Genomic DNA, 132,763 nt, shown 5'->3' with positions numbered 1-132,763 from the left:
ACACAAAAATAGGAGTACTGACATTAGTCATCGGGTCCAACAACCTGAGGAAAGTTCGCACTGTGAGTATTTGAAAGCGGGAAATTAAATCGGGCATACTGGCTTCGAGATAAAGCAGAGCGTTTGAAACTGATTTTGGGAGACCAAGGCAGAGACGTAGAGCACGCCTTTCCAGTAAGATTAAGGGTTGGACCTTGTAGTTTGCGCTACCAGAGAACAAAATGCAACCAAATTCAAGTATAGGTCTTACATAAGCTTTATATAGCAACAATAATGTGTCGCGGCGCATCCCAAACCTTTTATTGGCGATTCGTGTCAGCCGGCCTAGAGCGCGTTCTCCTTTACGCACGTTGTTCTTGATATGAAGCCTCCAATCTAAGGTTGGATGGTAAGTAACACCTAGATATGTAACAGATTCCACTTGTGGAATCAGATTAGAGTGATGGGCTAATGAAATGTACAAAGGCGTGTCTGGAGGAAATACCAGAGTGCCACATTTGTTAACATTCAGGGATAAATTAATACGGTGCAACCAAACTCCAAGAGCATCCAAATATCCCTGCAGAATCTGGTAAAAGGAATGGATATCCCTGGCCGAGGCGAAAAAAGCTGTCATCTGCATACACAAAAACTGTTACATCAGGACGGATGGGGATGTCACTTACCAAAATATTAAAAAGCAGCGGTGATAGTACCGAACCTTGCGGCACTCCTCTTGATTGATGGTAAGTATTAGAACATAGGGTACCCTCTGCGCAGTAAAAGTATCTGTCCTTTAGAAATTCAGATATCCATGCATAAATGTAGGTTGGAGGACGTAACTGCGCAAGTCTGTCAAGTAAAATAGTATGTTCTACACTATCATAGACCTTTGCTGCATCAAGAGTCACCAAAGCTGAAACTTCTCTTCTGCGTATCGAGAGCCGGATTCTACTCTCTAGATCCACATGCGCGGTCCATATAGAGCATACGCGACGAAAGCCAATCAGTGCTGGGCTAAGGCCATTAACATCCTGAACATGTTTTGTGAGACGACGGTGCACTACCCTTTCAATTAATTTGACTAAATTTGAAGTTAGCGCAATTGGCCGAATATTATCTAAAACGTACCCTTTACCTGCATCTTTCCTTAATAAAAAAATTTTCGCTATCTTCCAAATGCTTGGAATCCATGCATTGTTCAATTAAGTATTGACAATATCTAAGAGGTTGCTTGTGAAATCCTGCGCTAAAATTTTAATCATACCAACAGTGACACCATCTTGTCCGGGAGCTGCAGGGTGCATCATTGCCAGGACTGAGAGGAGCTCTGATGCATCAACCTCGGTATAATCCGAAGAGGGTGTGATTGCGCGCAGAGGGACGTTTCTTTGAGTCTGGAAACGTACCGCAAAGAAAAATGATGACGTGGACCAGTGGCGTAGAAATAAATATTTTTCAGGTGGTCCTATAACATTTTCGGTTAAAAATAAAAAAGGGATCCTACGCTCATATATTATTTCAGCCATTTTTCTACATTAATAAAGCAGAAGGGTGAGTTGTTTCGTTGACTAAACATTTAAATAAAAATACGAGTTCTCCAAGGCCTTGATTGGTAAAGAACATTTCTTTTAAAAAAAACACTCGTACAAAATTTCGTGCCTATTTACAATATTTTGCTGGGCATGCAAACGGAAACGCAGCGACACCTTCAGCTTATTGGCGCGATCTTGTTTTTAGAACAGGAACCATATTTCAACAAACTGAGGCTCTTATTTTCGTATTTACATTTTAATTATTCATGAGGTGTGTAAATAGCTTGCGCAAAAAAAAAAGGCGGCAAGGAAAGGGGGATGCAACGCTCAAAAAATTTCGGGGGGTGTTCTCAACCCCCCCGCCCCCCGCCCTGGCTACGCCCTGACGGTGACGTTGAAACAAAGGCGATGGATGTAACACAAGTAGCGGAAGTCAAAATTATTGTTTACTGCAACCTGCATCCGAACTTCATCATCATCATCATCATCATTTGGCAGACTACGCCCACTGCAGGGCAAAGGCCTCTCCCATGTCTCTCCAATTAACCCTGCCCTTCACCAGTTGCGGCCGCCGTATTCCCGCAAATTTCTTAATCTCACCCGCCCACCTAACTTTCTGCCGCCCCCTGTTACGCTTGCCTTCTCTCGGAATCCACTCCGTTACCCTTAAGGACCAGCGGTTATCTTGCCTTCGCATTACATGCCCTGCCCAAACCCACTTCTTCCTCTTTATTTCAACTAGGACATCATTAAGACGCGTTTGTTTTCTGACCCACTCCGCCCGCTTCCGATTTCTTAACGTTACAATTATCATTTGTTACACCTATCAGGTGTTGTTTAGTTTGACGAACTGGGGCCTACTACTAGGAGAAATATTTGGAGAACGGCTCCTAACTATGTGAATAGGTTATTGTCCTGTAACATGTTACCACAGAAACGTTTAATATCATTTAGAGTTAGTTAGTACCCTACTTTATAATTATTGCTTTCGCTTTAAAGGGTCTATTACGAATAGGTCTGGCGTTTAGCAAGTTGCGTCATCATCATGCCCCGAACAGCACAAATGAGGCGGCGTGGTAACCCGTTTAACTTCACGGTGGCGCTCCACACGTTACATGATTTCGTGACGCAAATAAACTTGCATTCTCCAGTAACCGGCGTCCGGGTCTGTGTGCTTTTCTATCTGCGATTCTTCTCTTCGAACAACCTCACTTTCTGCATATTGTCACCTAGCATTGCCAGGTGGCGCATAGTAGCTGACGACGACGAAGCAGGGCTCGCGCAGTGTGGAATCTGTCGCCTTTGCTGCCAATCTGTCCTTTGCCTTGGCCGATCCCCCAGAGTGGGTATGTGCCATTCTGTCGTAGGCTACAACAACTTTGCTGCCCCAGCTTGCGTGGCCTTGTCTTTCTGGTATTAAAGCCCCCTTAGTCAAAACGTACGTTACAATATCGAGTAAGTATGCTTTCTCCAGGGGGAATGGGACTGCCGGACTACAGTGCAGTAAAATATGGGCAGTGGGCGAAGGCAGCACAACGCAAGCGGAGCGGAGCATTGAGTTTTTAGATATTAGCCAGTGGAAAAGCTGGTGGCGCCGCACTTAATCCACAAAGAACACTTTCGGCATGTCGCGTAAACTTCACTTCGAAATGGCTTGTGGACGTTCTACGCGTCGGATTTTACGGTCATTCGATTTAGTTTTCTTTGAAGTTTTTTTGTGGTTTGTGGTTGTGTAGTTATCCAGCTATGCCGACAATTCATAACACTCGCGACTGACGATGATGTTTTCAGCAGAAGTGCCTACTCCAGGCACTTGACTCAAATTGAGCTGAGCGCAGTGTCTGTGGCCTGCTCGGCAGGATGTCCGCTTGCCCCGTAGTTTGCAGCCATTTACGCAGCAAGCTAGGTTTGTCTAGAAGGAACATGCCCATTAGAAGGAGAGTTTTGTTTCTATACAGCCACCTACTGCCACCACTTTGCACTTTTCCTGAACGAGGTATGGAGACACTTGCCGTTTAGAAGCACAAAGCGCTTCAACAAGCGCCATTTATGTTAAGCGTACTCGTCGAATATAGCATTTACTTCATTTCTAAGTCAGTAGGTGGCCAAGTACTGCATGCAGGAGCTCCTTACACTTCAAGAATTAATGCAGCGAAATACCGACACGTGGCGCCTGTCCGCATGAACACGGCCGTCACTTACATGTAGCAGGGCAGGTTACGGCTAACTTATTCATGTTTCTCTTCGCAAAATCTGTAAAGGCAGTGCTAGTACATTATGAGAGCCGGCACATTGCACGTGCATACGAGTTTCTGATAGAAGGACGTGGGTTCTGGATAGTTTCGCATGGCGTGAACATAATGCGCGAGACCGCAGTACCAGAGGGCACCACTGAAACATTTCTATTTTTTGGCGCCTGATTAACCTCCCTGCCTTTCCGTCTATTTCTCTCTCTCTCTTTCTATTTTGTGGAATGCCAAAACTAAATCTCTTAAAATGTGCTATTTTAGGCGTTAACATTTTTGTGCCAGAACATTTGCTCTAAAAATGTGTCTGTTAAACCCAGTAAATTCTATCCGATGGTAGCTATGTTTGGCGACATGATGAGAAAGCCCTAGTTAACCCCGCGCAAATTCGCTACACGTTTGCACATATCTGCTCGTCTGATCATTTATTTCACTGTACAGTCAATAGATGCTAAAGGACGTTTTCATTGAAACTACGTTTCCTTTCACAATTTTTCTTTAGATTTATATTTCTGTTACGTTTTAGAGCAGTTACGTTTTAGAGCTAACGCTAGCCAAGGCAAGTAAGAAAAGTCGTCTTCCTGGCATACCTGCAAGTGATTAATTGTTTGCGCATACCTGCTCTTCTGATCACTTATTTCACTGTACAGTCAATAGATATTCAGGCACGTTTTGATTGAAACTACGTTTCCTTTCGAAACGTTCTTTAGATATACATTTCTGAAGTGATAGTTACGTTTTAAAGCTAACGCTAGCCAAGGCAAGCAAGCAAACTGGCCTTTCTGGCATTCCTGCAGATGATAAAGTGCTTTTTAAGAAACTAGCGTAGAGGGTATTGCCAGATTTCCTTCGAGGCACTATTTAGAAACACCATAATATATGTGCCCAGTGGGGACCTTATAGAGGGACACTAAATGAACAGACCGGCAGTGCCTTATGTCAGCGTCGCCGCAAAAGGCCTCAGTGCGCCGCCTTCAGCACAGGTCCTCCACATTTTTGTAGCGAGAGCTACACTACACCAGCTCTTTGAGCCTTCAGCGTGGCACTCCTTGAGCTCCGGGGCGGCGCCGTGGCCTTGAGTCGGTTGGTCACGTGGTGCGGACTAGGTGTTGCTGCCGGCGGCGCGGCACGCCGGCGAAACCGAGCTCCAGCTGTTGTGCGCATGCGCCGTGTCGAGCGGAGGGGGGGAGTGGAGAGGCGGAGAGATATCGGAGTTGTATAAGTAGCGAGCTCAGCGGAGCTATCGCGTCACTCCAGGTTTAACCAGAGCTAAACCACATCCAATTTTCGCTAGCCAAATGGGAGCGATTTTAGTAGGATAGCACTTTTATTGGCCATGCGTTATTTTGGCCATTTTTTATAATTATTAATTTTTTATTTTTTTTTATTCATTTTAAACCTTTTTTTTACTGATTGCAGTTCGACCATGTATTTGTTTGCTTCACTGACTTGTACATTTGTTGCTGATGCTCTGCTCTTGTATAGTGGATGGGAGCCTAGTCAAGCTGCATTATAGCGGCTTTTTCTCCTAGCTCCTCATGTATGTGTATTACATGAAATAAATCAATTCAATTTAATTCGTGCCTTTAGGTGTTGTGTTCGTTTGTATGGCTGTCTGTCTGCTAGTTTGTCTGAAGCCGGCTTTGAATCAGGCTGCCCACCTACCCACTGAGTTGTGGGCAACCTGCCAGGCATTTACATATCTATATTGCCCACCATGCAAACTGTCCGCTGTGGCGGGTGGAAATTCAATTAATGGTAGTTTAGTTTATTGCGGTTTAACGTCCCAAAGCAACGCCAGCTATGAAGGACGCCATAGTGAAAGGCTCCGGAAATTTCGACCACCTGGGGTGCTTTAACGTGCGTTGACATCGCACAGCACACGGGCCTCCAGAATTTCGCCTCCATCGAAAATAGACCACCGCGGCCGTGATCGAACCCACGCCTTTCGAGTGAGCAGTCGAGCTCCATAACCACTGGGCCACCGCGGCGGGCCTCAATTAATGATAAATGATGATGACAGTGGCGCATTGCTTAACTTCTGCAGCACTGCGCCAGGAGCGGTAAGAGGACTCCAAGGAGTCTATGAACTTTAGCAGAGATTGACCGATCCTGCATACATGGGCCCTAATCCATTATCGCCATCTGAGCGACTTGCAACCGTGAACAATGGATCCGAATACCGCCTCCGACGGGAAATGTGAAGTTCTAGCGCACCGATTTGCATTTAGGGAAACTACGCAAATCAAACTTCTATTATTTTGTAAAGTGTCTTGATAGCCAGCCGATCATCGTTGGTCAGAATACATGATGCGCTGATATGGTAACGATCTTGTCAAGTAACGGAATACAAACAGTCACGGACATCATTTGTGCATCGTTTTCATTTCCAGCTGGCAGCGTACAGTGGTTGACTAATTCCTGGCTTTTCCATCTTTCTTCCCCTCTACACCCAAAACTAGAGTCATTCTGCTCTTTCCGGTGGCCTTCTTTAGCTGTAAACTGTCTGGACGTTGCCAAGGAAACTGCGCGACACCCTGTGCTTGGACAAGTATTGGGATATGTGAAGAGGGTTTGTCCGTCCTACAAGTTTCAACCCGCGAAAAAGCAGTTCTTTCAAGAAGTTTTCAGTGCATCAAGGAGGCCTAGCGTTGGGCTCTAGAGTTGCGATACACGAGAGCATATTATGACTGTTGTTGGAAGAAACCCCTGAATGGCACCCCGACATTGCGCGTGCTTAGGAGTTAGCCAGAAGTTACTTCTGGTAGATCGCAGTTGACTCTCATGTGAAAAAGTATATCATGGCCGGCGAAGTTTGCAAACAGCGTAGTTTGCCAGCCAGAGACCTTTGCATCCATGGCGTTGGCCTACGAAGTCGTGGAAGGATGTACACATCGACATTACTAGGCCATTTAACGAAAAAGTGTCCCTAGTGGTTCTTAATGCTCATCATGAATTGCCTGAAGGTTTTTTTAATGCAGTCGAAAATATCATTTTGTACTATCGAGAGGCTGCAAGAGCGCTTTTCTCGGCTAGAAATGGCGGCCATTTCACTTAGGTAGAATTCAGAAATTTCATATGGGTATTCGACATGTGCTAGAAGCACCTTACCACCCTAGTTGCAATGGGCTAGCATAAAGGTGTGTTTATGGTCTTAAGGCTGCAATGCGCAAAGGTGTTCGAGAATTTATGCAGCAAATATTGAACAAATATCTGTTTATTTATCGCAACACTCCACACGCAACGACAGGAGAATATCTTGAAACGCTACATTGTGGAAGGTGTCTGCCTACAGCACTGTATATTAGAAAACAATCGTGAAAGCTAAAATGGGCCAGCATCAGTTTAAACTACCTATAAAGACAATGTCAAGCTAGGGAATTCAGAATCAACGAGTTCAGGGTTTGAATAATTGCTGAAGAAACAAATGTCTCAGAGCCACTATTGTATCCAAAAGTGGTCAATTTGTAAGAAAGAGGACCACTTTTGGGGAAAATAGTGGCCCAGAGCCACTATTCTATTCAAAGTGGTCACATTCGTCATCTTGCTGACTTGAACAGTGGCCCAGCAAGCATCTCACAGGATGTAATTGTGATGGGGAATATCGCCATTGAGAGCTTCGACAAAAAGCTTAAGACCAAGTTTCCGCACTACAAGCGACACCGGGCAGCTAACTACAATGCGTCGCTACCGAGCAAAGAAACGTATGTCTCCGGGACGCTTTTCCCTTGGAGTGAGACTCAGTCCGTGTAGTGCGCCTGGCATGGAGTTAATAGCACAGTGTTGGGGCGTGTGGTGCTTCGCACAACGAACAGCGTCTTGGAAACTATGACTGCAGTGTGGTGCTGTCAACTGGGACTTAGGGACACATCGTCATAAGCCAAGAGGCTAACCATGCAGCAGACAGTCACGATTGAACTCTTAGTCATGTAACCGGCAGTGTTCATTACATAGTGTTTGCAGTGCCATCTGATGACCGTCTTATCATGCGTACGTAACACAGCAGAATCAAAAGTCGCACGCCGCTATATGCACTTATTGTTCCAATGGCCTGCAATGCGCGTGCTGCAGCTGTTTAGTCGGAAAAATGAATATAGAGGCACCCCATACTTCGGAGCATGCAAGGATGTTCAACTTCTTGCAATATAAGTTCTTCGAAATACAGGCAATGCAAAAAAGCGTGAGGCGGCAGCTCTAAAACCTGCGTAGTTGGCTATCAACCTTGTCAGAAAACCTTATATCGGGAAGTTATCGCATCGCGCTCGCATTTTTCACCTCATTGCCAACAAGACTACAAGACCAGACCCAGATGCATTCGCAGCCCTCATTGATTCCTGTGAAACATCGTCAGTGTAGTTTTCCAGTTCTCTGTATACTTTCGTTAGCATGCACTGTAAGCAGTTTGCTTTATCGGCGTCGGGTGATGGCCGCGCCGGCTAGGTGCTGGGCGCAGTACGTAAGTCCAATTTTTCAGAATTCCATGTAGGTAAAGACAACTTCCGCAGCGCAAAAGCCCCTTGTCACCTTCTAAGTTCACTCACACGACCACCTAACAAGGCCAAACATTAAACAAAAAAAAGCTGAAGCAAGACAACACCGATACAACCGTCGCAACGCTGCACAAAAAGACTCCGTTCTAATTTAATAAAAGTACGCACACAAAGCATAAAGCGCACACATAAAAACAGTGCTCTTAAAATGGAAACTCTAAAAATGTGATACGGAAAATTCGTGGATGGATAATGTAATTGCTACGTGTGCTCATAGTCGCACTTTCTTTTCTGCTATTACTGTATCTTCGCATCCTACCCTTAATTCCCTTACGTGCGAGACTGTTCTCTACCGTCTCTAACTTATCGAAAAGATTTTATTCCTTTTTTCTGTCTTAAATCTCTATTTTTTCTAGCAATATCTAAATGTAGTACTTTTTTTAAAGGAAACAAAAAAAAGTGCTCACAGCCTTTGTTCATAATTTAGGATCAAATCCGCAAGTGTTCTGATTTGTTTGATAAAAAAAACTGCGTCCATTTCTTTAGAAAAATATTTATGAGCTGCCTGCAACTCGCACTATTCGAACTTAAGTGTTACAAAAAATGTTTAAAAAATGAAGCATTCTATAACCAAAGCTATTTGCCCTGGCCAGTTTGAAAATTTTTTCGATGTGAATTTTATTTTACGTTGTATGAAATGTTTTGAAATCAAGCTCCCAAATCGCCGCCAATTTTCTCTCTGTACGGCCACTTCAGCGGACCTCACTGCATTCTGTGCTTTACTCGAGCCTCAAGGTGTTGATGCTCCCTCTCTGAGAGCGTAGCCGGCAGCAGCGATTCTCACGAGTTCTATGTGAGCGTGTGCTTATACGACATGCGGTGCGTCCGACCGGCGTCAAGGGAATTGGTATTCTTGTGCTGCTGACACCGCCGTCTCCGGTGTCCAGTCTACCGCCATCGCTGAATCTTGCCTTCGGCGCTCGATGCCAGACATCGTTCGTGCTCACATTTCTGTCCCGGCTTCTTGAGATCTCCAACCTGAGTTAGTTGTCCATTAAAAAGGTGTAATACAGTCCTCACCTGAAATTTGTTCTGAGCAGGATGTCGAACCGGCATTTTTTCAGGTTCGGTTCGGGTTCGGGTTCACGCCTTTCGGGTTCAGTTCCGGGTTCGGCTCCAGAGGGCCATTTCGTTCCGGTTCGAACCGGTTCGGGACGGTCCGAACCGGTTCGAACCGATTCAAACGGGTTCAAACGTGTTCAGGACAAAACAAAATTTAACGCAGATGAGTTTGTCAACCCTGCTATGCGTTTTCATTTTTTCGGCACATCGGTATACATAATAAAAAATGCAAAGATTTGTTTACAAGAACATAAAACTGGGCTAGCTGGTAAGAGTTCATGCTTAAAGGGGCTGCGAAACACTGCCTGCGGGAATACCGGCTATACTTCAGGTGGGTTCTTTATGTCACACAGATGCTGACTTAAAAAGAATTACAGGAATCGATGCACAGGAACGGGAGTTATTCAGTGAAGAAATTTCAAAATACAAGCAAACAAAACGCTGCCCTCAACTCGATTTTGGCGGGGCTTCCCACTCCTATTTCGCTATCCCAATGACGGCACCTGGCGCAACCAATCAAAACAGCCAGCCAGAGCACGTCGCGGAAGTTTGTACTCCATGGTTGCCTGCTCTCTGTAACTCGTTCTTGCTGAGACTGGTAGCGTTGTTTCCATGCCAGAGCGCCCCTGGTGGTGTATTTTTATTTTACTTGCTTTGCAGGGCTTTTATCTAAGTCAAACAAATTGTTTTTCTTGATCTACTATAAAACGCAGACAGGTGACAAAATGTGTCTCTATTTATTCACACAATTTGCAGTATATTTACTCTTTGTCCGGTCATCAAGCTCGCGCCAGGTGATGTCATATCCGCTGCTAAAAACCCGCCACTGTATGGCGACACCATCAGAGCCATGAAGTTGTTTTTGGGAGGACATTAAAATATTAAAAAACGGAATGTACACGGTATTACCGACGCTAATAGCACCATTATAACTCACTGTATGCAATCAGCAGGCAAAACAGTTAATTAAGATTGTGTTTCTGGGCCCCTTTAAGCAGCGCAATAAACAGGACAAAGGAAGACTGGAGACGACACAGACGCTGACTAACAGCTGGTTGTTACATTCTAGGAAAAGTGTATGAAGGCGCAGGACACAGTGAACAATGCAAAAAAAGAACAAAGATTAAAGCTAAAAAAAACATACTGCGCATGCCCAGCATAGTCGAGTCATGACACCTTTTTCAACGAAATACGAAGACTATATTCCATAGTAGACAGCAATTCCCCTATCTTCTGGACCTCATACAGTTGCCAAGAAAGCCTGACTCCTCTACAAATTGACGGATGGTGAAGCAACACGCCCATCAGCTTCCTTCCTGATCATAAAGGCCTCCCCCATGTCCCTACAAATTCGATCTGGGTGAATAAGCAGGAGACTTGTCTTTCTAAATGGGCAAGCAATGAGCATTTGTTCGAACATCACAGATGGGTGAAAAAATAGCGGTGTCGTACAACTTGGCTTTGCATTGCAGCGAGTGCAACGATTGCTTACCCCGTAGATAAGACAAGTGTCGTGTTAATAACCCTGTTTGCATAAGTAGGGAGTTGGTCGAGGCCTATATGACCAGGAAGGAAGCTGATGAGTGTGTTGCCTCACCATCTATCAATTTGGTAGATAAGGAATAAGGCTTTCTTGGCAACCGTGTGAGGTCCAGGAGATTGCGGATTGCTGTCTATTATGGAAGATAGTCTTAGAATTTCGTTGAAAAAAACGTCATGCCTCAACTTTGCTCTGCATGCGCAGTATGGTTTTTAAGTTTTAACCTTTGTTCTTCTGTTTATATGGTTGTTCCTTCAGTCTTGCGCCTTTATATACTTTTCCCAGAATAAAATAACCAGCTGTTAGTCAGCGCTCGTGTCGTCTCCGTCTTTCTTTTGTCGTGTTTACTGCGTTAATTAAGCATGAAAAAGTCTTTAATGCGAGATGTTCTCACTTTACCCATTTTACTTATTGTCCGCAGCAAAGACGAATTTACGGCAAGAGCCGCAAAATGAAATGAACTCGAAATTGATGAAAATCGGCTATGTATACGCTATAATCCACCTTATGAGGTGTAAGGCGAAAAGCCGGTGGATTTTCAATCTACAAGACCCTCCTGCTTGAGCAATTTGGGAGACCCCGTTGCGCGAGTAATAGGTCTCTTTTGAAGCTTGAGTTAGTTGGGACTTTCTCGTACGCAGTGTAATTACGGGGCCCCAAGATAGCCGACGCACGCGCCCTCTACGTTCCCGCGCACTACTGAGAAAAGAAACTGCCATGTATCGGTACCTACATACAGACGGACACCTTTCCGTCGCCCCGAAACCGACTTGCCAGTCACCCCTCCTTTACTAAATGGTAAGAAAATGAGCGAGAATCCCTCCACCGCCCATCTGCCGCCCAACGAGAGCCTCGTGGGAGCACAGGCTCTCCCTAACTTGCAGAACTTACCAAACATATTTTATTTAAATCACCTATTCGACATCACCTTTGTGACTCACGTTATATATCCCGAACCCATATAGCTCAGTATCTTCAAAAACACAGCTAATCGTGGCTTCTCACTATAGTAGAGTAAGAAATTACGACATTGACTTATTATGATGTCGTCAACCTCCTCTCTTCTGATAAAAATAGTATCATAAAATACGCACGCTTGGATGGGTTGAGAACGCTTCGTTTTTGCACGGACACAAAATGTCAACAGCCCCGGTGCGGTAGCTCAGTGGTTACGGCACTCGGCTCCTGACCCGAAAGACGTGGGTTCGATCCCGGCCGCGGCGGACGAATTTCGATGAAGGCGAAATTCTAGAGGCTTGTGTACTGTGCGATGTTAGTGCACGTTAAAGGACCCCAGGTGGTCGAAATTCCCGCAGCCCTTCACTACGGCGTCTCTCATAGTCTGAGTCGCTTTTGGACGTTAAAATCCAATAAACCAAACCAAACCAAAGAAATTGGCAACATGTTTGTTGCGACGTTGAGCTGCAGCATTCTTGCAAGTGCAGCATTGTGCGAGAAAGGAGATATACTTGTACTACATTGAATGTTTGAGACTTTTCCTGGGGCGCTATCAAAGGGAACCTTTGCGTCAACAGAATTTTTTGCGCCCTTGATAGAGTGATAAAGAGTAGTTAATCTGGCGTGCACCATTTGTCCACCAATTTGCTTCACGCATTTATTTTCAAAACTACAAACAACCCCTTTCTGGCAGCTATGCTTTGTGGGCGTGATCGCTAACGCATGCCAGCGAGCGCATATATTTCCGCACTGCCCTTTTGATTATCCGGTATTTATTTTTTTTTCTGATTAGTGCATCCCCACCGTTGCCAAGAACCCGCCTTTCCTTGCTTATTTCCGTCGCTGCGAACAAGAATATGCGGATTCCCCCCCCAAAAAAAGAAGCTGCACCAATTTATACATCCTCCTTTTGGTAATACTAGTAGTAATATCGCAGGTTTAACGTGTCGAGTAGACATTGAGGCTATAGGATAGACGGTGTAGTGGAGGGCTCCAAATTAACGGAGATCAGCTGGGGATTTTCGGCCACGCTGGTTTTTGTATTTTTAGTATCAGCAGCCGGGCTCCACAGTCATTGAGCCATTTTTTTTCTTTGTTGCCCTGCATCGTGAGGGGTTTTATTTAGAACCTGCTGTCTGAGACAATGAGCGCCTACAAAAGTATATGTTGCACTACCCACTGCGGTGGCTCAGTGGTTACGGCGCTCGGTTACTTATTCGGTGTATCTGGGTTCGAACCCGGCCCCCGGGGACACGTTTCGACGGAGGCGATTCGCAAAAGGCACCGTGTGCTGCGCGATGTCAGTGCACGTTAAAGGGCAACTGCGCCACTTTTTGAGAATATCGAGATACTCAAGGATTCAAATCTATATAGGCTGTAGGTAAAACATGCTGTTTTTTTGCACTACCATTTAAAATAGTGACGTAATCGACGATTAAATTTTGCACTTTTCAAAACAATGGAGGAGAGCGGGGAAGTTTAGTGTGACGTCATGGAAGGTATGAATTCGAATTACCGCTGCCGTCAGCCACGCCCTGCCGTGCCTCGTTGGACGCGGCCAAACAACGTTCGGCGGGCTTTGCCTTCGGTGACATTGGTTTTTTTCCTTCAAAGCAGGCGTTTATGCGGTGGAAATGTACAGATACCTTCGATGACGTCATCATGTGCCCCCCACTTAACGTTGTACGCTGCGGAGAAGCTCGAAGGCCGTCCCAATTTTAATTGGTGATTACGTCAGCGTTTGAAATGCTAGGCCAAAAGGACTTCGCATACTTTACCTGGAAATTTCACACATTCGGCCCTTTTTAGATCGTCGATTTCTAAAACCTATGCAGTTGCTCTTTATTCAGGATCCCCAGCTGGTAGAAATTATTCCGGAGGCCTCCCCTACTGCACCTGTTTCTCTTTTTTCTTTCACTCCCACCTTCCTCCCTCTCTTACGGTATGGTAGAGGTGTCCATCAAGAAGTGAGATAGGTACTGCGCCATTTCCTTTCCTCAAAAACCATCACAACGTTGTTGGATCCTCGCGTTAATATTTCATCTATTTGTGAGAAATGACGCAAATAAAAGGAAGGCATTCTCAATCAGTGCTTAAATGACTATGATGATGATGAAAACGTTTATTAAAGCCACAATGCCTTAGTTGAAGGGAAGGCTGATCGGGTCCCTAGTCCGGGACGCCGTTGGTAAAAGCCGCTGCCCGTGCTCTGGCGACGAGGGCTCGTTGTTCCTCGAGGTCCGAGCTGGACAGCGCCGCCTCCCAGGCCTACCGCGTTGGCTGATTTATGATGTCAATGCTGTCATTTTTCTGACAAGCCCATACCATGTGGTACAAGTTTGCCTTCTGGCCACAAAATTTGCACTGTGCCGAAAAGGACTCGGGCTCAATGGCCTGAAGCGTAGCTGTATTATTGAAAGACAAAATTTGCAGCCTGCGAAGGTGACATTCCTCTGATTTCCTGAGATCCTTAGCGGGCCTCGGAAGACACCCAGTTTTATTGCGTGTTTCTCCTTTGAAATGACGCCATAGATATTAGAACACATGGATCACCGTGTGCCACTAAATAATTTAGAAACTAATTTTTTCTTCTATGCTGTCCCGGTTTCATCAACCGAATGATGGCTGTGATGTGAATAAAGCTAAGAAAGGCTGTGTTACGAAGAAAGCTAAAAACTGCCCCAGCACACATGAAAAAATTGGCTTACGAAACTTGTGTGCGGTCTTTACTTGAATATGCTTCAGTCGTGTGTGACCCGTACACGAAAAAGGACATAATGGTGCTTGAAAAAGTCAATAGGAAAGCGGTTAGGTTTATATACGGAAAATACAAAATGGAAGACTCTCCCTCGCAGTTAATGATGTCAAATAACATTCCTCCACTAGAAATCCGCCGAAATATCAATAGATTGGTATTCTTGTTTAATAGTTTAACAGATCAAAATAAACTCAAGCTTCCCGAGTGCATTAAGCTTCCTCTAGTGAGAAGGACTCGGAACGTTCATGAACATTCACTTACTCCCCTTTTCGCCAAAACTAACAGTTTTAAATACAGTTTTTTCCCTAGAACAGTGCAAGATTGGAATTCCATACCGAAATCTGTTTTTTCCTCGGAAAATTTTTCTGATGCGTTAAATCGTCTACTTACCTGCTAATATTGCTTATATGTATGTTTTGTATCCGTGTGCTGCTAATATTGTATAAGTTTATTCTTTTGGTTTTATTCTTTTGGTATCCGTGCGCTGCTAACATTGTATCAGTTTATTCTTTTGGTTTTATTCTTTTGCTATCCGTGTGCTGCTAATATTGAATAACTTTATTCTTTTGGTTATGTAACAATGTAAGTTCACTCCTGCTTGGGCCAAGCAGTGGCCTGCAGTATTCTGAAATAAATAAGTAAATAAATAAATAAATAAATAACTAAATAAATAAATAAATCAACATTAGGTCAGGTGAGGCACGGGAAAACTAATACAAACACTGATGCGTTGTTTTGACTCACTCTAGCACTTTAATCAGCTGGCCTCAAGACCTATAATCACAACGAACGAAGTATCAGCAGTTTCATTGCCATTTTATTGCACCTCACGCGACCTAATTTCCTCTACACGTCACAGCCATCGTTATGTTGGTGAAGCCGAAACAGGGTCATGAAGAAATTCAAATATAGATTATTTATTAAGTGTTCGTGAAATACCACGCGGTGCTCCGTGTACACCAATGTCTAACGCATCGTTTGAAAGAAGAAAGCACGCAAGCAAAAATTTGGTGTCTATAGTCCTTCATTGAGTTAGAGCAGTGCTAAAAATTTGATTAAAGATTTACGCAAATATGTAAAAGGGGAGGAATAATAGCTCAAGATTTCACATAAACCTGAAGTACAAAGAATTTACGGTAGTACATTACAAAAGCGTCAATTAGGCATCTTCCCAGGCCCCAGACTTCCTGTAAGTTCGCTGTCGCATATAATAGGTACCATTATCGCACTTCCCAGCGCAGACAGCTACGGGTGGTTAAATCTATGCGCCAGATCATCTCATTTTGTCCGGAAACAAGAAGTATGCCGAGATGCAAAAAAAAATGGGGCAGAACCGGGTATCGAACCGGTTCGGAACGGTTCCTTTGAATCGTTCCGGTTCGGGTTCAGTTCCAAGATGGCGAAAAAATTATGGGTTCGGTTCGGTTCCGGTTCCGGGTGAAAATTCGGGTTCGGTTCCTGTTTAGGGTTCGGATTCTGTTCCGGTTCGACACCCTGGTTCTGAGTCATCGAATTATGTGAATTTAGAACACTGATCATCGCGTGTTCCCTCACCACTACTGCGGACACTGTTTGAATTGAAGGAGATGCTACTAGAAGTGCTGAAGAGGCACTGCGCCGGTGATTTAGATGTGGTCAAAGCGGGGTTGCTCACATCTTAGACAATTGGACCAGAGGTCGAACCTTTCTTTTTCATACCAAAGCTCCCAAGGTGCTGAGTGCGATGTCGTGGAGCGTGAGCAATACGGAATAATGTGGGCTTAAAGTCCTTTAATAGCCGTGGGCCTACCTAAGGCACAGCTCTTGCTACCGAAACTTAGTCCAAGGGACCACTGGTATTTGATTTGTTTGCTGCACTTCTCATTACATGTGGCCTCAGAGAGTGAACTACTCCCAGCTGTAGGTTATAAGAAACCACCAACCATGCTGGGTTGTATTAACCAGTCCTGCTGTATTTTTGGCCTTCGTTTCTGATGTACATTCATTGTGATGTAGAAGCAGCGACTTTGGCAGCAGCGGCAGCGTAAGCCCTTCCGCTCACTCACGCTCTATACTCTGCAAAGGTTGCATGACCCTCATCAGCATCGCCTTGGTTCAGAGCTGATTAATATCTCGTCGCTGAATGACTTTCGTCTTCTGCGATCAAGTTGTGACTCCCTCAGGTGACGTCACTACCCGGGCCATGTTACACGTTTCCAGAGAGGTGGAGCGACTACATATGCTGTCGGGGTTTCCGCCTGGCCTTCACTTTGGCAATAGCCGCGGACGCCCTTGCACGCACTCACGCAGTATACTCTATGCACTTTAGTGCACTAGCATTTTTTTTATTTCTCTTTTATTTTATTGAGGATGCTGCTGTCGTACCGAAAGTGTACATGTATTTTGCAATAATCCAAGCGAAATTTCAAATATTGTAAAAAGAGTTCAAACAAGAAATACGTGACTTGCGCGGTGCAATGGACAAGTACTAAGAAAAGATTTCAAAGAATTAACATCATCGATGGATCTGTTTAAAACCCATAGTTCCAGGCGACGGTCACACACTGCTTTGAAATTGACAAAGACAAATCTGCACTAAAAAAAAGAAAATGCGGCACTGCATGTCGAATGCATGTCGTTGAAAGAGCGCATGTGCGAATTTGAAAAAATACTAACATCGAACAGAACTCCCGGAAAACAAATTTTGAAGTGAAAGGTGTAGCAGCCATAGAAAACGAGAACCTTAAAGGCATGCTGACCAAAATCGGTGACATGATTGAGGAGTCGATGACAGCGTCTGATCTAGATGTCGGCCAGCGTATCCCTTAAAAGACGAGGAATGCCCAAATGTTGTTGTTCAGTTCAGGAATCGCGCAAAGTCAGACGCAGTGCTCAACAAAGCATTCAGGTATCGACTAGACACATCTGAGATTCAGCTACCGGGCAGTAGCATGCTATTTCTAAATGAGCCCCTACACCCGACGCTCAAGAAGCTTCAGGGCCATAGTGTTGCACGCAAAAATGAGGCAAAATGGAAGTACGCCTGGATTAAAGACGGAAACATCTTTGCGAGTAAAACTGACACATCGCGTATACTGCGTATCACTTGTGTCATTGACTTAGACAAGATACAATAAACACCTTCCTTCAGCTTTTTCGCGCGTTCACGTTGAAATCAGCAGAGAAGCTGATTTCAATTTCATGCTGATGATGCAGGATATAAGCGCTCTATACGGACCAATAAAGAGACGCTTAACTTTCTTTCATATGAATCTGCGTTCTGCGCGCAACATGGACTATGATCTGCATGCTTTATTTTCACGCTTTAGCTTTACATATTATATAGTAATGATTTCTGAAACCTGGTACCATAATCATTAAGAAGTACTAAATGTTGCCTAGGGCCGCAGTGGTGGCTGAGTGGTTATGGCGCTCGGCTGCCGACACGAAAGACGCACTTTCAATCCCGGCCGCGGCGGTCGAATTTCGATGCAAGCGAAATTCTAGAAGCCCGTGTACTCTGCGATGGCAGTGCATGTTAAAGAACCCCAGGTGGTCGAAATTTCTGGAGCTTTTCACTATGGCGCCTCTCATAGCCTGAGTCGCTTTGGGACGTAAAACCCCCATAAGCCATAATGTTGCTGGGTGCCCCACGCATTACTTACTGCGCAGTGAAAAAGAAGGCGGCGTGTTACTCATGGCGAAAAGTTCGTTGAAAGTTAATATGATTGCTGACTACACCAAAATGGCTGATGATTTTGAAATCCTAACGGGGTCACATGGTAATGTTGCGGCCTTCCTTATATTTCTGGATGATCTTATTAGCTGCCGAAACGAAACTATGTTCAAACTGAATCTAGGAGGAGATATGAATATTAACTTACGATATGCATCACCGACACAGCGTGATTTACTCATGTTGTTATAGTCTATGATTGCATTACCAACATGAGTGAGCCCACTCGTATCCACAAGAACACTCAGGCGGTACTCGACGTCTTTATCACAAACCAGACCGGCTCTGTGACGCTTTAGGGCGTAATTGGCACCACACAACGGTGAACTGATTCCAATCTATCACTGAACTACATAAACCACGCTACTCGTTGAATATCAAGAGCAGCACGTCTCATTTCAAGACAACAATCCAGATTCTTAGACAGATTTCGCGGCGATGTACTGACTGTAAACTGGTCTGAAATATATAGTAATGCCGCTGCTGATTTGCGTAGAATTAATTTTTATATCTATAGGAATCCATTTAATTCACACATTTTTCGTATAAGACTAAAGTGCGCAGCAGAAAAGGCCAGAAACGTTGAATCAGAACGTGGTTACCTCAGATTAAAGAAAAAATAGAATGTACTGGAACTTTTTTCAAATAACGTAGCCAAACGACTACCAGGAATCCAAAGCTTTTCGAATCAAGTTAATTCGTACCCTATGAAGGGCTAAGAAGAATTATACGCAAAACCTATACAATGCGCAGATAATGAAACGTTATACACGTTGCCTGGCACAGACTAAATGTCCTAGTACGGAGAATAATTCGGGGTGCTCAGCAGCTTCCACAAATATATTTAAATTGCTCATCAATTTCAGGGTATTCAATAGAATTCCTTTAATGATTATGTAAGGTATCGGTAGCGTGCGCGGGGGTAATCGGAACGCGGCTGGGGGCACTCAAAGCGGAGCGTCTCCTTTCTTGGAACGCGGCCGCTCGCGAACGCGCTGGGAAGTACGGGTGTCCACCCCACCCGCGGTACCGATTCGCACACGTGCTGGCACGGATGTGTATTTGTGTTTGTTCTATTTTTATTTTGTGGTGGAGGGAATGTTCTCTGCACGTACTGGCACGACCGTGCGTTTGTATTTGTGGAAAGGGCGTTTTGCCCTACGGAAGCTGGAGGGCTGGCCAGGCTCCTGATAAACCAATCATGTGAACATTGTGACATGATTGGAAGCTACGAAATGTGGGCCGGGCCTTTAGGGCTTTAAAACCGGGCCCCGGAGCGGGAAGCGGGGTTCTGCGCTAAGGTGAGATGCAACGCATCTTCGGCAACGCCGAGTAGGGGCCTCCCCTAGTATTAGCCAGATCCACCTTTTTGTTGTTGTTTGTCCTTTTTGCCGTTTAATTTGTCTCGAGTGCTTTAACTTGTATCTATTGTAAATACTGTACATAAAATTTGAAGTGTTTGCCTTACCCCTGCGTCTCAACTGAACACAAGACCGTCTCTGACGGGCACCCCTGGTGCGAAGAGCTTCAGTCTTCCAGTTGGAACAAACCGTCTCTGGCGGGGCACCGCTGGTGCAATAAGGAAGACAAAGAACCTGTGTGAAACTTTACTGATTACTTTAATTATTTTGTAAACAGCCTTCATCTTCCTGCAAGTCTTCACCATCTAAAATCTAAAAATCCTGCGAGTGCATTATAAGACCTACCTAATGCCCTGTAAATATAGAATGCATTCATAACTTTTCGAAACAATAGAATCACTGGTGTCGACCACTTAAATTCGCCCCGTTAATTATTGCATAGATACAAGTGTTCCGGTGCTAGAGCAGATATGTAATCTCGCATTTTAGTACCCCACTTTCGAAAAGCATGCAACAAGCGAAAGTAGCAATAATTCAAAGGGGCGACAAGAAGCTGTTATCAAATTACACGCCTATATCAATAATGTGGTCTTTAGAAAAGGTATTAAGAAATTAACGATACAATGAATTCGTTCTGGGAAAGTATCACATCATTACCCACAACCATCAATGGGGGCGACAAGAACCTGTTATCAAATCACACGCCTATATCAATAATGCGGTCTTTAGAAAAGGCATTGAGACATTAACGATACAATGAATTCGTTCTGGGAAAGTATCACATCATTACCCACGACCAGTTTAGGATTACATAACGTCCGTCAACAAAAATAGCACTTTCACCACAAAAAAACAAATTGATCCTAAAAGCATTTCAATAGAAATTATTATCATTAAGGGTATTCATAGAAAATTTCAAAGCCTTCGATTGTATTAACTATAAAACACTGATTGGACAGCTGGAAACTTTCGGTTTTAGAGCATGATTCTGAAGACTTGTAAATAGCAATCCCGAGCATCAGTACCAAACGGTGGTAATAAGAAACCATATTTTGCTTTTTAAATCAATTACAAGTGAGTTATCTCAGGGAAGCATTCTTGGGCCGCTATTTTAAATTGACATCAATATCTACTGCGATACCATATCGACGCCACATGCCTATTCCGATGCCACACCCCTAATATTTACGTCTAGTAGCTGTAGTGAGCTTTTAAATCGCGCAAATTTAGCGTTAAATAACTTAATTACATAGTGTCGTGCAAAATGGTAACATTAAAGCGAACGAAATGAAAGAGGTTCTATTTCAAACTAAAAAATCTAGAGCCATTATTGCCGACCGTATAATTATTAGAAACTCAGTTGCGAATGTCAGGTTCTCGGTTAATGCCTCGGTGTCAATACTGACACCGGTTAAACCTAGGTTAAACATTTCGACATGCTTTGAGGTAAACTTGCAGGCATCTTAGGCGCCCTTGCAAAAGTTCGCTTCTTCCTGCCCCGTTCTGGCAAGTGACTAGAGCACAGCCCCTCTTTTATTTTCCAACAAAAACTGCTACCTAGTCTAGGTAACGCTACAGGATCAAACATTTCTAAACTTTATCTACTACAAAAAAAGGCTGCAGGAGCCGTTAGCAACTAAGCCCGTGATGCACATACTGAACCTCTTTTTAAGTTTTCCCTGTAAATGTATTTTTTAATGAATTGCACTTGCAAGGCTGTTTAGAGAACAGAAGTGAGGAAGCCACTTTTGCGCAACTATGCAGTTGTCCAAACACATAAAAAAATACAACACTCGTCATGATAAGACCTGGTTCGTACCTCGTGCGCACACAAATTATGGAAAGTAACTATGGTCCTGTTCATTACCATACTTCTTAAACTTACTTGGCTTTTGATTCTGACTTCGTTGTCGTGCTTTTTTAACAATAATGATTGTCCTTGTATCACACTGCTAGCGTTACATTTCAGTTAGTATACCTACAGCTCCCTCTTAAAATTGTTTAACGATGCCTAACCATGTGTGTTGTTGTCTGTCTGGTCTTTTCATTACTCCATATGCAAATTTTAAAGGGGCAAAGACCGTCGCAAAGCCAAAAAATTTCGACTTTTTGTCTGTGCTGCCTGCATCATGTGCTGATCTATATATTTGTATTTTTATATGCATCAAGTTGGTTGGTTAGTTTATGGGGTTTAACGTCCCAAAGTTACTAAGGCTATGAGAGACGCCGTAGTGAAGGGCTCCGGAAATTTCGACCACCTGGGGTTCTTTAACGTGCACTGACATCGCACAGTACACGGGCCTCTAAAATTTCTCCTCCAAAGAAATTCAACCTCCGCGGCCGGGATCGAACCCGCGTCTTGTGTTTGATTTATATGCTGCCCAGCCAAAGAACAAAAGGAAGTAAAAATTGCTCTGCCTAAAAGTTTTCATGCCCACGAACAAAGCAACTTTTCACGAAAAAGCAAAGTTATCAAAGCGGTAAGCTTGCATACGCGACATATTTCCTCGGAGTATGAAGTGGCCCGGCCGGTGGTGTTGGTAAAAAACTTAAGGTAAAACCCTTTAATGGCTCAGGCTATCGGGAAAAATGCTGTCACACTATAGCTGTCAATCAATGTGATGACGTCATCGGTGATGTAGTATGCCGTAGTCATGAATACTAGTCTTGGTCATTGAGTACATTGCATTGTCGTTAGTAAACAATTAGTAATTAGCCATTGATAATTAATTCATAGTACACAGTCGGTGATTCCAATTAGTCAAAATTAGCAATTGGTCATTAAATAGTAACTAGTGATTTTTCGGTGTGACGTCATCCAGTGGTGACGTCACAAGTGCCATTGGTAAAGTAACTGAGTTATTGTCGCTTCTCTCTACTACGCATGCGCCTGACGCTAGATGGCGCCACAGTACCGGTGCCACAAGCGATGTCTTTCATTCACAAACGGCATGAAATCAGCAACAGAGGCAGTCAAAGCGGTGAGGAAAAGGCTTTTGCTTCTACGCACTTTAGAGAGTCAAGTGCCCCATGGATTTTTATTACGAATGAAGACTGCGGAATCAATCCACGTGACCGTGGATTCAGTCCAGGAATCCAATAGCTTCTGGTATTCTGCAGGCTCGAGCGATGAGCCATTTTTGACCGGACCAGGAAGAGAGTGGTCCCGGGGTTTGGGCACTCCCACGTGGATTGGTATAGAGTATGCTGGGCGTTTTCTGTGGCGGGCAGTGAGCGGGATATTTTGAGGGGAAGGTGTGCTTGTGGTCGAGGTTTGGGAAAGAGTTTATCGAGAGCAGAAGCTATATATTTGCGTCTTTTGATCAGACGAAAGAGTTTGATTCAATGAATTAGAAGTACGTCCGAGCGGTGCTAAACCAAAAATTTTTTGTAGCGTTCAATAATCCCCCGAAACCCCAGAGCACGACGCCAGTAACACTAGACAGTTGTAGCGCCGTCGTAAAGTAAATGGTAACCAGGACTGAATGGCAAAATATGGCCAAGCAAGCATTTGAACACTAGCATTTGGCGCCAAAGTGTCGCCGTATTGGCCGAGCGATTGTCCGACTCTGCTGAAACCCTCTACAAGCTCTGAAATGCTAAATATTTTTTATTCTTTATTCAGACCAGCTCAGTACAGAGTTTTTGAACGAATGCGATGAAGAAACACTTGTTCGCATCTAATGAACCTCCACTGAAATGAATTTGCTGCAACAAACTCATTATTCTGCTTGTGTAATACTATATCACTCGTATTCTTTGTTTTACATAGAAAGTTTTTTATTTTCTTGAAGTGCCTGAGAACTATAGATGAGTATTCCAGGAACTCCCTCTAATTGTACGAAAATTATTTTGGTCATTTGGTTGAAAGCAAATATAATTTGTGTGAGAACAACTAAGGCGTTTGACATAAACCGCGCAGAAAAATAGCGACGGGTGAAAACGACAGACAACGCGTCTGTCTTTACCCGTCCGTGTCTTTGTGATCGAGCATGCAAACAAGCTCAGACCCATATCTTACTGGGGCTAACACTGTTCAACGCGGCAAAAAGAATGGGCACAAAACGCAGCTATGTAACGGGGGATTAGAGCAAAGTAGTTGCCTGCGCACTGTTTGCGCGACTGTAGGTCATTCGTATGCAGATGTCGCGTCTAGAGCAGGAACTTCAGAAATTGTAAATGGCCGACGAAAATGTTTAAGAAAGGATTCCAGACGATGCGTAGTTGGCCGGAAAGAATATTAAATACAGTATACTACACTACATGCTACTATACACACTGAACAGATTTTGAGTCCTGATATAACGCTTCATACAACTATTTGAACAGGCATGAGAAGACGATGAGCGCACGTTGGGGAGCCAAAACACATAAAGAAAACATGAATTCTCCAGTAGTGGTGCTCTGACTGAAAGTTACCCTTACATTCGCGCTACACAAACAGAAACGTGTAGAGAGTGATATACTATAGGCAGTGTTAATAGAGAAAGAGTCCCTGGTATAAAATCGTTGCGCACGCACAAAAAGATGTTTAAAATAGACACCAGTCAAGGACCATATGCAGCGCCAACCCAAACGTATCTTGACCTCCCGCTGACGCGATGATCAGGCAGCAGCGGGCGCTAGTCAAACAAAGTTCATTGCTCCCTTTGGGTCATTCAGGTGACGGCGAAAATTAGCAGGGGGTTGGATGAACAGAAGAAAGCCGTTCACATGAATAACGCTGCCATGGAAAAAATAACTAAGGAAGGACAGTGTCGAGGTCCGATGATACCCTCCAGGCTGGCGTAGCAACTCTTATTTTTGGTCCAGGAAGTCTCGGGCAGCTTTCAGGCGATTCATTTCGCCGCCGCATTCGGATGGGGTGACGTTCTCAGAAATGCTGTCCACAGACCAGCCGACAATGTAACCGGGTTGATTTTGCATGTAATCTTTCACCTTTTGCATCTGAAACGCGTCGCAAAGCGAAGGAAAGCTTTAGTTAGCAAGCGCCGAAAGCAGGCGCAGAGCCCCTGACTAAAAACAAATTAATCCCGAAAACTATGTCGTTTATCGGGTTCCACAACACGTTTCGCTAGTTCAGGAGTGATGTGGACCTCAGCCCACCATAAGTGTTTAGTGCCAGGATTTTGAAAGAATCCAAGAAACAAATCATGACAGCTACAACATACGAGGTGATGAGCGAAGAGTTAAAGCTGTTCTGCCAAAGATTTCTTAGCTCCGGGGAAACTTGACAAGTGTTAAGCTGGGAATTCGTAACTCTGGACGTTTGGCTGATTTCGCTCAAGGAGTCTGAAACCCGGCCGGCAGCCTGATTTTTTGCTATGAATTTCTGTCGGGGGAAAACGTGCCATTCAGCGCCAGCCAAAACAAGCCCTTGTAGGAGGTTACACTAGATCCTCACCCTTAAGCGTTCTATGCAACTTTACAGTCGCCCTATACAAGCCAGGGACGGCCCTCGTCTACAGGTCTGGAGCTTGCAGTCCATTGCTGCACATGCGGCCATGCATAAAATTCGCACACATTTTACGAGTTCCAAATCTTAAGTATGAAGGCCGCCCGTCTTGTCGGGATGGCATGACCTTTGTCAAAAGTAACTAGCCCAGCAGTTAGTTTATATTGCAAACATTCGAATCTGCTAGGGATGCGAGATACAGTCGTCCTCGCCCCTCCGAGATTTAACACTTGCACTGTTTCTACAAAGCCCAACCACATGGTTTAGAAGTGAACCCTCTGGACGTTTTACTTTTGACAAAAGCGGTGCATGAATTGAAATGGATTGACGGAGTCCAAAATGGTAATAATATTTCTTTTAGGCTCGCACTTGGCTGTCTTCATCAGAAAAAGCTCTCACAAGGCTTTCATACAGCGGGAAAGGCTAAGTAAACATATTTTACGCGGAAACCTATTTTCACCTTCGCTAAAATGACGCATTTTATTGTCTTTTGAACACCTGGTAGACTTCTGTTTACGTCACAAATGGCTCTACGTGTGCACCATTGTTCGGTGCGTGAGCTCTTGGTCTGCAAGGCTAAGTGACTTGATTTTTACGAACTGACACGCCTACAGAGGTGCGTGGGTGCGATTATGGATTAGTCTTTATAATTTCATAATGAAAAATTGCAGAGAACTGCAGTCTGTTGCATTAGAGAATGCGAAAGCATGTGTTTGAAGATCAGCAACTTTTTTTGCAAGCCACTGTTATCACATGACACTTATCACCTGACCCTTGGTTGACGTCGGCAACTTTTTTGCGAGTCAATGTTGTCACGTCACTCTTATAACCTGACCCTTGGATGAGGTTTTTGCAAGTCATCGTTGTCTACCATCAGTGCACACCCCCCACGAACTTCGCGGCGTGCTGAACAGTGGAGGTTGATTTGTTTGCATGCACCTGGTACCGAGAAAGAGGGGTTTTCTCTATGCTGTTAGGCAACGTTCTGTGCACGTATTGCCAAATCATATTCCTTGGTGATTTGAATTGTGTTAGCAATAATGAGGTCCAATCAGTGCTACCTGTGCGTAAGGGCCCTAGTTAAGCTATTTTAAATAACTTGTTCTGTGAACATATCCTTGCTGACACAGGGTGACAAAAATAGGATAGTAGGCACTGCACACATTTCCAATCTTCCTCAAACGCTCGGTTACACAGTATCTCTGTTTCTGCTAGACTGCTAAATTATGTGCATAGCTACTCGGTACAGAAGGTTTTTTTTGGTGATCATTGCAAGGTGTCTGCGAAGGTTCGAATGTGTTGCTGTCGTGTTCTATAGCCTCGGTGGGTGTTCTGGAAGCTCGATAACTCTGCTGAAAGGTGAAATTTATGATACATGGGCCTGTGGTTATATTTCGGTCTTTCATAAGTGGGATCTATTCAAACAGGAGGATAAGATTTTGCAATCTAAGCCTCACCACGAATCGCATTTCTGAAGCGTCATAACCATCGTGAGCTTGGCCGTACATTAAACGACCTGCATGAGCTAGAAAGAAAAATCCGGAGGCTTACGTTGATGACAAACAGTATTAAAGCACAGTTGCAACAGTTTAAGGCAGAAAAATGTTAGGGGGCCTTAATTAGATCTCGGAAGCGTATGTTCCTTGAAGCACAGCCGTCTGGATGCACATTAAGTGATGAAAGGCAGGCTGCTCTTGTAAAAGAGGTATTAGCAATTCAATACAATGGAAATACTTAGTCACACCCCGGGGAATGTCACCAATTTTATGAATATTAAGGGCATTTGTTTGAAGTGCTTGAAGTCAGACTTGTGGGTCAGACTTGAGTAGCTTATATTGACACATGCCTTCCTTAGAAGATGAGGAAGAACGCAACGGGCCATTGGAGAAAGACGAAGTGACTCTGCTCCGTCTAGTGCTGACCTGACTGGCTGCCGGTGTTCCTCGGCGCAGGAGACTTCTTTGTAACGTTACGTTACAAATCTGGTGGAGGCAGTGCCGGGTACGCTTCCAGCGCATAATCTACCTCTCACTACGGAGCTTACTCCGGTACATCAGCGCCTCGGCCGCCGCCTACGTGGAGAGCCCCCGTAATTTGGACCCCTTCCGGCCGCTACCAGGCCGACGCAGCCTCGGGCCCCTGTAACACCTGCGGCAATGATATCTGAGAGTGGGCTTCCCGCAAACATCCTCTGTCATCAGCCGCGAACACCACCGTCTTTTCATGGAGACGTGTTCGAGGACGCCGAGGACTGGCTTGAGGCCTTCGAGCGTGTGGCACGTTATAACGGGTGGACCGATGAGCGTAAGCTCCACAACGTATACTTTGCTCTTGAAGAGTCGGCGCGGACATGTTTTGAAAACCATGAGGCTTCCTTTCCATCCTGGGAAGCCTTCTGTCGTGACTTGAAGGCCACTTTTCCAAGCGCCGACCGCCGGGAGCGAGCAGAAGCTGCGCTGCACTCGCGCAACCAGCGCCAAAACGAGAGCGTGCGCATGTTTTATGAGGACATGACGCGTATTTTCAAGCGCGCAGACCCACAGATGCCAGAAGACAAGAAGCTGCGCCACCTGATGCGGGGCGTGAAGCAAAAACTTTTCGCAGGACTAGTGCGCAGCCCACCGCGCACTGTTGCGGAGTTCCTCAGTGAGGCTACCACCATGGAGACGACGCTGCAACACCGGGCTCGTCAATACAATCGCGACGTGAACATCATTGGGTCCGACGCACTACCTATGCAGGGCGTTAGCGATATGGATGCACTACGCAACCTCGTCCGTTCTGTCGTGCGAGAAGAACTGCAAGCACTCCGGATGCCTTGCAACACGCCGTCCTTTCCATCACTAGCTGAAGTCGTCCGGGACGAGGTGCGTATGGCAGCTGAGCGAGTTCCTGACGTTTCCTACCAGCTCGACGCGAGACCCACCTACGCGTCCGTCCTACCTAGGGCTCCCACGCAGGACCACAGTATCAACACCGCAGCTCCAGCAATGGAGCCGCAGGGTCCTCCTCGCTACACCCCTCCGCCAACCTATCAGCGACCCCGTAAGAGTCAAGCATGGCGGGCCCGCGACCGTCGGCCCCTCTGCTTCCATTGCGGTGAAGCAGGTCACCTCTACCGGGTGTGCCCGTACCGCCGCGTCGGCCTGCGGGGTTTCGCACCGGACGACCCCTGCCCTCAAAATGGCGAGCGGTCTACTGAAATCGCAAGTCACCTTGCTGCGCAACAGCATCCTGTTACGTCCGGCTACCAAGAGCATCGGTCTACGTCCCCGACAAGCTACCGTTCCTCAAGTCCGAGCTATCCCCGACGCCGACGCTCTCCCAGCCCTCGCCGGGAAAACTAATGTCAGCGGCCTTCGGAGGCAGGGTCGCTGATGTCGCGAAATGTGAAGATCATCCGTCCTCGTCACGCCGACTCGACGAGATTTCGTTGGGGTCAGGTAGCAACAGCATCCAACGGGCTACCTTCGACCGATACGACGACATTCCGCTTGGGACAGGTGGTGACAGCATCCGACACACTACCTCCGATCTGCGCGCAAAGATTGATGGAGCCGATGTAACGGCGTTACTAGACACCGGTGCTGATTACTCGGTAATGAGCCACGGCCTCGCCCGCGAATTGAAGAAAGTTTTGACGCACTGGTCCGGCCCGAAAATTCGCACGGCGGGGAGTCACTTGATTACCCCTGTAGGCAAGTGCACAGCGCGTGTCGGCATCCGGGGTTTTGTGTATGTCGGAGAATTCGTCGTACTTCGCGAGTGACTTGATTCTTGGCCTAGACTTCCTGCAGACTAACGGCGCTGTCATTGACCTGAAAGAAGCGCGTGTGACGTTCTCGACGAAACGGGCCGTGGAGCGCATTGAAATCGAGGATCCGGAACTCAACGTCCTGCGTATTGTCGGCGATGACGTGAGGGTGCCAGCACGGTCTAGTGTGCTTGTTCTTGTGCGTCATGACTTGTTTCACGACTACGAGGGCATCGTGGATGGGCACCTCCCGCTATTTCTCGAGAAGGAGATAGCCGTTGCTCGAGAACTCGTTCAACTCCATAACGGTTGTGCTACTGTCCTCCTGACGAATTTTGCTAAGGAGATGCGGCACCTCGCCAAGGAAACGGCTGTTGCCTTCCTTCACGACGTTACTGCCTCGCCTCGTTTATGCACCGCCGGGGCAAACCTTCAGGAGGAGGCTACATCTTGCCGTCTCCTTCAAACCGTTAAAATTAGCCCGGACTTGACGCCCGATCAAAGGAATCTTCTTTCGGCTCTTCTGACTGATTTCGCAGACTGCTTCGCCACTGGCTCCAAGGTCGGTCGTACTCCTGTCGCCAAGCACCGCATCATAACCGATGAGGCCACGTTACCGGTATGCCAACGCCCGTACCGGGTTTCTCCTAAGGAACGTGAAGCCATTCAAACGCAAGTGGATGAGATGCTTGCGGACGACGTAATCCAGCCTTCGACGAGCCCATGGGCGTCGCCAGTAGTCCTCGTCAAGAAGAAAGATGGCACCCTGAGATTCTGTGTGGATTACCGGAAATTAAACAACGTGACCAAAAAGGACGTCTATCCGCTCCCCAGGATTGATGATGCCCTCGACCGTCTACGCGATGCCAGGTACTTTTCCTCATTACACCTCAAAAGCGGATACTGGCAAATCGAGGTGGATCAGAGAGTCCGAGAGAAGACTGCATTTGTGACGCCCGACGGCCTATACGAGTTTAAGGTGCTTCCGTTTGGTCTTTGCTCTGCGCCGGCCACGTTCCAGCGTATGATGGACACGGTTTTATCAGGTCTGAAGTGGCAGTCGTGCTTAGTGTACTTAGATGATGTCGTCGTTTTCTCGCCTACTTTCGAGCAACACCTGGACCGGTTGCGCATTGTGCTTCAAGCACTCAAAGGCGCACAATTAACGATCAAGCCGGAGAAATGCCATTTCGCTTTCAAAGAACTTCGCTTTCTCGGCCATGTTGTCAGTGCACAGGGCGTTCTCCCTGATCCCGACAAGACTACCGCAGTGGCAAGTTTTCCGCGTCCCAGCGATAAAAAGGCACTTCGGCGATTTCTGGGCCTTTGCTCTTACTACCGACGCTTCGTCCAAGATTTCTCCAAGATAGCTGAACCATTGACAGCACTAACCAGAGAAGACATACCCTTCCTGTGGGGAGGCGATCAAGAACAAGCTTTCCAGGAGCTCCGAAGCCGCCTCCACAGGCCCCCCATACTCGCCCATTTCGATGAAAACGCAGCAACTGACGTCCACACTGATGCCAGCAACGTTGGCCTTGGGGCTGTACTTATCCAGTGGCAAGATGGCGTAGAACGAGTTATAGCTTACGCGAGTCGAACACTATCCCGATCGGAGGCGAACTATTCAACGACCGAGAAGGAGTGTCTTGCGGTAATCTGGGCCATAAGCAAGTTTCGACCATACTTGTATGGACGACCCTTCCGTATTGTCAGCGACCATCATTCGCTGTGCTGGCTGGCCAGCCTCAAAGACCCGTCTGGACGCTTGGCTCGATGGAGCCTTCGTCTTCAAGAGTATGATGTTACCGTTGTTTATAAGTCGGGACTTAAACACCAAGACGCAGATTGCTTATCACGCGCGCCCTTAGACTCCGCTGCAGTGGAAAACGCCGACGATTTTCCCTTCATTGGGGCCATTACTCAATCCCATATGGCTGACCTTCAACGCAAGGACCAGGAGCTGGCGCCGCTCATCGAGTATCTAGAAGGCCGCGGTGGTCGGGTACCGCCTGTTTTTCGTCGTGGCTTGCAGTCATACACTTTACGAAGTGGGGTTCTCTACAAGCGCAATTTTGAAAGATCACAAGAGACATTCCTGCTCGTAGTACCTATGGACCTACGGCCTGACATCTTGAGCGCTTGTCACGACGAACCATCCGCCGGCCACTTGGGAGTTAGTCGCACGTTTGCCAGAATTCGGGCGAAGTATTATTGGCCGAAATTATTACCTTCAGTACGATCCCATGTTAAAACCTGCCGTGACTGTCAACGTCGCAAATCTCCCCCCATGAAACCAGCCGGATTTCTTCAACCTATTGCTCCACCGAAAACTCCTTTCCAACAAGTGGGAATGGATCTTCTTGGCCCTTTTCCAAAGTCAACTAATGGAAAGCGTTGGATTGTTGTCGCGACGGATTACCTGACCCGGTATTCTGAGACCGCGTCGCTCACAAATGGAACTGCCACCGAAGTCGCCGCATTCTTTGTTCACGACGTCGTATTGCGCCATGGCGCCCCGGCTATTATTATTACCGACCGTGGGGCAGCTTTTACGGCCCGCCTGACTAAGGCAGTGCTGAATCTTACACACACTAGCCATAGACAGGCCACGGCGTACCACCCGCAGACTAACGGCCTGGTGGAACGGCTAAACAGAACTCTGGCCGACATGCTGTCCATGTACGTGGATATAGAGCATAAGACCTGGGATCAAATTCTCCCATACGCCACGTTCGCATACAATACGGCACTTCAAGAGACGACGCGGATTACTCCCTTCGAGCTTGTCTTCGGCCGCCGAGTGACCACTCCCCTGGATACGATGTTGCCCGTATACCCCGACAAGCTGGTAGCGGCCAACGACGTCGGCTCCGTCTGAAATACACCTTGCACTTTCCTTGCACCTTGCTGCGCGCTGACTACAATGAAAGGAGAAGAGGCATGACCGAACAAAGCCAAGAAAACAAGATCCACACGCTTGGTGTGGATGTTCTGCCACAACCGGTCCGCGAGGTGCTTAGCCTTGGGCCTAAGTTTGCCATCCAACCGAAGAAGACAACACCGGAGCTTCTTGCCATTGTGCGGCGCGTTGCCAAGGCAAGCCCTGAGTCGGAAAGTGGCCGCTACCAGCTCTGCGAGAGGAATCTCCCAGTGGGACGTACTGTAAGGTACTTGAAAGACAATTCCCTTGCGTTGCTGACCTCTGACAAAGAGGGGGGCTTTGCTGTGATTTCCAAGGACTTGTACAAAACTAAGGCGTTAGAAACCATCAGCTCTGTTTTTGACGAGCACAAGACATCAGCTGTTAGGAAAGCAAAGGTAACTGCTATGAAGCTATGCAAAGAACTTAAACTTGACTACCTCCTTCGAGGCATAAAAACTTGCAAGAAGTCTAACTTGGACGCGTTTTTCACTGTAAAAACTCACAAACCAGACTGGCCCTTGAGGGTAATAATTTCTGAGGGAGGGACGTGGCAAAAGATTCTTGGTGTCTTCTTGCAAGCAAAATTAAAACTACTAACAATTGACGACCCATTTCAGGTGAAATCTTCGGACGATATAGCTAGATTTTTAACTGACAATTCTAGCAGTGTCTTTGCCGCATGCTCAGTTGATGTAAAAGATTTGTATTATTCCATACCGCATGACGAGCTGATGGTGTCTGTAGAAGAATGCATAGATACGCATGGTGCTGTTGCATTTCAAAACGCCTGCGGAATGTCTATTAGAGGGTTCCTGGAGCTATTAGCAGTGTACCTCAGGTCAACTTACGTCTGTTGGGAGGAAAAAGTGTATCTCCAGAAATGCGGTGTTTGCATTGGTTCATGTATCGCGCCTCTACTCAGTGATTTGTACTTGGCGCGAAAAGACAGGTTCCTGAACGTAACGCTTGCAGGTACTAGTGTTAAAAAGGTATTTAGGTACGTTGATGACTACCTAGTTCTTTGTGATGGCCAAAGGGCGAATACGCTAGAAGCAGTAATGGAGGAGGTGGGTCGCTTTGCGCAGGCTTTGCAGCCACTTATTATCACGCACGAGCTTCCTGCTCAAGGGTCACTCAGGTTTTTAGACCTGAGACTTGAGTTCACTAGAGGGCACGCCTGCTGGGCCTATGAGCCCAGAGCGGAGAAAGCGCCAATGCCCTTCCAATCAGCTCACTCTAAGCTGACCAAGAGGGCTATTGTGAACTTGTGCTTCACGAATGCCTTGAGGAAATCCTGTGTTCACAAAATGAAGGTGAGCTTTCTTCGCCAGGCGGAACGGCTTGGCAACTCGGGTTACCCCTCGCACCTGTTGGTATCTGTTGCCAAGCAGATGAAAAAGCACCTGATGCAGGCTAGGCCCGAGCAGCAAGATGATGCACAGAAACAGAAAGAAAGGAGGCCGGTAGTAGCAATTCCGTATCTTCACAATATTTCCCATCGCCTGAAAGGCATAGGTCGAAAAGCTGGCGTGAATGTAGTGATGACTGCTCCTAATAAACTCAAAAGTCTGTGCAGACGAGTCAACTCCGATCCGACCAAAAAGAAGCAGGGATGCACGATAAAGCATCGAACCCCCTTTGTGGAGTGCACCGAAGGCCTTGTTTATTCGTTGCCAGTGACTTGCGGTAAACAGTACATTGGGCAGACTGGCAGGTGCATGAATGAAAGGCTGCTAGAACACAAAAATAATTTCGAGCAAGCTTGCAGGAACCTGGGAATCCATTGCAGAGATTGCCCTTCAACTAGTTTATTTATTTATTTATTTATTTTACAGGTACTGCAAACCTTATGCAAGGTCTTGGGCAGGAGTGGGTGGTCGTGACCGTACAGAATATATGCACATGACAAGAAAACGCACTTCAAGATAACAGATGGTCAACAGCGACAAATTCGCACGGTTCTTTGTACAGAGTTTGATTGTGGCCGGGAAAAAAAAAGAGAAAAAAAAAGAGAAAAAGAAAGAAAAAAAAGAAGAGAGAAAAAACAAAGAAAATGTGTCGAGAGCGTAAGAGGTGAACACGGGGCACAAGAACAGGTTCAGAGCAGGTTATTATACATTTCGTTGTTTACTCAGGAGCGCGTCTGTGAACGCATCAAGAGTGGGGCATTCAACAGTTTGGGCATCCAGCACATTCCAGATACGGGTCGTCCTTGGGAAAAAAGAGTTCTTGAACACATTGGTTTTGCACGTGAAATCCTTTACCTTTCTGTTGTGGAATGATCGGGTCGCACGCGCATTTGCGGGTTGAATATATCGGTTTTTGTCTATTCGAGTTTTTTCGTTGTACAGTAAATAATAAAACTTTAATCTTTCACGATACCGGCGTGATTCCAGTGCTTCTAAGTTAGCAGTCCGTAAGAGACAGGTGGGGGACATGCGCCGACTATAGCAGTTGTAAATGAACCTCGCTGATTTGCGCTGAACGTTTTCTAGTTTCGTTATGTTTGTTGTTGTGAAAGGGTCCCATACGATGGCTGCGTATTCCAAAATCGGTCTAATGTATGTCTTGTAGGCTAGTAGTTTTATTTCAGGTGGGGATTTTCCGAGGGTTCTTCTTAGATATCCCAGTCGCTGCATTGCTTTATTTTTAATGTAGTCTATGTGCTGGTTCCAACTAAGGTCAGGCGTGATTATGATTCCCAGGTACTTAAAACTTGACACTCTTGTTAGATAATGATCTCCGATTTGGTATTTAAAAGTTAGCGGTTCTTTCTTTCGCGTTACAGTCATTGCAACTGTTTTTTTGGTGTTGATAGCCATTTGCCACGTGGAACACCAGGTTTGTAATTTAGCGAGGGATGAGTTTAAGGTTACCTGGTCATGTGAAGTAGATATTGCGTGGTAGATTATGCAGTCATCTGCAAAAAGCTTTATTTTTACTGGTATATCAGCAGTGATATCATTAATGAAAACCAAGAACAGGAGCGGTTTTCCAAAAATGCAAAGCTTTGGCTAATCACAAAGACCAGTTAGTCCGGGAAATAATCGAGGCAGCTTCGATAGCGAGTCTGCGCGACGATTGTGTCAGCACGCTGTCTGTTGCTTTGACTAAGAAAGAATTTGACATGTTAAAAATGTGATTATAAATATCTGTGATTATTTGTCTTATGCTTTTTTGTGGACGCTTGAACGATATGGTTGCGACGCATGTGTTTTTTGAGAGGGTGAAGAAGGTATAAGAAGCAATGTTTCTTCGAAATAAAAACCAGTTGTAAGTCAGCGCTTGTCTCTTGTCCCGATGTTTTGCGCTGTTCCATCAAGAATTACAACCAGATTTCTTTTCTTCCCTGTTTCAATAGCATAGCAATTGCTATGACATCAATGTTCAGTATAGGTTATGGAAGGCACAAAAAAGCTACTATATCGCTACTTCATCGTTTTAATTAGTTACAATGCTAAAGCCAGCCTGCCTTAAGAGTCGGAATCACAATGAATGACGAAGCCGCAATTATATTGCAGTTTTCCTCATGCCTCCCCTGGCTTATACTGACCTTTGATGCCATTGCCATTGCTCAGTTTTTAAAAGTGAAGCAGGAGAGAGAAGATATTTAATTACAAATTATTTAGCAGTCATAGGCGAATACTGTGTGGTTATCCGTGCATAGTAGTGCCTTATGCATCATTAAAACAAAAAAAAAATGTGCAACTGAAATTTGCTCGGCTGCTGACCCAAAAGACGTGGGTTCGATCCCAGCCGCGGCGGCTGGAATTTCTTTGGAGGAGAAATTCTAGAGGCCCGTGTACTGTGCGATGTCAGTGCACGTTTAATTAAAGAACCCCAGGTGGTCGAAATTTCCGGAGCCCTTCACTACGGCGTCTCTCATACCCTGGGTCGCTTTGGGACGTTAAACCCCATAAACCAACCCAAACCAAACTGAAATTTGTTGTCTGCCTCTTTGAGATAAAAAATTTTGAATTTTTCCTTCACTATTTTAGAGCATGAAATTCAGTTAATGGTATCTGAGAAACAGGAATTGTAACAGCCATTTCTCTTCAGCAAGAAAACTGTCATTGGTTTAAGTGTTTTCCCGATTCAAGGTTACCCTATATTTTAAACTGCACAATGTATTATGTGACAAGAACCGTCAAGCACAATAGGTGTGGTTTTAGAAATGACTGGAAGTGATAAGGGAATACATTTACTTAGAGCAGGTAGTGACCGCTGATCCGGATCATGAAGAGTAATAACTAGAGGAATATGAATGGGGTGGAGTGCATATGGCAGGTTCTCTCAGATCATGAATGGCAGTTTTTCAATACCCCTCAAGAGAAAAGTATACAACAGCTGTATCCTACCGGTATTCACCTATGGGGCAGAAACGTGGAGGCTAACGAAGAGGGTTCAGCTTAAGTTAAGGACAACGCAACGAGCTATGGAAATAGAAATGATAGGCGTAACGTTAAGAGATCGGAAGCGGGCGGAGTGGGTGAGGGAACAAACGCGGGTTGAAGACATCCTAGTCGAAATCAGGAGAAAGAAGGGTGCTTGGGCAGGGCATGTAAGACGAAGGCAAGATAATCGCTGGTAAGGGTAACGGAGTGGATTCCAAGAGAAGGCAGGCGTAGCAGGAAGCAGCAAAATGTTCCATGGGCGAAGGTTTGCAGGAACACGGTGGACATAGCTGGCGAAGGACAGGGTTAATTGGAGAACATGGGAGAGGCCTTTGCCTTGCAGTGGGCGTAGTCAGGCTGATCATGATACTTGCAGAAGAGCTTGCTCATGTTAAAATTTTCATTTGGTAAATATGTGCTTGTTTTACATGCACACAGCTTTTGAAAGGACTAGCATAGTGATAATTGTATTGGGCTTCATAAAATTGTAGCTCTGAATGAAGGTTTGCAATGAAAGGTGTCTGCACTTGGTCACAATATAGGTACACACTAGTGGCGACATGACACACACGATCAGTACATTCTAGTTGTATTCTTTCTTTTTTTTTCATGGGGTTATATGCAGGATAGTATGAAAAGGGCATTGGAATTGACTCTTACTTGCATTATTTTCATTCATATTTGCAGGCACCCGGTGAAATGCACTCCTAGCCAAAGCTCCTTCACTCAGCCGAGCAAGCTACGGCATCATCCAGCATCTTAGTTTCTTTTGAGCGCTTACAGCTCACTGCGGTGGATTTGGTAGATGGGTTTACTTTGCTTTTGGCAGTGTTCTTGGCATTTAATGTCAAGTACACCCCAAAAACAAAGCGGGCTTGTCTGCTGCTTGAGACACTAATGGGGCTTGATCCTAGCGAGCGCCTCCCGAGCGTTTTTTGGGCAGCCACAGCAATCACAGCAATGACTTGAGAAATAAAAGTTATCAGTGTTGTACATTTGTGTCATTATTTCTTGAACCATTGTTATTCCCAACGCAGACAGAGCACCATACTAATGTGCAAACTGTAGTGTAGCCATAAAGTAGTTGTATGAGCAAAAATTATTCTACTCAAAGATTATAATCCCTTTTGCTCATTACTCTTTTGTAGATGTAGCGCAGGTGGATCCTGCAAAACATATGACCAACTTGCTCTGAAGAATATGTGAAATAAGAAAATTAGTACGATACATTGAAAACACGTGAAACTCCTTTGGAAGGAGTAATATAAGATCTGGGCTGATACTCCTTGAAGGAGTATAGTCACTCTAACAAACGGAGTCCTGGAACTCTACCTGAAAGAGTAGTAGGATGCTGTTTCAATGTGGTAGCTTTACTCCCTCGGAGGAGTGCCTGTACTCTATTGCAGGAGTAGTACAGTACTCCTTGAGTAGGCGTTGGATCACTCTTTGTCCAGAGGGAGTAATTTTATTCTGGAAAAAGGAGTGGAATATGGGACAAGCGAATACTCCTTCAAAGTGTGTTCTGGGCACTCCTCTGCACTCCTTTAGTTCTAAGAGTCTGTGCTTGAGAAAATTTTGATGCGTGCATGGGAATAAAGTCAGTCAATTATTTTGTGCATGAAGGTTTTCTCTATTTTTCAGAGTATTGAAATTCCAGCAATTCCCAATTGCTGGACGCTTGACCGCCACGCAGTAGTAATATATTGATGGCATGAAAACGTGACATGAGACCATAGTTTACAACTTTGTAACACATTCATCAGCACGTGATAATTTGTTCAGGTATAGTTTGAGAAGCAGTGCCACTAAAATGCGATTTCCAAGAACAATTTTCGGCCATTTTGAGGAAAAGTTAGCTGTAAAACAATTCACATTTTGACATAAAAATAAAGCACAACTAGCTATAAGAAGTAAAAGGTTTCACGACACAAAAACACCTAAAAGACGAACAAAAGCAACCTTCTTGCAGTTGGAAGCTCTAATGAAGGTTTGAAGAAACTTACCTTGCCTTGAATTGATAGGTCTGTTTCAAAACTATACACAACATTAAGCGTAGCGTCGTAGAAAAAATTTGCCGCACACTGGTGATCGTAGAATAGTTGCAGACTTGGATTTCCGCCCGGATAAAAAACTGTACAGTTCTGGAAGGAGGCACATTTCTTTGTTAAGCAAAAATTGACCGGCTCAGTGCGCGGCGCCTGCCTCAGTGACGAATTATAAGTATCAATAGTTTACGATATGTTGAGGTAGGGAATATGATAGAAACTTATCTGTATTGTCCTAGAGCGCTCTTTTCTATTTTCTACAAGTAGTTGCTTTTCGAATAGCCTCATTTCCCGTGCGCCGGTCTGTGCGCGTCACGTCAGCGGTAACCCTCTTCTCATGTGGCGCGTTTTGCAGCTGGGGGGACGCATATACAGGGTGCCCCAGCTAACTTGGACCAAGATTTATAAAAAAACTACTCGTTCTTCAGAACTTGAATCGCGTGGATGTTGTTAGGATTTATCTAAAGTTACTGCACCATTTTTGCCCTTGTCCTATTTGAATAATTAGTCGAGATAAATAAAATAACTTTTTAAATACAGCTTGAAATGTTCAGGCATCAAGAAAAAGGTTTTGGCGCTCCACAAATATTGTGCGACCCACGCACTTCCATTGAGATAGACTTAGCGTGGCCGTTTTTATGCGGCAAAAACGAAAGCCTGCGGAGTTTAAAAAATACCACGTGACAGCGCGCACAGTGTGCCCGGATGCGCCGCGATTACAGCGCTCTCATCCCTGCTTTGTAAAAAACATCACTCGTTTCGCACCTTTCGTGCTGCCCAAGGAAGGGCTTCGCGTTGTGCTTCGGTGCAAGATAAGCCCTAGTGGGTAAGGGCGGCAGTTGAAAGAAAGCGCGGCTCTCTAGGCTTTTGGAATGCTTTACGAATCAAACTGATGAAACTGACGCAAGACGTGGTGCTAAACAACTACTTAACACCGATAAAGTAACGTTGGCGAGCATCTCTGCAACAATGATATTTTGAGCAATTCATCCGTTTTCCTGCTGTTGATCTCCCAGTCAAGGGTGGCCGCCAGCAATGTCAACATGAACAACACATACGGGATCACACTCTAAATAAATTTCGGTTTCGTGGCTAAGAGCTTGACCACCACAAACCACGTGATATGCCATAGGCGCTTCAAGATAAATGTATTTTTTATTGCTCTGGAAACCAAGAGCCCAATTTCACTTCAAGATAAGCTTCATACTGCCAAGCATTTGTCTAATATCGGCTTAACACCGCTGTACTAAGCAAATGACAAAGGTTTTCAGATTTCTTCTTTTTATTAGTTTTTCATCACGACTGGTTTTCCATAACTTCCTCTGGGCAGTTTTTTAGGCAGCCAAAGGGGCACGATTGTACGTGAACCTCTCGCTTTGAGAAGCCTAATCTTCTTCCATACCTCTTTCTTTGGTATCCCATCAAGTGAAATGCTCATGAAAAAGAGACACATGCGTTACTACATATCAGCGATTTCTACACTGTGACACAGTCGAAATTTAATTTCGGCAATGACTATTGTTCATAGAAAGAGTTCCTCATTGGGCGATTACACGTTACATCATAAACTGAGATCTACTCCTTTGGCTCAGCTCATCATCGCGAACAGGAACTTGTGTTTAGTCACCTTGTTTAATCACCGAGGTCCGCATAGCCGGCAGGAAAAAAAAATGACGCTCTCGATCTGGCAGCAGCACTACACACGAGTGTCTTCACCCAAGGTACAAGGGCCGCCAGTACAATGTCGTAACCCGAGAACCAATCACAAAATGCACTATATGGAGCACCAACGCACAGAAGAGTCGCGACGGTGTGGTTGGTGCGGCAGAGAATAGCCAGACGACCGTGCGGCCTAGATCGTGTTGCACGCAAGACAGTTTTCAAGCACAGTACACATACCAGCCCCGAACGAAATTTATAATGGATGCGTAGCCGAAACTACTTCGTGTGGCTATCACTGCAACATTCGTAAAGAGTGCCACCAGCCGCACAACACCAAGTTCATTTTAACATTAGGAAACCACGGCGTGTGTAGTGACCTTTTGGCATATACATTTCACTGGCTTGACAAGATAATGCTCCCTCCTATCTTTATCACTTTTTCTACGCGGAAGCTTGTTGTGCGATGCTTATTCACGAGAAGTAAATTCACCGTCTGCAGCTGTTACTGCCACTGTCCATGACGATTGTCGCAGGAATTAGGAACGCTTGCGACAAACGAAAAACGGCTTGAAATGCGCTCTTCTTGATGCCGCCACCGTATAGGTCTTGCGTCGGATTGATGACCTCTCTCTCAAGCCGAGCAGCGCAGATGATCACAGAATTCAACTTGGGAGGAAGCGTTGCCCACCCGCTGCTGCCCGCGGGAAATTTCGCATTCACTCTCAACATTTGTAATAGCAACTCGTGGCTAAAACAATAGGTTTTCCCGGCGTAGATCAAATATCCCCAGTTCGATCTATCCACGCACGGCAATCTCCTCCCTAGCGAAACCGAGGAGCGGGCTGAGACATCACACAAAAGAGAAGCCAACATCTCCGGTCGTCGTCCGGACCCACCACGCCCGCACAGAATTTCAAGTTTGTTGATCGTTTCGCCGAACGTCTACTGTCTGGTCTGTGCGGTCCTTCGGTCTCATGCCGTGCGGAACAGCGGAAAAACGATCACATAACGGCCTTTAGAGCGCAGCATTTTCGTGCAAGTATTTCTGGCTTTTAAATGTTCTAAATGCGCGGGTGTCGGCTTTGACACAAATCGGTTGATGATTTTTGTGGCCCAGAGCTGGAGAGCGACACGAGCAAGAAGTAGTGCGTTTGCCAGTGTGTGTAGGGAGCATTCCCGCCAGCGCTGAGCGGAGGTATGCTACCAATTGTGTGTAATCACTGTAGCGCCTATTCTGCTAATGTATTTTTAAGCTTTCTTTTGTTAGCTGCAGTTTACACTCTCTGGCCTGATTACACACTCTGGCTCGCTCGTTTACCACACAAACCCAGTGGCAGCAAAAGCATGACCGCGACACTTACGAGGGTTCTACCTTCTACCCTGTCGACTCCCTTGTGTGGCTCTGGGTGCCTCCCACAGCTCCCGGCCTTTCGCGGAAACTCCTGGCTCGGTATCATGGTCCCTAGCGGGTTCTCAAGCAAACCTCTCCGGTCAATTACATCTTGAGCCCGTTGCACCCTCTGAGCACTTGCGTCACCGTGGCCGCGAAACCGTCCACGACAACCGACTGAAGCCGTACACGACCCCTTTGTCCTTCCTTCCCCTTAAGAAGCCAGGTTAGCTCCTTTTTACCCGGGGGAAACTGTTGTGTGTAAGCTGTGACGGGTTCCGCTACCGCCATGTGCCGACACTACGCTGCGCCTGACGACGATGATGTTGCGCCGCTCCCTTGGTGCTGGCTACGCCTGTCTACGCTGCCAGATCCTACACAGCGGTTCGGTCTCTTGAGGACGCCAAATAAACGCACCGCTACACTCATTATGTTATCGCTTAAAGACGACTGATTAGAAAAGCAGAAGAAAAACAACCACATGCCGCCGGTGGGATCCGAACCCACGACCTCCGAATTACGCGTCCGGTGCTCTACCTCTGAGCTACGGCGACGGCTGTCCAATCTCCTGCTTTCGGGGGTATTTATGTTTACAAGTAACCTAACCTTGAGACTGTTCATCAGCGCCACCCACGTTCATAAGCGGCGGATGTAGAACGTCCTGAGTTAACGCAGGTGTGACGTAGAACGTCATCGAACGGAGAGGGTGGAAGCTGCGTGAGAACCCTCTTATGCTTCCTATGGCGTCAAGGCTGCCAGAACAGAGGCCATCGCTAAGCAATTAAGTAAACAAGGGAAGGGGATGAGGGGCTCGTTATAAATATGTAAGAAGCCAACAGCCACAGAAACCAAGGGGCACAGGAGATTTTTAATTAATTTATTTATTTTGTGGTGTTGATAAATTTAGAATATTACTCAATATGTTATCGCTTAAAGCTAATTGATTAGAAAAGCAGAAGAAAAAACAACCACATGCCGCCGGTGGGATCCGAAAATGTCGCCAGAAAATGAAATACTTGACTGCTGACAGGATTATATAGCGCAGTATAAGCTTCGTTAATGGAAACATATGTATTCGACTCGACGTTTCGATCGGATGACCGATCTTCTTCAGGAGTGCTTTTACTTTGTTACTGCATCCCTTTTTATAGGGGTGGGCATAGAACAGGTAAGTGACAAACACAAAGCACATAGAAGAGAAATACACATAAAAAATATAGAGGGAGTGCGACCCACACGAAAAAAAAAATAAAAGTGCGATGAACAGGTACTCGGTAAGAAAATACAACGTCCAGATGCCGCCTCTGCTTTGTTAAGCACCACATGCTATCTTATTAACAGCCTTGTCCAGCTCCGAGAGGCTCGACAGGGTGCATGGCCGTGCAGCAACTTTCGTTGAAAAATGCGGGAACTTGTCCCTTCACCTGGCCGCGAGGGCAGGAAAAAAAGAAGAAAAAAAGAAAAAAGAAAGGAAATATATCTGACTCCCAACTGAGAGAGCACGGAAGAGAAAAAAAGAAAACGAGAAAGCGAAAAGCGCCGGGAAAGGACCTCGGGGGAAAAAAAAAACCTTTCAAGCAGTGCTTTTTCTTCGCACTCCGAAATAATGCAGCCACCCCTGGCTGAGCGAAAGTATCGGAAGGAATGTCAAGAATGTAAGCTTACATAGTAAAATTAAAAAGGAAAAAACAAAAATTATGTGGCATTCGCGGGACCACAAGGTGAGCACACCTGGGGGGGGGGGGGGGGAAGGAACCGCACAGATGTGGCACGCAGAAAGGGGTATGACCTCAGACGACATAGTCAATGGCGCTTTGTTTAATTTCGTAGGCCTCTGACTTCGGAAGAGAGGTGAGGGTGCCGTAGGTTTCATTAATGCCATTTTGCGCAGTGTTAAATTTCAAAATAAAATATGATTCTCGTTGCTCGCGCTCACGAGTGTTTTTGAAGCCACTCTGTAGTATTGTTACTTTAAGTTTTTCGAACTTGTGGCCTTGCTCGCGGAGGTGTTTCGAATGAGGGAGGTTGGGGAGGGATTGAGTATGTGAACGGTGGTTATTGAATCTGAATCGGAAGGTATTGTCTGTTTGGCCTATGTACTGCATTCGACAGTCGCCACACTCGAGCATGTAAAACACGTTGCTGGAAACGCAATTTAGGTCTTCCCGGCTGGAATGCTTGAAATTTTAATGGGTGCTTTTAGCCAGTGCCGCGGTTTCCATGTGTTTGCAGACTTGGCATCGGCTTTTTCCGCATGGTGTGCAACCTACAGCTCTCGGATTATTGACTGTCGAATGGGCAACATGGTTTTGTAGATTTTTTGGTCTTCTATATGTTACTTGGGGGACTGTTGTGAAAATTTTTGAAAGCCGGTCACCCTGTTCTATGATATTAAAGTGTTTTTTTAGGATTTTGATAATGTTCGGGAGGTTACTAGTGAAGGTTAGTATGAGATTACAGCTCTGTGATGTTGGCAGAGATTGCTTAATGGCGTGATTAATATTAGTTGCCTCCGCCTTTTTAATGGCATCGTTGAATATAGAGGACGAGTAATGTTGTTTGTTTAGAGTGTCCCGCATGCGATTAGCATTTTCGTGAAAATCTTCCGATCGTGAACAAATTCGTTAGAATCTGATGGCCTGTGAGTATGGAATTGAAGTTTTTCAGTGGCGTGGGTGGCAGCTGTTGAAATGAAGATACTAATGTCTGCCCGTGGGTTTCTTATAGACACTAGTGATTAATGTACTTCCTTCTACTGGAACCAGAACATCCAGGGGGCTAACTTCATTGGTTGAGTAGGTGTGTGTGAAAGAGATATTCGAATGGATTTTGTTGAATGAGGGGATAAACTGGATGAGTTCGTCCTCGGTTTCTGTCCAAACTATTAATATGTCATCCAGAAAGCGTTTGTAAATGCTGGTGTTCTTGGATATGAGGAGATAAAGTCTGATTCAATTTTGTTCATAAATATGTTGGAGTAATTTGGAGCCTTTTTTGTGCCCATAGCTTAACCGCTAGTTTGAAGATAATATGAGTTGTTGAATTAAAAGGTGTTAATTAATGACCAAATTTGCAAGTGTCTCGACGGCACTTGGACTACGAGTGTCTAGAATTTTGTATTCTTTATATGATCCGACTATTGCCTCAATTCCGTCGTCATGTGGGATGTTAGTGTAAAGTGATACCACGTCCAGGGTAACTAGGAAAGCGCCTTGAGGGAAGGTGACATTGGATATTTCTTTCAGGAAGTGATTAGTGTCGCGTATGTAAGATGGATGTTTCGGAGGTATATATTTGATGAGAGAATCGATATACTCTGAGATCGGTTCTGTTATTGCGCGAATACCAGAAACAAACGGTCTCCCTGGATGATTCTGTTTGTGTATTTTCGAGAGCATGTAGAAGCGCCCCGCGAAGGCATTTCTTGGCGTAAGCGCCTTACCTACTCGCGGTGGTAACTAATGTTCATCTGTTAGTTTTTTGATAGTTTTAGTTACGATGTTCTTTTGCTCAAGCCGTTCTGCAAATTCTGCCCAAGCCATGGCAAGTATAACGAGTACAAGTTACTCTAGAATCTAGATAATTTTTCCCGAACTCTCAGATTACGGGAATATTTCTTCGACAAACCAAACACAAATAATAGTCGGTACCCCTAACCTCAAGAACAGTGGACACCCAAAACTGGTAGGGATAGACATCTAGACCTATATATAAAAGCGGTACAAAAGGAGATTCTTCAAGCTCTTGGGACACGAAAATCCGGGCCACCTAACCTCAGAAAAAAAGAGCGTAACACTTTAGGCTCACTTAGCAAAGGAACTGACACCGCCATTAAGCCCGCCTACAAAAGTGGAGGCATAGTTATTTTAGACACAGATAACAACATTCAGGAGGGCAACCGCGAGATCAACAACCCAAAATTCAATACTAAACTCCCATCAGACCCTACCACTGAGCAAAAGAACATCGTAACGAAAACTATCAAAAAACTAACAGATGGAGGTGAATTACCACCGCGAATAGGTAAGGCCCTTACGCCAAGAAATTCCTCCGCGGGGCGCTTCTACGTGCTCCCGAAAATACGCAAACAGAATCATCCAGGGAGACCGATTTTTTCTGGTATTGGCACAATAACAGAACTGATCTCAGAGTGTATCGATTCTCTGATCAAACATATACCTCCCAAACATCCATCTTACACACGCGACACTAATCACTTCCTGAAAGAATTATCCAATGTCACCTTCCCTCAGGGCGCTTTCCTAGTTACCCTGGACGTGGTATCGCTTTACACTAACATCCCACATGACGACGGAATTCAGGAAATGGTCGGATCATATTAAGAATACAAAATTCTAGACACCCCTAGTCCAAGTGCCGTCGAGACACTTGCAAATTTGGTCCTTAAACCTAACACCTTTCAATTCAACAACTCATATTATCTTCAAACTAGCGGTACAGCTATGGGCACAAAAATGGCTCCAAATTACGCCAACATATTTATGAACAAAATTGAATCAGACTTTCTCTCTTCATATCCAACAAAACCAGCTTTTTACAAACGCTTTCTGGATGACATATTCATAGTTTGGACAGAAGCCGAGGACGAACTCATCCAGTTTATCTCCTCATTCAACAAAATCCATCCCAATATCTCTTTCACACACACCTACTCAACCAATGAAATTAACTTCCTGGATGTTCTGGTTCGAGTAGAAGGAAGTACATTAATCACAAGGGTCTATAAGAAACCCACGGACAGACATTAGGATCTTCATTTCAACAGCTGCCACCTACGCCACAGCAAAACTTTAATTCCACTCTCACAGGCCATCAGATTCAAACGAATTTGCTCAGGATCGGAAGATTTTCACGAAAACGCTAATCGCATGCGGGACACTCTAAACAAACAACATTCCCCGTCCTCTATAATCAACGATGCCAGCAAAAAGGCGGAAGGAATTAATAATTATCACTTCATTAAGGAATCTCACCCACCATCACAGCGCTGTAATCTCATACTAACCTTCACTAGTAACCTCCCGAACATTAACAAAAAACTAAAGAAACACTTTAATATCACAAAACAGAGTGACCGGCATTCAAAAATTTTCACAACGGTCCCCTAGACAACATATAGAAGACCAAAAAATCTGCAGAACCATGTTGTCCATTCGACAGTCAATAAACCGATAGCTGTAGGTTGCACACCATGCCGGAAAAGCCGATGCTAAGTCTGCAAACACACGGAAACCACGGCACTGGCTAAAGACACCCATTTCAAATTTCAAGCTTTCTATCCGGGAAGACTTAAATTGCGATTCCAGCAACGTGGTTTACATGCTCGAGTGTGGCGACTGTAGAATGCAATACATAGGTCAAAATTACAATTCCTTCCGATACAGATTCAATAACCACCGTTTACATACTCAATCCCTCCCCAACCTCCCTCTTTCGAACCACCTCCGCGAGAAAGGCCACGAGTTTGAAAAACTTAAAGTAACAATACTACAGAGTGGCTTCAAAAACACGCGTGAGCGCGAGCAACGAGAATCATATTTTATTTTTAAATTTAACACAGTGCAAAATGGCATTAATGAAACCTACGGCACCCTCACCTTTCTTCCGTGGTCAGAGGCCTACGAGATTAAACAAAGCGCCACTGACTATGTCGTCTGAGGTCATACCCCTTTCTGCATGCCACATCTGTGCCGTTCCTTCCCCCCCCCCCCCCCCCCAGGTGTGCTCACCTTGCGGTCCCGCGAATGCCACATAATTTTCCTTTTTCTTTTTTCCCTTTTAATTTTACTATGTAAGCTTACATTTTTGACATTCCTTCCGATACTTCCGCTCAACCAGGGGTGGGTGCATTATTGCGGAGTCCGAAGAAAAGCACTCCTTTAAAGGTATTTTTTTCCCTTGGTCCTTTCCCTGCTCTTTTCGTTTTGTCGTTTTCTTTATTTCTCTTCGCTGGTCTCTCAGTTGGGAGTAAGATATATTTTCTTTCTTTCTTTTTCTTCTGTTTTTTTTTTTCCTGCCCTCGCCGCCAGGTGAAGGGAGAAATTCCTACATTTTTCCACGAAAGTTGCTGCGCGTCCACACACCCCGTCGAGCCTCTCGGAGCTGGACACGCCTGCCAATAAGCAAGCCTGTGGTGCTTAACAAAGCAGAGGCCGCATCTTGACGTTGTATTTTCTTACTGAGTACCTGTTCATCCATCACACTTTCTTTTTCATGTGGGTCGCACTCCCTCTATATTTTTTGTGTGTATTTCTCTGCTATGTGCTTTGTGTTTCTCACTTACCTCCTCTGTGCCCACCCCTATGAAAGGAAATGCAGGAAAGGGGGGTCGCTCGTAGTAAGGCTTCATTCGATACCACATGCACAACGTCACTGCGCTTGTCGTTGTGCGATGAATGAGCTGGCGAGGCTGGTGCAACTTCGTACGTTACATCGCTGTGGTGGCGGACACCAAGGTAAGGGCCGAAGTAGCGGCGCAGTAACTTTTCGGACAGCCCGCGGCGACGAACGGGCGCCCAGACCCACACATAGTCGTCTGGGTTGTAGGTAACGTAGCGGCGTCCAAGGTTGTAGCGGTCAGCATCGATCTGCTGCTGACGGTGAATGCGGTGTCTGGCCAGTTGCCGCGCTTCTTCCGCGCGCTGAATATAAGTGCCGACGTCGACATCAAGTTCACTCTCACTGTCAGGGGGGTCCACAGCTAGCATAGCATCCAGGGGGATGGTAACCTGTCGACCGAAGACTTATTCGAACGGAGTGAACTGCGTCGTCTCTTGCTGCGCGGTATTATACGCGAATTTTGCGTATGGGAGAATTTGGTCCCATGTTTTCTGCTCGATATCAACACACATGGAAAGCATGTCGGTCAAGGTCCTGTTGAGGCGTTCCACCAGGGCATTTGTCTGCGGGTGGTAGGCCGTTGTACATCTATGGCTGGTGTGCGTGAGCTTGAGCACAGATTGAGTGAAGCGGACCGTAAATGCAGGTCCACGGTCAGTAATGATAGCTGCAGGAGTGCCATGACGCAGGACGATGTTGTGGACGAAGAAGTAGCCGACTTCAGCAGCAGTACCGTTTGCAAGTGACGTCGTCTCAGCGTATTGGGTCAAAAAATCTGTCGCGACCGCAATCCACCGTTTTCCTCTGGACGAATTCGGAAAAGGGCCGAGGAGGTCTATGCCAATTTGCTGAAAAGGGGTCTTTGGGGGTGCTACGGGCTGAAGAAAGCCGGCTGGCTTCAGAGGAGATTTGCGCTGTTGGCAATCCCGGCATGTTGTTACGTATTTACGCACTGATGGTAGTAAACTGGGCCAGTAATACTTAAGCCGAATCTTTGCCAGTGTACGACTGACCCCCAAGTGGCCGGCGGATGGTTCATCATGACAAGCGCTTAAGATTTCGGAGCGTAACTGGGATGGAACAACAAGCAGAAACGTCTCCTTGCTGCTGTCAAAGTTGCGCTTGTAGAGGACTCCACGCCACAGAATGAAGGACTGTAGTCCACGGCAAAACACACGAGATACACGAGCATTAAAACCCTCCAGATACTTAATGATTGGCGCCAACTCAGAATCTGCTCGTTGAAGCTCCGCCATACGGGAGATGCTAATGGCCCAAAGAATAGGGCAATCTTCGGTGATGTCTTGCGTAGCCGGTTCCACGGGCGCTCGTGATAAACAGTCCACGTTTTGGTGCTGCTGACCCGATTTATAGACGACTGTAACATCGTACTCCTGCAAACGGAGGCTCCATCTGGCGAACCGGCCAGAAGGGTCTTGAATGCTGGCTAGCCAGCATAGCGAGTGATGATCGCTGACAACACGAAACGGTCGGCCGTAGATGTATGTTCGGAACTTACTCAGAGCCCAGATGACGGCAAGGCACTCTTTTTCTGTCGTCGAATAGTTCCGTTCCGATCGAGAAAGTGTGCGGCTCGCGTAGGCGATTACTCGCTCTGCGCCGTCCTGCCACTGTACGAGGATCGCTCCGAGGCCGACATTGCTGGCGTCAGTGGCGTCGCGCCTCGTGTAGGTCCATCACAGCACCGTTTTCCTGTAGAAAGACGAGGTCCAGGATAAAATGTATCGAACACTCGTGAAATACGACGAAATCACCCACGTAGACGTAACCGCGGATGCCGACTCGATCTGTGTACCTTCCGGCCGGGCTAATGAAGTGACCTCCAGCCGTTCGAATGCTAGGGCCCAACCATGGTGCCAAAACTTTGCTCAATTCCTGGCCGAGGGCGTGGCTCATCACTGAATAGTCTGCACCAGTATCAAGTAAAGCGATGGTGTCAGTTCTGTCAATTGTCACACACAAATCAGAAGTACCACGTCGGGCGCTGTCGCTACCCAGCTCCTGTGAGGAATCAGCGTATCGGTATATCGGCGGCGGAGGGTCTTCAGTTTTTCCGACAGCAGCGGCCTTGCCTCCGGAGACCGCTGGAATTAGTTTTCCCGACGTGGACTGGGAGAACGCCACTCAGGATAGCCGACGTCTCGGCGAGGGCTTGGGGAACGGTACCGCAGCGGAGATGACGACCTAGAATTATAGCGACCGCATGTCCCAGGCCTCTGACGGGCCGACAGATGAGATGAGCTTCAATTTCGACTGGTTGTTCGCCATTCCGGGGGCAAGGGTCGTCGGACGCGAAACCATGCAGACCCACTCGGCGGTACGGGCAGGCCCTGTAAAGATGTCCCGCCTCCCCACAGCGGTAGCAACGGGGCCGCCGTTCCGATGCACGCCACACATATCCCACTTCCGTGGCCGCTGATAAGCTGGTCGAACAGGCACACGGGAATGACCAGACTGCTGCGCTGCTTGAGTCGCGGTATTCACGTCGTAGTCTGACGTCGGGGCCCGGCAGAGGACAGATGCATAGGTAGGTCTGACCTCAGTCTGTCTTGGGATCTCATTGAGTTGTTGCTGCTGCGCTGCTAGGCACATCTCGTCCCGGACGACTTCAGACAACGATGTAACAGGCCGCGCGCTGGGAGGCAGCTGGAGGGCTTGTAATTCCTCCCTAACGGTCGAACTGATTAGGTCACGTAAAACGGTCGCATCACTCCCTAGCGGCATCGAAGAAACAGCGGGCCCAAGCGTGCTTACATCTTGATTGTATTGCCGGGCTCGTTGCAGGAGCGTCGTCTCCATGGTAGTCGCTTCCGTGAGGAATTCGGCAGCAGTACGCGGTGGACTGCGCACAAGACTGGCGAAAAGATCCTGCTTGACCCCGCGCATGAGATGGCGAAGCTTCGTCTCCTCCGCCATGGATGGGTCAGCACGCTTGAAGAGGCGCGTCATGTCCTCCACAAACATGCTGACGCTTTCGTTAGTCCGCTGGTTACGGGAGCGAAGCGCAGCTTCAGCTTTCTCCACGCGGTCTGCGTTGGGGAACGTAGCTAGGAGATTTTGGCGAAATGTCTCCCAGGTGGACAGGTTGCTCTCGTAGTTCACTTACCATGTCGTAGCGGAGTCCTCGAGCGCAAAATACACGTTATGGAGCTTACGGTCGTTGCTCCAGCCGTTGTAGCGGGCGATCCGCTCGAAGGTGTCTAGCCAGTCTTCCGCATCTTCGTACACGTCGCCGTGAAAGGATGGCGGTATTCCCGGTGTGTGGTAGAGGATGGGCGCCGGGGACCTACTATCTGTGGCCATTTCCGGTGGGACCGTCGGTCTAGGCTGCGTCATCCTCGTCGGGTTGGCAAGAGGCCCGAATTGAGGTGACTAACCACGGAGGCGGCGGCTTGGGCGCTAATGTACCGGTGTGAGTTCCGTCTTTATCTCGTAGGCCTACGCAGGTCAAGAAGCGTACCCAGCACCTCCACCAGATGTGTAACAGTTGTTACACTGAAAAGGAAATGCAGCGGCTGAACGAGGGCACCAGAGAAAACAGACCTACACTTCAGCATCGTCTACTTGTACCGGCTGCGATCTCTTCTTCTACTTCCGATCCTCGTGTCAATATATATACAGGGTCTGTTCTGAAAGTAGTAAGACTGGTTTTTTCCTGGGCGAACGGGCGGACGAGAGGCTGTCTGCGCGTGCAGGATCGTTGAAGGGGGATATTGGGAATGCTGGGGAAAATCTGCAATAGGCTCTCAGCCGTTGAAGAGAGGAGGTCGCTTGTACTGCGAACCCCTGTCGAAACGTCTCGTCACGCAGAATCGTCGAGCATTTACTGGATCAGCGATACACGATCGAATTTTGAGTAAATCTTGGTAAAACGGGCAAAGAGACTCACAACATGATTAAGGAGGCCTACGGTGACGCTTCCATGGGTAGATCAGGTGTTTTTTGAGTGGCACAAGCTTTTCCGAGAAGGTAAGGAAAGAGTGGAGGAAGACGACCGCTCCAGACGCCCTTCGACCAGCAAGACCAACGAAAATGTGTAGTGAGTTAAACATTTACTGAACAGTGATCGTAGAATGAGTATCAGAATGGTTGCTGATGACTTGAGCATTCCTCAAACCCAAGTTTTTGAGATCGTGAGAGAAAACTTATCCATGAGGAAAGCGTGCGCGAAGTTGGTGCCGGGAGTGTTGTGAGAGGAGGAAAAGGCCAACCGATAGAATCTTCTGCATCATGTGAATGAGGACCCCGATTTTTTGCCCAGCACAAGGCGGCAACGCTGCCTCAGCACCCCTACAGCCTCGACTTGGCCCCGCCAGACTTTTTTCTATTTCCGAGTATAAAATCGACGCTCGAGGGGAAACATCACGAATCGGTAGAGATGGTTCAACAGGGCGTGACGAGGGAGCTAAACAGCATTCCAGTCCCGGCGTTCCTTGAGGCGTACGAAAACTGTAAAACTCATTGGCAGCAGCGTGTAGGTATGGAAGGGTGCTCCTTGAAAAATTGTAATCGTTTGTACTATTCTCTTGAATAAATTTTGTTTAAAAAAATGAGTCCTACTACTTTCAGAACAGACCATGTATATATATATATATATATATATATATATTGGAATGAAGAAGATGACTCAGCACCGCCACCAACGACGACGAAGCGCTAGCGCCGCCGGTGGAGGACTCGTGCTGGAGAACTGCCGCTTGTGTGCCGGGCTCTCGCCACGCTGGTTCCTAGACGACTTGCGCCCGGGTCTTCGTCGCCAGCACTTCAACGTGCCAATAAACCACTCTACATTTGGTGGAGGTGCGGGGTACTCGCGGGGTACTCGCCACCATCAAAGACTTAGTGCGGGAGGAGGTCGCCCGGCAGCTCTCGCTCATATCTAACTCACACCTGTCACCGCCTGTCCTCAGCCCTGAGATCCGGAATGCCATCACGCAGGAGGTCGCCGATGCACTTCCTAGTCTTCGTCAACCGGCACCCTTGGCTCCCCAGGCCGGTCTTCTCCCGATCCAGCCCACCCAAGTTGCCGCCCCTTTAAGCTACGACCCTCAAGTAAGCGTGCCGCCTGCGCCCGCACCCGTGCCTTTCACGGTGGCTGTCAGAAGACCACCGCGGCCGCAGGCCTACGCATATGTTCCTCCTGCGGTACCTGCGCCTGTTTTTTCTCGACAGCGTTTCGCGCCCGCTGCCTACAATCCTTGGCGCACTACAGACAACAGACCGATCTGCTACGCCTGCGGTTTTCCAGGCCACGTCGCTCGCCTCTGTCGACGTACTCTGCCGGCGCCTCTCCACCCCCTGCCGGACTACCGCGATGCGGACCGCACCTTTCGCCCTCCTTTCGATCCACCCCTTCAGGGGACCTCACCTGACCACGCGCTTGGCCGCCAGCCCTACGTTTACCACCACTCGCTCTCCCCTCGACGCCGCTCCTTGTCGCCCATGAGGCGTCGCCCCGTCCCCGCCGATTCGGAAAACTAGCAGCCACAGTTCCTGGGGCACGAACTGCGCTATCATCGCCCTGCTTAAGTCCTCGCCTTTCACCGCCGAATCTTCTTGATGTGTTTGTAGACGGCGTCAAGATACTTGCGCTTGTGGACACTGGGGCAACCGTTTCTGTCATTAACGAAAACTTCTGCCGTTCGCTTCGAAAAGTTACCACCCCATCTTCTTGACTCTCCCTCCGTACAGCTAGCGCCGAGCCAGTTCATCCTTCTGCCGCTTGCACAGCGCGCGTAGTCATCGCCGATGTTTTATATGTTGTCGAATTTTTAGTTCTCCGTGCAAGCTCCCATGACGTCATCCTTGGCTGGGATTTTCTATCCCGCCGCAGCGCCGTCATTGACTGCGCCCGTGCGCATGTTGTCTTTTCTACGCTATGTGATGCGCCCTTCGACGAGCCTTCGATTCGCCGTGATGCTAAGCTTGTTGTCGCCGACGACACTCACATTCCCCCTGACAGTGCTGTGCTTGTCCCTGTTTACGCCGCCTTTGTTTCTGACGCCACCGTTCTCTTCACGCCTTCCCCCATCCTTGCTTCTCGCCGACGCCTCTCTGTTCCCTTCGCCGTCATCGACATTCAACACGGTGCTGCCGCCATCCTCGTTTCTAACACCTCCTTCTCTGCGTTCTCCCTGCTCCGTGGCGAGTGCCTTGGCCATGTTGAAACCGCTCACTTGATCACTTCCTTGGACACCGATGTTACCTCCTCCAGTCCCGACATCGCTGCCCTCACCCCACGTGGCCGTACTCCCGATCACCCACTGCCTTCGGACATTTTCGACCGCTCTATTGACCCCGCCCTCGACACGGCTCACCACGCGCAGCTTCTTGCCCTGCTCAACCAGTTTCGCTCATCGCTTGACCACCAGTCCTCTTCTTTGGGCTGTGCGACCACTGTCCAGCACCACATTAAAACCGGTACCCATACTCCTCGCCGCCAGCGCCCCTACCGTGTGTCACTTCCCGAGTGCCGCCTCATCGCTGAGCAAGTGGACGACATGCTACAACGCGGCATTATTCAGCCATCTGCCAGTCCTTGGTCATCCCTCGTTGTCCTGGTGTCCTCGATACGATTTTGCGTGGACTATCGCCGGCTCAACAAAATTACGCGCAAAGACGTCTACTCGCTACCCCGTATTGACGACGCCCTTGACTGCTTGCAAGGCGCCGAATTCTTCTCCTCTCTGGATCTCCGTTCCGGCTATTGGCAAGTCCCGATGTCTGACTCCGACCGTCCTAAAACGGCATTCGTTACCCCTGACAGTCTGTATGAATTCACCGTAACGCCGTTCGGTCTTTGTAACGCTCCCGCCACGTTCGAACGAATGATGGACAACATCTTGCGCGGCCTCAAGTGGAACATTTGTCTCTGCTACTTGGATGATGTTGTTGTGTTTTCGCCCGATTTTCCGACGCATCTCCAACGCTTGCGCCAGATATTGAGCTGCCTCACCCGTGCTGGCCTTCAACTTAACCTTAAAAAATGTCACTTTGGCGCCCGGCAACTGACAATCCTCGGCCACCTGGTATGCAAAGATGGCGTCCTACCCGATCCTGACAAACTCCGTGCTGTGGCTGACTTCCCTAAACCGACTTCTACGAAACAGGTGCGCCGATTTGTGGGCCTCTGCTCCTATTTTCGGCGCTTTGTCCCTAATTTCGCCTCTATCGTCGCGCCCCTTACAAAACTCCTCAATGGTCCCGCCAACCTGTCTACGCGGGACTCTGCCTGCGATGAAGCTTTTGCTGCCTCCGTCGTCTTCTTACTTCACCCCCTATTCTTCGGCACTATGACCCCAGTGCTCCTACTGAGGTGCACACCGATGCAAGCGGAATCGATCTCGGTGCTGTCCTGGCCCAGCGCAAGCCCGAATTTTCTGAATACGTTGTTGCGTACGCCAGCCGTGCTCTCACCAAAGCAGAGCCGAACTACACCGTGACTGAAAAGGAGTGTCTGGCCGTAGTGTGGGCTCTCACGAAATTCCGCCCATACTTATATGGCCGCCCGTTCACCGTCGTTACTGATCACCACGCCTTGTGTTGGTTGGCCTCCCTCAAAGATCGCCCAGGACGCCTTGGCCGCTGGGCACTCCGTCTTCAAGAATTCGATATTACCGTAGTCTACCAGTCGGGCCGCAAGGATTCCGACGCCGACGCCTTGTCACGCTCGCCACTGCCCTCTCCTGCGCCCTCTTCCCTCGTATCTGATTCCCTACTCGCAGCGCTCACTACTATCGACATGCCCAATCAACAACGCCAGGATCCATGGATTTCTTCCTTGCTCGATGCCCTTCGTGCACACTCTACGTCCTCCTTCCCTCGGGCACTTCGTCGCCAAGCTTCCCATTTCGCCATCCGCGAGGATCTCCTCTACCGCCGCAACTATCGTCCGGACGGCCGAAAGTGTCTCCTCGTGGTTCCCCGACATCTTCGATCTGAGATCTGTGCGCACTACCATAGCGACCCTCAAAGCGCTCACGCTGGATCGCCAAAAACCTACGAGCGACTACGCCAGAGGAACTACTGGCGTGCATGTACAATTTCGTTCGTCGCTACGTTCGCTCCTGCACAGCCTGTCAGCAGCGGAAGTCGCCTCCTCGACCCTCGACTGCCCCGTTACAGCCCTTATCGTGCCCGGCTCGCCCTTTCGATCGTGTGGGCATCGACCTATATGGGCCGCTCCCCTTCACGACCGCCGGGAATCGATGGATTATAGTAGCCATCCCTTTTATAGTCGCCATCGTTTTTGTCTCGCGAACTGAAAGGTTCCGATTAAAAGGGATCTGTTTCTTATACAGTTGTAGCACATCTTTTTGTACAGCACTAATGTACAATTCTAGACACTTGTCACGCTGTGTTGGAGGAACCCAGTGTTTGTAAGACGGCAATGTATTGCACGATGCATTTGAATTAGGGTTATTATGAAAAAATTCTCGAAGGCGAAGATTCAGAGCAAAATTATCCAGATCTCTCATCGACTGAAACACCCCAAAACCGCCTGTGGCAGGACAAAAGATGAGGCCCCGGGACAGCACTTTATTTTCTTCGAAGCTTAATTCATGATCTGAGATATTAATTATATTCGAAAAATCGGGAGGACTGCGTTCTTTTTTAACCGCTAGTGCCGCCGTGAAAGAAGACGGGCATTCTTTGTCAGTTGAATTATGCATGAATTCACGGTCATTGCTAACTACGTTGGAAGAATAGCCTACGTTGTCTCGTAACAGCTTTTTTGTTTTAATGGCGCAAAGCTCGTCTCGCTTTTTGGTTTTGCACTCTTCCAATGCGAACGTTTCAGAAGAGATTAGTTTATAGCGAGAGCACAGTTGGTTTGCGGTATTACGTAATGTATTCCCGGAAGATACATAGTGTTCTAAAACAACACGGGTAAGTTCAAGCGAAGCGGTTGATAGCATCGTATTCCATCGTGATATATTCTTTTCTTACATTTCAGATATAGCTGGTTGTACGGTTATGCGAAGGCCTTTCGGGGCTATGGACGATGCTAAGTAGGTCCTTAGGGCGGCAACATGCAACTCGTGGCGAATGCACTTATCGGCTATTTTTCTGAGCTTTAGAAATCCGACAGAGTAGTGTGTAGGAGCACTGTTACCGGAAAATGACGTGGCTAGTCATCGCTGTCGCTCGGACCGGGAGGCTTTGGAGTTGGTGCTGCGGAGCTTGTATTCGTCACGCTCAGAGGCTACGACAGATTTGTCATTTTTCGTAGGGCGACCATTTTGTCTGCGTGGTTGAGACTTGGAGGCACTAGATGAACTACCCGGGACTGATGCAGGTCTTGTTTTCCCGCACAGTTGGTGAGGCGAAGGCACAGCCCCTGACGACGCTGAAGCAGGCCTTGTCTTTTCACCCAGATGTTGAGGAGAAGGCGCATTCCTTGACAACGATGCGTTGGGCGTGAAGTACGCTGAAGAGCGGTGGCCTTTTGCTGTAGGAGCTGTTCCGACTTGAACGGGTGGCAGAGGTGGTTGCTCATTTCTTGACGACGGTTGGGTGCTGGGGTGGCTCGCTGTGTCGCTATTTGTCACAAACAGCCACGGAAGCATTCGTAGTGGCAGAAGAACCGTTATTTTCACAAGGCGGGGAGACAGTCGCTGAAGTCCTGGACGTTAATGAAGGCCATTCATCTTCGCAGGATCGTGGAGCGATAGGATGAAGTTGTGTATCAGTACTGGTAATCTCAGTGGAAAGTTGGGGCTCACTGGAAGGTGTGCAATCATTCCTGGAAGGTGAAGATCTGTTGTAGGAAGACTGGAAGCAGATCTCTCTAAAATGGCCAGCGAGTTATGAGACGCCCTCAAAACTGGGATGCAGGCCATCAGCCGCGAGGAAACGGGCTGTTGGTAGCCAATCGAAACCATGTTGTAGAAAGCGGACTTGCTTTGAATGTCGGCAGTAGTGCTGCAGAATGTGGTTGAAGTGGCTGGCCTCTTGGTTACAGCGGTGCACGAACGCACCATTGTTGTCCCTTCGACGGCGGTTTGGCGTCCTTGGCAAGATGAGACTTGCATATATTCTGGTGATATCCGGGTGTTCTTTAGAAATGTAATCCAGCAGGGAAGTGTATTTTGCAAAAGATGCTTTTCCGGAACTTGAAGCGATGTCGTTTGTGCCGACATGAAGGATCAATGTCGTTGACGTCCGGGGTACAAAGTCCAAGAGTGCACTTAATAATAATAATAATAATAATAGTTTATTTTTCCTCTTTTACAAAGGAAAGGAGCAGACACGAAAAAGCTGCTTCAGAGAGCAGCTTGACGGGGCGACTGCCCCCTTTCTGACGGCATTTGGCAGCGCAGGATAAATGAACTGATTGAATTTTTACATCAATAAATCAAAATAAATCAAAATAAATCACTTACATCGTCGATGACAGCCCCGCATTGCGTAACGAAGGCTCGGGTTCCACTGACGTGTGGGTCAAAGTGGTGGAAAAGATGTTTCGTCTGTGAATCACCTAGAATGGTTGTTGAGGCTTCGTTCTTTGGGAACTTCCAAAAGACGCGTTTAAACGTGGTCTTCCCGTGATCCATTGGTATTCAATAACGCAGCCAAAAAAAGGGGAAAATCTTGGCACGGTATGTAGTAGTAAGAACGTAGACCAACGTTTGAAACGCTTGAAACAATTTATAGACGTTTTGACCGTGGAGCGGCCTTCGTCAGAATGTCTGGATCGAGAGGGATGGCACAATGTATGTAGGGAAGAACAACGCACAGGATAACAGAGCCAAAAAATTCGATAAAAAGCATCAGGCGCATGTCTACAGAACGATAAATGAATCCCAATGTCAATCACAAGACGATAAATGAACCACAATACACAACAGTTACTCTGTGAAATTTAGTGTATCTGCTGTGTTAGCTATATATAATAAACATGGCAATGTACTTTGCTTATAATCAGTCCTAAGATGAGAAGTGACCATTTTGAACAGTGAGATTGAAGAAGGAAGAAGTTACACATGATCAATGAAACACATGGAGGCAATGAACAGCATAATCAGTATAAAGAATACCTATTACTAAATCTAGAAAAGAAACCGATGACGAACCAGAATACACTGACCTAAAAGCGAAATATTTGGGCATTAAGAGGGTATGGAACTCAATTTTCCTGTGCTTTCATTTAAACCGGAAGACACTGTATTGAACTTATAGATAAGGTAAGACGCCCTAATTTCCCGGTCATGATTAGTTTTAAAGCCTGATTCCAGAATGGTAGCAGAAATCTGATCAAATGAGTGGCCGGTGAGTTAGACATCCCTTGATAGCGGTAAGTTCGGTAGGGCTTGAACGTAATTCGGGTGTCGTGGGTTCGGATCCCACCGGCGGCATGTGGTGTTAGCTTTAAACGATAACATATTCAGTAATATTCAAAATCGAACAACAGCTCAAAATAAATAAGTAAATTAAAAATCCCCTGCGTCCCTTGGTTTCTGCGGCTGTTGGCTTCCCTCATATTTATAACGAGCCCCTCTCACCCCTTCCCTTGTTTGCTTAATTGCTTAGCGAGGGCCTCGGTTCTGGCAGCCTTGACGCCATAGGAAGCATAAGAGGGTTCTCACACAGCTTCCACCCTCGCCGTTCGATGACGTTCTACGTCACACCAGAGGTAACACAGGACGTGCTACGTCCGCCGCTTAAGAACGTAAGTGGCACAGATGAACACTCTCACGGTTAGGTTATTTGTAAACATAAATACCCTCGAAAGCAGAAGATTTGACAGCCGTCGCCGTAGTTCAGCGGTAGAGCACTGGACGCGTAATTCGGAGGTCGTGGGTTCGGATCCCACAGGCGGCATGTCGTTGTTTTTTCTTCTGCTTTTCTAATCAATTAGCTTTAAACGATAACATATTCAGTAATACTCAAAATCGAACAACAGCACAAAATAAATAAGTAAATTAAAAATCCCCTGCGTCCCTTGGTTTCTGTGGCTGTTGGCTTCCCTCATATATATAACGAGCCCCTCATTCCCCTTCCCTTGTTTGCTTAATTATATATATATATATATATATATATATATATATATGGGATATTTTAAATTTATTTATTTTGCTGTTTTGATCAATTTAAAATATTACTGAATACGTTATTGCGTAAATATAATTGATTATAAAAGCAAAAGAAAAAAGAACCACATGCCACAACCACAAAGAAATCCCCTGTGCCCCTTGGTTTCTCTGGCTGTTGGCTTCTCTCACATATATATATATATATATATATATATATATATATATATATATATATATATAGCAGACAAGGAAAGGGTAATCAGGGGCTCGTTATAAATATGAGAAGCCAACAGCCACAGAAACCAAGGGGCACAGGGGATTTTTAATTGGTTTATTTATGTTGTGGTGTTGATCAATTTATATTACTGAATATGTTACCGCTTAAAGCTAATTGATTAGAAAAGCAGAAGAAAAAACAACCACATGCCGCCGGTGAGATCCGAACCCATACCTCTGAATTACGCGTCCGGTGCTCTACCGCTGTGCTACGGCGACGGCTGTCAAACTTCCTGCTTTCTGGGGTATTTATGTTTACAAATTACCTAACCTTGGGAGTGTTCACCAGCGCCACCCACGTTCTTAAGCGGCGGACGTAGCACGTCCTGAGTTACCGCTGATGTGACGTAGAACGTCATCGAACGGCAAGGGTGGAAGCTGTGTGAGAACCCTCTTATGCTTCCTAAGCCATCAAGGCTGCGAGAACCGAGGCCCTCGTTAAGCAATTAAGCAGACAAGGAAAGGGGAATTAGGGGCTCGTTATAAATATGAGAGAAGCCAACAGCCACAGAAACCAAGGGGCACAGAGGATTTTTAATTTGTTTATTTATTTTGTGGTGTTGATCAATTTATATTACTGAATATGTTACCGCTTAAAGCTAATTGACTAGAAAAGGAGAAGAAAAACAACCTCATGCAGCCGGTGGGATCCGAACCCACGACCTCCCAATTACGCGTCCCGTGCTCTACCGCTGAGCTACGGGGACCGCTGTCAAACTTTCTGCTTTCTGATGTCGTCAACTAACAATGGTTACACACGTCCGAGTAAGTGAATGCCCAATATAAGCTTTCTACACCCCGGCCACGCGACATCCAGTGGGATCCGCATCGAAAATTCGTACACACGGGGCAAGTGAGAAGCAGGTTTGTTAAAAGGCACTAGACGCGTATTTCTGCAATTGAAAGGACTGTGTGACATTCGGAAGGTATGAATAACCAGTATGAATCCCACGATTGAAAGCTCAACTACGAACCCTATCCAAAGCAGGCAAAAGCCGACAATTACCAATATTAAGGCGGAAGCCTTTAATACCTCATAGTTGTAAGCAGGAGTTGTCGGCAGAAATGTCACGCTTTTCAATAGGCCGAAACGGTCGTGACGTTAGAGGGCGCGAATTTCAAACGGGGCCAATTGTACTTTGGCCAGCAACCATGGAAGCAATTAAAGGGATCGTATAGTGGTGCTCTAAGTAAGTGGGACTGAGTTTACTTAATTGCTTAATTGTCCGCTTATCCTAGTTAACGTTTCTAGTCAGACCAGATAAATAAATAAAACCGAGTAGGAAATTGGTCGGGTTTGGGAATCGAACCCCGGTCTCCGGAGTGCGAGATGAGCATGCTACCACTCCGCCATGCCAGCTCGATGGTTTGGAATGAACAAAGGCGCGTCTAGTGAATACGGTCTTTGCGTTCACTTCCATCTTCCTCCCTTTCCGTTACGGCGAGGTTTAGGTTTCCACAGAGATATGAGAGACAGATACATTTCGTTTCCTCAAAAACCAATTTACCGACGAGCAAGGCGTGGAACCGAACGGGCGATGGCGTTCTATGGACTCCCTGGCAGCGTTGCAAGACGCTGACGTGTTTCACTTTTAGAGGCGAAGCCTAACATCTTAACAACGCATCGCTGACACAAGCAGCAACACTGCGCTTAAGGCTTTCGCCTCACCGCACTTTAGGTCACCAAAGTGCCCCCCTGAATTTTTTTCGCCTTTGTCATTAAAAGTACCCCATCACACGTTATTGCTCTGTGTCCTGACTATGATGAAATCATTTTTTCTCAAGGCCCTTTGTAAGAATGTTAGTTTATAATCATGTGTTACTTACCTGTTATAGATCTTTCTAGCGATAGACTTAAACGACCAAGCGTATCCAGAAATGAAGCCATTCAACGCAATAAGACCGATACACATCGTTGCTCCGTCACATATTCAATAAATAATGTTTATAATTCATTGTATTCTTATTATTCTGTTTGTTTTCACATTGTGTACGCCCTTCTGCTCGATCGAGGAAGGCGCAGAGCAAATTCTAGCCTTAGTAACCAGAGGCAACAGCTATTCGGGCAGCGGTTCTGCCAACTAGAAGTTCTAAACCGGTGATGAATAACGAATTATAAAACATTTTGTGTCAATCAAGATTTTTTTTTCAACAACTTACAGTGGGATATATAAATCTGTCGTAATCCCTGCACGTTTTCTTCGCTGGAGATTGCACGTGCACTTCAAGCAGAGGAGATGTGGCAACGTTCGTGAAATACCGAACATTCAGATCTACCGCAAGGAAATATTTTGTAGTCGGACTGGTCATATTTGTTATAAACTTCAGCATTCTCATCTATCAAGAGAGAAGAGATGACAGCATAAGCAGAAACATCTTGTACATTGTTTTAGAACTGCAATAAGAAACAGCGAAACAGTAAATACCAAGGAGAAAAAAGCGAAAACCAAACACGTCTGTACACCATTCAGCAGATTTCATGCAATAGCTTCACGTTTCAGCAGACTTTCGGGCAAAGAAAGTTTTATCACGTTCAGTCCAGAATGGTGGTAGCAAAATTTTATTTGTCAAGGAAATTAGAGGGCCACAAGCCCCGGGTTGTCCGCACGACACCAGTCACAGTTTAAACGTTCGTGTGGTCCACTACATATACGGCCTGGCTGACGATCTTCTTCCGGGTCAGAATGCTCTGTGTATTATGCGCTGTGTGGCCAGTGATTGGAAGCTGAGAATTTAGAGTCCAGTGCAAGCGCGCAGCCGGCACAGCTCACACCCAGCATGAGCCGCGCAAGAAGCCTGCGACTGCAGTGACGTTTTCCTGCCTTCAGTCAAGAAGCTGTTTAGGTATTTGCTGAGGTATAAAGAGTCAGCGCCCCTTTACCTGTGTAATGATCATTGCAACTTTGCATTTCCCCGAGTGTGTCAGCTGTTAATTACCGACATTACCATTGTTGTCATCATACTGACCAATAGCAGCAGTCACGTCAATTTCACTGCTGTATGGAGTGGCTCTCATTGTTCACTTACCCTGTCCTATCTACAGCGCGCGCCTGAAACCGCCAATGATTTAAAATTTTTACCGCCTTCGCTAACAGCTGTAAACACTAATTCGGTATACTTCTCTGTCTTTCACATTCGCCGCCTTGTTTGCACAAACAACAAGTGCTCCTTTCTGTACATTTCATAACATGACCAACTCACTGCCTTCCCTTAAGTTTATCTACAAGGCTATAGAAAAGCCTTGCCTTGACGTGGACGTTTTATGCAGTGAGGAAACCTGTCGCCAAAACCTTCAAGAAATGCTGCCACCTCATCTTTACTGAGAAGGGTGTGCTATGTAATACCGAGAAGAAATTTAAAACTGAGCAGTCGCCAAAAATGTCGCAATATGTTACAATACGCGGTAAACTGTACAGCTTTCAGCGCACGAATAGGGCAGGTCAATCATGCTACTTATTTTAGGGCTTTCAGTCGAAACATTGGCGTAGCCACCGATTAATCAGGGACGTCCTGCTGGTTTCTTGCCATAGCATATCGCCACGATGGTGTGTGGAAGTAGCACACAGGCGGACATGACGCTAACCAATGGGGAGGTCCGACTTTCACTGCTTGTGATCGCGCCGTGTAGTGCTCAGCCAAATGCCGCGCACAGGAACGGAGCGCTTGCGCTCTTCTCTCTATAGCCTCTCTTTGAGCATTCCTGCAGTAAAAATGAGACAAGCTGGCCCACTCAGGCGTTCACGCCTACAGACCCCAGCCAAAGTGAGCTCAAAGGCTTTAAAAGAAAACGCATGCCTGTCCGTAGCGGGACACTTTGTGGCCTCCTGAGCCAGAAAATAACAAGAAATTAGGGCATTAAGCATACACATTACTTTAATAAAACGTCAAAATAGTGTACATGACAATGAGGGACCGCATTATCACAGCACCAACATCACTTCGAGTGGACAACTACAGCTCCGGCGGCAGCTAGGAGGACTGTGCATCAGGTGGTGACAAAGCTCAAAACCAAGACGAATAATGCTGGGAAGCCGCTAAATCTGAGAGTGATTAACGTAACTTCTACTGTTCGGTTCCAGTTTTGATGCTCTTTTCTATTTGTGTGCTGCCTAAACTTACCTTATCACCAACCAGCTCAGTTATGTGTCCATCGATAATAACACCTGTATTCGTACAACTGGAGGATAAACAGAGTTAAGACCAAAACGTAATGGTAGAGGAGCAATAGACAATAACAATAAAATTACTGTAGGCCGTATGCCTATGACAAGGTAGTGAAAGCACATAAAGCGTAGAACAGAGGACAGAGGATGCTTCGGGATACCGCAGTACAGCAGCCATCAACTGCCATTTAAGCGGGAGAATTACTGCACTTCTCAATTTGATGTAGGTATCCCTTGACCAAGCTTTCATTAGTCGGATAGGTGAAACGTTTAGGACATCTGCATCCCAGTATAGCAATGGCCATAGTTGCATAATGTCGTCGTAAGCAATGACCAGAGGTTCACACGTCATTTACGACCAATGTACTGAACGCTTGTTAGGGCCGCCATTTTCGCCAGTGCCGTACAGATATATCTGAAGAGTTTTCGGATGGTGCTCATTGCGTGCGTGAGACTGCCTTGTGGACTTTAATATCGACCTAGTCAGAAGTTTCCGATATCATGGCGTGGTTTGTGCTTGAACATCTTTTTCGTGAGCCTTAAAACAGGAGGTAAATGAAAATCTACTATATCTCTATCTCCAGAGTCGTTCTATAGCAGAATGCCGTCGCTCACCACGCTGGTTTGGTAGCTGTCAATGAAGCACGAATCATCCCAGGAGCTGATGGGTTCCACATGACAATCTCCGGCATATCTGCCCCGCTCGGCTATAGAAGTGGTCAAAATCATAAATGTCACCATCCTGTGAAGAACATTCAACATTGATGGCTATCGGGCAAATTACACACTTCCATTTTTCTGAGGAATTTCATAGTTACAAATACCAGACTGGTTTACTTTTGTCACACAATCAGATTATACCCACGCATTAGGTCTCCCAAAGGAAAAAATCTATAGAAATGACACTGCTACCTAATAAAGAAAAGAGTACAAAATAGAGCAAGCTTTAAACTGCCATTTTTGGCATGATAGAAAGCATTTAACGCTCTTCAACATATCTTGCGAAAATAACTGTACATAAACGGCGCATGTGGAATAGCATTGATTTTAAGTAAAAATTTTCAGTGATTGGTATCACTGTGTTAAAGCTAACGGCATATCATCTAGTCAAAAATCTTATACGCCGTCTCACACGGCTATAATTTAGGGTCATACTTACTTCTAGTCTGCATTAATGATAATACTTTAGTACCTAGTTACGCATAAAGAGTTTTATATGCTGACAACAATATCACTTTTAATGGCTTAAGGGATGAATACTGTCACGTTGTAGTGACGGCAGTCCAGCGGTCACGAAAACACCAACAAGACCTGGAAACGAAGCTCTTTATTTCGGCTGACTTGCGCCCGCAAAAAAACTGAATCACTTGGCGGCGGCGTAAGCAACAAACGTGCTCGTCAGCCGTCGAACTGCTAATGTCCGCCGCTCGCGGCATCGATCAATTTAAAGCCGGCAAGGAAACTTCCAGATAGCAGGACAAGATCATCTACAGTAATCTGGAAAAACCTAGATGCAGCCTTTCATGGCTGCGATCAATCGAGATTAGACTGGTCGCTTCTCACGTCACGAACAAAAATAACAGCCCTTTCCTGCAGCCTTGAGCGTGAACGAACACACAATACAATGATACGTGGCATTACCCCCCTTCCAAAGAAGCATCGTCTCGATGCTTTAAAGTGAAAATAAACACGGAGAATGAAAACTTCGAGTCCTTTAGCGTTCATAATATGGCTTCAGGCGTACGACATGTACGACTTCCGGGCGTGGGCGGCGTCGCTGAGATGCTGTCGTGCCGTCGGGGATGACTTCGTAGTCGAGGTCACCGATGCGACGGAGAACCCTGTACCGGCCAAATAAGCGTCGCAGAACTTTTCGCTCAATCCACGGCGGCGAACTGGCGTCCATATCCAAACCCGATCACCTGGCTTGTATGCGAGTCTCGTCGGCGCAGATTGTAGCGTCGGGCGTCGCTGTGCTGCTGGTCTTGAATGCCAAGCCGCGCAAGTCTTCGGGCTTCCTCGGCGCGATGAAAGTAGGCGGCGACGTCGACTTTGTCTTCTTCGGAAACGTGCGGGAGCATTGCGTCGAGTGTGGTTGTGAGCTTCCTGCCGTATACCAGCTGGAATGGAGTAAACCTGGTTGTCTCCTGGGCGGCAGTAGTATAGGCGAAGATCACGTAGGGCAGAATAGAGCCCCACGTCTTTTGTTCGCCGTCGATGTACATGGAGAGCATGTCTGCGATGGTCTTGTTCAGACGCTCTGTGAGTCCGTTGGTTTGCGGATGATAGGCAGTTGTCCTCCGATGGCTTGTCTGGCAGTACTTTAAAATGGTTTGCGTCAGCTCCGCTGTAAATGCCGTCCCCCTGTCTGTGATGGGCACTTCGGGGGCGCCGTGTCGCAGGAGAATTTGTTCGACAAAAAATTTTGCCTCTGTTGCGGTACCATTAGGCAAATCTTTTGCTTCGGCGTATAGGGTCATGTAGTCGGTGGCCACGATGATCCACTTGTTGCCTGATGATGAAGTCGGAAAGGGGCCGAGGAAGTCCATCCCCATTTGCTGAAAGGGCTTAGTTGGAGGTGGTATGGGGTTCAGGAGTCCGGCTGGTCTAATCGGAGGCGTTTTCGTCGCAGACACTCACGGCACGTTTTCACATAATGGGAAACGTCGGAGCTAGCCGCGGCCAATAGTACTTCTCCTGGATGCGGTGCAACGTGCGAGCAATCCCGAGATGTCCCGCAGTCGGCTCATCATGACATGCCTGCATAATGTCTTGCCTAAGATTCTTGGGCACGACAACATGTACTGTCCAGTTGGACGCGAAGTTCTTCAGGAGGACATTATTGTGAATGACGAAGGACAACAGTTGGCGCTTGAATCCTCGAGGAGGCGATGCAGTCTTGCCTTTCAGGTAATCAACTATGCTTTGCAACTCAGGATCGGAGCGCTGCTGCTGCGCGAAACTGCTGGCGCTTACCGGTCCTAAGAAAGCATCGTCGTCTTCTTCTTCGTTTGCTGCGTCGACGGGGGCTCGCGACAAGCAGTCAGCGACGGAATGCTTTCGGCCAGATTTGTAGACTACAGAGTACAGTTATGTCGAATTCTTGAAGACGCAGGCTCCAACGAGCAAGGCGGCCGGAGGGATCTTTCAAATTGGGTAGCCAGCACAGAGCATGGTGATCGCTCACAACCTTGAATGGTCGTCCGTACAGGTAGGGGCGAAATTTCGACGTGGCCCAAATAATGGCGAGACGTTCTTTCTCGGTCGTCGAATAGTTAGCTTCGGCTTTCGACAGTGAACGGCTAGCGTACGAGATAACTTTTTCCTCTCCACCATTTTTCTGAACGAGCACCGCTCCTAAGCCCACACTGCTTGCATCGGTATGGATTTCGGTTTCGGCGTTTTCATCAAAGCGCCCGGGCACAGGAGGGGACTGTAAGCGGCGCTTTAGCTCTTTGAAAGCTTCCTCTTGCGGCATTTCCCATTTAAAAGGCACGTCCGCCTTGGTAAGTTGGATCAAAGGCTCAGCGATGCGCGAAAAGTTCTTGACGAATCGCCGGTAATAAGCGCACAATCCAAGAAATCTCCGTATAGCTTTCTTGTCATTAGGCTGTGGAAACTCTGCGATCGCAGCCGTCTTCTGAGGGTCTGGGCGAACTCCATCCTTGCTTACGACGTGACCAAGGAAAAGCAGCTCCTCGTAGGCGAAGTGGCACTTCTCTGGTTTCAGTGTTAGGCCTGAAGACTTGATTGTTTCCAGCACTGTCCGAAGCCTTGTGAGGTGGTCTTCAAAGCTTGTGGAGAAGACAACAACATCATCTAAGTAGACTAGAGAAATTTGCTACTTCAAGCATGGGAGCACCGTATCCATTACTCGCTGGAGCGTCGCTGGGGCAGAGCAGAGGCCGAATGGCATCACCTTGAACTCGAAGAGTCTGTCTGGTGTGATGAACGCAGTCTTTTCGCGATCTCTTTCGTCGACTTCAATTTGCCAGTATCCGCTCCTTAGGTCCATCGATGAGAAGTACTTAGCTTTGCACAGCCGGTTCAATGTATCGTCCATGCGGGGGAGGAGGTACATATCCTTCTTCGTAATGCTGTTCAGGCGGCGGTAATTGACGCAAAAGGGAAGGGTGCCGTCTTTCTTTTTCCCTAGGACGACTGGTGCTGCCCAGGGGCTCCTCGACGGCTGGATGACGTCGTCGCGAAGCATTTCCTCAACTTGCGAGCGGATAGCTTGGCGTTGTAGCGGCGATACGCGGTAGGGGCTCTGTCACAGTGGTCGGGCGTGTTCGTCTGTGACAATGCGGTGCTTGGCAAGCCGGGTTCGTCGCACATTCGATGCTGATGAGAAGCAATCGCTGTACTTTTGAAGAAGACTGCGTATTTGGTCTTGTCTGCTCCGTGGTAATGCTGGGTTGATATCCAACGTTGGTTGATGGCGTTGGTCAGATGGTTCTACAGGTTGGTCGGGCAGGGAAAATATGTATCTGATGTCTGCCTGCTCGTTGAGGAAAGCGATCGTTCTACCTTTGTTTAGATGCCGGTATTCTTCGGTGAAGTTGGTTAGCAACTCCTGGGCTTGGCCATTTCGGATTTGGGCGACTCCCCTTGCGACGGCCAGTCCTCGATCCAGGAGTAGCTGGGTGTTCCCCTCGATGACACCTTCGGCAGTTTCGATGTCTCCAGTACCTATGCAGGCGAGGACACTCGATCGGGGCAGCACGCTCAATGCTTCGTCGAGGACGTTTAAGGCAACGTGATGAGTTGCGCTCGTCGCAGCAGGTATGGCGTTCTCCGTGGAAAGCTTGATCGACTTAGATCGAAGATCGATGATCGTCCGATGTTCATTCAGGAAGTCCATTCACAAAATCACGTCTTGCGGGCATTGCTGTAGGACCAGGAAGGTTGTAGCATAGGTTCTCCCATTTACAGTAACTCTCGCGGTGCAGCGTCCTGTAGGCGTAATCAGGTTACCACCTGCGGTGCGGATCAGCGGACCATACAGAGTTGTTGTCACTTTCTTCAGTCGAACAGCGAATGGCCCGGTCATGACGGAGTAGTCACCTCCCGTGTCGATCAAGGAAGTAACCGCGTGACCGTCGACCGTAACTTCAAGGTCACTTGTTCGCGTTTTTTATTGCACGTTGTCTATGGTGTCCGATCTCGGCTTCGTCGGGTATTGAGGTTGCTGTGGGCGTACTCCGACGTTACTTCTATGGGAAGCGGTAAAGGCGTCAAGTCTGGGCGCGTCGTCGTCGCCGTTGGTGTTGTCGTCGAAGTTGTCGTCGTTGGTGTCGTCGGAGTTGTTGTCGGAGTTGTCGTCGGTCGAGGATCTTTGTCCTTGCGCTTAGAAGCAACCTCACCTCCAGGGGCTGCTTTATTCAGTTTAACCTTTGGGGGATGGGGGAGCGTCCACGCACGGCGTAACCTCGGTTAGGAGATACAAAGCGTGGTGACGATGGCGACCGGGAACGTGATAGGCGGCTCGGCGATGGGCATTCTTCCCGACGCAAAAACTCTTCGATTTCGGATGGTCGCTGGCCGGGTCGGGGTCGTGGAGCGTCGTAAGAGAACCCTCGGATGCCCAGTCTTCTGTATGGGCAGTGCCGGAGGACGTGACCGGCTTCGCCGCAGTGGAAGCATAGTGGGCGGCGCTGGTCGAGAGTTATCCACTCGTCGCATTTCCTTGGCTGTGTGCGACGCTTGTAGGACGGGCGGGTTGGGGCGGGAGGGCGGTGGTCCAACGCAGCTGGCTGAGGGCTATTATTGCTTGGGTCCCGTCGTCGAGGTGCACGACGGCGCACAGCTGCGGCGTAAGTCATGGCTGGGGGCTGCAGAGGCTGAGTGGGTGTCGGCGTCACAGCCAAGGCCTGTTGAACCTCGTCCCGGACGACGTCAGTGAGCAATGAAAGCTGCGGCTGCGTTCCCGTTGGCAGGAATCATCGGAGCTCTTCTCACACAACCTGACGGATAACCTCCCGCAAGTTACCGTTGTTAACGGTGTCCAGGCATCTTTATGAGAAAACGCGCTGCTGGCGGTCATATGGCAGGCTCTGGCATCAAGTGTTTTTTCCATGGTGGATGCCTCTTTGACGAATTCCGCAACGGTTTTCGGTGGGTTCCGTACGAGGCCCGCAAAGAGTTGCTCTTTAACTTCTCGGATAAGCAGCTTGACCTTTTTCTTCTTCCTTCATGCTCGAGTCGGCACTCCGGAAGAGACGCTTCATCTCCTCAGTGTACACTGCAACGGTCTCGTTTGGGCGTTGTATGCGAGACTGTAGCAGCTGCTGGGCTTCCTCCTTTCTCACGACGTTCGCGAAAGTCTTGAGAATCTGCTCCTTGAAGGTTTCCCAATCCGTAAGGCTAGCTTCCTCATTCTCAAACCAGACTCTTGCTGGTCCCTCCAAGACGAAGAAAACGTACCTAATTTTCATGGCGTCGTCCCAGTTGTTAGAGAGCCACACGGTCGAACTGTTCCAGCCATTCTTCGGGGCCAGCACCAGGCGAAGCGTGAAAGGTTGGTGGCACCCGGGGCTGCTGAAGAACGATTGGAGCCGTCGTCTGGGGCAAGCTCATGGTGGACATTGCTACTGGCTTTCGCTTCCGGGTAGGGTCCGGCAGAATCACGAACTCAGGTGCGTCGCCTTGCAGACGTCGGCTTGGGCGGTGGACTGGACTCAGGTCCTGCGGTAAATAACTCAGAGGGCTGGCGTCACGACTTGTACGGGGTGTCCGGAACATGGGACGCTACCCAGCACCTCCCCCAGATGTCACGTTGTAGTGACGGTAGTCCAGTGGTCACGAAAACACCAACAAGACTTGAAAACGAAGCTCTTTATTTGGGCTGACTTGCGCCCGCAAAAGAACGGAATAACTTGGCGGCGGCGTAGAAAAAGAAGTTTATTTTTTTCTAAGTCAACAAAAATACAAAGCAAAACTGCTGAACTCATTGCTCTGATCAGCCAAGCACATGGGCTGTGACGCAACACTGAGCACGTCAGTAAGGCAGAAAGACGTAAGCAACAAACGTGCTCGTCAGTCGTCGAACTACGAATGTCCGCCGCTCGCGGCATCGCCCAATTTAAAGCCGGCAAGGAAACTTCCAGATATCAGGACAAGATCATCTACAGTAATCTGGAAAAACCTAGATGCAGCCTTTCATGGCTGCGATCAATCGAGATTAGACTGGTCGCTTCGCGCGTCACGAACAAAAATGATAACAGCCCTTTCCTGCAGCCTTGAGCGTGAACGAACAAACACTATGATCCGTAACTACAGCGCAAACGACAGGACAGCGATGAAGAAGGGACACCACACAGCGCTGACTCACAACTAAATATTTATTGGATGCCAGCAGGTATAAATACCTCCCTGGCGGCCAGAAAGAATGCAGTCCACATTAACATGCGTGACTGACATACTAGTATACCAGTCACGTGCTACGAAGCAAATCACATGCGCGAGAATACAATATAATCAGTGAGCAAGCACTTGTCAATATTCGCAATCAAGGTATCGTCTTTCTTTTTCTGACAACGCGACAGATGAAGCACTGATGCATTCTTCCGAGAGCCTAGCTATTAAGTGAGCTTCAATGATCTCCCTTGCTAACGAGACACGGTTCTTTTCTAACACTGCACTTTCCTGATAGTTTGGCGCAGACATAGGTATCATCGTCATCTTCATTGCCTTTGCAGTGCCTGCAATGTTTCGCATCGTGGCCAGAGATAGCGACACGGGAGACATTATACTCATGCTCTTTGAGCCTTTCATTTAAACATCGGCCGGTTTGGCCGATGTATCGCTTACCACAAGACAGTGGCAGCGAATATACCACCCCTCCCTGGCAAGGCACAAACTGTTTTTACATATACCACCCCTCCTGTGCCTTGCCAGGAAGGGGTGGTATATTCGCTGCCACTGTCTTGTGGTAAGCGATACATCGGCCAAACCGGCCGATGTTTAAACGAAAGACTCAAAGAGCATGAGTATAATGTCTCCCGTGTCGCTATCTCTGGCCACGATGCGAAACATTGCAGACACTGCAAAGGCAATGAAGATGACGATGATACCTATGTCTGCGCCAAACTATCAGGAAAGTGCAGTGTTAGAAAAGAACCGTGACTCGTTAGCAAGGGAGATCATTGAAGCTCACTTAATAGCTAGGCTCTCGGAAGAATGCATCAGTGATTCATGTGTCACGTTGTCAGAAAAAGAAAGACGATACCTTGATTGCGAATACTGACAAGTGCTTGCTCACTGATTATATTGTATTCTCGCGCATGTGATTTGCTTGGTGGCACGTGACTGGTATACTAGTATGTCAGTCACGCATGTAAATGTGGACTGCATTCTTTCTGGCCGCCAGGGAGGTATTTATAGCTGCTGGCATCCAATAAAACTTTAGTTGTGAGTCAGCGCTGTGTGGTGTCCCTTCTTCATCTCTGTCCTGTAGTTTGCGCTGTAGTTATGGATCATCGAAAACCCCAACTCGCCCAACAAATGCTTTTGTCGAACAAACACTACAATGATACTTGGCAATACTTAGAATCAATTGCTGACGCGCAACTGCTCAAACGGCTGTAGAGGCTATTCAGTAACTAACTGAGCTAAAATACAAGCTGTACAAAAATACAGTCTTCAACCCAATAGTCACAGGAGATTGCGCCACAACACAGGTTGCGACCAGATTTTGATAGAACAGGTAAAACGAGAAAATTATTTACACGTCACTCTGTGAAGAACTTTCATGCACCAAGCATGTTGGTAAAGTGAAAGCTGACTATACCATTTGTAATTTCCGGAATTCCATTGCTGACTGATTAAAACAGTTCCTTTAAAATTATCTTATTTACTACAGGCTACAATGTAAAATTATACTACCAAAGTATATGCACCAAACCATAACTTTGGGAAGACAATAATAAAAATTTATGCATAAATAAAAAAGCACTGTGCATATTTGACAACTACAAAGGTGATACACGTAACCTACGAGGCCTAAATGCACAAAATGAGATATGCTAAACGCGAACCAGGTTTTTCGCTACAAACTGCTGCAGTAGATCTAAGAAAGCAGACTGCGTGTACTTAAGCAAAAAGCCCCGCCGCGGTGGCTCAGTGCTTACGGCACTCGGCTGCTGACCTGAAAGACGGGGGTTCTATCCCGGCCGCGGCAACCGAATTTCGATGGAGGCAAAATTCTAGAGGCCCATGTACTGTACGATGTCAGTGCACGTTAAAGAACCCCAGGTGGTCGATATTTCCGGAGCCCTTCACTACGGCGTCCCTTATAGCCTGAGTTGCTTTGGGACGTTAAACCCCAATAAACCAAACTTATGCAAAAATACTTTAGCACATAGCTAAGCCGCAATCTGATGAGGCGGGTACCAAATTATTTCTGCCAAGTTTTAATTTATCTGCCTACTAAACCATGAAACAGATCTTGCGAATGAAGAAACTTTTGGTGAATGCTGTGTTACTTATATATTTAAGAATTGTAGTATCAACTGTTTTACCACTAAAACTAATTGTTTACAAGGTTTATGCATGGCCGGCATAGCTTGCGCTTGCCACTGTATAACTGCGGCTTTGTCTAGCATGGGTGTTGCACTGCAGGTGTATTGGTTTAAATTTACGGTTAGGCATATTGATGGCGCACTTCTTGATGATTCTTCCCTGTGCTCTTTGCACACTGGCCTGCAAAGTGCTAACTGCTGTTTCATTTTGCTGAGCGATTACGACTTTGCATCGCCTGCGTACGTCAGCTCTGTACAGAAAGACACAATTTTCGCATTTAAGGTTTGTTGCCAATCTATTCTTCTTGATATTTGTACAGCTGCAACGGAAAAAGAATGGCACAAGTGAATCATGACCGGAGCGAAAAAATCGCGACACGCGGCGCTATTGTTGCCGAGTACGCCGATAGCGAGGGTGTCAGGAACATTCCATTTCCTAAAGCGGGGGTGGCCGGCTGAAAGCAGCCCACCTAGACATTCGCCCATCAAAAATGCAACGTCGCAAACGAACGCCTGTAGATGCATGTCTTATCAGCCAAACCATGTGCTAAGGCGACTAAGCACATGAGATCGTTTTATTTATTTTTTTTTGCGCTGGCGTGGCGAGCAACGTTATCTTTATCACCGTTTTCCTTTAAAAATGTGCTGGGGAAGCACTTTAAAGAGTGGGGACGCACTGGCAAAAGTATTGTGTGGCAGCGCCTGCTTTCGGATGGGCTGCCACCCCCCTCTGGAAAGTGGAATGTGCCAGGCACTCTCGCTATCTCGCATACAGCTACGATAGCGCCGCGTCTCGCAACTTTTCTGCACCGGTCATGTGTAACTTGTGCTAATCTTTTTCCGTTCCAGCTGTACTGCAGTCCGAGAACGTTAGGTAACCTCAGGGTTTTTATTTCTTAGCCTTGGCGTTCTCTAATACACTATCAAAGCAACAAATAAACAAAGAACAACAAGCTATCAGGCAGCACAAACTGTCGGCCCAATACTGGGAGAGAGCTGACTATTCTCGCCCTATATATAGGACCAATAATGACTTCTTTGACGCCATATTGGCATAACCATTCAGTATCATATCCAACAATGGCCCTACTCATCCGCTATTTTCCCCATATTGGCTATGCTCTGTTACATCATCTCAAACATTGGCCCTAAATGCGCGCGGTTGTCTCTATATTGGCAATGCCGCTTCATTACACCTTTAATGATGGCCGTACTTGTCAACTGTAGCCCCAATAATAGCAATGCCACTTCACTAGACCTTCAACTATGGCCCTACTTGTCTGCTCTTATCCCCATATTGGCAGTGCCACCTCTTTGCACCTACAATGATGGCGCTACTTATGCGCTTAGTTAATATTCATTCCCCAAGGCAACAATTTTAGGAAAGCGGCGTCTTTTGTCATTATGGTATGTGGTGTAGAGGGCAAAGAAACTTTGTTGCTTTCAATTTTCATCCGACATGGGTGAGGAAAAAACACCGAAACGATCTTTTGCGTGTGCCTGGAAGATGCGCATCACTGTGTTTCGTTTTTTCTTCTTCTTCATGCAAGCTCAGTGCTTCATTATAACTATAAATAATACGGTGTGATCGAAGTGGGTATATAGTTTTACCACAAACAAGCGCAGACAACCAATTTCCTTACTTGATGCTCATTTGATGCGTGCAAGGGCGAGTGACGCTGCCTACTGCACTGAGAGCAGTCTAGGAGTGGGAAAAGGATGTGTTACATAAACAAAAATAAAAATTATTGATCCCCGTTCTCAAGAAGCGAAGCTGTTTTTCAAGCTTTCCCGAAATAAGGAGATTAAGAACATTAGCACTGCTGTAGCTATAAGAGAATTAGGTGGGCGACGACGAAGACACGTTAGCACGGACTCCTTGTACATGAATACCACATTCGATAGGTTGGGGCAACCAAAAAGAAATAAATATAATAAGCCCCTGTCTTCACCACGTACGTACAACAGGCTTAACCCAATTGGAAAATAAAAGAATAGGCCAGTAGGCAAATTGTACTTTCGCCACCCGTGGGTGGAAAAATAAAATAAAACGGAAAAATGCTACTGTAGCGACCCACAACCGGGGGAGCGGGCCCGGGGAGACTTCCCTGATCTCCCCTGGGAAGTAGCGGAAGGGATGGGCAAATGGATGGGAAATTGGAAATTGGTTTGGGTTGTAGGAATTGGGTGGGATTGGGGACAGCAGGGATTTTGACCAGATTTGGTTTGATTTGATCCTGAGTTCCTTTTCAGGCCTCCTTGAAGGGCGAGCACTCAGTCCACCAATAGTGGGCCCTCGGCGTCGAGCGTACTCCCACACCACAGAGAACGTTTTGTGGGCAATCTCCGACCGTCTGAGAGAGGGAAAACCTACAGGGGCTCGACTAGGATCCCCTCCCCCAAGCCGGGTTCCGCCACACCGACCATCCCACAGTACTAAGATGACGGATTTTTCACACCACTCGTTCGGTACTTCGGCTCTTACTCCACTGGTACTCGCACACGCAACAGTTATCCTTTCAAGGTTTTCGCGGCGTTCGTGCCCACAGACGATCGCCCCTGGCATAGTATGTGAAACTACAATCCATTCTCCCACGCTTTCATGGTTGAAGTCTCAATTGATGTCCGCAGTTATCATCACATGCTACCCCAAGGTAGCATGTTGTCTCTCTGCGATTTCGCCGGGTCTACTAACCGTTACTCAGACAACCGCCGGGCTTTCCCGCTTTTCGGAGCTTACTGGCCTCCCGAGCATGTTACTTACTCCATCACTTTCATGTTTTCGGGCCAAAGGCGGCTTCCCTTGTACTTTTTGTTTTGTGCTTTTTTGCATTGTGTTTATTGTGCCCCTCTTGCCAGGACCCTTCACTGAGCCTGCAGTATGTCCTAAATAAATAAATAATAAATAAACAAAGCTTGGTTCGCCCAGCCGCATGCCCCCGCGAGGCACCGAGCTCTTCGTGATCGGAAACCAATGCGTCCGCGGCTGGGTGGTACGCCCTCGTACCGAGAGGGAACCGTGCGACTTTCGATTTTGCGAATTTTGGAACGACCGCGTCTACCTGGGCGATTTCGTCGCTCGGTAAAACGACTAAGTCAGAACCGCGTCTACCGAGGCGCGAACACCAACGGCAAAACGACTAAGTCCCGACCGCGTCTACCGGGGCGGCCACGCCAAAAGCAAACAAGTCGTTCTGGTCACCAGTTCTGCTTTTGAACCGGATTCCACGTGCCCAGTCCGTCTCCCTTCTCGGACCTGCCCTCCCACTCAGGCAACGGGCATCGTGTGCTCGACAAGCTCACAATGTCGTGGAAAGTCTGCGGAACCTTTCTTGGGGATTCGCAAGAACCTTTCTTGGGAATTCGCAAGAGTGGGTTCCGGCGGCTCCACTCACCGCTGTGCGTAGCACCTAAACAAAACCTAGCAGCCGAAACCGCACCGGTCTGTATTTGTTGGCGGGGGGGGGGCACGGGCAGGTTGCACAGTCTGATTTCCTCCCGGCATGAATACCACAGTAGCACATTGTATTTCCTAGTGTATCACGCGGAGGGGACACGCCATGCTTGCGTGCACCACATCAAGTCAAGCGAGAATAGTGGCCTCTTGTCCAGGGCACGTTGTGGGAACGCAGCCGCTCACTTCTTGAGCGTGTTCTGCATGCTTTGTTATCCGTCTGAGGGGGTACTGTGTAGGCGCCTAGGGAGAAGGAGGCATGCTGGGAAAGCCAGGGCGCCTGGATACGCAGGGGAACGGGGGGGGGGGGGGGGGCACACATCTAGGCGCCCTACCAAAACCTGTTTCGGCTCACAACAGCATACTTTCACCTCGAAATGTGTTCAGAAACTAATATGGTTCTTGCGGCTTTGACTTTGCGCCGACCTTTTTTTTCTCCCGCAGGAAAAGCGACAAAGCACTGGGACAACTTCTGAATACCAACTCTCACAGCGAAGCGTCTAGCGCAGAGGAGTGTACAAAATGGTGACAACTTCATTTTTCAGCTTCGATGAAATAGATTTGCCGAACGCTGGCTACCTCTTCAATCAGCGTGGTGGAGCGTTGTGTGGCCCGACTCATATTGCGTTCACTACGACATCGGTCGTCTATCGCTTGTGCAAGATTAGTATTAGAAGCGCTTATTCTTCCAATGCAGCGGGCCTCTCAGGCCACATGTAATATTTCCGTGCCGTGTCCCTTTGTCTTGGTCACTTGCAGGCATGCAAGAAAATGCGGAATTCCTGGTCCCAGCGAATTTTACCCCACGTCTGTGAATTAATCACCCATAGACTATCAGAACAGTGCTTTCGTGTGGTTTTCAATAAGAGTTCCGTCTCCCATGTTGCATGCATGCAAAGCGACATCAATAATCTGCTTGCTTAAAAAAAAAGTGTACTCAGTCTCCTGTTTTCATCACCGCATTTTGCAAAACTGTGCAAGCCATCTTTGGAAGGCATATTTTATTCCATACAGAAAAAAAAAATTGCTCAAAGCTGTTCAATGGGGAGATGCTCCCACCTGTGCCATACTTTGCTGGGAACCAGCTCGCAATATAGACACGTAATTTTGATAGTAAATATAAAAATATATTCTTTTGTATTAAACACTATATTAACCTTGTTTGTAACTTCTAATATGGTTGTATTTCAGGGTGCGACACGGCAAATTAGGGTTATAAATTAGCCGTACAGTGGAAGAGGAATTTAGTAAATTCGATTCCACATTTTGCAATGTGGGGATTTATATTAAGCCTCATTTAGAAATTATTCTTTAAAAATCTGTTGCTAGCACCATCTCGCACACTGTGCGCCATAAAATTGAATGTGTTATTTTAGTTCTTGTCTTTTTTGTGCGATGGTTGCGCTTGCACTGATGATCGCATCATGCATCTCTTTGCAGCTTCGATGTACAGTGAGGTCATCGCGCAAGAGCTCGGCGAAAAATTTCGTTCCGGAGAGTGCAAAAGTTATCTTACAAGAGGAATGCAACGATTAGTGCCGGTAAGACTCATCGGTTCAGCGGCTCCGGCCAGAGTGCATCTCACGATGTAGTGGCACCGTAGATGGAATAAATTTTATTCCTTGAATCCTTTCTTCCTTTCTTTCTTCCTTTCTTTTTTTTATTTCTTTCATCCTTTCTTTCCTTCTTTGCTTCTTTCCTTCTTTCTGTCTTTCTTTCTTCCTTTCTTCCTTTCTTCCTTCAATTCTTTTATGCATGTCCGCTGGCTGCTTATTTATAAAATGTTACATTAACAAGCTCTAGCTGGTAGAAAACAAGCACAATAAGTCTGCATTATTCTTCGTACAAAAGTCAGCGCAAAACACGACACTCACAAGAAAGGTGGACAGGACAACGCGCTACTGACAACTGATCCTTTATTGGAAAGAAACACGTAATATATAGGCACACCGTGACACCACCTATCAGCTGCAGCAAACGTCAGAATGATGTAAAGGGTCAAAAAAGTGATAAAAGACACAAAGACTGAAAACACGACATAGCTAAAAACGATAAAAAGCGGCGAAAGAACATTAAAAGCATGGCACGTGGTGTATAAGGCCAAAGAAACATGACTGAATGGAATCCAACAGGGTGATAACAAAACGATATTGTATAAAAAACGTAACAAATGCAGTAAAAGAAAACACGTGAAACAAGAAAAACCTGATAAAAAAGCCTGTGCGCTGAACACTTGATATTACATTGGGGGAAAAAAACACCTGTACACATGCTCTTACTAAGCGCACAGGCTTCAGCGCACAGGTGTTCAGCGCACAGGCTTTTTATCAGGTTTTTCTTGTTTCACGTGTTTTCTTTTACTGCATTTGTTACGTTTTTTATACAATATCGTTTTGTTATCACCCTGTTGGATTCCATTCAGTCATGTTTCTTTGGCCTTTTAATGTTCTTTCGCCGCTTTTTATCGTTTTTAGCTATGTCGTGTTTTCAGTCTTTGTGTCTTTTATCGCTTTTATGACCCTTTACATCATTCTGACGTTTGCTGCAGCTGATAGGTGGTGTGACGGTGTGCCTATATATTACGTGTTTCTTTCCAATAAAGGATCAGTTGTCAGTAGCGCGTTGTCCTGTCCACCTTTCTTGTGAGTGTCGTGTTTTGCGCTAACTTTTGTACGAAGAATAATGCAACAACTAGCCCAGCAACAAGTGTTACTTAAGTCTGCATTGTTGTTGGCCAATCTACATGTATCAAAAGGTTGCTTGCAGTCGTGGATGAAAGCTTGGCTCTTGTGGAGAAAAACAAATTACAGAATACATAGCAAGGGGTCGGGATCCGCCATCACATGCACTTTCCAATTCGCCTTGCAATTGATAGCCCACCTCTAAATGATATTCGCAGTACATCACTGAATTAGTTTATAATGGTCAGGTCCTCTCCGACGGTGAAGAGAAGGCAACGTGTCTTAATGACTACTTTCAATCTGTATATTTACCGACACACGACTTAAACAGTGTACCGCCTGTGAGCAATGTCCCTCCAATGCAGTCAGTAGAAATTAGTGTAGGTGGTATTCAGAGGCTGTTAGCAAATGTTGACGAAGGTAAAGCTATTGGTCCTGATGATATTTCGCCACGTATTCTTAAAAGGTGGTCGGTATCGATTTCACGTTATCTCTATTTGATTTACAACAAATCTTTGGCAACAGGCAATTTACCGGATGACTGTAAAATCTCTCACGTGGTTCCTGTTAACAAGGGTGGTCCAAAAAAAGAACTTGGTAATTATAGACCCATATCACTAACAGCAATAGCATGTAAGATTCTTGAACATATCCTATATACAGAGGTAATAATACACATAGCTCAAAACAAATTGTTAATTGAAGAACAGCATGGGTTTCGCAAGGGGTTGTCTTGCACGACCCAGTTGGTTGAGTTTTATCACGACTTAGCATCAGGCGTTGACAGGACAAATTGGGTTTGCTTTTTTAGATTTTCACAAGGCTTTTGATAGTGTCACACTCACTCTTAGTTAACAAGCTTCATTTGTTAAATATTCACTCTTCTGTACTTAAATGGATTCAACATTATTTGTTTCAGCGGCGACAATGTGTTGTTTTTAATGGGAAGCGTTCAGGCTACGTAAATGTTACATCGGGCGTTCCGCAATGCTCGGTTTTGGGACCACTCTTGTTCTTGGTTTATGTAAACGACATTTCTGATGGAATTTCATCTTCTGTGTGGTTATTTTCCGATGACTGCGTGGCGTACAGAAAAATTGTTACTGACAACGATATTTAATGCTTATAAACAGACCTAACAAGAATTGAATTGCCGCCGCGGTGGCTCAGTGGCTATGGTGCTCGGCTGCTGACCCAAAAGACGCGGGTTCGATCCCGGCCGCGGCGGCTGGAATTTCTTTGGAGGAGAAATTCTAGAGGCCCGTGTACTGTGCGATGTCAGTGCACGTTAAAGAACCCCAGGTGGTCGAAATTTCCGGAGCCCTTCACTACGGCGTCTCTCATAGCCTTAGTCGCTTTGGGACGTTAAACCCCACGAAACCAACCAACCAACCAACCAACCAAGAATTGAATCATGGTGTTCCAATTGGAAAATGAATTTAAATGCCAAAAGTGCATTCATCTTTGCTTTACTAGAAAGAAAAAACGAACTGATTCTCGATACATGATTAACAACGAACTAATACGTAAAGAGGCAGCAAATAAGTATTTAGGCATAACGCTGGCATCTGATTGTTCCTGGAATGCGCACATTGATGACTTGGTGCGCAGGGCAAGTAGAGCACTGAATTTTATTCAACGCAATGTGCGATGTCTGCATGTCAATTTAAAAAACACTGCTTATCTGAGTTGCGTCAGACCTATTTTGGAGTATGGCTGTGCGGTTTGGGACCCTTCGAACAAGACGCTCACTGAACTCACTGAGCACTGGGAACTACTTGCCTCTCGCCGAACAAAACTAAGACCCAAACTCTTATACACAACACTTCATAATAAAGCCGGCATTAATAGAGAAACCTATCTGAAAGATCTTCACTATGTTTCCAGACGCACAGACCATAGTCTCGAAATTCGTGAGTATCACTCAAAGACTGGCACTTACGCAAACTCTTTTTTGTTAAAACAATAATCGAATGGAATCGACTCAGTGAAATGCAGGTGTGCTGTACTCACGAGGATGTATTTTTTTTCAATGCGGTGACCCCCCTGCTGTAACGCCTATGGGCGCTGTGGGGTAACCTCTGAATAAAGAATAAAGAAATTAGGGATGAATCTTGAACCAGGGAGGAAAAACTGGACATGGGCCTAGTGCTGGCACGAAGGCAGCGGCATTATTCACAGACTGGTAGAGCATGGGCATATTCCTGCCACAAACTTCGAGCCAGTATTTATAGACGAGCTCAATATGGACATAGGGTCAGTGAGAATGATGGGCCATTACTATGAGGCTGGCTGATCATGGGCATAGTCCGCGCTCGAACGTCGGGCCGCTGTTAACAGACTGGCTGCACATGAGCCCTGCTCGGGCGTAGACGATGTGCCAACGCCGATAGTTAGACTGGCTGAGCATAGGCCCTGTCTTGGCATGAATGAGGGGCCATTGCTGGAAAAGTCTCGGATTCCCCAAATGCCGATGTACGACGCATATTCGTGCCAGTTTTCGCCACTGCCCCGCAGCGGTAGCTCAGTGGTCACGGCACTTGGCTGCTGACCCGAAAGACGCGGGTTCGATCATGGCGGCGGCGGCTGAATTTCGATGAAAGCGAAATTCTAGAGGCCCGTGTACTGTGCGATGTCAGTGCACGTTAAAGAACCCCAGGTTCTCGAAACTTCCGGAGCCCTTCACTACGGCGACCCTCATAGCGTGAGTCGCTTTGGGACGTTACACCCCAATAAACCAAACCAACCAACTTCCGCCACTATTTTGCCACTGTCGGCGGAACCTTTTTGTGATGCTTGGGTAGCGCTTTTAAGCTGCCGGGACCTTCAGAACGTAAATGACCAACAGGAGTGATCATATAGCAATTATACGAAATCTAACTATTGGCATCAAGGTGGGATCAGGTCCGAGGTGTTATTCCCGGTTTTACAAATGAGATTACGAGGGACACTTCGTGTTTTAAACGGAGCCAGCTTACTCATGCCAGGGCAAATACACATGGCCCACAAATATGTGACGGAGCGAAACGAATTCGTTTTGAACGGAGGCGACAAACAAAAAAAGTTTAACGGCTCCACGGGCGTCTGCAGCCGCAAGGACAAATGTTTCCCAAAAAGTTTTAATGCGGTCAAAAGTAATCGAAGCACTATGTTGTCTCCACTGCTATAAACGTAATTATAAGCGGTCTATGGGCAATTATCAAAATTTGGGGCTGTTCGCATTCACATTTAATTCCCCACTGGACATACAGGCTGTCGAAGAACTCTGTTTGGCATTTTCTGACCATTTCATGCGGTGTCTGAGGCTCAGGCTGAGTGAAGGACGGGCGGAGGTTCCCCTTTACCCGTCTTTCATTTTGCTGTGTGTTCAGATTTCTTCGTCTTAATTCTCTGCCTGTAAAAATGAAACTATAACAAATGAACAAGTATTGTATAATTACATATTTCAGAACAACGGCACAAAACACTCCCGAACAGGTCTTACTTCACCCTACCAAGGCTTTCCTGAGAGAGCCTATCTTTATCCACTCTTAACAGCTCTTTCGCAGCGACTGTGGGGAAAGAAATTTTTCGAGAGAATTATTTCAAAAAAAGAAAAATTCTATTTTGAGATATCTTCATTTGAGTGCCTGGGTAAATAAAAAGGAATGGACCTAATTTTAATATACTTGCTCTTTCTTGGCGAAACAAAGTTAATACAATTTTTATGCTTCCTACTTCCTCCCATGGGCTTGGTTTTTCTCCTTGTGCTCTTTTAGCGTCACCGCCTTTGCATTTATGCATTTCATTTAAACTTTACTTGGTGTCCACATTTCCGCTACCTCTGCGGGATTGGAGTAGTGTGTCTGGTGGAATTTTCATTCTGCCATTCGAGCTATACTTAGGAACGGTGTTTGCAACTGCGCGGTTGTTCACTGAGCACTGTGTCAAACTTCACGTTGCAGGAATTGCAGAGTAAGGCTTCAATCGCCATATTTTAAAATATGAGACAATATCAGACAGCGACCAAAAATATCCAGTAGTATTCCGAAATATCTTTTCCTTACTTGCTGAGCTCTTGGTAGATGTCGTACGAGTCTTGTCCAAAGTATTTCCAGTTACTTGGGCGGCTTTGAAAGAATGTTATTATCTCATTTTTCGGATAATTCGCATCGTTCTCGAGAACTTGGGGAAGAGTCTGCACAAATGTGGGAAAGAAATAAAAGGAAATTCATTCTTGTTAAGGCAATAGGGAATAATGTGGTATGCGAATTTAAAGTATACAGTGGAGTTTATTTCGGAAATAAAAAGCATACTAGCGGTGCTGCTACCGGTATCAGCGCACTTCATGAAATGACTGAATGCGGGTAAGCGAGCGCGAAAGTTTATTTATTTATTTTCAGAGAACCAGTAGCTACAGTGCAAGAGCAAGAGTCAGATAACTTACAGGGTACTGCCACAATTGACGAGTTCGGGAAGCAACCAGTCGTTACGCTCAAACAGCTTGCCACCATTTATCATGAGCTGGTGGCGATTTGTGACCATACCGCGTTTCCTAACAATAGATGACAGTGAAATTCTCGGCATGACAACCAACGGCGACACCAGGCAGACTCACCCCGTTCATGAACCGTGTTATTCTATTAAAGTACAAAACAGCGTTTGTAGTACTGCAGCTTCCCTTAACGAAAACTAATACGTTTGGAATATACGGTGGGCTATTTAAATTTTATTTTAAACATATTTTGTACCCACGAACTCACTAAACATATGGAGGAAATACGTTCCTGAAATTTCATGCTCGGTATTCGAAATATCTTCTTAAAATATGCCAGAAATACCTCACTTAAAGCTTACTTCGAGCAATTTTTAAATACGTGAAAAAATATGTATGTAGTTTTGGCATCTTGTCAATGTATTAAAAGTGTACTTTCATAAATTATTTCATTCAAAGTATACTTCAATTCTAACAAACGGGCAGTCCTTTTCATCGTATTTTCAGTACACTTCAAGCTGCCGTTGAACCGTCCAGTGCTCGAAATCGCGTTTCGGGAAATGGCAGTTGCTTGTTGTCAATGTATTTGAAGTGTACTTCCGTAAATACGCAACTAATTCGTCCAAAGAATACATAAATTCTAGCAAATTGGCAGTCCGCATTAGCATATTTGCAGCGCACTTCAAGCTGCCGTTGAACAATCTAATGCTCGAAATCGAATTTCGCGAAATCACATTTTGGTGTTGGCAATGTTTTTGAATACTTTTGTAAATACGCAATTAATCAGTCCAAAGTATGCTTAAATTCTAACAAATGGGCAGTCCACGTAAAGATATTTGCATTACACTTCAGGCTACCGTGGAACAATCTAGGGCTCGAAAGGACGTTTCAGGGAACAGTGAAAATTCTCCCTTCCCTGTCGTCCTTTCGTTTATGGTATCTTCTAGCAGGGATATAGTCACCACTTATTTACTCTAAGTGCGGTGAAACTGTTAGCATTTTACCGGCAAAGGCGCTTTGGGTACTTCCGGGTCCAAATATGCCAGCGAAAAGGACCCCGACTGTCAAGGCCAACCGGCTCCCTTAGACGCATATCCGTTGGTTTACAGTTAGACTCCTGACCTATGCCTGACGCAAGTTTCAACTAGCAATTCGGTTTAGATCGCTCCCTGATTTGAATGCGACCAGTAGAGCACTACTGCAATATTTTAGGGGCGCACAGTCTTTGCGCAAAAAGCGCCTGACCGGGCAAGAAAGTGCGTCGCTCTCGGAGGGTATTTACATGGCAAGCCAAGTACGGCACCTGTCGGAGTACTTGTTTGCTGCGGCACTTTCGTCATGATTTGCTGTGTTTGTGTCTTTGTCGTTCCTATTCCGTCATGTGACCTTATAATGCTTATAATGTTGAGACAGAAAGGGTATTAGCGCTGCAACATTATTATTCCTAGTATACTTAGAAAGCATTCGTATTACCGTTTAAGCATAGGGACCAAAAATGCGAAATAAATATGAAATTAATACAATGTGTTTGAAATGCATTTTTAGCACATCCTGTTTTTTGCTAAGGGTTTGTATGGAGGACAAAGGGGCTAACCTGCTCAAATCACACTTAAGGCAGAAAAGAACATTAGGGCATGTTGCGAGAGTGCGTTCATCATCATCAGCCTCATTACGCCCACGGTAGGGCGAAGGCCTCTCCCATGTCTCTCCAATTAACCCTGTCCTTCGCCAGTTGCGGCCACTGTATTCCCGTAAATTTCTTAATTTCATCCGCCCACCGAACTTTTTTCCGCCCCCTGCTACGCTTGCCTTCTCTTGGAATCCACTCCGTTACCGTTAAGGACCAGCGGCTATCTTTCCTTCGCATTACATGCCCTGCCGAAGCCCACTTCCTCCTCTTGATTTCAACTAGGATATCATTAACGCGCGTTTGTTCTCTCACCCACTCCGCCCGCTTCCGATATCTTAACGTCACCCCTATCATTTTTTCTTTCCATAGCTCGCTGCGTTGTCCTTAACTTAAGCTGAACCTTTTTTGTTAGCCTCCATGTTAGTGACCCATAGGTGACTACCGGTAAGATACAGCTAAGAGAGTAAGAGAGTGGGTTACTACCATTCATATAGTTTCTGAGCGCAGTGCACTGTGTTCTCCTTCTCTGGGTATTGGATCGTCAAAGTTTATAATTATTTTTTCAAATCTACTGATAGTAGTATTATAAGCCTTGCATAATCAAAAGAAAGCATCGAACACCAAAAGGAACGACATAAAGAAATAGCTCCTAAGTAATAATTACGTGAATCGTTTGTGCTACGTTGTGCCCAAAGTATTAAGCAAGTTGCAGGGTGCTAGATTCGCTGCTAGACCCCACAGCGGGTATAAAAGCGGAGAGCAAAAGAGGGCGACCGGAGGGCACGCAGCAAAGAAGGTATTAACCAATTGTTTGTGAGCCAGCACTGTCTCCAGAAGCTATTATGGTGCTAGCCCTCGTGCCGAACCTTTCTACTATGCAAATGTAACTAGTGTATGTCGATCTGTTCTCGTTCACCTAGCCGTTGTGTTTCTGGCTGGTCCTGGTCCTGCTCGGAAGCCTTACATTGTGCTATAAAGCTCAGCCGGACTACCGTGATGACCCTGAGGCCGCAACAGCGCTTACTCCAAGCTTCTGGTGCCGCCATTGAAACCCTTGCATGGTGTTAGAGCCCCGAACCTGGCTTCAAGAAAGGAACGCCAGCCCGTGACTCCTGTTGTGGTACCGTGTCTTGACCAGAGAGTCGGCCGAACGCTCATTGTAGATAGTGCAGGGAAGTACTAGGGCCGCAAGTTTAGGAATAGTGAATGCACACCCTAAATGCAAACCTGTAAACGCATCCGACTCCCTCAGGATGAATCTTCGAAACATTCCTGTAACCATTCCGAGCCAAATTACCCAACCATTCTAAGCAACCCAATTCCCGTTCTTGACTCGTGAGATTAGTGGAGCCTCCACGCGCTCTCGGGTGGTTTGCTACTAAATCTACAGATTTATTTATATTCTCCTTCAGGTGCTGAAAACAACCATTGCCTATCTGTAGAGGGCTAGCATTCACTATGCGTACTCATTCACCCTCACCTCCTTAGGGCTAAGTATATTTGCTGAGACCCGAAAACGACCTGTGTCAGTGGTTGTTCTCCACAAATTGTTGACTCTGGACATCGCGTCTTCCCCCTCTGCTCCTGACCAGTTCTTACTTCAGCTGCTTCGCAGGGCGTACTTCCCCCAAGAGCTACCAGACGCGGCTACCTCCGTCTGCCTGTCTTCCATCGTGTCAGCCTTCTCCGTAGATCCTTCCCCCAGGTACTGTCCCCGTCTTCTCTTACGCCACTACCTCGAGAGTTGTACGTTTTCGCCATCAAGCTTCCCGACATCTGGCCATCGTACTTAAAACTTTGGTTCCTCAGAATCGAGGCCTTGTTGCGGCGGCACCGCTTTACTTGTCTGGTGACCATGTTCGACCACGTCGTGGGTGCGCTCACACCTACTGCTGCCGCGGTTGTTCGCGACGTCCTAAGCTCTCCACCTGCCGATACCTTCATGAAAATTCTTGGCGACCCTCATCCAGCGCAGTTTTTTATTTATTTATTTATTTATTAATTTATTTATTTATTAGAGATACTATCGGTCCGGTCAGGACCAAGATAGGAGTGATACAAGGTACAGATTAGAAAGGCGGAACACGACAAACAAAACACCAGCACCATCCGGTCGGTGCCAAGTTTTAACATATCAAAAAATGAAATTGGCCTCTAAGCAACAAATAAAAATGCGCAAAATATCACTGCAACGAAACAGAAAACAATGTGAAAACACCATGTCCAACACAAATGCTAGGCGCATTATATCAGGCACTATACCAACCAATCACGAACTCCAGCAGAGAACACATCCACACCCGATGCGAGCACCACATTCTCTGGCAGTCTGTTCCATTCTCTCGCTGTGGACAGGAAGAAGGAATACTTGTAGCAGTGCTTAGAAAACTTTTCTTCTTTTACGTGTCTGCAGTGTTTACCCCGAGTGATACGTGAAGTAGTTTGGCTTATGTATTGCTGCTTATCGATATGTACCATGTTGTTCATAATCTTATAGAAAAGAATGAGTCTCTTTTGTTTCCGGCGACATTGAAGAGGGCGCAAGTTCGCTAGAGTGTAAAGTGGGGTTACCTGATCTTGTCTTCGGAAGCGAGAATAGATAAAGCGAAGTGCACGTCGCCGCACTCGCTCCAGATCAGCCGCAACTGTTTGAGTGCAGGGATCCCACACCTCACACGCATATTCCATTATCGGGCGTACGAGCATCTTATAAGCCGTAAGTTTAGTATCCTGTGTAGCATGCTTAAGTGACCGCCTAATGAATCCTAATCTTTTATTTGCTTTAGCAACAATGTTATGTACGTGAGTGTTCCAACGCAGGTCTGAAGTAATTGTCACTCCCAGGTATGTATATTCTGTTACTCGATTAAGTTTGTTTTCTTGTAATGAGTAGTCAAATTCGAGTGGCTGATGTTTGTGTGTGATTGTCATACATACTGTTTTACTGGAGTTTAAAGACATTTGCCACTTTCTACACCATTCGCTAATGTTGAGCAGGTAACCATTAAGCTTAACTTGATCTTCAACTGAATTAACATTAGTATTGAAACATTAGACGACTCGCACAATTAGTGTGAACGGCCGGTCTTTGTTCAAGCGGTGCTGTTCAGTAGGCCGGCGTTCGCAAGCGCGCTGCCGAGCTTCGTCAGCTTCGTCTTCTATCTGCTTCGTCTCCTTCGTCGGCGCTAGCCGCTGGGGCAGCAAACCCCAACTCTCTTTATTGCAGTATAAATAATGCAATCGTCAGCAAATAATCTGGCCTTGATTTCTGAATCTTCAATGAGGTCGTTTATGTAAACAAGAAACAATAACGGTCCGAGTACCGAGCCTTGTGGTACTCCCGATGTCACGTCACACACTTGGGATGCGCTCCCGTCAATACTTACAAATTGCCTGCGGCCCACAAGAAAACTTTCCAGCCAACGAACTATATTTGAGTTTTTGAGTACTGATTGGAATTTGCTTAAAAGTTTTCTATGATTTACCTGATCGAAGGCTTTCCTAAAGTCTAGGAATATTATGTCAATATGCCCTTTCTGGTCAATGATTTCGCTAAAATCGTGCAAAGTTTCTATTAATTGTGTAACCGTCGACATGCCCTGTCGAAAACCATGCTGACACCTATTCAAGAATTCAATACCTGTTAAGTATTGTCGAATGTGCTTTGAGACAATGTGCTCTAGAAGCTTGCAACAGGTTGACGTTAGTGCGATGGGACGATAATTACTGACCGTTTTTGAATCTCCAGTCTTGAGAATAGGAACTATTTTGCTAGTTTTCCAATCATCGGGAACCGTGCTTGTTGATAGTGACTTCCTAAACACTAGTACGAGGTATCTAGCTGACCATTCTGCGTATCGCTTCAAAAATAGATTAGGAATATCATCAGGGCCCATTGATTTTGATGTTTTTAGGCTCAACAATAAATTCAGTACGCCTTCTATTGATAAGCTCATGTCGTCAATTGCGCGTGTTTCAGCAGCGAACCTAGTATCCGCTGGCTTGTTATCGTCTTCACTGAAAACACTTGCGAAGTATCTATTGAAAAGATCGCACATTTCAGTCTTATCACTTATAGGTCCGCTCTCTGAGCTTATCTCCGCGACTTTTTTCTTTGGTACTGCCAAGTGTCTCCAAAAACTTTTGAGGTGATTCTCGTAGAAATGTTTCCAATGTAACGTTATAAAACTTAAATTTAGATTCTTTTATGAGTGACCTCATATTACTACTTAGAGCTAGCACGTCACTCAAAGCAGCCGGATCGAGTGTGCGTCGGTACTTTTTCCTACGCCTGCCGATTTTTCTTTTTAGTTGAATAATTAGTTAGTTATATTGATTTTTATGGCGCAAAAGCAACTGAGGCTATGCTGCGCCAACCTCAAGGTTAGAGTTTTTGTTAATGGTGAAGCTTTTTAAAAATACTTAGAGTTTGTTTAAAACGTTGGCTTCCTTGAGAAACCTAAAAATACATGAAATGTCAACCAGTGCTCGATCACCTAAGAGTAGCATGGGGTGTAATGGGATGCTTTCCCTGTAAAATGTTGTGAAATATTTCTTTCTTAGTTCTTCTAATTTTATGCATGAGATTAAAATGTGGTTCACTGTGAGTTCAGCACCACACATTTCACAGACAGGTTTGTTTTGTTTGGCTAGCAGAAAGTTGTGCGTGAGGTGGGTGTGTCCAATGCGGAGCCGACATAAAATAACTTCGGTAAAACGTTCTTGATGCCTACACGATTGCCATTCCCCTAAAATGGGCTTAACAGAATGTAATTTGTTGTTTGCGTGCTCTTCCCATGCTGCCTGCCACTTATTTCTGAGTTTACTGTAGATAAACTTTAAACAATCCCTGTGCGGTATGCTCACTTGCTTTATTTGGCCATTCCGGGCTTGTGCAGCACATACATCTGCTTTCTCATTACCTACAATTCCAACATGGCTAGGAACCCAGCAGAATTTAATGTTGTGCTTTTGTTTTGTGATTTTAACTATGTTATGTATGATGTTTCCTATTATGGGTTCAGTAGCATTCCTGGAGTGCAGTGCTTTGAGCATACTGAGGGAATCGGTGTAAATGATGCTATTTTTGATATTCTCTCTTACTATTTTTTCCACAGCTACAAAGATGGCATAACACTCAGCAGTAAAAACCGATGCGCATTCTGGTAGTCGCATTATCTGTTTGTTTTTTCCTTGGATTACTGCACTTCCAACGTGATTTTCTGTTTTTGAGCCATCGGTATAAAATTCAATGTAAGTGTCATACTTTTCTTGTAGTGCAAAGAATTCCTGTAATATGTACTCATTTGGCGTTTGCTTTTTATCTAAATGTGTCATTGTGAGGTCACATACTGAAGGCAGGCTGTACCATGGTGGTAAATATTCATTCCTTTGTGCAATATTCGGTAGGGCATCTAGTACTGTTAGCTCTTCACATTTGTCTTCAAAGCGCAATAGTAATGGTCTGATAGAATGTGGTTTGTTGATGAATAATCTTTTAGATGGGCACTTGGTGACAACTGGATGGCAGAGATGTTTCGGAAGAGAACGGATTTTTAAGACATATGAGCATGTAAGGGCGATTCTTCGGTCCTCAAGAGCGGGCTCATTAGTTTCAACGTATAGGCTGGCTACTGGTGATGTTCTGTATGCTCCAGATGATAGGCGGAGACCAAGATTATGAATGGGGTCTAATCTTTTCAAGTAGGATGCTCTTGCCGAGCCATATACTATGCACCCGTAGTCCAGCTTGGAGCGCACCAGAGAGCGATATATTTGTAAAAGGCTTGCTCTATCGGACCCCCACCGCTTCCGTGAGAGCACTTTTAAGACATTGAGGGCTTGAGAAGCTTTCTTTTTAAGGTTGTTAATGTGTGGTAGAAATGTGAGTTTCTTGTCGAAAGTTAGGCCTAAAAATTTGTGTTCTTGTTTAATTGGTAGCGCAGTGTGATTCAAGTATAGACTGGGATCGACCTGTAGGCCTCGTCGCAATGAAAAAAGAACAGCTACTGTTTTTTGAGGAGAAAATTTAAACCCATTTATGTCTGCCCAAGCACCTAGTTTATTTAGTGTGATTTGTATTTGTCTCTCACAGGTTGATATGCTAGAGGACGTGCATGCTATTTGTAGGTCATCTACATAGACTGAATACATTATGGACTTGGGTATTACTTTAGCTAAGGAATTCATTTTTACTATGAAGAGTGTCGTGCTTAGAATGCACCCCTGTGGTACGCCGTTCTCTTGGGTGAAAGTCATGGAGAGAGTTGCTCCTAGGCGGACTCGGAATGTGCGGTTAGCCAGGAAGTCGTTCAAGCAGTTCAACATCCTGCCGCGGATACCTAGCTCTGTTAGGTCACGGAGGATGCCGAACTTCCACGTAGTATCGTAGGCCTTCTCCAAGTCGAAGAAGACCCCAATACAGTGCTGCTTGTGGATGAACGCCTCCCGGATGGTGTTTTCTAGGCGGACAAGATGATCTGTGGTGGAGCATGTTTTCTTAAACCCACATTGGTGTTTATCTAGTAGTTGCCGAGATTCAAGTACGAAGGTTAGTCTAATGTTTATTACACTTTCGAAAGATTTAGCAATGCAGCTGGTGAGGGCTATTGGTCTGTAACTGCTAGGACTTGTTGGTGGTTTTCCGGGTTTGAGAAAAGGTATTATGACTGCTTTTTTCCACTCGTCAGGTATATTGCCAGTTATCCAGATTTTATTAAAGAATTTTAACAGTGCCTCTACAGCAGCCTCGGAGAGATGTGCAAGCATAGCGTAATGCACGTTGTCTGGTCCCGGTGCTGTCTTTTTGCCAGAAGATAGTACCTTATTTAATTCTTCTAGTGTGAGAGGCTGGTTATAATCCTCATGAACACCTGCTCCAGATGGGAATCTTTGTTTCTCAGCTATTGCTTTGTGTTTTTGAAATGTGTTTGTGTAGTTGGATGAGCTTGAGATCTCAGCAAAATGCTCGCCCAGTATGTTGGCCTGTTCTTCTAAAGATGTTTGTGTCCCGGGTGCTGTCAAGAGAGGAAGTGTGAAAGGGGTATGGTCACCAGTAAATTTACGCACTTTTTCCCACATTTTCTTTGATGTTATTGAACTATTTATTGAGGAGACATATTTCTGCCAAGAGGTTTTCTCTGCATTTCTTCGCACATACCGCGCTCTGGCTTTTGCCTTCTTAAAGGTGAGTAGGTTCTCTGCAGTGGGATATCGACGCAGAGCGCTCCAGGCTTTCTTTTGTTGTTTTTTTGCTAATGTGCATTCTTTTGTCCACCACACTTTGTGTTTCTTTTGTGCAAGTCCTGTTGTTTGTGGTATAGCGAGTGTTGCGGCTGATATTATGCATTCTGTAAACTTCTCATTAATTTCATCTGTGCTAAGGTCGTCACAAAATTCTTTTTCCAGAGTGGCACTTTTTGTAAAAAGTGACCAGTCGGCGAGCTGAATTTTCCAGCGCCGTGGCCTTGTGGGGATGATTGGAGTGGACGATGAGAGCCTGATGATGGTAGGTAAGTGATCGCTGCCCATGGGGTCATTTAAAACATCCCATTTAAAATCGTTAAAAAGTAATGGTGATGCGAAAGCTAAATCGAGAGAGCTCATTTTTGCTGAGCTTGGACAGCAATATGTGGCTTTTCCCGTATTTAAAAGACAGACATTATTAGAAAGTATAAAATCTTCGATTGTTTGGCCTCTAGAGTCACAGCGTTCGCTTCCCCAAAACGGAGAGTGAGCGTTAAAATCGCCAACTACCAGAAATGGCTCCGGCAGTTCATCGATCAGGGCTTCTAGATCTTGGCATGTTAATGTGATGTGTGGGGGAAGATATACGGAACATATTGTAATGGTTTTGTAGCTGATGACGCTAACCGCAACCGCCTCAAGTTTCGTTTTCAGTTTGATTTCTTGAGTCGGGACGCCGCTTTGGATGATGATTGCGACGCCTCCCGAGAGTCTATTTGCATGTTCGCGATCACGCCTAAAAGTTGTATAATGTTTTAAGATATTTGAATGTTGTGGACCAAGATTGGTCTCCTGGAGACATAGGGCTAGAGGCATCACTGACCCTAGAATATGAGTTATATCACTGTAGTTCCTCAACATTCCTCTACAGTTCCATTGTATTATGAAAGCCATCTTAGTTTTGTGTTTGTACTGATTGAAAAGCTAGATCAAGTTGTTTATGGCCCCGTGACTCGGGGCCTGTCTCTTTTTGACCGATCCAGGGAGCTCCGCCGACCATCCGACGTGGACGGTGAGGGGCTGCCCGGGGTCGTGTCCATCGCCTCTGCAGAGGCACTGGACGACCGTGCAGGAGGCACATTGATTTTTGAGTTAGACCTCGACCTGTGGGAAGAGGTCTTTGGGCCCGCCGACCCGGGGGTCTGCGTCCCCTCCTTTGGGGTAGGCGGAGTAGCGTGAGCTACTCCACCAGACGGCGCGGATGGCCCCGCCCCAGGCTCACTACGTGTGACCTGGACAGGTGCCGAAGCCTGGTGTGGTGCGCCGCGCCCACGCACCACATCGGCGAAGTTTGTTTTTGCAGTGAAGGAGAATTTGTTTGTTTGAGAGTATTGCCTTCTTGCTTCTTTGAAAGAAATGTTTTGTGTAGTCTTGAGAGTAATGATTTCTTTTTCTTTCTTCCAGGACGGACAAGCCCTGGAGTAGGCAGCATGGTCGCCTTCACAATTTGCACACCGTGGGTTAGCAACACATTCTTCAGATTGGTGTTCTTTTGACGAGCATTTTGCGCAAGTTTTGCGGCCGCGACAACTCTGCGAGCCGTGGCCAAATCTCTGGCAGTTGAAACATCTGCGTGGGTTGGGAATATACGGTCTTACATTGATTTTCAGGTAGCCTACTTCAATGGATTCGGGTAATGTGCTCATGTTGAATGTCAAGATCAGGTGTTTGGTGTCCACTTCTTTGCCATCCTTACGGATTTTGATCCGGTGGACATCTATAACTTCTTGGTCAGTAAGTCCTTCGAGCATTTCCTTTTCAGAAAGGTGGACAAAATCTATTTCAGAAATGACGCCTCGTACAGTATTCAGAGACCGATGTGGGGTCACAGAGACAGGGATGTCCCCAATGGATACAATTGTTGCAACTTTTGAGTGTTGTGTGCTGTCGCGCAGTTCAAGAAGTAAGTCGCCACTGGCCATTTTTGACACCTTGTAGCCAAGGCCTAAGGCATCTGTCAAGCGTTTTGAGACTTGGAATGGGGATATTATCCTTGCTTGCGTTTCTTCTGCTTTGCTATGGATGACGTGAAATTTTGGAAATGATACTTTTCTTTTTTGAAAAAAGTCGTCTGCTTCGGTCCGCCCTCTCTTGAGAGAGCGATCAAGTTTTGAAAGGGGGGGAGCCATAAAAAATTGAGGTTTTTCGGTCATGGTGCCAGCCACCCACCATGGAGCCCAACAGGGGGACGCGACAGGAACTTGAAAGCAAGTCCTGCCCACGCCAGCTGTACACCTTAACTATAACCTAATATGACTCAACTCAGGGTAGTTGGTCACACACGGTTAACCCTCGCCGCCAGGAAAAAGAGGAAAAAACGAAGAAGAGAGGAGGAGACAGGAGAGTTGTAAGAAAGAGATAGTAAAGTGAAAGATAGAGGGGAGGATAGGAAAAGGCGACTGCCGATTTCCTCCGGTCGGGTCAGGCCGGAGGTGCCGTCTACAGGAAGCTGGGGCCAAAGTGGTGTGTTGCCTCCGCCGAGGGGCCTTAAGGGTCCAAACGCTCGGCATCGGCTCAACCACCAGGATCCCCTTTTCCCCGGACACGGCGATGCCACGCACGGCTAAGCGCGGATGCTCGGGTCCGTGGTGACGCATTGTTCACCATCATCCCCCTGCGGGGATGTCCCTGCGGATGCTCGGGTTAACCCCGTGGTTTAGTTGAATAATGTTCCTTGTTATCCACGGACTGCACGCACGTTTCTTTTTTGTGACCAGTGGCACATAACGAGTTATGCACCTATGGACTAAAGATTTGAATTCTAACCATAGTTCATTAACAGTCACTGATTCGTTACAGCTTAGTTCTTCAAACGGGCCAAAGCAGTGATCTAGCTCGTCAAGTACGGCGGTGTCGTCTGCCCTGTTAAAATCTCTTTACGATGACACTTCAATCGTCTTCTTTCGAAAAGAAGCAAAGGACAATTCCATACTAACTAAACAATGATCGGAAAGACCAGGTAACACTTCTACCTCGACGGGCTGTGACAAAAGACCTTGAGTTAGAAAAAGAAGGTCTAAAACTGATTTGCTGTTACCCTGTACTCTTGTGTACTCTCGTACTACCTGCTGAAGCCCATGAGAAAAGCACAAATCTAAAAGACCGAGCGCTGCCTCTCATTCACGTTGCCCCGGCATCATTTCATCCTATTTCACATCCGCAACGTTAAAATCCCCCGCGATTATCGCGTTTTTCTTTTGAATTCGCTAATGGTGTAGAAAGTCGTTCAATGCATCAATGACGTCTGAAGTTGCGCCCGGAGGACGATACACAGCGCCAATTAAAATTTCATGTGTTCCGCGGTAGACTCGGCAAAAAGCGGATTCGATGTTATGAGGGCCTGAAATAACCGTGTGCTGTATCGTATTGTCAATGAAAATAGCTACGCCTCCCCCTCGGCTGCTGCGGTCAAATCTGATAACGCCATACCCAGGAGGGCATATTTGCGTATCCAAAATATCAGGGTGAAACCAAGTTTCCGTGACAACTGCGACATCAGGTTGGTGTTCTAATAAAACGTGCTCCAGCTCCTCTACCTTATTAACAAGACTGCGTGCATTTATGTTTATTATAGGAAATTCATTTCCGCGTGTCTGTCAGTCTTGAACAGATGGGGAATCACTCCCCCGGGTAGGCGTAGAAGCACTCTCTCGGGCAGACGTGGAAGCATTTGATAGCGGCTGATAAACCTGATAACGTTCGCTTGTAACGTCATTCCAAGCATACATGACACCATCTATTTTCAGCTTGTCAAAAATTAAAGCCACTTTTTGTCCGTTCTTTCGGCTATCTGCAGCACTCTTCCAAAGGTTTTGCCTTCTGTTCCTTACCATACTTGAGAAATCTTCGTGAACGGAAAAATTTGTATCCTTCTACTTCTTGGTATTTTTTAGTACTTCTACCTTTTAATTGTAGTTGCCAAAACGCACAATTACAGGCCTGGGACGCTCTGTGCTTGGTCGTCCTATCCTATGAATACGTTCGGTGCTCGCCACGGAAACGCCCAGTTTTTCATGAAAAACACCGCTCACTACACTGGATTTTAGCTGTTCGTACGTTTCATCTGGAACCTCACGAATACCGTGAATGACAACATTGTTTCGACGAGAACGATTCTCGAGGTCGTCGATCTTTCTCAACATGTTATCCATGCTTGAACGCAAACTAGAAAGTTCTTTCTCAGACTCCTCAAGCCTTTTAGCCAATTCGGTCACATGAGATACCACCGTTTCCATGTTAGACAACTTTTGCTTCATTTCTGATATATCCGCCTTTATTTCGTTTTGACCATCAAGAATAGTTTGCAACAAAGCCACCGTGTCGGGCCCCGGGTTCGTTTCAATATCGCCACAACACAGCAGAATGCCAGAAATGACATCGCAACACTCAACAGCAATAGACAAGAGGGCATGTGGGCTCGGCAGCACTAGCAAACCAGGACAATCGTCCCTAATACTGCTGGAATAACGTTTTTCACTAACCTGGAGAAGGGTGAGAAGTGAATTGTTCATTCTGTTCGCGCCGGTGCCGCCAAGCCCACTGCCGAAATCAGGGACAGGCAGGTTGAAGGAAAACGCCTCCGCCGATAATGTCGATGCTCCTGGTGCTGTGCCGACGCAGCGGTTGCCGGTCCATTCCCATTCGTCAAAGCTTGTTGCAGCCGCTCCTGTTTCTTGTGCGGCGCAATGGAAAGTCGTATTCCACGTTGATACGTTGACGAGGCCATGTTCCGGTAGAACTTGTGCACAATAGGCCACCACCTGGAGAAGGGTGATAAGTAAATTGTTCATTCTGTTCGCGCCGGTGCTGCCAAGCCCACTGCCGAAATCAGGGACAGGCAGGTTCAAGGAAAACGCCTCCGCCGATAATGTCGATGCTCCTGGTGCTGTGCCGACGCAGCGGTTGCCGGTCCATTGCCATTCGTCAAAGCTTGTTGCAGCCGCTCCTGTTTCTTGTGCGGCGCAATGGAAAGTCGTATTCCACGTTGATACGTTGACGAGGCCATGTTCCGGTAGAACTTGTGCAGAATAGGCCACCACCTGGAGAAGGGTGAGAAGTGAATTGTTCATTCTGTTCGCGCCGGTGCCGCCAAGCCCACTGCCGAAATCAGGGACAGGCAGGTTCAAGGAAAACGCCTCCGCCGATAATGTCGATGCTTCTGGTGCTTTGCCGACGCAGCGGTTGCCGGTCCATTGCCATTCGTCAAAGCTTGTTGCAGTCGCTCGCTCCTGTTTCTTGTGCGGCGCAATGGAAAGCCGTATTCCACGTTGATACGTTGACGAGGCCATGTTCCGGTAGAACTTGTGCAGAATAGGCCACCACCTGGAGAAGGGTTAGAAGTAAATTGTTCATTCTGTTCGCGCCGGTGCCGCCAAGCCCACTGAAAAAGAGTCAAATCGTCTGCAGCAGCTTCTCACCTTAGTGGAGCTCGGAGACCGCAAGCTTTAGAAGCTGTTGTGTCGCATGACCTCCTTTGCTGGAGATCTGGATATTTCCTATGACAGCGCTCTCCTGTGGGAACTCTTCCTGCGGCGCCTGCCTCCGCAGGTGCGCATGATCCCGAGGGCGCCTTCGTCACAGACCCTGGAATCTCCGGCTCATATGGCCGGTAAGATTATGGACGTCGTCTCCCCTCCGTTGTCGCAATTCTCCGCCCTCCTACCCCTCAATTGCCCAGCGCAGCTCCTGACGATTTTTGTGCGTGTCTCACCGCTGCTAACGAGGAACTCACCGGGAAAGTAGCGCAGCTTACAGGTGACCTTGCTGCCCTTTGGACGCACCGGCCGCGTTCCGCGTCTGCACCCCGCCGACCAAGTCCAAGTCCTCCAGCCACCCGTTCTCTGCCCTCCGGGACCCTTTTCTGGTAACACCGTCGTTTCAGCTCTCGCGCACGGCAGTGTCGCCAGCTGTGCGTCTATGCGGAAAGCGGTCCGGCCGCATACTCAATGCGACTGATGTTCTCGGCCCCAAATACAGTCGCCTCTTCTACGTCACCGACCCTGTTACCAAGGTCCACTACATCATAGGCACTTGCGCCGAGATCTGTCCTTCCCCCGGCGGTGGCCGAGGATCGCTGTACCTCAGACTACCCTCCTCTGACCCAATAAACGGGTCGTCGGTATGGACAAATGGTCGATCCGTTGGACATATGGTCAGAAGTCAGTGACTTTTGACATCGGGCTCCGACGTACCTTTAGGTCGGTATTTGTCATCGCAGACGTGTGCTCCTCAATCATTGGCGCCGACTTCCTACGGCACTACAGGCTCGTAGCTGACATTTGTCAAAACCGCATCCTGGATTCTAAAACGACGTTGGCAGACCAAGTCCTGCCGCGCTCCACCCCTATGGCTCCTCCAGGCGCGCAGCACCAATCCCGACTCTTACTCCGACGTACTTGCAGACTTTCCAGATGCCTTCTGAGCACCGTCCTTTCAAGTGCCGGTCGCTAACAGCGTGACCAATCACACTGACCACTGGGCTTCTCGTGTTTGCTCGCGCTCGTCGCCTCACACCGGATCGCCTCGCTGTCACCAAACAAGAATTTGAGCGTATGCGGGACCTTGCCTTCATCCGTCACTCCTCCAGTGCTTGGGCATCGTCGCTCCATATGGTGCCCAAAAATATTGTCCATCGGTGCCCGTACGGCCATGACCATGCTCTTAACAAAGCCACAGTCCCTGACTCCTGCCTAATGCTCCACATACAGGATTTTATATCGGCCCTTCATTGCTGCACCATCTTCGGCAAAGTCGATTCTGTGGAAGCATATCACCAAATTTTTGTGGATCTCTTCGAAACTGCGAAGACCGCCATTATACGCCTTTTGGCTTGTTTGGATATCTAAGGATGACTTACCGTGTTCGCAATGCGGGGCACTTTCAGCGCTTTGTTTAGGAAGATTTGACGGGGTTCTTTACTAATCTTGACATCCTCGTTTTGAGCCCCACGGCAGAGGCCCAAAGCACTTGACATGCGTCAAGTGCTCCCAAGGCTCAGCCGCTTTGGTCTGGTCGTCAACGATTACTAAAAGCGAGTTCGGTGTAGCAGAGTTGGATTTTCTCGGTCATCGTGTCAGCTCCATGGAATTAATTTGCTAACTGCCCGTGTCAGCGCCTTCATTCAGTTTGCTCGGCCCACCGCCACCTGGCAGCTGTGCGAATTTCTTTGCCTCGTTAACAATTAACTGCGCCGCCATATTGCTGCCTCTCTACGACCTCCTCTCGGGCCACACCAAAGCAACCACTCTGATCGCTTGGGCCGATACCCCTAATCGCGCGTTCGGCAGCATACAAGACACCATTGCAAGCGGGGCGGTCATGGTACATCTCAACTGTGACGCACCCTCGTCCGTCATGGTTGACGCATCGGACACTGCTGTCGGTGCGGCCTTGCAACAGTTCGCCGCTGGAACTTGGCAGCCAATCGAGTGCTGTTCCACGAAACTTGCGGCCTCTGAACGCCGCTACAGAATTATCAATATATTTGGCCGTGAACCACTTACGCCGTTTTCCCGAGAGACGCACCTTCCAAATCTTTACTGACCACAAAGCATTGACGTCCTCGCTTGATCCCAGCAGTACCTCCTGTGATTCTGGCGAAATCAGACAGCTCCCCTATATTTCCGAATTTACCAGCAACATTGGTCACGTCCACTACAAGTCGAACGCATTTGCCTACGCTCTTTCTCGTGCTGAACGCACCATGGTCGTCCTGCGATCGAATTCACGGCTATGGCCGCTGGTCAAAGAACCGATGACGAGGTACAGTGGCTTGGCACGAGCGACACCTATCTGCTGCTGGACGAAATCTTGCTCCCTGACTGCGCTTCTCCCCTCATTCGTGATGTCGACTGTTTACCCTCGCCTGTACATGCCTCGACCATACCGCCGAACCGTGTTTAATGCCCTCTGCTTCGAATAACAAGACACTGGCACTGTGACTGGCATGAGAAGAACCACATTTATTGCGTTCCGCTTTCTCATACCCTGTGGGTCTGGCCAGTGTAGCCAGAAGACCACAGCTTAACTCGCTACATACCGATACATTTTGCCGTCTGCAAGGAAAACAGACGACAGAGGAGAGCAGGGGAGAGTAGAGGCAAACACACACATAAAAGAAAGACTAGGATAATTGCTCAATGACTTGAGAGTACGTAAGCCTAGATGGCGCCCGCCTGATGAGAGCAGACCTGCGCAGATTACCGAAGCCATCAGCAGCATCGGGTGCATGTTGACTTGACTGGTTCTAGTAATCATGCTCATCTGATTTGGCCTGTGTCATCGGCTCATGTGAAATGCTTGCATTTGGTGAGTTGTGCGCTGAAGCTGGCCACCGTGCTGTCGCAGTTTTGCCGTCTTCACCACTACGTCAATGCCCTGTCGAATTTGGCTGTAGTGCGCGAGTAATACCTCGGAATTGATTCCGGTCTTCATACCCTACGCTCGCGTCTCTTGGCCGATATTCTCTTCTCTTCCGGATGTTTTGCTGGTTGCGTCGTAGGGTGTTTCCGTCTTCTGTCCTAAGAAGATAGGATCGCGCAGCTACTAATTTTGAGCTGCTGCCTTTTTTGTCCATCCACACTCTTAGAACTAAAGGAGTGCAGAGGAGTGCCCAGAACACACTTTGAAGGAGTATTCGCTTGTCCCATATTCCACTCCTTTTTCCAGAATAAAATTACTCCCTCTGGACAAAGAGTGATCCAACACCTACTCAAGGAGTACCGTACTACTCCTGCAATAGAGTACAGGCACTCCTCCGAGGGAGTAAAGCTACCACATTGAAACAGCATCCTACTACTCTTTCAGGTAGAGTTCCAGGACTCCGTTTGTTAGAGTGACTATACTCCTTCAAGGAGTATCAGCCCAGATCTTATTTTACTCCTTCAAAAGGAGTTTCACGTGTTTTCAATGTATCCTACCAATTTTCTTATTTCACATATTCTTCAGAGCAAGTTGGTCGTATGTTTTGCAGGATCCACCTGCGCTACATCTACAAAAGAGTAATGAGCAAAAGGGATTATAATCTTTGAGTAGAATAATTTTTGCTCATACAACTACTTTATGGCTACACTACAGTTTGCACATTAGTATGGTGCTCTGTCTGCGTTGGGAATAACAATGGTTCAAGAAATAATGACACAAATGTACAACACTGATAACTTTTATTTCTCAAGTCATTGCTGTGACTGCTGTGGCTGCCCAAAACACGCTCGGGAGGCGCTCGCTAGGATCAAGCCCCACTAGTGTCTCAAGCAGCAGACAAGCCCGCTTTGTTTTTGGGGTGTACTTGACATTAAATGCCAAGAACACTGCCAAAAGCAAAGTAAACCCATCTACCAAATACACCGCAGTGAGCTGTAAGCGCTCAAAAGAAACTAAGATGCTGGATGATGCCGTAGCTTGCTCGGCTGAGTGAAGGAGCTTTGGCTATGCGTGCATTTCTCCGGGTGCCTGCAAACATGAATGAAAATAATGCAAGTAAGAGTCAATTCCAATGCCCTTTTCACACTATCCTGCATATAACCCCATGGAAAAAAAGAATACAACTAGAATGTACTGATCTTGTGTGTCATGTCGCCACTAGTGTGTACCTATATTGTGACCAAGTGCAGACACCTTTCATTGCAAACCTTCATTCAGAGCTACAATTTTATGAAGCCCAATACAATTATCACTATGCTAGTCCTTTCAAAAGCTGTGTGCATGTAAAACAAGCGCATATTTACCAAATGAAAATTTTAACATGAGCAAGCTCTTCTGCAAGTATCATGATCAGCCTGACTACGCCCACTGCAAAGCAAAGGCCTCTCCCATGTTCTCCAATTAACCCTGTCCTTCGCCAGCTATGTCCACCGTGTTCCTGCAAACCTCCACCCATGGAATTTTTTGCTGCTTCCTGCTACGCTTGCCTTCTCTTGGAATCCACTCCGTTACCCTTAAGGACCAGCGATTATCTTGCCTTCGTCTTACATGCCCTACCCAAGCACCCTTTTTTCTCCTGATTTCGACTAGGATGTCTTCAACCCGCGTTTGTTCCCTCACCCACTCCGCCCGCTTCAGATCTCTTAACGTTACGCCTATCATTTTTATTTCCATAGCTCGTTGCGTTGTCCTTAACTTAAGCTGAACCCTCTTCGTTAGCCTCCACGTTTCTGCCCCATAGGTGAATACCGGTAGGATACAGCTGTTGTATACTTTTCACTTAAGGGTATTGAAAAACTGCCATTCATGATCTGAGAGAACCTGCCATATGCACTCCACCCCATTCATATTCCTCTAGTTATTACCCTTCATGATCCGGATCAGCGGTCACTACCTGCTCTAAGTAAATGTATTCCCTTATCACTTCCAGTCATTTCTAAAGCCACACCTATTGTGCTTGACGGTTTCTTGTCACATAATACATTGTGCAGTTTAAAATATAAGGTAACCTTGAATCGGGCAAACACTTAAACCAATGACAGTTTTCTTGCTGAAGAGAAATGGCTGTTACAATTCCTGTATCTCAGATACCATTAACTGAATTTCATGCTCTAAAATAGTGAAGGAAAAATTCAAAATATTTCATCTCAAAGAGGCAGACAACAAATTTCAGTTTGGTTTGGGTTGGTTTATGGGGTTTAACGTCCCAAAGCGATCCAGGCTATGAGAGACGCCGTAGTGAAGGGCTCCGGAAATTTCGACCACCTGGGGTTCTTTAACGTGCACTGACATCGCACAGTACACGGGCCTCTAGAATTTCTCCTCCAAAGAAATTCCAGCCGCCGCGGCCGGGATCAAACCCGCGTCTTTTGGGTCAGCAGCCGAGCAAATTTCAGTTGCACATTTTTTTTTTGTTTTTAATGATGCATAAGGCATTACTTTTCACGGATAACCACACAGTATTCGCCTATGACTGCTAAATAACTTGTAATTAAATATCTTCTCTCTCCTGCTTCACTTTTAAAAACTGAGCAATGGCAATGGTATCAAAGGTCAGTATAAGCCAGGGGAAGCATGAGGAAAACTACAATATAATTGCGGCTTCGTCATTCATTGTGATTCCGACTCTTAAGGCAGGCTGGCTTTAGCATTGTAACTAATTAAAATGATGAAGTAGCGATATCGTAGCTTTTTTGTGCCTTCCATAACCTATACTGAACATTGAAGTCATAGCAATTGCTATGCCATTGAAACAGGGAAGAAAAGAAATCTGGTTGTAATTATTTAGCGATTGGAGACGAATACTATGCAACAATTCTATGTATACGAATGCCCAGCACGTCGCTACAAAGAGCACACATAACCAAAAATTTGGTGTTTATACTCATTTAAGGTAGTACTACTTCCCACGCAAGAACACGACAGCCATGTGTAAACTTTTTGCTTTCATAGTAATAAAATCTATCCAACGACAAGTTAGGCGCAGCATGTCTGCTCTTTATAAATATGCAATACTGACAATGTTTGACACTAGCATTTGGCATGAACGAGATAACTGTGATTACTTCGCACATTACGTGCCAGTCCATACTATTATGCACAATTTAGATTTGCAAATGTAATGTGTAATTCTCTATGACTGCCACGTTAGTGCACTGCAAACCAATGAAGTTGTCTTGCTTTTGCAATGTTCTCACTACTTTTATGCAACACTGATCACTTCAGTATATATGCATCGTTCTGTTAGACGGCCACGGGATAGCTAGAATTAAGGCTATTTTATGTGATGGAAACCATTGACTGGACAACAAAGAAGAAAAGCCTCAACTACTGTCCTGGTGCTAGGACGTCTAATAAGAGCTCAGAAAGACTCGGTTTCAATACGCCAGACCCTCCTCATAACATTACCCTGTGCGAAAATACCCCACCCCACCCTAGCTTAATTTCTGTCCACATGCACCAAGGCTCACTGCACCTGTTATAAATATTGCCCTAAATATTGCAATCAAGCTGCCCGTGTATGCATAGGCTATCTGTGCATGGAGAAAGAAAGAAGTTGTTAGGAATGTTTCACACCAAAAACAGAAAAAAAGGCAGCCTGTTTCTCAGAAACAGCTAAGAGCATGAAATGGTGTGTCCAAAAAGATTAGGATGCTTTGTACTTATTTATGACGAGAACTGTCAGAGCTGCGCTTTCAAAAATTCAGGAGCTTTGTGCACAAACGTAGCTTCCGTATGCACGTCTTGCAGCACCAACGCTTCCGAATTGAAACGACCGATGAATATGCACAGGAAAAAGCAAATAGAGGGCGCTTGAATTTAAAAGAAAAGCTACCTTGCACAATCAGAAATTTTGCGACAGAACCTTCCAAACAGTGACGTGTACTGGTTGCGGTATACCGAATATATACCTAGCAAATAAGTGTGCACTTTGTTAACGAGCGGGATTCTGTGGCGGCAATGCTACAGCTCCAATTCCGAAAACCTAACGCTGCAAAAATTGAGTTTTCAAAATACGTGCGAATGCACGACACAATTTTGCACGCATTTACAACTTTCAGTAGTGAAACACAGACAACGAATCTTGTGTATGCGTCTTCCTTGGCTGGTAAAAAAATTCTTCTATAAGTCTCCAGTTTGCCTGTGTACTCCACAAATTCTAGGATCCCTGTCCGCTACATGTCAAATTTCACTGAAGCGAAAGTAATACAACCGACAGCTGATGATCTGCTAGGGCAACAGAATTTCAAAAGTTTGAGAAGGGCAGTGGGAGTCCAATCTAGGTGGAGTAGTGAAATTTGACTAGTAACAGACAGGGATCCTCCAATCTGTGGAGGAAACCGGCAAATTGGAGACTTACGGAGGAATTTTTTTACCCGCCAAAGAACACGCACAGAGAGAACCACAGAGGACTACGGCTTTTACCAGCCCTTGTCCTGTGCGGTTCTCTCTTGTGTATGCGTCTTCTTTGGCTGGTAAAAAAATTCTTCCATAAGTCTCCAATTTGCCTGTGTCCTCAACAAACCGCAGGATCCCTGTCCACTACTAGTCAAATATTTCAACTCCACCTGGCTTGGACTCCCACCACCCTTCTCTGTGGAGAAAGGGTGACAGCAGCTGGCAAAGAACAAGGTTAACTGCAGATCAACTGGGGAAGCATTATCCTGCGCTGATTTTGACGGCAGGTTCACAAGACAAACAAAATCAACTCAAGGAGCGGAGTTCACATCATGCGACTGAATGTCAATGGCCAGTGAAAATGGCACCAGCACTGTGGAATGCACATGCAGAAAACGAGACGCATTTTTTTGTCAACTTTGAGTAGCAGTCTACTGCACTTTTAAAGAGCAAAGCTCTCAAGTATGGCAACACTGGCACTTTTTGTTTTACTTTTTGTTATATTTCTTTTCGATCCACTGTGTTAATTGCGAGCTATGTTTACCTAATAGGGGCTGGGCATCTAACATCACCGTTATTTCTTCTCAGCAGTTAAAACAATACAGCATACATTTTATAACATGCTTAACGAATTTTTGGGAGCAGCATGCTTTTACCCTTCTACTATTTGTTGCTACTGAATCAGTTTGGCGTTGACAAAAGATCTGTAATAAGGAGTAATTACTCATTGACATCCACTCGAGCACAGCCAAATGGCTAAAGAAAGATTCGTCCTGGTCCGGTGTTCGAACTCAGAACCAGCAGTCGCTCTACCAATTTGTCCAACCTGGACGGCAAGCTTATGGTAGGGCGAGAGCGAAGTGATCAATAACTCGAGTGGGAACTGTGTTCGTCCAATGTTTTAGGACCCCTAAAACATTGGACAAACTCAGTTCCCGCTTCATGTTACCTCTAAAACATTGGACAAACTGAGTTCCCGCTTCATGTTACAATACTGAGTGACATTTTGGTCTATACACCAGAAATACCGGTAAAGCATCATGATAGAACACAATGTTTTTTAAAGGGATAAAGGAATATGTTCGCCCTTTCAGAGGGCACATATGCATAAGAGGCAACATGTGTGAAATAGTCACTGCACCTGAAGCAGTGTAAACTCCATTATGTTAACAGCAGCAGTCAAAAGCTTCATGAGCGACTATTTCATACAGATCATGCAATTACATTCATGTAATTCAGGATCACATTCATGTGATTATACAGGGAGGTACTGCTGCTAAGTGCACGAAGAGCTCTGCATGCATTTCTAAACCCGGCTGTGAGCCTATGTCTACGAAATTTTTCTAAATAGGCAGGTAAGGTATGCATCACTGGAAAACAATACCTACCACAAACAGCTGAGGAGAGATAGCACAGCCAAAAGCTGGAAGCACGAATGGCCCAGTAGATACTGGCAGCTGGCAACTGCAAATAAATATGTCAGAGCAACTGTTGTCAGTGGCCGTAACAATGTCATGAATGACAAGAGAAGAAATTGTCTACTGCTTCATAAATTAGAATAAGGTATTAACATAGGAACACAAAAAGCAATGAGATGGCCCATAACAAAAGAAATGAACAGATTGTATGTGATGCACCGATATACATTTTTTTCAGTAGATTTACATGACTGTCAAAACCGCATAGAAAGATGAGCAGGCTGGAATACCACTATTTTTATGCATGATGAAAAGAGTGTAACTATTCGAATATAGCATGCACAGGATTTAATTATTACTACTAGGGTGCTTTGGAGCAGCACCGAAGGTATTTTTAAATTGAACGTAGCGACCAGTAGACCCGTCTGCTTTGCACAAATGACGAGAGGATGGAAAAGGCATGCATTCATTAGCAAGAAGCACGATATCTCACATCACAGCATGAAACGAAAATTGGTATTGCATTTAACAAACCACACAGAAATAAAAAACTGCCTAGTGGCAATGCAAGTAAGAGCAAGGGAAAAAAATACCGAAGAAAACTGGTGAGTGTGGTGCAGGGAGGTCTGTGGGTAGGGTCTCGTGCCTGGGAATAGTTCCGAGCGCGGAGAATCGCCGGCAGCACAGCTGGTGGCAGTCAACCAAGAATAAATAAGAGAAAGTGAAAATCAATAACAAACCATCACCGATATAGCGAACGACTTGAAAGCGGGCCGCACAAACGAGGGATATAGCAAAAAGCTTGAAATCCTAAATAAGTGCGCAATTGCATCCCAAACAGTTCTCAAAATCTGAAGGCGAGGAAGCATCGACACCTACACCTCAGGGCAGACGCAAGAACGATCTAACTTTGACATAATACTGTGTCAAATTCTGTTCCATGGGGAAGCACAGATAAAAATTTACAAATGACTAGGCAAGGGATATGCCCCAGCCTTTTACACGCGATCATTGTCCCCGAAAAAATTGTATGACAAATATTAAGGCGTAAGCACTAATCCGACGAGTACACACACTGAGAACTGTCTGTTGGCAGCTGGCCTAGCGCGAGTGCTCTGTCGCGCGGCACTGCCGCTCATCGTCATCTTCTAAGTAGCACACATCAATCCGACGGTCACCAGCCGCGAGGCAACTCGACCGTTGTCAGCTCCCTTGTCTGTCCGCAGCTGGCCTAGCAAGAGCGCTCTCTAACGTGGCACTGCACGCTCATCATCCTCTCCTACGTAGCACAAATCTATGCTATTGTAATGTAGTAAACATTGTCTGTTGTTTTTCGCAGCGCTAGCAAGCGACCGCATAACTTTGTTGTGATAACTGGTGGCCGCGGCCGACAGCGCGCCTGAATACGTAGTGCGCGGGCCGCGGGCGAACGGACCGTCGTGTGAATCGGCCTTAACGCATTATAGCTGAGGCAACCGCACGCAGACTGCCTGCACTGCCATCCCTATATAGGCGCACACTAATAACGCGTGCGAATAGAGATCAGAAGTAAAGAAACGTACACGGGACTCACCGTTCAGACGGCTCATCAAGGCTTAGCAAAACCGCACATCTCCTTCGTTGCCTCTCCAGATGACAAGAAGTCGTAGCGCTACCTTTCTTCACGGCTTTACCCGTTCAAAATCACCAGTGTTGACAGGGCGTAATTCTCGTCGTTGGTTTCAAAAACACACTTGTGTTCTTCATACACGTCCACCGCACGAGCACTCAAACAATGCTACGAAAACCCAAATAACACAAAACGTGACGACGGCTGCAGTTTTGCTTCGTTGAAAAAACCTACAAATGCGCTTTTTTTATTACTAATATTTGAATTGTGTTCGCAACAAAAACAAATTATATTTTTTCATTTTATTTCTTTATTAAATGCGAATACCAAAGCGCTTTTAGATACTTTTGCTGACATGTAGTTTGTAGAAGCTGCGATCCTGTGATCCCATCCCCGGGTGTCCTAGCAGACGACGGCGCAGACGACGCTGTTGACGGAATGAAATTTCGATTGACGGCAGCGAAAATCCCTTAAATGCGACAAAAAAGGCAAAGAAACGCACCGTATCGCAAACTGGTCCATATCAAGGATATGTTCGACGCGAGCGGTAGGACAAAGAGCAGCTGCGATGCATTACTCAACGCGACACTGGCATGCTCGACGGAGATCTACATGAAACAGAGCTTAAATGTGACCCGTACAAGCGGATTACTGTGATATCAACTGCGTTACGGAACTACGACGATACTTGCTTCACACTTTAGCTTATATGCAACAGCGGCCCGCACTCGCCGCATCCTGTTCGAGTGTACTTTCACTAGCAAGAGCCCACATGCATGGAAGCCGACAGAAGCAACTGTCTTTTCGAGTTCAGGTTGTTCCGAGAAATACGAGCAGCTTACTTTAGCACGTACTCGAATTCAAGTTCTCAGCCTGTGTGTCACGTACGGTGACGATGGCGTCGAGGACGAGCTTAAGAATCGCCTTAACGTGGCCGCAACGCAGCCGGTATCCCAAGCATTCGTGCGCTAATTGTTGTTTACCTGTACTGCGAACGTGCGCTCAGTCGCAGGCCAGCCGCTAGCTGCTCGATTTGCCAGCCTGGCGAGTACAATTCGCAAGGCTCTGAGCCAATCTGTGAGCGAGCCGAGCTTTCAGCAATGACGCTGCTCGCGAGCGCGCCGCGCGACGAGCTTCGGCCTGCTCCCTGGCTGCCGTATTCGTAGCTAAGCCTAGGAGGTTTCACTTCGATGCCAGAGCTGAGAGCGCTTCGAAACTGGCTAGCGCTGAGGTGCTACTCTTTGCATTGTAAGTACGTTTTATTGTGAACTATGTCTCGTAGTGAAATACAGATATGCTCGGGTCGACCCGAACGGTGATGATGGCGTCGAGGACAAACTTAAGAATCGCCGCAACGCAGCCGATATTCCATGCATACATGTGTGCTAAATTTGTTCACCTGTGCTGCAAACGTGGGCATAAAGGCTCGCTCAATCGCAGGCCAGTCGCTGCTCGATTTTCCAGCCTTGCGTGCGCGATTCGCAAGCTACGGAGCGAATCATTGAGCGAGCCGAGCTTTCGGCAACGACGCCGCCCGCGGTCGCGCCGGGCGACGAACTGTGCGCTGCTCGCTGGCTGCCCTTGTCGTCGCTAAACCTAGCCGATTTCACATAGATGCTGTAGCTGAATGCGCTTCGAAACTGGCCAGCACTTAGGTGCTACCCTCGGCACCGTTTTACTCTGAACCCCGCGTCATAGGGAAATAAATATATGCTCGGTTTCCGCGACCCCTTCAGGAGCGGAGCTATAGCAGAGGCCAGGCGAACTCCAGAGCAGCAGCAAAGCGGCTATGGGAGGAAATTTGTATGGCTTTTATCGCTTCTACCAACAACTCGACATTGGCTAATGATACTCTATCCCAGAGCTTTGGTCGTGAACAAACAATACCAGTGCATTTTTCTGACGCCGGCAGCCGGCATCCAGGCTGGCAGGCCGGCCCCGAGAAGCTAGCGCGCCCTTACGATTGTATGGCCGTAAGGGCGGAGGAGTAAAGCAAGCACTGAACTCCCTTGAAGTACGCAGGAGTGGAAATGCCATTTTACTCTTTTGTCAAGAGGAGTGAACAGGACCTTTCACTCTTTCTCGTTTGTAGAGAGAGTAGATTGAGACCTGCAGGAGTAGCGAGGCTCTTTTACTCTTAATAGAGGAGTAGCAGTTCTTAGAGTGCAGAGTGGTCCAGAATTCGTTCCGCATCTCTCCTTGAAAGGACTAGATGTGAAGTGGCTGGCATAGGTTTTGTATGTATTTTTTGACCTCCAGCTGCTGGCTGGACCTGAAAATCAGGGAGGCGGCGCAGCAGTCGTCCTCCCATAAATAGATCAGCTGGGCTCTGACCACCTTAGAAAGGCGGTAAACAACTAATAGTTCAGAACGGCTATCCAGAACGCTCCTCGAGCATCTTTAGTCTTCTTAAGGAGAAGCTTTACGATCTGAGCTTCTTTTTCGGCAAGGGGAAATCTCGTGCTGGAGACGATGTGCTTGAAATCTAGTAATTGGGCAAAATCGCGAAAGGCACTCCAGCTGAACTGCAGACCACTATCGCTATGCACATCTTGCGGAATGCCTTGTCGAGAAAAATCATTTCGAGCTTCCTAGTTACGCTTTCACTAGAGTTCTGCGCTAGGCGTTCCACCTCAGGGTAAACTGAGTATGCATCGTAGACGAATAGGCACGAAGCTCCTGCATGGTAACAGAGATCGATAGCAATTATTTCACCTGAGAAGAGCGCTGCAGGGCTCCTGATGACTCGCTCTTTGGTTCACGGTAGGCGAAAGGGCAGCATGTTCTGCATTTCGAAATCATGTCCTTACTTTTTCTACATCCGGGCCAGCCCTGCCCTTGTTTTTTATTTATGCCGCGATATCCTTCATGCAGGCGTTCCAGCATTTACGTACGCATTCGTCTGGGGATTAACACTTTGCTGCCTATTATTAATATTCCATCAATGTAGGACAACTCTGATTGGAGACTGACGTAAGAGAAAGATTATTTACCTAGGTAAACCGCTTATTATTTCCTGCACTTCTGGATCGTTCTGCGTTTTTTTCTGCAATCTTTGCTTTGTGTTTTCACTTGCGATGCTTGCCAGTATTTTTGTCACATGTCTATTAACTCCTTCCCCTTCGGTACGCGAAACACTGAAGGGGGTAGCTATACGGTATATAACATCGTATAGTAGCAGCTGTTTCCCAGGCATGAAGTGCAAGTAATCTTGAAATCACATCATTTGCAAAAAAATTGCTAAAAACGAGGCGGTATTTCGGCGATGTTTTTCTTTGCAATCGCCAACAACGGTGGATCAGTTTCGCAGTTATCTTAGTGTCAACTTTAAACTCTGAAATTCATTCACATCCAAAGGTGATTCCAAGTGTCTCTTTTTCTGTCTGGGCGTATCTGGTTTCGGCCTCAGTGAGCGCACGTGAAGCATATGCCTCCGGTCGCCAGTCCTTATGTCTTTGCGATAGTGCGGCTCACAAAGCTCTGCTCGATGCATCGGTGCTAATCTTGATTGGCTTTCGCGAGTCAAATACCGTCAGGTCTGGTGTTGTCAACAACAGACGCATGCTCCTCCACTCTTTTTCATGAGCGCTGTTCCACTCGAAGCACTTGTCTTGCAGGATTTAATTCAGCCCACCTTTTCGTTTCTGTTGCGAAAGCAACACTACTGGAGCCCAGCTCGGCTCGTTGCGTATGCTCGCGGCTGTACGGCTACCAAACGACCTTGAGCCGCTGTCGCCTAGAAACCACTTCAGCTGCGCTTCAACAGATGGCGCCGCGCCGCTGCCGCCTGTTGCCTACACACCCAGAGGGCACCACCCTCGCACAGGCGCTGAGTTTCGCAGCTCATGACGGTGTCTTGCCGGCTAGGGAGGTTGCAACGTCCAAAAAGCGAATGCGTCAGTGGTGATGACTGACTCTGCGATCTTGTCGTCATGGAGGGCGCGAAAGACAGGCAACAACGACAGAACGCGCTCAAGAGACGGCAGAAGACCGCGCCGCACGACTCGAGAAGCGCCGTGATAATTATTCTGCCAGTCATCCCACGTCTCGGAGGGACTCTTTGGCAGCCTCGGAAGAGGCCAGTTCGAGTTATCAAGAGCGTTGGAATGAGACGAAGCGTAGACGACGTGCCGAGGAAGAAGCTGCACGAAGACTCGAGGCACGGCGTCCTGTTGCTTTTGCAACACAACTAGGTTTAACCAGAGCTAAACCACAGCCAATTTTTTCCCGACAAACAGGGTATGTACTTGCTGAAGTAACTCACTGCTCCCAAGAACCTTTGGTCATCGTGCATAGACGACGGGGTTGGAAAGTTGACAACACACTGAATGAGGTAATAATCTGGCTTATTTCCTCCCCTTTTGATTATGTCTCCAAGGATTTTGATTTTTCAGGCACCAGAGATACACTTTTCTGTGTTGTGGGTGCATCCATCTTCGCGAATCGCCTTAAGCACTACCCTGAAACAACCGTCGTGTTCGGTCTGTGTTGCGCCCCATATCAATAAATCGTCTTTTTACACTCTCACACCGGGCAGCCCAACCAGTGTTTGACCGATTCCATATTGAAATAGTTCTGTTGTAGAGCTTAAGCCAAATCGAAATCTCGAGAACCTGTACCGCACGTACGCAGTGTTGAAGTTGCATATTTTGTATGATTGTTCCTCTAATGGTATCTAATAAAAACCGAGATATGCGTCAAGCTTGCTGAAATAAGTTGCATCAGGCAACTCTGCTTCGATGTCTTCTCTTCTAGGAAATTCGTACCTGCCGCGGTTGATGTTTTCGTTGATACAAAGCGGGTCGACGAAGAAGCGAATGTCATCGCTCTTCTTTTCAACAATAACAAGTGGATTCACGAAGAAGTCCTCGGGCTCCGTCATATTCACAATGATGCGCCCGATTTCCAAGCCTTGCAGTTTCTCACGCAGGGCAGCTTGTCTTCCGCGGTTTCATTGATCTTGATGGAGTAAAGACGCTTGACACATCATCCAAGTTCCTAAAACCCTTAAGTCCGGAAACTCTGCGGCGATCTGATTCTTGAGACTTATCTCCCTTCGAATCACGTCATTGCGAGAGACAAGACCGATACGCACACGTCGAGAGTCTCAGTAGTGCCTGCTTGCCTTTTCTCACAATAAAAAAGTTTGCCTGTAAAGTATCTCGCCAAATGAGATTGGTAAAGAAACAGTCATTCTTGAATGTAACTTTTCGTCCTACCACTGTAGCGTCGGTTAACCAGTCAGGTGCCGTATCTCATTCAACGTCACTGATTCTCGACTAACTTCTCGAGCGCGCTTCTTCCTCGTACGCTTCACTAAAACGGTCAACTCCGCCTGTGTATTTCACCTTGAAACAAACGCAAAATGATTGTACTTTCCGCAGTTTGTGCACGCCGGACATCTTGGTGCGCGAATTTTGTTCCCACAGTGCAACGACGAACAGGGGGTCCTTTAACGCATTGCTCGAACGTGCCTTTACTGCACGCCAGTCGCACGCCTCGAACGCGTTTCTCGACACCGCACACTTTTTCTGCTTGCTCTTCTTTTTCCAGACGAGCGTCTAACTAGTTTCCAGCTCGGCTGCTTTGGAAAGTCTATTGCCTCTAAAAGGCAGAATTTTTCTCTCCGAGAAGTCGAGCCCTCACCTTCTCATTCTTTGTTCCATATACTAGCTGGTATCGTATGAGCGAGTCTCTTAGGCTTCCAAAATTGCTAGTTTCCGCTTTTATCTGTGGATCTCGCAGGAATTGTTCAAACGGTTCACCCTCTTACTGGATTCGGAAACGAAAACCGTACCTCTCAAAGGCCTGGTCCGCTGCGGTGTGCAGTAGTCTTCGAATTTCTGAACGATTAACGATCACTGCGTGATCCTCGTGCTGCGTTGACGTGAGGTGAAAGTGCTGAATACGCCGATAGCCCTTTGACCGCCTGTGTGCAGAAATAAGGCAGCCTTTCCCGCAGCCATGCATTCCTTGCCTGTTGCCTTGAAATGTAGGCCGTTGCGCAGCTTGAATTTGTTCCAATGCTCCGCTGCGTTGTCCGATAGGATGAGCGGACCAGGAGGCAGAATGGTGTCGATCGTGCGTTGTTCCAGCGTTGCGGCTATGGCGCACCATTTACAAGTTGAGGCGTGATTGGGTCACCACGTCTATCTCAGGCTGCACCCCATTTCTCACGCCATGTTTCAAATAACAAGACTCTGACGCTGCGACTGAAAATGGAAAAATATTCAGGGGGCACTTTGCTCACCTAAAGTGCGGTGAGGCGAAACCCTTTAGTGCGGTGTTGCTGCTTGTGTCACTGATGTGTGGTTAAGATGCTAAGTACACAATTGTTTCTGAATCTTATATGCTGGAGACACTGGAGGGCGTTTGGGAGACATCAGTCTCATTCGACCGTTTTCTAAAAACACTCTCCAGCGTCCTAGACAAGGAGAACTACATATGCGTTGGCAGGAAGTAGAGTAGCCATTATTGCACGCTAAGTTGCGGAACAGAAGGATGGTGGCTCGATTCCCGTCGTGCACAAAGATTTTTTGTTCTGGTCTGACAACCTTCTGTCGACAACGATGAGGCATTAAAGGCTTTCCCTCTAAAACCTTTATGTGCTGTTGTAGCACCTGAAGGAAGAATGGACGGGCCTGACCACTGGCTCTTGCTAGGCCTTAATCACTGCCATGTGCAGAAAGGGGGAATTAAAAGAGGCGTGGTAGGGAAGATCGGGAGAAGCACGTAACACAACCGCGTCCGCCTTAGCGACGACGCCGGTTTTGAAAGCAGATAGCTATCCCCCCGTTGTCTCCCCACATTTAAATTATGTTATTGTTGCGAATGAAGGAAGGATGAAAATGAAAGTACACGGGCCTGCGCACTGGTTCGAGCTGAGCCACAGTCACTGCCACGTGCAGACAAAGGAGTGATGAAAAATGTGACGAAAGATTGGAAGAACAGACTTGCATCACAACAACCGCGTCCGCCCGAAGCAATGACGCCGGCTGTAACAGATACCCTGGGCCCCAACCCCCTCCACCAAGGACATATATTGCGTTGCACTTCCAGTTATATCCCGTTGCTCTAGCCAGTGTACTGCCAGACAAACACAGTAAAACCCGCTACATATCGATACACCCTCCATTCTTTCGCCCATCCTCGCATTCACGTCACCCAACGCCTTGTCACATCTCGTTACGTCCGGCCTTGCATCTGCGTCGACATTCCCTGCTGGTCGCGCCCGTGCCCCAGCTGTCAGCTGCAAGGTGCACGGACACACTGAGATCTCCTCTTGGCACAGTCCCGTCCTTGGACGCCAGCTTCAGCCATCTGCACGTCGATATTGTCAGTTCTCTTCCTCCCTGCGCACCACAGCGACAGCAGCAGTGGTGCGCAGGGAGGAAGAGAACTGACAATACTGACGTTCAGATCCACCCTCCTCACACTACTTCTTCCTAGAGGTTGCAGAGCAAGCCGTTACTGCAATTGTCATCACACGCACGGAAGCCCGGTACAGTTTATGTTACTCCAAACCTGCGATTCTAAATTTTGCTCGAGGCACAGTCCATGTTCCTGCTGTTGGCATACTGAGCTTGCCCGATGCACCCCTTCCGCCCTATCCCCCCCTTCCCCCCCACGCCAAGTGCAGCTGATATGGGTGCCTGTGCTGTCCTGGAATCCCGGAAACCAGGCCGCCAACCTTTTAGCCCGAGGTTCTTTAAACCGGGCTCAGGAGGCATCGGATCGGGGAATCAATCACGCAGCGCACGCACGCATTCAGCGAGATGACATATGCCTACAGAGGCTCGCGCCAGCTCTACCCCACACCTCCCTAGATAACAAACGCGCAACACTCTGGCGCAGACTACCGACACACGCTCTCCGCTCACCCCTTACCCTGGCCCACTCTCATTCCTCCTTACCCACTATTGCTTGCGTCCTATGCCCAGAATCCTTCGCTTCTTTCCTCCACAAACTCTCCCTCTTCCCTGCGGACCCTGCACTTCGGGACCTAGAGAACCTCAAGACCTGGGAGAACTGGAAGAACCTGCTGCGCTCGGAGGACGCGGCCGTGCAAACAATCGCCACCGACCGGGCTGCCAGTTTCATGAGAGAGAGAGACTCTTTAATGAAGAGCAGAGAATTTAGCCGGCGTTTAAAAATCGCTGGCATGCTACTCTGCGTAGGGAGGGGAATTTGAGAGATAAAGCCAGAAGGAGAGCAGTGTGGAAGAGGTAAAAAAAAACGAAGATAAAATGCGGCCATGAAATGGGTACTAAGGATGCAATGGCGAGTATTGATGTAACCTATTGAATGAAGGAGTGCATAGTCCGTCAACTGGGCTGACGAAGTTCACAGTCCGCACTGTGACAACTGTGCCTCGATAGAAACTGTGGAACATATCTTGCATGAGTTCCCTGCGTATGCTAACTGGCGTGCGTACTATGAACATTGCGTGCAGAAGCTCTGCCCAGTGCCCCTAACAATGGACAAAGTGTTAGGTCCCTTAGCCTGCCTTAGGCAACAGAGACTTGCAATGAACTTTCTATTCACATATTTAAAAGGCACTGGACATCTCGATAAGCTTTAAATTCACTTTCACGTTACCTTCATGCATTCTTTATGCCAGTTTCATGGACCTTAGAAACATGAACCCATGAGAGTAGTGCGGTTTTGTAGGAACCCAGTTGAGTGCCCCGAATTCCTTCCATACAATAAAGCTTTTTCGCTCTCTCTGTCAGACTTCCGCTGATGCTGAGCAGTGGCTTTCAGTCAGCGGTCATCAAAGTTAAGAAAAGGCAGTTTCTGCCTGACTAAGAGTAAGTATTTAAGCAATGCTGTACGGTTTTCTGATTTTTTTTGCCTAGTTATTTTCCGTGCTGTTTATTTTCTTGCTTCTCGCTTCCACTATTCGTATCTGATTATTCTTGCGCACATGGATTCAGACATATGCCTGCTGGCGTAATTACACCTATTTGTGCTGTAAGTGACGGTTTTTCTTCCCTTTTCTGCACTTTGCCGCTAGGTTTGATGACAAAAAGTGTTGATATGGTATATTACGAACGGAGTATGTTCTTGCCTTAAAAATTTCAGCTCTGAGTCCACTGTTAAAGATCAGCAAATGATAAGCTCCTTCTAGGAAAAACCGCGACACGCAGGTCTGCCGCCTTCACCAAGGCTAAGCTATTCCTCTAGAGTAACACAGGTAGGCAAGCTTCATATCTTGGAAAAGCATCACCCGCATGCTAAGGCAGTTTTTTTTCACTTGGTTATTTCCTTTGAAAGCAGACTCTAACGGGTGTACTTTCCGCTTGTTTATAAACCCACGGCTGCTGTGCACATTTTAATTGCATTTGAGGTCATGCATTCACGCCTGTATTAGGAGAAATTGCATCCGAATAAAAAAACTATTATCTAGTTTTCACATCAATATCACAGTTTTCACATGCAGTTTTCTGACTCGATATTTGTCGCTTACGGTGGCTTACACGTATTGTAGAAAACTGCGTTGTAATTTTGATCATAATTTGCATCGCCTTCTTAACTTGCTGCGTGGGGTCTCTGCTCGGTTAATATTTCGTGGCAGATTTTTCCATTAATTCAAGAAGAAATAGCTGTCCATTCCCTTCTCCCTCCAGACTCACCAGAGCAGAAGAAAGGTGCAGTGTTTTCCCGTAAACTGGGCATTGGAGGGCATTTTCTTTTCTTTTGCTCGACCTCATACTTCTTATTTGATGCTTAATCTCACATAGTTTTTAGCAATCGTGCTATAAACTCAAATGCGTAAAGCAGGGGAGAAAACGTTTCATTACATAAGATGCAAAGCAGTAGCCTGAATGATGAAAATGTGAGAAACACTTCTCTCCGCAGAAAAAGCGATGAACACGAAAGATGTAGCAAAAAGCTTTGAAGAATAAGTCTCACAGGCAATGTGTTCATTAAAGCAGTAACTTCAACAAACCCGTCGCCAAGGCGATGTTCTCACCGTAAAAAGCTCTCTGAGCTTGTCGGCATAGACGTCGGTCGCGTAGGATCGAAGGAGTATGCCGAATCCTCGACATGTCATCGTTCTGTAGAGAGTCTTGGCATCATTGATGAAGGCGGGCCATCTTAACTTGCCCGCCGTGGAAGGGCCGTAGTCCAAGAGGAAAAGAAATGGTGTAGTTTTTCCAAGGCCTGTAAAATATTGGTAGCCTGATTCTGGAGGCGGGGGGGGGGGGGGGGGGGGGGTAGAAAAAATGAAAAAAGTAAGCAAAGTGTCAGCACTATGAAGAAACTAGATTGTGTCGCCTTTCGTATCACAAGCTATAGTAGTACTTAAATTTTGTGGCTAAATAAAACGTCTCCCCACCGTCCATCATACAGATGGTGGCACTTAAATTACGCTACGGATTTTGGATGGCGACAAACGTAGGTTGCTTCGTGGATTGTAGCAGTTCATATGTCAGATTAACAATGCCCTCATGTAAGGCGTTCTCCTTTTTCTAGATTTCAAAATTTCCAAAACACTTGTTCTTCCTCACCCTCTGCCCGATTTGCCAAGGATGCTGACCTACACTGTATCATTCCGTTTGGGCCTGCACAATACCTCCCAGTGGCGTCCCGCCTATAAACCTCCCCACCCCTTCCTCTTGGGAAGGTGTCCTGACAAGCACGGAGCCGACTGACCACCGCCGGCTCATCGAGCGTGCCGACAAAATAGCGGTGGAAAGCGGAGTCATGGACTGTGAGCCCTTGACTGAGAGCCCTTCATGAGACTGATCTGACAGGCACGAATCCACAAGGCCAGAGACAGCTGCTCTTTTGGGCCTTCAGGATCGCGGCGGCACGTAGAGCCCTGAACTGAGGGCTCCGCTGAAAGAGACGAGCCCAGTATAGTTTTCCAATAAAAGGTTTTCCTCCTCCTTCTAAAATAAAAAAGGTTTCCGCACGTGCAAAGTGGAGCCGTAACTGAGTGCCTGTCAAATCATGCCGCTGAACACCAGTACACCTTAATTCTAGGGTGTCGTAGCCATATTCAGACCAAAAGGTAAGAGCCGGCGTAACGAGATTAATCAAATCAAATCAAAATTTTATTTGTCTGTATACGTACACATTCATAAATTCTGATCTGCCTAAGCACATTTTGCTTGTTGGCTGATCAGGCAGCAGGTGGAGAAATACCTTCATATGTATACTTTACTTGTCTAAACACTCATACTAACATAGAGAAAAAAAAAACAATAAACCAAACAAAATACAAACAAAAAAATTTTGAACACAAAATTGCACATACGAAAGAACTCAAGCTATACACAGGGAAATACATTTGCACACCAATTTCTCATGTCAGTCATCATCCTACGTTTGTTACTTGCAATACTAGATCATCGGGAATTTCATTAAATACAGCCGGTACATAATAACTGCGCATCTTTTTACCATAGTTTGTGTAAACCCGTGGCTTAAAAAAACGTTCTATTTTTCTCAAGGTGACATCTTTTTTTACGGGAGTCTTATATTCATTTGAATAATAATACCGTGTTAACACAACAAAGTGAAATAGTTCACGAATTTGAAGGATGCCTAACTCATCGTATCTCTCTTTCATGTCAACCGAGTGTAGTTTTGTGCCGTACGATATAGTGTTGACGATTCTTTTTAGGATAACATTTAATGCTTCTTTCTTGTATTCGGAGCAGTTACCGTATAGAGTAATGCCATACTTTAAAACAGGTTCTACTAATGCTGTATAGATCAGTCGCCTAAGATGAAGCGGAGCTTTACCACGAAGGTGACACATCATAGCCGCAATGGCCCTTATCTTTTGAGAGAGGCAGACGATGTGGTCGCTCCATGTAAGGTGTTGGTCAAAGTGGATGCCCAGATACACAACTGTTCGCTCTATTTGCATAGCTTTACAATTACACTGGTAACAATGGGATGTATGAAGATACAGTGGTTGGTTGAAAGCAACAATTTTATGAGGGTTTTTAAAGCATGTCAGTTTTGTTTTGTTCACGTTTAAAAAAATAAAATTTTGCGAGAACCAGTGAACAACTTCACTTATATCTGTTTGAAATGACTCCACGCCTGTACGATAATCAGTAGCTTCAAGCGCTAGCGCTGTGTCGTCAGCGTATTGTGATTAAAGGATTATTGTGATTGAAGATTAAAATTATTGGAATAAAAATATATTTACATGCATTTATTTAAACCAGCCATGACCAACACCTTCAAGCCAGTCAGGTAGTAATGGTTTTCCTCTTACCTTGCGCCGGATGCACCGGATGCAAAGAGACTACCTGTCCGCGGTTATACCTTTTCGGGAGAGCGGCTTTTCTGTGAATCAGGGCGCTGTCTTCGTCGCAGTGCCCTCCGCGTTCATCAGTTCAGTCGCATCATAAGGAACGTCAACTAGTCTCTACTCAGAATTGCTCAAAACCGACTAGTCAACCGCGCCACGTCACCTTCTTTAACGCCCGACCACTACAAGAGTACTTTAAAGCCGAACAAAAACACTAGCCGGATACTGTTTCCAGCACCGCAGCTTTTATTTAAATAGATGGCGAAGCGATGATGCCATAATATATATAATGTAAGCTTTGTAATGTTACCACAGTTCACTTTCCTTCGCGCCCTATATCGCCCCGCCAACCCGCATATCTCATCGCACTATCACCCTTTCCAAGTTTCTCGACCACGTGTCCACACGGTCACTTTTGCAGCCTTATTTTTCCCCCGTACCATTGTCGACGGGAACGACCTTCCCAGAGATATTGGAGCCATTACGTGCTCCGCCACCTTCGCTGACAATCTTCATGCTCATTTGTTATCGTGTTAACACTTTCCGCCTACGAATATTGAACCCACCCCTTATGCAATGCCCTTTACCGGGCCTTTAAGGAAAATAAATGAAATGAAAAGATCAAAGTAGGCCGTCATGGCCTGTGCTTATTGCCAAGGCCCCACGCGGCAGCTGCCAACCAGCTTCAAATGGCGCAAACCCCATTTCAAACCTATCGCAGCAAGCATCAAATAAATGCCTTGTGTTGCAACTTAAAAGCGACAAACACCCGTTCGAATCGCCGAAACTGTTCGCCGGACTTACGAGATAGCGAAGGCCTGCGTTACAAACCACTGCCGCATATCTTTCCACGCGGTCGCGCCTTCCATTTACTTCTCGCAGAATCTGTACAGTGATGAACAGTCGGCGCAGAAAAGTTTTAAACAACGGCTGGAAAATTTCTACGAGTAAAGGGAATTAAGCGCGATCGCTACACCAGCGTGGGCTCCAGCCGCTCCTGCCAGCAAAGTCGTGCGGCGCAATTTGCGATCGGTGGAAAGTATGATCATGGTTGGATCGCGTGTTTCATATTCGTACTGTGCGCTACAGGCTTCGTCTGTTTTGCGCCGGCTGACGTCACAGCAGTGCCACTGGCCGAGCCTAGCTGCGGCGTTACGTGCTATTGTGTATAGCGCGTAGCGCGCTAATTTTTTCATTGTTGCCCAAAGAAAAGTAATTCGTAGCGTGTGAATAAAATTATGACTGTACTGCCTCCGTAAGTCGTCCTGCCAGGATGACGGACTACTCACGAACAGAAAAGACTGCATGAACTGCCTGCCTACGAAATGAGCACGACTCCTGCGTCACAGCGCTCTTTGAGATTCTTTTGGGCTGATAAAACAAAACCCCAAACAGTACAGGCTGCCCCATAATATAGATTCCTACAACGGCTGTGCCCCGGCATTGTGGCTGCGTCGCCGCAAAATGGTAACCATTTATTTGCGACGATATGAAAGCCGCATGCACAATGACAAGCAAGAGCTCTTACCTGGGAAGCCGCCACTGCTTTCTTCCTGAGGTGCAAAAAGGATAAAGATATCACAAATACCCGTCGGCGGCAGCTGCTGGGTTCGTAACCTTTGCCTTCTGTCACGCTGTTGCGTCAGAAAAAAATGCTCTCCGCTCATCAAATGGCACAGCAGCGGCGGCGCTTCTGAAAAGAACAAGAGCACCTTTAAGTTGTTGGCTTGTTGTAATTAACCACGAGGTCTTAAAACAAACAACACAAAGACGAGAATGTAACGTGCGCGAACTTTCGAGTGTTTATTAGAAGAGATGCGACCCCTATTTGGATGCACATAACAAAGAACAAATGTACAAAACAACTAAGGAACCCAACCAGATGGGAAGTGCCATTCATAAACCGAAACCCATGTACCACCGCTTCCCATCGCGCTGCTTGTCAACAATTCAATCTCACTCTGCGTCAGGCGGAGGCCGTTGAAAGAGGATTAACCACGGCTCAAACGGATTAACTGCGATGTCATGAAAATCGTTGGTGCCGATGGCTTCGAGGCCTCCTTGGAGGAGCACCTGTTGCTTCGTCCTTGAGTTCTATCCGACTATAGTTACTGTTCTGTTGTCTTGTTTATACCTACTCTTTAATGTCCACGTACAAAAATGCAGCTAAACGGCACTTCAAAAGAATTTTATCGCACGTGTGGTGGTATTCCATGCTGCTGCTACGTGCTGTCATGCACCACGCTTCCGAAGAGCCGGACTTGTGCTGTGCTGTCCCAGATTGCCATCAAACGAAAAAAACTCCTCTGCAGTAAGTTCTCTAGTATAGCTCCGTTGTCACGTAAGTTATATTTCTGCCATATGCACCACGTGCTTTTCGAGAATGCCCTCACACCATTGCGTGCCGCACATGCTGCAAATCTAATGCTCCAAGAAATCCCGAAATGTCTTACCATGAACTGGGATCGAACGTAAACGTTCACAATGTGGGCCGCGCAAAATTTCGCGGCAAGGTGCAGATACAAGGCCATAAATTGGCTTTGTATCTTTGTATAAATTGGCTTTGTAACGCTCAAGTGCTCTTGTGTGCACGCTACGTTTCAAATCGGAAAACTACAGGAAAGGAATGAAGAGCAAGGTGCTGAAGCCAACAGCGGTTCCGACAATTTTGATTTGTACTCGACATACAAATAACCCCTGCTTTCCAAAAACCAGAGAACGCTGATCTGGCGCTCTGACCTCTCATGCGAGCGGTGCATCATAAAAAGATATACAGAAAGCACGGAAAGCTGAGAAGAAATGCAGACATACAGCTGTGACTGTGCAAACGGGGAAAGAGAACATTCCAGCATGCTGCCGCATGTAGCGTAAAGCCATGCTGCGGACGAGTGTTTCGTTATCGAGGTATGCCATCTAAAAGACTGAAGATAAGGACAAAAGAGAAGGAAAAGAAGACTCCTGCGCTCATGAACAACACGAGCTTGGCACTTGGTTCCAGAAGTAACCGCTTACTGGGCCGAAATTGTTTCCAGAAAGCTAAATTACTACTCGCCATCTTTTAGAGACGTCCGCAATACTCAAAAATATATAGCTCCATTATTTGATAACGTCCTTTGCCCACGCAAAAACAATTAAGTAAGCTCCCTGGGAAAATAGACAATGACTATTAGTGAGCATACTCTAAACAGCGTAAGTAAATAATACAACACGTTAAATTAGATCTTCTGTAGAGCTTCATGTGATGTAAAAATTAACTGTCCATGAGAATAATATCTGTGTGCGAATTCATGTACATTTTTATTGTTTCGCTTACAAAAGTTACTTGGCAAGTTCCCTTTTCTGACTCATTGCAGGTATTTAATACTGTAGGAGGGGGTTGTGGCTCAGCAGAACCTAGGTCGCTTTGTAACGTTCAGCGAAGGTTCGGGCCACGCGTTCGGGCTGCGACCGAGCTTCACGCCTAAGGATCGCCATCGTCTTTCACCACCACAGTTCACCACACTGAGCGAGCGCGGCTTCTGCACTACAATACACAAGAAGACATTTAAACGACAAATGCTTTATTACCAAAATAGCAGCACACAAGACGACTGACGCAAGCTAGTGGGTTACACACAAAACTGTGCTTTCGTCGTATCACATAAACTAGCTTAACCACAAGGATCCAGGGTTTCAGAAGACGTTCATACGCTAGTACAAACAATGTTAGGAAGCGCAGCGCATACGGCCAAATAAAGGCGATAATTCGGCGACATATGGGGCTGCTGCCAAGCCAGCGCCTCGGCTCCGATGGATGGATGGAACATAAGGGCGTCCACTTCGAAACGGGGTGGTGGCAGTTGCAATCATGCTCGGCTTTTTTGTCTTTATTTTTGTTTAATTGTGCCGTAAACTGTCAATAAAATTCGCCATTTTCTTTCACTACGGTTTCCTACACCTCTAACCTTATGTCCCACCTCTGCTTTTCAGCCACCAATCCTCCAATCGCTATTTGCTAACATCCGCCAAAGATTTATTTACTTGACCTTTGTTATCTCTAAACCCTAGGGCCTCAGGAAGAGTGACTGTGTCTGCATCGACATCCGGATGGATACCATCACATTTCAGTATGAGGTGTTCAATTGTGTCCACAGATCTACCACACGCAGCATATGAGCAAATCGTCATCGTTAATTTTTTTTTTAGCTGCGCATAATAAGACACCCTGACCTAGCTTCAATAGTAGGGCACAGCTTCTTGAGTTATCATAGAACAATTCCTTCCTGATCTGCCTTTTCCAGTATGGATATATTTCTACACTATGCTCCTTTTTCATTGAATTATTCCAGTTTTTAACTTTCGCGTTTTTAACCCGTCGTTTTTAACCCTCTTCTTCCGTCCTCGTGTACGGCATACTTACTGGTTAGTTTCCTAGTTATTTTCTACGCCACTCTGGGTCAACGCTCTTTCTGTATAGGTATTTAAATACCTTAGCTGCCCACCTGTTAGCGTCCAGTTTCCTCAGGCGTTCTTCATACAGTATTTCACTCAAGCTTCCCGTTCTTCTAAAGATGCCCAGCCCATATCCCCATGTACTGCCTCGTATGTGGTTTCGCCGCGGGAATGTAGTGCTAATCTTTCAACAGCTCTCTGTATTACTTCGAATCTCGGCTGAACATCTGCCCTCAAGCACAGAACCGCATTCCCGAGAGTAAGCCCCGGCACGATTATTCTTTTCCAGGTACCTCTTAGTACTTCATATTTGTTGTACACCGATAATGCCCTATGTTTCATTATCCTGGCATCCCTTCGCCCTTCACCGATAGCCAGCGCCACGGCCGCCGCGGTGGAGGACAATGGAACTTTCGTGATCACCGGCGGCGCGGTGTACTCGGTGGGCCTCGCGGGCGGCTCCTACGGGAGATTCAGCAGCTGTTGTCTGCAAGACGAAGCCGTCGTTCCAAACCACGAGATGGAAATAATTGAAAACATTTTGCAAATAAGCGGCAATTCGTTTTCGATCATCCGGAACATGGAAAGAATATTAGCTGTACCAAAGCAGCCTGCTTCCACCGATAGGGGAAGTGATGACCAAACGAAACTGAACTAGCCTCTGTACCGTACGTTGCAGTGATCAGTGAGGCGCTTGCGCGTAATTTCCGCTAGCGGTGGCGTCGATATTACGCATGTTCCAGCGGGTAAGTCACGGACGGAGCTTGTTAACGTGAAGGGCCAGCTCCCTCGCAGAAGCTTTTCAGCCCACGTTTAAAAATTTTCTGCGCCGACTGTTCATCACTGTACAGATTCTGCGAGAAGTAAACGGAAGGCGCGACAGCGTGGCAAGATATGTCGCAGTGGTTTGTAACGCAGGCTTTCGCTATCTTGTAAGTCCGGCGATCACTTTCGGCGGTTCCAACGGGTGTTAGTCGCTTTGAAGTTGAAACACAAGGCATTTATTTGGTGCTTGCTGCGATAGGTTTTAAGGGCGGTTTGAGTCATTTGAAGCAGTTTGGCAGCTTGCGCGTGGGGCGTTTGGCAATAAGCACACGCCAAGACGGCCTACTTTGATCTTTTGATCTTTTAATCATGATGCTTCCATAAGCGGCGTGGTGCGGGGTGCTGTTTTATTTTATTGTGCTCCATTCGAAAGCCTTCGTTTTAGCCTCTCCCCCCTGAGGAATGCAATGGGAAGCCGTCATATAATGACCAAAATATTATGCTAGTGTGTACACCAGCAGGTGCATCCCTGCATGGTAATGAGAAGGCCGACGAGCTCGCCCGGGCGGACACGAGCGAGGCGGTCTCCCCAGACAAGGATCGCATGGCGGGATACAGAGAAATTACACAGCACTATCGTTTATAGAGTGGTAGACTTCATCCAGCGGATAAATGCGTAACCTGGTACCAAGCCTACACAGCTGGCGCCGGTTACAAACTTACGCATTTTTAGACCTGGCCGCCTGGAGTGTTATGTACCCAAGAAAATTGTCAGAGAAATGCGCAGACAGCAAACTTAAGGCCACCTTGGACCAAATACTATGCGAATGTCCTCATGCCCGCCTGGACAGACGACACATAAAGTCGAGAGACCAATGGGAGGCCTTACTACTGAGCTCCGATACGGAGACTCAGCTACAACTCGTCCGACTGGCTGAAGCCGCCGCCAAGAGCAGAGACCTTTCGACCGTCGGCTAGGCGGGTAGCCCTCTAGCTACTGTTTTTCTGTTGAACATTAAAAGCTTTCCTTTCCTATCCAATTCGAATGTGACAGAAAGCGCGTGAGAACACGCTATGAGCGTGTTAAACCTTGTATATTTCGCTGGCTGTTTTCTGTATTGAGGTTATTTCCTGAAATTTATCGGTATGGTCAAAATTATTTCAGAAGTATTTTTGAGAGAACGTTAGCCCCTGTTGCTTTCGTGGTTGCCATTTCGCAATCATACTGCCCCTTAGACGTCATAACTCTTGCATTCCAGAGCACAGAAATGAGAGAGTAGGTAAATTTTATTAGGTGAGGTTTGTTGTTATTGTGGTTGTCTGTAAATGCGCTATTTCAGTTCAAACTACCCTCTAGCCTCCATTTCAAGCAAATGGCTTTTTCTTTCTCCAACAAGAATGGTAGCTTCAGTGAGGCTCTAAAAGTCAGCTAGTTAGCCCCGCTTTAATAACGACCAAATGGTGTCCAATCTTAAAACGACCCGTGCATTAAAGAATATTTGAAACGCTCATAGCACGTTCTGACAGTTTTTTTCACACTATTGAATGAAAGATGCCGTTCTTGAGCCCGGCTTTTGCCCTAGAAGCCAAAACGTTCTTTTGGGCTTGAGTACAATAAATAGAACAGCGCCCAGAGACACTCTGCTTTTAGCAGCATGATGTCTAAACTGAACAATCAAGGCCCGCTGCCGTGGCGTGTGCTCACTGACGGAGGCTGCAGGCGCCAGCTACATATAGAGAAACAATGTTTCTCTATGAGATGCCGACCACTTCACAAACGACGAGGACCGCTCTTCAAAAGCATCGCTGCTAGCGCCAAATAAATCGCTGGTGTTAAAAGCAGAAAGTACCTGTTCGAGCCGCCGAGAGTGATCGCCAGACGCATAAGATAAGGGTCTGCTGATAGCACGTGCCTTCTTGGCAACCGAGCTGTTCAGTTATGCGAGCCGGCGCTAGAAAGCGGTGTGAAACGGTCGGCTACACTGTCGCGCCTTCCATTTACTTAAAACGCCACATAAGCGAAACAAGACTTGAGGCTAGCGGCGTGCGCAACGAAAAAGTACGCAGTTTTATTTTCACGGAAGTAGAGCTCTTACGGGTGAGCAGTGCTCGTGCGGAAAACGCAAAGGGTCTGCGCAGATGAGTGAAGCTTCCTATACCTCCCAGCGGCCGCAGATTACGGGTGGTAACGCCAATTCGTCCTTCAGTTACGTTTATAGTGAAAGAATGTAAGAGTTATCTCCATGACAATGGACGACCGAAACACGCGGGCGCGGAAGTGTTCGCATGGCACCTGCTTCACGCATGGACTCGTCCAAAATAGGGCGCGCTAGGGAAGGAGGGCGAACGCATAGTTGTCCACCCGCTGCGCGCCGCCGCACGCCGCGCTTTACTTTTTTGAAGCGAAAAGCTTCACTAGGCTAGTCAACACCGGGCCTGGCGTGCGCCGTGATCAATTTTAGCCACAGCTGCGCAAGCGCAAGTTCGCCACGTGACGTCACTGGAGAGGCACAGGTGGCCGGCGGAGCCTCCGCCGAGCGCTGCTCTGGCGGTCGACCTTCGCCGTCGTGCGCGCGCTCTGCGCGTGTTTACCGAGTGTGCATCGGCGCGCGCTCGGCTTCCTCTTATGACGCTACTTGCAGCCGCGTGCTTACCACAGTTACTACGCATGCGGAAGGAGTGCTATATAACGCGCTTGCTTACACCGTTATTGTGGTGCTCCCAGTGCATCGTGCGCGAACTGCGACAGCCATGACGTCAAACAAAGCGTAGCTGCCGCTTTTTGCTTGTATATCCAGGCTTAACCAGAGGTAAGCCACTGCCAACTTTTTTTAGAGCGCAGCTCCTTGGCACCCGTTCCTGCGTTTCGCGGCGTCACCGTTGCCCATCGCAACCAGCTCTGCAGCCGGGGAAGCGCGATGCTTTAGCTGCTAGCACGGTGTAAGAATATATTCTTACACCGTGGCTGCTAGCGCTCCTGGCGCCATTTCGCGCATGCACACACCGAAACGCATAGCCGCCGTTCGCTCCTGCATGTTTGCCCCTGCGCCGTTCGCCCCTAGGTCGACCATATATATATTCATCTATTGCCCCGACCACAAAGCTTCCTTCATGACATTCAAGAACAGTTCGTGAAGTGTTTCTTGATGAAAGAATATGCGTGAAAAATAGGTTTGTAATTGTGCATACTTGTCTTGCTCGAGGTTTTGCCTCAATATAGTGAGAAGCTGAAACAGCTGATGAGCTGCGCTCAAATTTCGCATTAGGAATTAACGTAATCGTCGGCAATTTTTTTGTACACCCTTTCTTTGCGGTTGTGGCATGTTAAAATTGGTTGTGCTGCTTCAACATTGGCAACAGCAGCGTTGGGCCAATGTTTGCAGAACAGACAACAGAACAACAAATTGCTACGGACACTGGGAGGATGACAAAGTCTTTGGAGTGACGCCGACACTCTGGTGTGCGCTTGTGTGCTGTGCGACTGTCCAAAGCTGTCGACCTAGCAGATTATGTCTGCTGCTTATAGCCATCACGTAACATTTGTTGGAGGTTGCCAAATTCGATCTCGCACTCCAAGCTGGACCTCCGCAGTGGCCGACATCTCCCTACCATTTCTACTGAAACCAATTCATCTCTTCCAGTAACGCCAGCCGTCGTCGTGGCCCACCAAGGCGAACCAGGCAGGTTCCGCGGGACAGACGGTATTTATGTGGACGACTGGCTTGCCCTTTACGAACGCGTCCGCACGCGTAACAGATGGAATGCAACGCTGATGCTTGCAAATATAATGTTTTATCTGACCGGCAGCGCGGGAGTGTGGCTAAAAACACACCTTCAAGTAACAGCGTAAAAACGCAGACGGGACACACAGAACGGGAACACAGAACGAGCGCTGACTTTCAACAAGTTTATTTCGAGGCATGCATTGCTTTATACATTGTTGCGATAGAAAAACCGAGACACAGATACGTGACTTCTGCCACACGTATCATCCCATCCACGAGAATCATCGTACATCCAACAGCTCCTGTTCTTTTTTTTTGTCAAAAGTACAGATGGTTTGCTGAAGCAATCATCTCCAAGCTTTGCTATCTCGCGAACTAGCTGCTCGGCGTGTTCATTGATCACTTTATATTTTGCATACTAAGGCATGCAAGTTTTGGATGTGCAATTTCACATATGTATTCCGATATGCCTGCGTCATTGATCGACGTTAATTTCAAGTTCTTTCAGTCCTTCGTTAGAGCATCTGTCGGTCTGTCCTGTGTACTTCTTTCCACATTTCAACGGCAGGGAATAAACAACGCCTTCCGCGCATTCAACAAAGCGAGAGTGGTGATTTGTAGTACATCCGCGCAGTTTTTCTGGTTCTTCGGCTTTGGCGCGCCGGCAAAGACTGCTTTCGGCCAATCTTTTTCAGGTGATGGGAGATGTTATGGACATAAGGAAGGGCCACTATAAAGAACTGGAGCAGTTGGATGTACGATGATTCTCGTGGAAGGAATGATACGTGTGGCAGAAGTGTATAAAGCAATGCATGCCTCGAAATAAACTTGTTGAAAGTCAGCGCTCGTTGTGTGTTCTCGTTCTGTGTGTCCCGTCTGTGTTTTTGCGCTGTTACTTGAAGATGAATAACCAATAAGCCCATGCTGCGGTTCTGGCTAAAAACACACGAAGGTGACCTGACCTCATGGGACATCTGTCAGCAGAAACTCCGCGACCTCGTTGGGAAACCCATCGGACGTCAACTCGCAGCCTTAAAGGTGCTTGCGTCGCACGCCCAAACGACATCAGAACCACACATCACCTAGATTCAGGATGTCCTGGCCTTGTGCCCTCCAAATTTACAGACATCTCCGAGGCAGATAGCATAGCCCACCCCTACTGAAACATCCGGTATCGCGGCAAACCGGATTTTACCGGAACATATCGGTTTCATACCGGTCCGGTATCACTCCCATACCGGCGAGACCCGTCCGGTTTGATGGCTATACGGGTTCATACCGGTCCGGTATCGATCGCAAACCGGACAGACCGCTCCGGTACGAAGCTCATACCGGACAGTCCATTCCCGGTTCGAAGCTCAAACCGGACAGACCAGTCCGGTACGGAGCTCAAACCGGACATGCCAGCCTGTATTCAGAGCGATATGTGCTGCGGTTTTAGTGCTTGGTCTGCAGATTGACTGTTGTACGCCAGCAGATATTTTTTAGGGTAAGGTAAGAGGGGGGGGGGGGGGGGGGGGTCAGCGTGCGCATAAGTGCGATAATCAACACATACACGGTTTTGTTGAAAGGGCTAGGAAAAGAAAAGGGCTAAGCGTGAGCTTCGTAGTGGCAAAACATGCAGTTTGTGCATGAAAGGCGGGGGCTGCATGAAGGGGAATTGCGGGCAACCGCCATATTTGCGTCCCGTGCAGCACCCTGACAAAGCCGGGGCGGCTGTGTGCGGCCAAACGGCTAGTATACATCCGCCAGCAGCCTTCGTAAGTCCTGCGCAGATTACTCTGGATTTCACAGTGCAGAACTTCACGACTGGCTGATAAACATGACGAGCCTCCGGTGACTGCGCCAGAGGCTCCAAAAGGTTTGTTACTGTCGCGTTCATTGCAGCAGCTTTCGTAATGTTCGCTAGCAGCAGTCTGTAGCGACGCATCGATGAAGAAAGAAAATTGTTGGTTTTCGTGCAGGAATTCTTTGCACTTCTTCTTCGTCAAGTGATTGCCCATTGATAACGCAACTTGTCCAAGCGCTATCGTGAGCGGCCCCACCCTACACTCTATCAGGAAGACATACTAATCACAAATCGCCCAGAAGATTTCTATCGACGAAGAAAAGGTTAATTCAACGGATCCGGCAGCTAGGGGTGTTCCCTAAAGGGCGACGCTTCGTGCTAGCTAAAAGATACAGCGCTCGAGACAACAAAATAAAAACAAAAACCACCTGTAGAAACCTTACACGAGTAACCCGTCTTTGCGCAACTTTTTTTTAAAGCTTTTTTCTTTTCTCTCATCACCGCCTTCTCTGCTTTTCCTGGGTCCGAGCCGGTCGCAACCAAAATCCTGCTCATCCCTGCTTTTTCTGTCGGCCTTTGTTCCTTCCCGTTGGGCTCCTCTGTGTCTGTCCTCCCCAGTGCCGTTCCCCGAAACGGCGCGGAGGCGCTCACTCTACAACCCACGACCGAACATTTTTTTTAAGCCGCCCTCCCGACCACGCTCCCCGAGAGGCTCCCATGAAGTGGCGAGGAGGTTCCGAT

The 132,763-nt window shown here is 46.8% G+C and overlaps 1 protein-coding gene across 1 annotated transcript; it reads right to left on the bottom strand.

The window, feature by feature from the left end:
* Positions 1-24,500: 24,500 nt before the first annotated feature.
* LOC149325442 (uncharacterized) lies at positions 24,501-122,979 on the bottom strand. The gene is made up of 7 exons (XM_089563275.1): positions 122,841-122,979; positions 119,012-119,226; positions 83,887-84,017; positions 64,800-64,926; positions 62,182-62,358; positions 38,236-38,373; positions 24,501-24,650 (listed from the first exon to the last, which is right to left on the bottom strand). Exons 1-7 carry the CDS (start codon positions 122,977-122,979, stop codon positions 24,501-24,503), a joined length of 1,077 nt encoding a protein of 358 aa, XP_089419401.1.
* Between the last annotated feature and the right edge of the window lie 9,784 nt (positions 122,980-132,763).

This window comes from Amblyomma mixtum, chromosome 10 (genome assembly GCF_055824585.1).
Source record: "Amblyomma mixtum isolate Tamu chromosome 10, ASM5582458v1, whole genome shotgun sequence".
NCBI lineage: Eukaryota > Metazoa > Arthropoda > Arachnida > Ixodida > Ixodidae > Amblyomma > Amblyomma mixtum.
Note: the sequence above shows the minus strand (reverse complement) of the source record. Positions and strands in the feature narration are given on the sequence as shown.

Excerpts from the sequence above, each read along its gene's own strand:
- LOC149325442 (XM_089563275.1), bottom strand. The coding sequence starts at position 122,979 with ATGAGCGGAGAGCATTTTTTTCTGACGCAACAGCGTGACAGAAGGCAA. Across the intron at positions 119,227-122,840 it reads AAGCAGTGGCGGCTTCCCAG|AATCAGGCTACCAATATTTT; the intron begins GTAAGAGCTCTT and ends CCCCGCCTCCAG. Across the intron at positions 24,651-38,235 it reads ACCTATCAATTCAAGGCAAG|ATGCAAAAGGTGAAAGATTA; the intron begins GTAAGTTTCTTC and ends GACGCGTTTCAG.